Source organism: Balaenoptera acutorostrata, chromosome 18 (assembly GCF_949987535.1).
Source record: "Balaenoptera acutorostrata chromosome 18, mBalAcu1.1, whole genome shotgun sequence".
Classification (NCBI taxonomy): domain Eukaryota; kingdom Metazoa; phylum Chordata; class Mammalia; order Artiodactyla; family Balaenopteridae; genus Balaenoptera; species Balaenoptera acutorostrata.
The window spans coordinates 27,349,507-27,493,685 of NC_080081.1; the positions used below are offsets into that span (position 1 = coordinate 27,349,507).

A 144,179-nucleotide genomic window follows, 5' to 3' on the forward strand; every position below is an offset into this window, starting at 1 on the left:
CTCTGTTTTCTCTCCATGGTTATTGTCACTATCAAATCATACAATGAGGCTGTCCAAAGGAGACAGAACCATCACTGAGTTCTGTGATGTATGGTCTCCCTTTTAGACCTCTCAAATACCCTGATTTTGAGCAACACACATATAATGAAACAGACTAAGAAAGTTTAAGTAACTTGTTTCGGCTTACTTGCTAAATAGTGGAGCTGGATTTGAATCGAGGTGCGTCTCCAGCCCACACACTTTCTCACGACACTGCACTTGGAAAACGATCATCCTTTTGGCATCACGTCCTGGATCGCGTTAACCAGGATGAATGAGGCGGACTCAGGAAGACAGACCTGGAAGCAGGTGTGTTCACTGAGGCAAAGGTGGGGAGTGAGTGGGGCAAAGCCAGTGCTGGAAGGAGAGTCAGGGAGCCAGAGCCTAGGTGGGTAGCAGCAGCGCAGTCGGATAGATGTAGGAAATCTAAAAAGAGGGAATGAAACACCTGGATAGAATGGCAGCCATAAGGGACCCAGAGGTGAAGAGGCTTGCAATCAAGACAGATAAATTAGCTTCAGCATAAGGACACCAGCAGCAGACAGGGGAACCTCTGAGTTAGAGATCAAGGGGAGGGAGAGATTTTTATCTGTTTTGCTCACTGCTGTACTCCCTATGCCTGGTAGATAGTAGGTGCTCAATAAGTAATTGTTGGATAAATTTGGGGGCTCTAAGAAGAAGACAACAGAGTTCCAGAAAGTTACTGAGACAGTGAAGCTCAGTTATCAGAACTAAAAGATCACTGCCCCCTAATCAGCAGGAATGACTTACTGCCAAGTCAAGAAACCCTGTCCTACAGGGACCTCTGATTGAAAGTCAAAAATAAACCTTGGAATTCAGGTAAGGTTAGGCCAGCAGGTGGGAGTCAAATGACTTGACTACAGGGTGGGAGAAAGGACTAAGGGAGAAAAATCAAGCCCATCTCCTTCTCAATCTTACCTCACGTTGCTTCATGAAAGTCCTGCCTGTCCTAACCCCATTCCAGCTGCCACCTCCTCCCTGGACCAGTGAGAGTGGGCATCCCAGTACATTTGTACCTGGGCTCTGAAAACATTTTCTTCAGGTAGCCAGATCCTGGTTCTCACTCAAAACTCTCTTTGGAGGAAGAACCCTAACTCTCAATTCCAGCTGGTTCCTGCAGAATCCAGTCTGTGTTTCTGTGGCCTCAATTCTCTGGTGGCCCTTTCGTTGATACGAAATGCAAATTCATAATGCGATTGTCTTTTGATACAGAGCATTGCCATCACTGAAAAGGAACTATCAGAATGTACCTTTAACTCTCCCTGGCAGAGAACGTCCATACTGACCCCTCCCTAGAACCGGACCCAAGTCTGTCCTTGATGTGTGAACTTATGGGAAAGGACTGTGCTTCACACAGGCCCATCCTCAGTTTTCACCTTCTCCCCTCCATCCCCTCCATGTCAGTGATCTCTCTCTCCTCACTCCATCCCTAGAGCTTAGCAGGAATTGCCATCTTGTTTCATGGCCAGAACTGACTTTATGATGTGCAGGTGGTATCCTTATCTTGCTAACTGTTCCCAAATATGAGTTCTGGAAAGCTGCTATATTTTCAGAACCGCTTAACTCAGGATAAGGTATGGGTCCTACAGACTGTTAGAAAGCTTTGGACTTTGGTTTAAGGAAACTACTCATAATCTGCTCCAGTTATTGAAAATAGCAAAATAAAGGTCCCTGTGGTCTTTTAGTATATCGGTCTCCAAATACTGAGAAAATAATGTATCAGCTGAGTTGGACAAATGAGTTGTTTAACAATGTTCTGAAAGGAGATAACCCTTAACCAACATCATCCTCTGTGCAGTAGAAAAAGAAGGGCCATAATTAGCACAGAGGATTTACATTTATCTTTCTGTTATGATCTGAGCTTAATCAAAATATACACTGGTCATATTTATGTCTATCCAACACAAAATAATTGAGTAAAAGCAATCATTATCTATCTTTATTTTAACTCCTGATACAGATGCAAATACTCCTAGAATGTCTACTGAAGCTTAACAATCAAATTAATCGTAGCAATTTCCCACAGCAGAATATTTAATTATATTCTAAAATGTGGATAAAGGGAAACAGTAAAAACATTGATTTGGAGACAGCATAAAAGGCAGATGTCATCAGTAAGATTACACTTGGAATTTTATTTAATGTAGGGCAAAAAAGAAAAAAAATGCTTTTCTCCCAACTATATTTTTTCATAGAGGACACTGGCACTTTTTGTCCTTCAGAAAATTACTGAATGGAGGAATACAAATGCTAATAAAAACCTTTTGGCTTCTTTTCAGTTCCTGACACATACTCTAGAGTTCACGCTATGGTTATCAGGAGAAATCTATGGAAAATAAAGCTGAACAGAACTGCAGATCATCAACTGGCTTAACCTTGTCAAGTAGGGATGAGACCGGAAGTGCCAGGTGACACTGACTGACAGAAATGAAAACCCGTGAAGAAAACACACTGAGGAAAGGATAGTGAAAAACTTAATGAGATCTGTACCCTACCATGGCCAAGATCAGAGAAAAGTGATATACGCATTATGTGTTCTAGCAAACCGGCAAGTTCCAGCAGCCTTTTTTAGCCTTTCCACAACCCTCTTTACACAGTCTTGATGATGGGCAGAGGGTCATTTGGAGAGGTAATATTTCTAATTGTTTAAATTATATTCCTGATGTCCTAATACCAAGGTTATTACAGTTCAAAAATCATGCAGTGAATTACGCAAGTTCATAAATTAAAGAAAAAAGATTTGGAAACCACAGGAATTTTTAATTTCCTAGGATTTTTTATTATATTCTTTTTTTTTAATTGTGGTAAAATATGCATAATATAAACTGTACCATTTTAACTATTTTTAAATGTGCAGTTCAGTAGTATTAAGTATAGTCACACTGATGCACGACCAATCTCCAGAACTCTAACTGAAACTCTATTTCTATACCCACTAAACAACAACTCCCTCCCCCAGCCCCTGACAAACACCATTCTACTCTCTACCTCCATTAATTTGACTTCTCTAGGTATTTCATATAAGTAGAATCATACAGTATTTGTCTTTTTGTGTCGGGCTTATTTCACTTAGCATAATGTCCTCAGTGTTCATCCATGTTGCATATGTGTCAGAATTTCCTTCCTTTTTCAGGCTGAATAATATTCAGTTGTCTCATGTATCACATTTATCCATTCATCCATCGTTGGACACTTGGGCTGCTTCCACCTTTTGGCTGTTGTGAACAATGCTGCTACAAACTAGTCTTTCCACTTTAAGCCTATGTTTGTGCCTCAGACCTGCAATCATGAAAAACTGCCATATCAAGTCCCTCACATTCCTGCTGAATGGGAAGACTGACCACAAAAATGTGATGGGTCTCCTACTAAGATACTGAATTCTATTAAAGAAAGGCAGAGTTCCCAAACATATTGCATGCTCACAAATTTCTTGTTCTGTGCTATTGAGTGGGTGGAATATCAAAACGAGTAGGATAGGACTATGTCCTCTGAGACTTTTTTGAACCTATATAACCCTGCCCCATCTTTCCTCCCTTCTGATGTTTTAATGTGTACCTCTAAGACACTTACAAAAACCTTAGGGAAGAGGCATAACATATGAACTTTGAAAAATTATATCCCTCCCGGGGAGAAGGAGGTATGTCAGAATCTGGGGCAAGGGGCCAATGTGTATGACTTGAAAAATCCTGTACTTTATCCTGACACACATAATGTCTTGAGACCTACACCAATGGGTCCCTGGCTTTAAGATTTCACTGCCCAGTTAAATGTAAAAAAATATATTCCTTAAAGAAAAACATTCAAAATTAAGCAGTTTGGAATTTAAGGAAATTCCTTAACTGTAAAAGATTTAACTCAATGAAAAATTCACTTCTTTGCTAGAACAAATAAAAACTATCTCAAGCCCATCCCACAGGAACCGTTTCACCCATATGGTCTGTAACGTGCAATTAGCACCTCACTCGTTACAAGTCAAGTTCCTCCCTTCCTGCCACATGACCTTCACCAGGCCCAAGAGAAAGAGGAGGAGCTGTTAGATCCGTTTCGGGGGTAAGAAAACTCATGCGCTGGGTGGGGGTAAATGAGCTGCCATAGGCAACACGATCAGGAAATGGCAAAAATCAAACGTAGAACCCTAGACTGTTCTGTGGAACACAGAACTGAGAGTGTTTAGAAACCTTTATAGCAATTTACAAAGTACATTCTGTCTGTTGAATCTAAAAAATGAATTAGGGTTTGTACTTTATGTCCTGGGAGTTTTCATCTCATTTCTCATAATTAATTTCACTGTATTCTAAAAAGTATATCAGCCCACAAAACTTTGAGGGTTACAGAAACTAATCCTTCACCACAAAGAGTTTGAGAAACACTGTTGGACTCAAATTCCTCTCAAAAGCAAATCAGCCCCTAATGGATGTAGGTGAAAATAAGCATGTATCAGGAATTCTATACACCATCTCAAAATACTTTATAAGTAATAGTTAAGAAATGCAAATATTCACAAAATATGAGACTTTTCTAACCAGCTTATCCAAAACAGCATACAAGGCACAAAGAGGTAAAGACTGCCCTTTAAAATAGCAGATGTCAAGGACAGAATCTGAAAGTGAAGGTTAAACGTTACCGTCAAGGACAGAAGATGGTTTGACAAGGCATAGTTCCTTCTTCATGGCACATGGAAGAAACCACAGCCCTGCGCAACCACTGCCCCGTTGCTGACCTTTCCAGGGGTCTCTGGTTGTCAAGCATTCCTTAGGTCACCGAACCTCCCTGCGGGAGAGAACTCCAGTGTCTCCTCGTCACCTAGGGTCACTCCACAGGTCGGGAATAAATGGCAAAAGGGGTGTCTTTGGCACCCAGCTAAATAACCACATCATCTGCTTCGTGCAATCCTGTAGTGTTTTCTTTTTTTCTTTTAGATAATAGTTAAATTCAGGTTCAATACAATTTATAGCATTAAAACCAGATTCTTTTTTGAGGTAATAAACTATGTTCTACAGTTTCTCTCTCTGGTAAATTGGTCCTTTAAAGCCACGAAGTTTATGATAGGTCTGCCATGAACACTCTTGTAAACATGAATTGTTTCATATTCAGGTTTCTTTTCGTTGCCTTAATTTTCAGGTAATTATACTCCTTTGTTCCACCCCGAGCAGCACTTTACCTTCCTTGGTATTTATACATCCAAATAATTGCAGATGGTTATCAAAGCCTATCTTTGCTGTCGCTAAGCCAAGATGAACCTATTTAATTCCCTTACCTGTCCTCTTAAGTCAGTCCCTCCAGCTCCCTCAATCATCTTCCTGACTCCTTGTCTGAACGTTTTCCAAGAAAACGTCTACATCTTTCCTGGTCTCAGTCTCCCAGAACAAATGTGGTTTTCAGGTGCCATTTCATCAGGATCACTTCCCTACCCCGGGGTAAATCTCTTGAATTCTTCACATCCCTTTGGTCTTTTTCCCCCTTCCTATATCCAGCGTGGGTCCAAGGTATTTTGCTGCCCAAGGCAAAATGAGGCTTCTTTTCTTTTATGCCATGTAATTGGATTTATTTCAGAAAGTTTCACATTCTCTCCTCCACTCTTCCCACTCCTCCTCCTGCTCCTGAATTATAGATACACTGCTAAATTATCTGGCTGCAAAAGACCATAAACAAGTCCAAAGCCTCATAGTATTTGGAAAGGTCAAAGGCTCTAGGAAGCAAAAGCATGGATCTGATCATTCATTTCTAAAAGCCTCAGGGTCCCCATCTTTAAAACTGGGCAATGACAAAAATAAGAAATTGTTTGTAAAAATAAGAAAGAATATGCAAAATTATTTGTAACAGGTAAGGAATTATATAAAGTAAGTTTTTTGTTCTTTTTTATAATAATTCAGGCTTGGTGGGCTTCCCTGGTGGCGCAGTGGTTGAGAATCTGCCTGCCAATGCAGGGGACACGGGTTCGAGCCCTGGTCTGGGAAGATCCCACATGCCGCGGAGCAACTGGGCCCGTGAGCCACAACTACTGAGCCTGTGCTCCACAACAAGAGAGGCCGCGATAGTGAGAGGCCCACACACCACGATGAAGAGTGGCCCCCGCTCGCCACAACTAGAGAGAGCCCTTGCACAGAAACGAAGACCCAACACAGCCAAAAATTAATTAATTAATTAATTAATTAAAAAATAATAATAATAATTCAGGCTTTGCTAGAAATAATGTCACAAAATGACTTAGCAAAAGTAAATACTGCATGTGGAAGAAATGCTACAGTAATCCAGACTTTACGCTTTCTCGCTCAAAAGTCTTCAAAGTCATGAAAGGTCTGTTGCATAAATATTATCCTGTATACTTAAGGACTATAAATATAGTCCTATCCGGGAAGGGATTTTGTGTAAGGATGAACAGTTGGCCTGCTGGACATAAGGACTGCCTCACTAGGAGTAGCGGCAGCACAGAAAGCCCCTCCCACAGGTAGCAGTGCAATTGTTAAAACTTTCCCAAGTGGAGATCTGGGCCTCTGTACCATGCAAGGGAATGCATGCGCTGATGCCACATATCAGACATTTGGATGCATGTTGCTGGGATCAATAGATGCTTTGGGGAAAGACCATAAACTCCTGAGGGTGAGTGATCACCCATTAAAGTATAATTGTTCACGCCAGGGGCCTCCTTAAGCTGTACACAAAGAGACTCTCATCTTTTACAACCAGAAGGCAAGAAAAATTTAGGATCCAACCCCAGAATTAATTTAAGAGCAGCAGAGCTCCAGGAGAGGTTGTATTCTCAACCTTGACCCATTCACTACTCCAAGGTCAGGACTCTGATTCTGAAGTAGTGGGAACATAAGATATGGGGTGAAGATATCTGAGTTGATACATTAAAACAATCTTAAATGCTAAGATTTTCCTGAGCCTTCTGGGCCTGCAGAAGTGGTCCACTCCTCCCTGTTAAGGGCTAGTGTCAATGCAAATAGTCACTAAACAATCTATGATAAGGAGTAGAAGAGAGTTTTGTTCGAGCCAAGTTGAGGACTATAGCCAGGGAGACAGAGATTCGAGAAGCACTGGAATTGTGTTCCACTGGACTACAAAGCAGAGGAGGCTCATCTAGGCAAAAACTGCAAAACTGCACAAATTGTTTGTCAAGAACTAGGATTGGAGCTGGCAAGAAGTAAGGGTGCTTGTTAAACAAGGATTGGTCACAGAGTGACAAGGGGAGACCTCAAGACCATAAGGTTGCAGCTAGGAGCTGGTAGCAGATAACTGTTTTGAGAATAGCTGGTGGTATCCTTGAATTTGATACAGTTCAGAAAATTCAAGTTCTCAGTGATGCAGAAACATGTCTGAAACCACATCCATTATGGCCACTGGGCTCCATTTTGGATGCCTGAGCCACAGTTACTCCATTTGAGTTTTAAACGATTTTAAATATGTCATCACTAGTGACAGACCTCCCTTTCTTAAAAATTATGAAGGAACTTCTGCCTTACAAGATCACACACACACACACACACACACACACACACACACACAGACACACACACACACAGCATTCTTGATGTACTCCCACTTCCTGGCCACCAGACAATAATTAGGACTAAGTCAAAATAAAATCCTGCTGAAGAAGTATTGGATCTGCTAACAAAGCAAAGAGATTATACCTTAATATTGCCTCAGGGCCCCAAGATGTACCAGCAGAAACTGGAGGAGTACAAGACAGAATTCTGAGTACCACATCAATAGGAGCAGAACATACAACTGGACTAGAAAGAGTTTCTAGGATGGCAGCTCTCTTCTGTGATACAGAACTTCACATAGTGGCAAGGATCCAGGGAGATAACACTAATACATTGCTAGGATGGCTCTGGGAAGCTTGGAGAAAGTGATAGCACTCACTAAATGAGTAGAAATGCCACAACTATCATGGTGAATAGTAAAGAAGGGGTCAAAAGACTCAGAGACGTGGGCATGCTAGAGTGGAATTTAAATGGTAACAATGAATGCATAAATGAATAAATATCCTCCCTTACCTTGGAAAGACACATTTATACATTGCTGCAGGAATTTTCTTTCTAAAACTCAAATCTGATCACATTACTCTTCATTCTCACATACCAAACAAAATTTAATTGTTTTAGATTTATTATTTTTATTTTTATTATCTGTGCCTGGTATGTATTTGCCATTTCAAAAAATACTTGTTGAATAAACGAAAGGACCTGCTAAGCTCTCAAGACTCAGTTCCTCCCACTACCTTCTCTTCTAAATACCTCTCATTTGAAAGGACAGACACGATGTCTTTCTCACCACTCCCCAAATACGACAACCGTTCACAGCCTGTGCCTTTATATAAGCTGATCACTCTGCCCCAAATGCTATCTCAACCTTCTTTCATCCATTCACCCAACAAATATTTACTGAGTGCTACACACACCCTCCCTGCCAACTCCAATTCACTCTTTATGACATCCTCTGTGAGAAGGGATTCCTGTCTTCCCCAAGATAAGCGGGCTTCTCTGGGCCATGGCACCTCGAACCTTCCCCTCTAGACACCTCCCCTTTGAACTGCTATCTGTCAGTTTACGTCTTTCTCTCCACTGAGTGCATTCAAAGCAGGAAGACCACCCTGTAGCTTGGACCCCAGTGAACAGGAAGATGTGTTGCAGATACCTATTTCTTTCGTCTGCCTGGGCTCATTTTCAACGTTCTTGTAGCGACACTCCTGCTTCTTTGGGGAACTACTGTGCTCTCCCCCTGCCCCCCACTCTGTGTGGGTCCAACAGCTAACCCCAGTTCATCAGTCATGGGTTTCACACACGCCCTTAGTCAGAGGTGGGCATGTGACCCAAGCAGGGACCTGTGTGGTCCCTGCACAGGAAGGCACTCCCTCTTCCCAAGGGGTGGGGGGGGGTCACTAACCTAAAGCAGCCTATGGCCATGACCTCCTGCTCTCAACCACATGAAACAGGGAGAATGTGGCCAACGAGCAGAGAGAAGTAGAGCGGGGAGAACAGACCTAACATTATTTCAGTCTCTGAAGCCCCTGAGGCCAGATGCACCCCTAGTCATTCAGGTAAATCATCCCCCAAAATTGTTGAATGAACACAAATGAAATTTTTAAAAATGCCTTCAAAACAGTGTTCATTGTCAAAACTCAATTCAAACATATGAAATTATTCCATACATTATTATCGAGCCTCTACTGTGCGCTGGGCATTCTTTGAGATGTTAGGCTGGCAACTTACTCTTTTCATAATATAATGCTATTTGAAATTAGCACTTACCTCAGATAAAGGAAACAAGCCCTTAGAATTTTATTAAATATTTGTATTTTAGAGTGATAAGCCCAGTCTTTTTTATTGTATCTATTCTTGGTTATTGGGATAATTTATGGTCTAACGTGAAAGCAGATAATAGCCCTCCAAAATGGTATAGATATTGGATCAGTCATGCGAAAGTCAGCTAAACAGTAAACATAATATATCAAATGAGGTCAGGAATAAAAATGTATATTTTACCCGCAAATGTATATATTTACCCACAAAAATTAAGGTTGATTTGATTCTCAATAAGGCAAGAATGATAATGTAAGAATCGTATTACTTGTTAATGATCTAACGAACTTGCCACCTAAACGCGTTGACACATATCCCCTGAAATAGAGTAGCATGGAGTCGAGGTACCAGATGGCATATTCAAGAGGTCAGTGTTCCTCTTGAAAAGCATGCAGCCTGAAACTTAACATCCCTAAAGATGTGATCTATCCCAAACAGAATACAGGATTCCTACCACCTGGTACTGTGAATCCTGACTGTAGAACTTTGGCATTCAAGGATTAAATACATGAGGTATAAACTCTTAGAGAATAACTCAAAACAGTGACATGTATTTTTCCCAAGGCACCAAATAACAAGGCTGGTAATTTCAAGCAAATCTCTTAGCTAGACCTATGTGTGTTTCCCAAATCTGGCTATGTCTCAGAATTACAGCTTTTTAAAACTAAAGCTATCTGGGTACTTACCTACCAGTCAGATTCTGAATCAATGGATCTAAGATAAAGCCTGAGCACCAGTATTTTTTTTTCAGTTCCCAAGATCAAAGCGATGTGAAGCCAGATTTGAGATCTAGGAAACGGCCCAGCACTCCTATCTGAATAAATCTTTCTTTTTCTCTACCAGTCATCATGCACACTCAACTTTTTTTTGATGTCCATTAAGTGAGATATAAAATTTCATCTAATATTGAAGAGATGGTTAACTTGTGTCACGAAGCTATACTTGGGAAATGTGATGTTTTTCCATATCCAAGAATTGGGGAATTCATGAAGATCTTAGAACACAACCTTTCTGAATATCAAGAGTCTACTATATCTTATAAATTTTAAGATTACAATGGCAGCTACATTATATTTAAAATCTTGAATTTTAGAACTCACATAGACTTGGGAACTCATTCAGTCTAACTCCCTCATTTTACAGAAGAGAAATCAGAGCTATTGATGTTAATGTATTAACATCATTAATGGATTTCATTCAGATGGCAAATGAACTCTGAAATGTATATTTTAGTGTAAATTTTTCAAATTCTGCTTTGGTGAACACAGCAATCTCCCAAATCACAAAAGCCTTCCAAAATACTGAAACTGATCTGTGGAGTCCATTGTACCATTGGGTCAGTAAATTGGGAGCTGATTCCATCTGTAAAAACCTCTCAGTTGGCAACCATGACTATCTTCCACCTATTAAAATGGTCAGTTGACCTGATCATTTATAAAGCCTCTAATTTGAAAAACAAGGAAATTTCTATAAATCAAGTTGAAAAAAATGTTGACAGAGTATTGTGTTCTCAGATGGAGCATATTCTAAAATAGGGTGGATCATAACATAGGTTTGTGGCTCAGGGTTACCTCCAGGAAACACTCAAGGCTTCTGAAGTTTGATTAGTGAATCTAAGCAGACCATGTAACTTTCTAATCATAACAAACATAATGTTCAAAAAGAATACTACTTATTGGTTTTCAAGAGAATTCTACCTCAAGTGAAACTGATACAACATTTCTTGTAGACATGCACAAATTGGTTCATTTGTATACAGCGCCAGCTTTTATAACATTGAGAATAAATACACTACAAAGTTCTCAAAAGTTATCTTTAGATGTTTAATACCTGTATAATTGAGGAGACTTGTGGCTTTAGGTGACTTATAGTATGTCACCATTTTATATAGCAACACTCCAAAGAAATCTGTCAAGTTTAGACTAAGTTTGTACAAGGCAAGACTCAGTGTGAAACCTATCTCAGATCACTTCAGACATTTTTAGCATACATATGAAGCTGGCCAGAGACAGAATGCCCACACCAGATCTACCGCAAGTCTGTAGCATATGTCATTGGCCAACTATGCTTCAGATCGTGGGGGAAATATTCCTGAGATATAGGCAATTTTCTAATTTGTAACGAACAGAGACATAAACCAGGCCCCAAAGGGTCAGAGCTTGAAGGGGGATTACTTCTTTTGTTCATTAATTTGTTTATGCAATAATCCCATGTTAGGCACATTCATTACAAATACAAACTAGCAACTTAGATCTGGAACTTTCCATTGATAAGTTAACAGGTTATATAGTATAACCTTGTCTGTTTGAGATTTACTGAACTGGAAAAAGAAAATTTATTATTTCAGTCTAAAAATTGACTTAGAGAAAGAAAAATACATACTCTCAACTAGTTATTCACACTGTAGAAATTATTGAAACTATTATTTAGGAACTCTCGCAAGACTGTGCTCTAAGATTTTCCCAATAAGGAAAATAAATCCTCCCCTGAGTCTCAAATCAAAACCAATAAGTTCAAGTACAAAGTCAACAAGTAAGGTCATCCCATCTGCGAAGATTTCTTTAAATAGTGACATAATACAAGGTGGATCCCTCCTATTACTTATTTAGTAATTTCATCTTAGCACATCTGAAATTTTAAGAAACAGTAATTTTTTTCTATGCCATCAAGTTTACTGGTTATTCATTCATGAATAATATCAGAGGTAATAGATGCTACATTTAGGAAAAACAGTGTCACATGCTATACCAGGAAGTTTTTAAAAGACAAGAATGGTTTGGAAAAAATAGAACTCAACATCATATTGAAGAAATTTTTATTCTAAATATATTAGAGGAAGTATTTGGAGGGCATGGGCTCATATTTCTAGTTCAGAACTTCCTTTCAACTCTTTCTACTCAGTCAACAAGTTTCTCATTCCAAAAACACCTCTAACCTCACCTAGGCTGTATAATTTTTCTAAAAGCACTCAGTTCTCAAAATGGCCAGTGTCCCAAACCTTCCTATTTGAAAAAAAAAAGGGCAAAAGACAAAGAAGAACTCAGTCTAATGATCTGAATTTCTCTTTTTTCCTACTCAAGAATGAGAAGTATTTCAAAGTAAAAGGTTAGTGACATGTAGAAAAATCCTTGCGCCATAATGCACAGTATAGAAAATACTTAGGACACTTATAATACAATATTGTGTTACCTTAAAATGTTTTATTTAAGTCCCTCATCTTTCTCAAAAATAAAAAAGCTTGGAAGAACCCAACAGAAAAAGACATCTTAACAGTGATTAAGAAATGAAATTATAAAATAAAAACTTAAGTATTGAGGAGAAAGCAAATATTCTAAAAACATAATTGAGAGTGAAATTTATCTGTGATCATCCTGAGAGGTAGGGATAAAATAAGAAACACAATCACCTATGTTGATCCTTTGAATGTAGAAGTGGAAGCACATCAATTTCTTGACTAAAATAGTATTATTGGGCTTCCCTGGTGGCGCAGTGGTTGAGAATCTGCCTGCTAATGCAGGGGACACGGGTTCGAGCCCTGGTCTGGGAAAATCCCACATGCCACGGAGCAGCTGGGCCCGTGAGCCACAATTGCTGAGCCTGCGCGTCTGGAGCCTGTGCCCCGCGACGGGAGGGGCCGCGATAGAGAAAGGCCCGCGCACCGCGATGAAGAGCGGTCCCCGCACCGCGATGAAGAGTGGCCCCCGCTTGCCGCAACTGGAGAAAGCCCTCGCACGAACCGAGGACCCAACACAGCCAAAAATAAATAAATAAATAAATAAATAAATAAGAAAATCCTTTAAAAAAAAAAAATAGTATTATTAATATCATCTAGGATTTTATATTGTGTGGCTCAATAGCTAATGTTCTTGACAACGGTTTTCCAACAAATACAGAAGTCCTCTTTAAATGACTCTTTCTTATATAACCCCCAGCTTTCCAGAGAACACATCCTGGAGATAAAAATAGGGTCATGAGAAGAGTATTCTCCAATTCTATGCCAATTGAGAAAGTGCAACCCATGGTAAATTCCTCAACAAATGAAAAGTCCCCAAGAAGGGCCTTCTTGGCTACAATTTGGCATCCACAGTTTTCTTTCTCTCCTGTTCTATAGTGACAGTTCTGTCACTGCTGAGGCCAAAAATGGCAGCTACATCACTGTAGCTCCCAGAAGTGGCCATCACCAATGGTTGGCAAGGACATTAACGTGGTTGCTAAGAGTTGATGTCTGTCCTGAGACTGCCACCTTCCATTTGAATACACTAAGCTTGACTTTACCTTAGGGGCTTGCCCTAGCTATTCCTCTGCCTGGGAAGCTTTTACCTCATGTCTTCATGTGGCCAGCTCCCTCAGGAGCCCATGTCTCTGCTCAGATAGCCTCTGTTTCCCTGAACATGCTACCTAAAGTTTTCATTTTCCCCTAGTCCCTCTCTATCCCATAACCCTGTTTTATTCTGGACTTGGACCAAGTCACCAAAACAATCAATCACTCCTTCTTTCTGATTCTTCCTAGAGGACCAAAACACAAAACCAATCAAATCAAAACAAACAAACAACAAGAAAAACACTTAAAGTTGGCCAAGTTAATGGGCAGATAGTGGGATGAGTTCCTCAAAGTTGTGCAGCATCAAATAAATAAAAAGCAGTCAGTGCCCTCCTTCTATCTGGTTTTGAAATTCAGGTTTACTTCTGATGGGTCCTGATTGGACCTTGTGCAGCAATATAGCAAAATGTTAAAAGGTAGCAAATATATTTCAGGAGGTTTTTCCCAAATTAAATATCTGCACAAGGGACTTCCCTGGTGGTCCAGTGGTAAAGAATCCACCTTGCAATGCAAGGGATGCAGGTTCGATCCCTGGTCAGGGAACTAAGACCCCACACACCATGGGGCGACTAAGCCCGCAGTGCCTCAACTACTGAGCTCACGCACCTCAACTAGAGAGCCCACATGCCGCAAACTACAGAGCCCACACGCTCTGGAACCCGCACGCCACAACTAGAGAGAAGCCCGTGCATCGCAACAAAGAGCCCACGCGCCCCAACGAAAGACCCCACAGGCCTCAATGAAGATCCCACGTGCTGCAACTAAGAGCCAACGCAGCCAAAAATAAATAAATTAATTAATTAAATAAATAATAAATCTTAAAAAAAAAATCTGCACTAATTAATAAGATTAATATACTACTAACCTGAAATGTTCCATTTGTCCCCAAAGTACAATCAATTAAACATATTTTTTTTTTAAAGTGCTGATCTCTAGAACAGAGGTGTTGGCACATGTGGTACAAATAGGAAGAATTTCGACTGAAACAAGTACATCTCTGAGAAACAGGCACTCTAAAACTTAGAGCAGTGAGGAATCCAGAAAGTTTGGTTAGGTGTGAGAGGAAGTTCTTTACTTAATGGCAAGCCAGAGCATGCAAAGATGGCAGAACTATTTCATAAGATTGCACAGTGGCTCCTTAGAAACTGAAAGGATTATTTAGCCATAATCTCCGTACTTCCCAAAACAATGACACTGTGATTACAGCGCATGCCCAACACTGATAAGAATAGTTTTATTACTCACCAAGTTGACTTCAAAAAGTTTCAGGATTCATTTGCAGAATTTAAGACAAGATTTAAACAAGTAAATAAGTATTTGTTTAGGTTGTCCTTTTTGAATGTTGGCATGAAATTGAGGCTGGTTATGAAATGTTAATATGCCGACCGCCATGGTGTTACCTGAACTGGATAGCCTGGCATTGCTATTGAAGTCTCAAGGCCACAACAAGGTATATTAAACTTTGGGAAATACAGCCACAGGACACAACAGCAGAACTTGCAAAACTCTGCTGTGATATCGCAAGGACTGTTTAGCTAGTATTTATAGTTGATGTTTCCCAGCCAAGTCTCTTAGGACAAAAAAGTAGACTTGGCATTGCAAGGACTCATCTACCCTCTCAGACTTCCAGGACCAAGTATTCATGAGACTTTATGAGAGTAAACTTAATTTTTTTTCCATTATAATGTCTGTTACAAAATTGGTGAGTGACTTCAGGAAAATATTTTGACCAAATCTAAAGATAATAAACAAAAGAAAAGTTGGGGGGGATTCAAATTACACTTTTTCCTATTTCCTAAAGACAAATTTGTCCTGAGAAGTAGAATCAAACATCTTTAGTTTAAAAGTAAAAACTAGGTTTAAAAAAAGAAAGGAGGGGGCTTCCCTGGTGGCGCAGTGGTTGAGAATCTGCCTGCCAATGCAGGGGACACGGGTTCGAGCCCTGGTCTGGGAAGATCCACATGCCACGGAGCAACTGGGCCCGTGAGCCACAATTACTGAGCCTGCGCGTCTGGAGCCTGTGCTCCGCAACAAGAGAGGCCACGATGGTGAGAGGCCCGCGCACCGCGATGAAGAGTGGTCCCCACTTGCCGCAACTAGAGAAAGCCCTCGCACAGAAACGAAGACCCAACACAGTCATAAAGAAAGAAAGAAAGAAAGAAAGAAAGAAAGAAAGAAAGTGAATTTCTTTAAAAAAAAAAAAAAAAAAAAAAGAAAGGAAAGATACACCATGCTCTTTGATAGAAAGGCAAAAATATCAACTAGGATTTTTCCTAAATTAGTATGTAAATTTAGCTTAATTCTAATAATCATGCACATGGATTTTTTAAATTAGATAAACTAAATGAAAAAGAAAATAAAAACTTAGAAATAAAACAGCAAAAATAACCACAAAATGTGATGAAATAACAATAGAATATTTCTATATGGTAAAAAAAAATATGTGTATATATATATATATCTTAAATCAAGTCAAAATGCTAAAAACAAACTGGAAATATTATTTGCAATTCATGTACACAATGGGGAAAGGACAGTCTCTTTAACAAATTGTGTTGGGGAAACTGGACAGCCACATGCAAAGGAATGTAACTGGACCACTATCTTACATTATATACAAAAATTAACTGAAAATGGATTAAAAACTTGAACCTAAGACCTGTATCCACAAAACTTGTGAAAGAAGACATAGTCAGGAAGCTCCTTGACACAGGTTTGGATGATGATTTTCTGAATCTGACACCAAAAGCTAAAGCAACAAAAGCAGAAACGAACAAGGGGGACTACATCAAGCTAAAGAGCTTCTGCACGGCAAAGGAAACCACCAACAAAATGAAAAGGCAACCTACTGAACAAATGAATGTATTTGCAATTCATATATCCGATAAGAAGTTAATATCCAAAATATATAAAGAACTCATACAACTTTACAGGAAAAACAATTTTTTAAAGAGCAGAAGATCTGAAAAGACATTTTTCCAAAGAAGACATACAGATGGCCAACAGGCACATGAAAACATGTTCATCATTAATCATCAGGGAGATGCAAATCAAAACCACAATGCGATATCACCTCACACCTGTTAGAATGGATATTATCAAAAAGACAATAAATAACACGTTGGTGAGAATGTGGAGAAAAAGGGACTCTTGTGCACTATTGATGGGAAAGTAAATTGGTACAGCTGCAGTGGAAAACAGTATGAAGTTTCCTTAAAAAATTAAAAATAGATCTACTGTATGATCCAGCAATTAGACTTCTGGGTATTTGTCTGAAGAAAATGAAAAGAGTAACTCAAAAAGATATATGTACCCTTGTGTTTATTGCAGCATTATTTACAATAGCCAAGATAACCTAAGTGTCCATCAAATGGATAACTGGATAAATAAAATGTGAGATATAAAATATATATATACACACACACACATCACACATGCGTGCGCATGCACACACACACATGTGCACACAATGGAATATTACTCAGCCATAAAAAAGAAGGAAATCTTGCCATTTGCAACAACATGTATGAACCTTGAGGGCATTATACTAAGTGAAATAAGTCATTCAGAAAATAGAAATACCATATGATTTCCTGTATATGTGTAATCCAAAAACAAAACAAACAAACAAAAAAACCCCACAAAAAACAAACTCATAAATGCAAAGAACAAATTGGTGGCTGCAAGAGCAGGAACAGGGGATGGGGAATGGGTGAAATGAGTGAAGGGGTCATTAAGTAATTTTTTTAAAAAAAGAAAAGTGGCATTCTTGGAATAGGCTGCATAGTCACAAGAAGTAGAGAGATAAAAACACTAGATATACTTATTTATTATGTGATGTGATACAAAATGGTTTGTGGAAAATGCTTTTGAGACACCATATCTATGGTGGTAAGGAACTAATTTTGGATCTAATCATCATTCTTTAAAAAAATTGTAATCCAAGTTAGAGTTAAATAAATAAATAACCTTAAAACAAAACTTTTTAAAACTCAGTATGAAACCTTACGTTATAGAAACACAACTGAGATTTTATGGATGTGGGTGGTTAAACATACGTGGGCCACTGAAAATTTAATCTGAAAACTTTCAGAATATATTTCCTTATATGTATTTGTCCATAGTAGGGTTAAAGCTTTTAATCTGCAGTCTGTCTAGCGATCAGAGAGGTAATAGTTAAGGGGAAAAAAGAAAGAAAGAAAATGCCCAAAACAAACTGAGAATAATTTGCAATTCGTGTCCAAAAAAGTCTAATTTCTCTAATACCAGGAGCTTCTAAATATCAATAAGACCAACAAAAAGCAAGCAAAGTTTAGAAGCAGATTAGTCCCTGAAGAGTAAATACAAATGTCTTCTAAAAATATGAAAAGATCTTCAATAAAGAGTAATTTTAAAATGCTAAACTCTACTGAAATTCAATTTTTCACCCACCAGATTAGCAAAGTTCAAAAAGTTTGATGAGGTACAGTGATAGCAAGTATATAGTGAACCAGGAATTAAATTGCTGCTGGTGTGTAAATGAGTCCAAACTTCATGGAAAGCAATTGGCAATATCTATCAAAATTTACATGCACATACTTATGGAAATTCCGCCTCTAGGAATTCATCCAGTGGAAATACTTGCACATGTGCAAAACAATATTTACATAAAGATCTTCACTGTAACATAGTTTGTATTAGCAAAAGTTTGGAAATTGCCATCAGTAGGGCATTGCTTAAATAAGTGACAAGTCACCTAAACCATGGCAGCACTCTTGCTTTTCTATATGATGATCATTCTCCAACATCTGTTTTGCTAACAGGCTGTATTTCGCTAATCCTCTCCCCAGCCCTAGGAGATTAGTCTTGAAGAGTGTAAATCGATCATGGTCATTCCATTCTCCCTGTTGGAATACAATAAAACCTCCAGACCACTGTCTCTGGAGGAAACCAGTGGCTGGGGGATAGGAACTGAAAGGAGATTTACTTTTCTCTAAATGCCTCTTTGAACTCTCTGAATTTTTCAACAAGGACAAGTATGTATGAAAAAATATATATAAAATTTGTAAATAACGTCATCTTCCATTTTTAATTAAGAAACTGAGGCCTAAAAATTATATTTTTGAAGGTTTTGAAAGTAGTAGCAGAAATGAAACCTAAGTCTATGTACTCTAGCTGTAAATTGAGTCCCAGCAAGGCCCAGCCTATCTGGATATAAGGTCTGTTGTTATTTGCTTTAATATCATCTCTTTTCCCTGGTGAATATGCAGAATGGTTTAAAAACTGATAACCGTAAATTCAGGCAAAAGAGTTCAAATTCTGTCTCTGCCACTCCTTGAGAGCTGTATGAGTTTAAGCAGGTCATGTACTTATTTGCACCTCAGCTTATTCATCATCAAACAGGATAACAATGAAACCTCAGGGCTGTGAGTATTCAGTTACAGTTGACCCTTGAGCAACACAGGTTTGAACTGCAGGGGTCCATTTGTACGCGGATTTTTTTCAATAAATACGACAGTACTACTTACCCCTCCTTAGTAGAGTCTACACACGCAGAATCGTGGATGGGCCCACCTTGGGACTTAAGAAGCAGTGGCTTTTGATATCCATCGCGGGTCCTGGAACCAATCCCCCAAGATACCAAGGAAGGACTGTGGTTTAAATGAGATAAATTAGAAAAAGCTGTTAGCCTTGTGCTGGGCTGTAATGAGTGCTCTAGTGGACACTGGTTGTTATAACGTGCTCACTTAATGAAAGTAGATTCAAATGAAGTTTTGGTTCAATATTTTGGGAATTTCTCAGCCCTTCTTAAAATAATCTGAAATACCGCATCAGGGATCATAAAACTAAGATTGGGATAACTCCTTTTAAATCAGCTAAAAGAGTATTCTGGGCAGTGTTTCTCACACTTAAGCTTTGCCTGAACATTGGAATTACTTGAAGAGTTTCTTACACTCCTGATGCCTGAGTCCTACCTTCAGCGACTCTGATTTAATTGGTTTGGGCTGCAGTCTGGGCAGCAGAATTTTTAAAGAATTTTTAAAGGTCTAATGTGCAGCCAAGGTTGAGAACCACTGGCAGAGACTCTTCATAAATCATCTGCTCTTAAGTTATAGCTATTCTCATGGTGTTGGTAGAGGTTTTGAGGGCTTATGTATTTCCCTCAAAGATTAGAAGTTTCACCAGGACAAGAATTATCTCTTTCTTTCTCTCTAATTCTTTTTCTTTTCAACCTCTGCTTTCTATCTTTCCTTTCATCTCATTAAGTGCGCAGTTGACTCTCTATCTTCTTCTGTTGATTGATTGGCTATAAAAGATTGCACACTCTGACAGCAGCTGGAAGCCTCGCTCCTTAAGCGTTTTCCTCCTCAGGTGGTTACCTGCTTAGTGAGAATCACATCAGGTGGGGCGCATCTGCCACAATGCTAGGGCTCCTTCTACAGGCAAATATTTCAGAAATGGGTCTGGTTCCCAGCCAAAGCAGTCAAGTTCCCTGTTGTTTTTCCTTTCCTCCCATTTGTTTTCAACTTTTACTGAATTAAATAATGATGCACATGAAACCGTGCCCCGAAGTAACGTAACTATTTTGGTTCTTGCTTTCAGGCGTTTAGGGAAGGAGTGTGATACAGCAGAAGAGCACTGGATTTGAAGTCAGGGTGTGGGTTCAAGTCCTGGTCTACCACTTACGCTGAACAATCACTTTGCGTCATTGCTAGGCCTCAAATTCCTAATGCGTGAGATGGGTAATAATAATATAGGGTTGCTAGGAGAATGAGATTAGGTGTCTGGAAAGCACTTTATAAAATATAAAGCATGTTTCAAATAATAATTATTATGATTGTGGAAGGAATAAGTGAAAACCTTAGGCAAATGATTACATCGGTTCCATATAACAATCATTTAGCATCCCTCATTTAGAAGAGAAATAATTTCCCTTAAGTCTTTCCTTGTTTGCCAAATCTATCAGATCCTACATCCCTGTCTAAAATTTAACGTGGTTACCCTTATTCCCAACCCTGTAAAATTTGTCATCTAAACACAAAGCAAGTATGTCATTGTTGAGATATTCCATTTCCCAGAGAACTCTTAGAAGGAAGATATGGTGTAAAAAGCAAAGGGAAGGCAGCTAGTAGGCATTCGCTCATTTATTCATTCCGCAGGTGTGTACTGAGAACCTGCCAGGTGTCTTGAGAGCCTGCCGGGTGGCCAGAGCTACGGTGAAGTGCCAACCAGGACCAGCGGGGGAAAAGTGATAAATGTTACAACTAGGAAAGATGGCGATCATCAGCAGGAGACCTCACGGAGTCAAAAACTATAGAAGTGAAGCTTGAATTCACCGTCCAAATGGGGCTGGGCAGGATTGGTGCCCAGGCATGGAGAACAGGAAGGTCTGGGCGAGAGAGCACGGTTCGTTAGAATAACTGAAAGAAACTGAGTATACCTGGAGTGTGTGAGAGGGAAAGTGGTGAGAGAAGAGGCTGGAAAGGTAAACAGGAAACCTAAACCTTGGAACCCCTGTCAAGGGATTTGGATTGTATCCTAGGGGCATTGGGAAATCATTAGAAGATTTGAAACAAGAGTGGGAGCCTCAGATTTCTAGGGGTTTTTTTGTGGGTTTTGCTCTGTTTGTTTGGTTGCAGTTTGGAGCATGCTTTTGAGAGGAAAAGGAATGAGGCAAGGAAACTGGTTGTAATACTCCAGGGGGAAAATGCTTGTGATCTAGTCTTGTGACAAATGGAATCAGAGAAAGGAAGGGAGCATTCTTCCTAAAACTCAAATCTGATGATGTCACTCCCACACTTGAAACCCTTCAAACTTTTCCCATTGTTCTTAGGATAAAATTTCAAAAACTCTTAAGACGGCTTAAAGGGCCCTTCACGTTCTGGAACCCCCTTCCTCCCCACTTACACACCGACCCTCTCTGCTCCTTGTATGTACTAAGCTCTTTGGACCTTGAGGTCTATTACACATAAGCCGCCTAGAAACTTCATAAACTGTTTGGTTTACTGAGGAATAAATGAATGAAGTGAATGCTTTAAGAGATATGTATCAGTTAGGCTTGTAATTGATAAAACTTGGAGGGGAGAAGGACATCAAGGATGAAACAAATGTTTCTGGCTTGAGCAACTGGTTGGTTTAGGGAACCTCTGAAGAAGAGGCAGAGAAGATCATTCAATTTGGCTTATATTGAGCTTGAGATGGCTGCAAGTTATCCAAGAGGCGATCCTAAACAGGCTATTGGACCTCAGTACTTAACAAACACCTGATTCTGTGCCAGGCACTTTCTCATCTATTATCTCCTGTAATTAACTAAAGCCAAATGTAGATGAAAAACAATTAACTATATGATCTAATTTTAAAACAGGCGCTGCACTAATTATGTTCATCCGGACTATGAGTAGCCCACATCTGTTCATCTGCGGAAATGAGAAACTTATCCCTGGAGGAGTTTTAAACTATTGATTTCAATCACTTCATTTCCAAAGTATCCCTATGGCACAATTATGGGAAGACTTAAAAAACAAAAACAAGCATAGATGGGTTGGCGAATAATTTTATTCCCATGGAGCCATTTTAGCCTGTCCCATCTTTTGCATGAGTAATCCTGGGGCCCAGCTCATTTTAAATAAGCCCGACAGAGGTAAAGAGGAAAATGCCTACCACCTTCAGCTCAGCCAACATTCTGCATTCCATACCACCCTCAACACCAGTCCCTGCAAGGGTTCTCCCTTCCTACTTTTGGCAAAGTATTAAAAGCCAGACCTGTGAAATATTTCTTCTACCTGGTTTATATATTTTATATATCTTTGTTTCATCTCCAGGTACACATTAGCATTCCAGAATACATTTCTATTGCATCCTTCAAACCTGCGGACTCTAAGTTCCCCAGCAATAGAACCAAGCTCCTTGCTCCATAATATTTTAAAACAATGTTTCTCAAAATATGATCTATAGCTCAGCACACTGGAATCAACAGGGCTGATTTCTTAAAACACAGACTTGGGTCCTTACTCCCAGATCTACTAAATCATCATTTCTCAAGACAGGACCCAGGAATCTGCATTAGTAAAAAGCTACCCAGGTGTCATATATTGACACTAAAGTTTAAGAATTCGGATAATTTTTCTTAAGTAAGGTAGACAATTCTCACTACACATCTTGCTATCAGAAATAGTTATGCCTTCTCACAGAGAAGTAATATACCAGAACAATAAATACATTCAATAAGTTAATAAAAATTTGAATCCACAGGTGAAAACAAGAGACTGAACACTCTGAATTGGACTCCTTGAAAGAAAATTTTAGAAGATTTTACCCACCTACTGCTGCCACTAGAATAATTGCTGGAGAACAAATATTTTACACAGAACTACTACATACCAGGTAAGTGTTCGCTGATTACAAAAAAGTAAGCTAATTAAAGGGGGTACTTCATTTTTTTTTTGAATTTTATTTCATTTTTTTATACAGCACGTTCTTATTAGTTATCTATTTTATACATATTGGTGTATATATGTCAGCCCCAATCTCCCAATTCATCCCACTAAAGAGGGTACTTTATAATTAAGGTATCTTGTTGAGAGTAGGGAAGATTCACGTTACAGAGTAATTGCTGTGTTATGAGGGTTTTGTTTTTAGATTTTGTTTTGTTTTGTGCCTATTTGTTTGGTTTTTGGTAAGTGCTTTTCAAAGACGTTTTCTAAAAGGAATGGCAGAATTGACTCACTGAATTAAACCCTCAGCTATTGCCCACAAACCTTCATTCAATGTCTGTATCTTTCCCATAGAAAGATTGTGTGCCTGTGTGTTTATATATATATTTAATACTCAACCTAAATACAGATATTTCAGTGTGTTTAAAACTCTTGTTTTCCGAGACAAATAAATACTGTTATTTGAGAGATGCTGGACAAACAGAGATATGTGAGACTTAATCTCTGTGTTTCTCTGTATTTTTTAAATTTGAAAAAGAGAAGACAAAATCACTTTTGTGAACATTTTCATTCACAAAGCTGCAGTCTTTTTTTTATTATTCAGATACTGAAAGGTTAATTTTTAAGTACTTTTCGTTTACGAAATAAATAGAAAATTCTATTATCCATCAATTAAACATAGGTAAGAAGTAACAGACTTTGAACAGAGGAGAGATACATATTATGCATGCAAGGAAAATTAAAACTCGAGATGCTGCCGGGGTGCGGGGCACGTGCTTTGATGTACAAAAGAACCATTGTTCGAGTGGGACAAAACCTCCCCAGTATGGAACAGAGATAAAAAGGCGGGAGTTTCTAGCAGATCAAGGTCAACTGAGATCTATGAATAACATAAATGCTATTAATCTAGTACCGAATGAATCACGGGAGTTCAGCAGGGTATGGTTATGTGGCAGAGTTCGTGGCAGGAGTGTTTTATGTCACTTTTGTATTAGATAATGAGCATATTCATCCAGATTCCTAAATACCATCCAAACTGGCACAGAAGAAGCCTTAAGGAGCTTGAGAGAACAAATCAAAGAACTAGATCTGAAGCTCAGAAAGGTAATAGGGATGTTCAAACAGTGCGGCAAGTTACGTTTGCAGGCATCCGTACAATCTCACCCTGCAGGAAATAGCGTGAGAAAGGATTTCTTAGTTGGATGGCTAGCAGCTTATTATGTATAATGTCGCCTCCCTCATTATGTCCTACTTTAATACTTAGAAACGACGCAGACAGTAATACCTTAAAAGACTGGATGCTGGAAAACATGGAATTCTTTTCCTCTGATGGCTAATTTAAAATACAAAATGAGCTACTTCTTTCTTCAGGGAAACGTTATAAAATCAGTAAGTATCATTCTCTTTTTTTCAGATTAGAATCTACCTAAACATTTGGGATTCCTTTCATCTAAGTCTTATTGAAATATATATTTCTTTTATATATATATGTTTATTTGTTTATTTATTTATTTACATTCCACACCCATTTATATTTTTTTATTTTTTAGTCTTTATTGGAGCATAGTTGATTTACAATGTTGTGTTAGTTTCTGCTGTACAGCAAAGTGAATCAGCCATACATATACATATATCCACTCTAACTTAGACTCTCTTCCCATATAGGTTATCACAGAGTATTGCGTAGAGTTCCCTGTGCTATACAGTAGGTCCTTATTAGTTACCTATTTACATATAGTAGTGGGCATATGTCATATATATGTGTATACATATACATATATATAGTAGTGTGTATACGTCAGTGTGTATATGTATATTTTAAAAGCACAATTAAAGGAGTTGAGAAAAGGAAAAAAAGAGTTGAAAAGGAAGGAGACCTGGGCAGAAAACAGAGGACTTGTAACTGGTGCTAGTAAACTAATCCAACAGAAAATAGGAAGGAAACAAAAGAAAGAGAAATAAGAATAAAAGAAAGTAAAAGTAAGGAAATAATATAAAGATGAATTTCTTTTTAAGTAGACTGCAAAGTAGTACACTTTTCACTAAGGGACTGCATTTCCATCCACCCAGTGGAGCATAAAACCTTATAGAAATACATTAAAAACTCACAAAAAGCAAGCACCATAGAAGATTGGCCCATGATGACATCTTAATTTGAACACAGCTGGCCACATGTACTGAGCTCCTACCGCTTAGACCCTGTTTCCACTTTATTCATTCTTTTATTCAATAAATATTAAATGCCTTGAATTGGGCATTGAGGATACTGCGGTGAACAAGACATACATAATTCCTGCCTCATAAAGCTTGTTGCTTTAAGATTGATTTCGGTGGTTAAAGAGGGTTGAATAGTGCTCTCCAAAAATTCACATCTATCCAGAATCTCAGAATGTGACCAATTGGAAATAGGGTCTTTGTTAGGATTTTGAGATTAAGTCAACCTGGATTCAGAGTGGGCCCTAAGTCCAAGGACTGGTGTCCTTATAAGAGGAGCAGATGTAGAGACACAGAGAAGGTGGCAGAGGGAAGGTGGAGGCAGAGATTGAAGTGATGCATCTATAAGGCAGGGAAAGTCGAGAACTGCCAGCTGCCCCCAGGAGCTAAGAGGGCAGCACGGGATGGTTCTCCCTCAGCTTGCAGAAGGAACCAGCCCTGCTGACTCCTTGATTTCAGACTTCCTGGCCTCCAGAACTGTGAGAGAATGCATTTCTGTTGTTTTAAGCCACCCAATCTGTGGTCATTTGTGATGGTAGCCCTAAGAAACTCAGATAGTGATGCACAGAATTAATGCAGACGTCAAAACCCAGACTACAGTACCACTGAACATGTGAGCAGCCAGAGGAAACAAAAATGCAGACATCAACAAAATCCTTAATAAAGGAACCAAAGAATGAAGGTGGGCTCACCAACAGAAGGGACTTTAAGATCATCTGGCATCATCCTATTCATTTTAGAGCTGAAGAAACTGAAGGAGATCTGTCCTTTGGCTTCCTTTCTCCTTTGTCTCAAGTGAGATGTAGATGGTCTCTTCTGTGTCAGGCAGGAAATCTCTGTCTGGCTGACACCCCGAATGATTAAGCTGGATTCCCAGGGAGTGGGAAGTTCTCACCAGTAAGATGGTAACTATAAAATGCTTTTATTCTAGAGTACTTAACCTGTAGGTCACAATGGGAGAAGCAAGAAATATGGACTCCTGTCCTTTAGAAACACGTCCACAATCCCAAATATGAGACCTGTTACATTTAAGCTATAAGTAAAGTCAAACAAGTATATTTTTGGTTCCTTGGGTTAAAACTAAAGGCTTAAAACAAGGCAGAAGAAAGGGAACGTGTAGAATGTTTCCACCAGTGGCATTTAAAACAAGGGCAGGATGTTGCTATCTGGCTGATAGCAGACCAGTTCTATCAAACCAGAAAAGCCGGACAACACATACACACACACACACACACACACACACACACACACACACGCACGCACACCCTATTTAATTATGTTGAAGGACTATGAAAGTAGCCAAAAGCTTGAGGGGGTCAAGATCCTTGGCAGAAGGAAAGTTAATTGAGAAGCTGGGGAGAAAGTGGCTGCTGAGATACAAAGAAACTGAGCACAACCGTGAACAGTCTCATGGGACAGGAGAGTCAACAACGGGAGCTGGAGACCATCAGGAGACCCGAGATGTGAGGAGCCAAGATCCTAGAGAGAAGGGAAACACGGGAAAATAAGCCGCTTTTGCTCCTGAGACGCTCCCCCGTTCGTCTGTGGTGCAGGCCAAGAGATGAGGAAGCAGATCCAGAAGGCGCTTTGCTAAGCGGCTGAAACACTGAGCAGAGCTATTGGCAGTCTTGCTGCACTGGGAGATTAAAAAAAAAAAAAAAAGGAGTATGGGGGCTGCCAACGTGGAGGTGCCCAGGCAAACATTTCAGGGTTTCAAGTGAGATTTCCTACACCTTCAAGTAAGGGCAAACCCCAAGTAGAGACGCCTTAAAGATTGGAACTCGGCCCCAAATCAGCTTGTTCCCTAATTGGTTTAAGGTGATCTGCTTGTCTACCACCTGCCTTCTAGAATCTAAAGAAATTCTCTCTGAAGAAAGAGAACATCTTCGAGCTCTTCTACAGTTTTTCACATGTGACGTCCAGCCTTCCCTGGAAAATGAGCAGATACACTCGAGAGAGAGAACTAGAAGGAAAACAGCCATCATGGAACCAGACCCAGCTGTGATTCGGATATGGAAATGATCAGACCCAAACTTTAAAACCAGAGCAGGTTTGCACATCCCTTTACCACGGACAGTTCATAAAGCATCACAGACAAACTTGTAGTGCATGAAACTAGAATGGGACCTGGCTAAGCATCTTGGTGACTCAGAAACTTCTCCTCTGAAGGCTGTTGTTCTGAGGAAGAGGAGGGAACTCTGACCATTGCCCCAGAGGCTCAGTCCTGTACCCGCTTAGTGGCTGAAGCCAGTATTTCCCAAAATACTGCCAACCTGGCAGTCTGCATAAGGGATATGCAGACCAAGTCCTGGCACGGGGATATCCTTGAGGTAACAGCTTCTGGGACCAAGACAAGCAGGCGGAAAGGAAAGTGAGGGGGCCCCTGGCTTTCCCCACTGGCAGCATCAGAAAGGCTCCGAACGGAGAGAGGAGCTCTGATGCCGACAGGTGCCAACCTGGGAGGGAACCACTGGCTCCACGGTACCAGGACAGGCGACGGGCTTTGCCCTGGTCACTCACGTCTGTGCTCTGGGTGTGTTTGCAGGCTAAAAACCAAGGACAGGGGTTTTGCCCTCTCTCTCCCTTCCCCTAATGGCTTTTAGTGGTGAAGCAGTTAAGGCAGTATTCCTCCTCTTGGCTGGGACTTTGCATTTTTTATTGGCACCGTCTCATCCCCGGAGACAATAGCAGATTGTGTGCCGTGTTCGCAATGGGATCTTGTCCTGGCAGGCAGGCTTCCAGTCAACACGCTTCACATCCTCTGCAGAGACCGTGCCGCGTGCCTTGTTCTAACCTGACTTTCAAGTGTCTTTTATAAAGACAATCATCCTAATCACAGCGGGCAACTGCGTGAGGAACTTGCACAGAACTGAAACCAGAAATACTCCTAAGAGAGTCTGAGGGAGAAGCAAAGAGAGAGAGGATGCCCCAAAGGGTAGTAGGGAAGGGGACCTCGACTGAAACCCTGGGACCAAAATGCTCCTGACCTCCTGCCTGTTCCCTGATTAGAAAAAGCCCTTCTCTTCCTCATACCTCGGACCTGGTTAACAGCCCTAAACAGCTTTCTGTTGGGTAATTTTAACCACAGCCATCACCCAGGTGAGGAGCTTTCCTGGCAGAAAGGTAAGAAATTTCAAGATATGCAGAACTGCCAACCAGGGCCCGAGGGTCTGTGTCCCTGACCAGCAGCCACGCCCTGAAACCACAGTTCCTCCCCAACAGCCGGGGGAAAGCAGCCCACAGGTCGCCTCCAGGAAAGGCTCTCTCGGGCGACGAGAAATATGAACTAAGAGAAACAATGACTAAAGCCCTCGTATAGTAACAGTTCAGAAAGCACAAAGCATTCTGGACTTCCATATTTCAAAAACTTATGTGAAGAAGACAGAGTTTATACATAAGGAGACAAATTCATCAAGGTAAAGCAGCTTGCCAGAGGTCACGTGGCTGGCAAATGACAAAGCTGGTTATTCAAAGAAACTTTCTGGGGGAGAAAAGGCAAACCCGTCATGCAGAAAAATTCCCAAGTAATTTACGGAGCTGCTCTGCCCTCAAGGAGGTGGCACATACTGCCCACTCCGTACGTGTGGGCTGAGCACCGTGACGACCTTCCAGGAGCACGGCGTGGGATCGTGAGGGTAAGTTCACCGTGGAGAAACCTGACACAACCTCAGCCATCAGGTGGTCAATGTCAACATCAACACTGATAAGTCACATGGATAGTATGTCCCCTTGATTGGATGTGATGAGAATGGCACTTTACCTCTGTGGTCTGCCTCCCAAAAACCCATCACCCCAGTCCAATCGTGAGAAAAACAGCGGACAAATTCCAACTGAGGGACATTCTACAAACACCTGACCGAACACCTGACCACCACCTTCTCCAAACTGTCGAGGTCAGCAAAGACATGGAAGGTCTAAGAAACTGTCTCAGCCTAGAGGAGCCTAAGGAGACATGATGATTAAATGTACTGTGGTATTCTAGACAAAATCTAGACGGGAAAAGGTCATGAGGTGAAAACTAAGGAAATCTGAATAAATTATGGACTTCAGTTAATGATAATGTATCAATAGTGGTGCATGAATGGTAACAAATATACCATGCTAATGTAAGATGTTAACAATAGGAGGAACTGCGTGCCAGGTAGATAAGAATGCTCAGTAGTATCGTCTCAATTTTTCTATAAATCTAAAACTGTTCAAAAATTAAAATTTCACTTGACTAAAATGCCCGAATATCTCTGCCTAACATCTTTCTACAACAGCACACAGTTCTGTCTCTTATTAAGCAAGCATTTTCTTGGTATGTAACTCAGTTAATTAAGTCTGGCTCCCTGACCAGACACTAGATTCTGAGAAAGCAGGGACCACGCCTGGTTTTGCTGAGCGTTTGACCCCTACCACTTTGCACAGTGGCTGGCACATAGTAGGTGCTCAATAATGCTGAATGAATGAAACTAGTTCCAAGGGTGTTTAGAACAGCTTTCTCTAAACGCATTAAATTCAAACATTCAAAGCTAGGTCAGAAAGGATGCTAAAATATTTAAAGTATCAAAACAAGAAAACAGGATCCCAGCACTGATTTCAATTAAGGTATTAATTCTGATGGTGGGGATTAACATGGACATTTAAGAACAAAGCACAAACCATATGATCCAGCAATCCCATTCTTGGGCATACATCCTGAATAGATGAAAACTCTAATTCAAAAAGATACATGCACCCTGATGTTCATAGCAGCACTGTTCACCGTAGCCAAGACACAGAGACAGCCCAAGTGCCTATTGAAAGATGATTGGTTTAGGATGTGGTGTATATATATATACATATATATAATGGAATATTACTCAGTCATAAAAAAAATGAAATATTGCCATTTGCAGCAACATAGATGGACCTAGAGAATATCATACTAAGTGAAGTCAGACAGAGAAAGACAAATATCATATGATATCACTTATATGTGGAATCTAAAAAATAATACAAACAAATCTACATACAAAACAGAAGTAGATTCACAGAAATAGAAAACAAACTTATGGTTACCAAAGGAAAAAGGGAGGAGGAGAGGGATAAACCAGGAGTATGGGATTACCAAATTCAAACTACTGTACACAAAATAGATAAGCAACAAGGATTTACACGGGGAACTATATTCAATATCTTATAGTAACCTATAATGGAAAATAATCTGAAAAAATATATATATGTATAACTGAATCATTTTGCTGTATACCTGAAACGAATACAATATTGTAAATCAACGATATTTAAAAAAATATAAAAATAAAAAATTTTAAAAAGAACAAAGCACAAACTAGAGCAAGGTTACAAGCATGAGTTGGAACCCACATTACAATGAAGAGGAATCAAAGAGTCAATGAACTTCAAGATACGTACAAACAATGTGGTATCACATTAAAAGTCAGTGTTATCCATGTGTACTCACAGAAATACAGCATTTGTAGGCCTGAAAGTTATCCTTTCACTTTCTTGGCTTCTTGGCTTTATTCAAAATTCTGTGTACAGTCTGAGTTTCCCTACAGAAAGAAGACAAAATATTTAAATGGTTACAGAATAGATAATCACCCCATGAGGAAAAGTTAAGAAGTTGAGAAAGGTTATCCAGAAAAGGAAAAAGCTAATAAGTGATCAATAACAACTACTTAATATGTAACAAGTGTCTGTAAGAAGAGACCTGACTACTTTTTTGGCTTCACAGCAATCACATAAGAGAAAAATTAGCTTAAATTGCCATGAGCTTTTTTCATCAGAAACTTCCTCTCATATCTTGGATAGCTTTAAAATTAGAATGGCCAGCCATGTGGTTGACATGGCCCTACCAAGAAAGAAGGGTGGCCTTCAGGAAAGTCTTTTAGATCCTTATCAATCTATGATTCTATTATTTGACTCTGTCTTGACTCTGCACATAAATAAAATGACGGCCACAAGGCTTTCTTCCATCACCAGCCAGACCACAATCTTCACATGGGCAGAAACCATTTCTGTTTTGTTCACCTCTCTCCTCAGCACCTAACCTTAGTGCCTGGCTTTTTGGTATTCAATCAATGCTTGTTGAACACGCACATTAATAAGTTAATCAACTTTGAATCATGAAAAAGATGGCCAATTATTTTCTGCTCTTTTAGACTTATGAGAACTCAAACTAGAAGAACAAGAGCAAAAGAATGTTGCTCTCGTTGATTTCTATTCAATCATCTAAAAGAACTTAAGTAGATATTCTACAGAAAAGCCTAGGAAAAGGCATTAACACAGTGCCTGACCCACTGTAGTCACTATGGCAAATGTAATTTACAAAGATGGCCACGTTTAATGTTTAACCCATCCCACTCTTCTTACAAAGCAACACTGACACACCTCCATTAGGGTCCACATTCCCTTTCCTTGAACCCAGGCACGCCTTGTAACTGTCCTAAATGTTACAAAAATGATGCAACGTTATTTCTGAGTCTAAGTTATACAAGGCAATATATGGCTTTCTCTCTTTCCTTTGGAACGTTTACCCTTGTAACCCAGCTACCATGTTGGGGAGAAGCCTAGGCCACATGGAAAGGCCACAGGTGGTGACCCAACATCAAGCACTAAACATGTGAGTGAATGAGACTTCAGAAGATTCCAGCCCCCAGCCTTCGAGCCTTCCCCCTGGGGCCCCAGTCACCATGGAGCTATCTCTCCTGTGCTATGCCTGAATTTTGGACACACCAAAATCATAAAAGTTAATATATGATTATTTTTATCTTAAACAACTGAGTTTCAGGTAATTTGTTACACAGCAATAGATAAGTCATACAGGGGTTACTCGATGTTAGTTCAATTGGTTTAACTGGCTTGAATATCCCCAGGTCAGCTGAACAAATTTGCTGAACACCTACTCTTATATGTCTGGCACAGTTTTAGGCGCTAGGAATACATACACTTGAGTCAGACCCCTCCCTTCTACTAGCTTCCTGTAAGGGGAATAAACACAAAGTAAAAAGTTAATTTCAGAATAATACGATCTGTCTTTCTATTACTAGTGGATCCTTCCTGGCTCAAACCTGGATCCTGAAATGGGGAGCTGGTGACCCCTGTGGGCACCTCTTAAACTGATTGGCATGTGATCTCCTGGCTTTTCTTGTGATGGCGAGGACAGGAAAAGTAGCTGAAGAAGGAGGTGGAGGTTCTATTTGCAGTGGGCTGGGGCTCCTGAGGAGAGGGAGAGATACAGAGCAAGGACGGGCATTGTTTGCACAACCCAGGCCTGATTCTGAGTCTCTTTGAGAGGGGAGTCAATTGAGAAGTGAAGAGAGTTAAATTTTTGAAAGATCTTATGACACCCTCAGTGCAGTCAGGGCTGTTTCAGGGGCCCAAGTGGTAAAGGCAGAGTGTGCAAGACATCAATACTGTGTTACCGTGCTGGTTATTTCTTATTAAATTAATACATTCATGGTCTGGGGTTTTTTTAAATTGTGATAAAATATATATACCATAAAATTTACCATTTTGGCCATTTTGAAGAGTACAGTTCAATGGCATTAATTATAGTCACAATATTGTGCAACCATCACCACCATTTGTCTCCAGAACTTCTTCACCATCCCAAACTCAAACTGAAGCTCCACGTCCATAATAACTCCCCGCTCTCCCTCCTGCCAGCCCCTGGTAGCTTCCATTCTACTTTCTGACTCTACAAACTTGACTATCCTAGGTACTGGTTCACAAACTCAGGAGCAGCCCAGTGAAATCTGAGACCGGCGCCTTACATGGAGGTGCAGGGAGGGACCGAGAAAGAGGCAGCCCACTCCGGGGTGGTAGGTGGCAGTTTTAACAAGCAAGGGAACTTACTTATGAGGCTTGTCTTTAAGGGCCGCAGGATGAGTGTCTGTCCGCCCTGCCCGCCAGCATCTTAACTGTTTATCCAGACGCCTTAAGGGGGTTCAGTCACGTACGCACCCAGCTGGTCTCAACACCACACTGCTCCCTCCAGCCTGCGTTCTTGAAAATGTCTCCTAGTGTGGGAATGGTGAGTGAAATATACATTCACAGCACGGGGGCGGGGGTGAGGAGCCTCCCATTGGCCGGGTCCAGTTCACGGGTGAACCAGCGGTCATGCCCTCTCGATGACCTCCTCCAACCCGCTACCCCTCACAACCTGCTCTTACAATTTTACACGCCCCTCGTTTTTCGCAATGTGTCCTGAGCGGTCAGCAAAGGGGTGTCACTAGCGTGGAGGTAGTTCATTTGGTGGCCCTCTGGCTGCACTGGAGGCCGATACCACAGCAGTGATATAGGCACGTGCAAGAGAAAAGACAGATTAAGAAAATGATTCCCCAAATAAGTAAGAATTTTTCCATCCAGAGTTCCATCATCCAAACTTTTTTTTTTTTTTTTTTTTTTTTGGAAAAAAGGTTTATTATTCAAAGGTTCTGGAAATTACACAGCACACCTCGGGCTGCATAGTGAAGTCAGTGGTAGAGAAAGAGAGGCAGCAGGCCTAGGGTTCTGCTTTTATCGGGATCAAGTATGGGGACCTAGGATTTCAAGGGCCTTCTTTTTATTGGTGAATTTAAAACACAGAATGAGAATTTAAAACATAGGAAGAGAATAAACAAGCAGCCCAAATGGCCAGTTATTAAAATCAATCAAGATCTCTGAAACCAGCTGTCACATCCTCTCAATGACCTCCTCCAACAGTTAAGATGGATATAAAAGAGTATTTTGGTATTATGGAATAGTTCTTTATCTGATTGTGGCAGTGTCTGTTACAATTCATAGAAATGTATATTCTCCCAAAAAAGTCAGTTTTATTATATAATAATTTTTAATGAAAAATAAAGTGCAGGCTTTGCAGATAGACTTCCTAGGTTTGAATCACGTACTAGCTCTTTATCTTGAGATATGTTACTTAATCTCCCTATTTCCTAATTTTCTCATAAAAATAATGGGAATAATAGTGACAGCACCCTCATAGGTTTGAAGTGAACATTAAATGAGGTAAAACATATAAGCATTTAGAACAACCCCTGGTATATAGTAAGTGCTCAATAAATATTAGCAATCATTATTAGTACACATATACATTATGTGGGATTGTTTTATGCTGTGTAATTTTAAGAGTATTTTCAACAATTCAGGTGTTCCTTATTTGATGAGTAGATAAACAAAGGTGGTCTAGCAATACAATGAAATAGTATTCAGAGGTAAAAAGGAAGTAAATACTGACCCATGCTACAATATGGGCAAACCTTGAAAACATTATGCTAAGTGAAAGAAGCCAGACACGAAAGGTCACATATTGTACATCCTCCAAACTTTTGAATTTTTAAGTCCCCTAGGCCAGGGGTCAGATCATTCAGAGTGTTCACTAGTGTCCTCATGTGATTTAATAAAGATGACACATGAGAAGACTCATCAGGTATGAACACACAACAGTCTGTTTGGATAATGACACAGGTGCCTCCTGCATGGCAGTAATAATGTCCAAGGCCATCCTGTTCTGGAGGACAGCTTTTCTCATTAGAGATTTCAGTATTCAGTAATGACAGGCTTTGCCAGGTATTACTTAAGTCTTGTTCCAGGCCAATGGAAGGCATGAAGATCGTGGCGAAATGATTGTACCAGTGGAAAAGGGAACATGTGCACCTGGCCTTAAGGAGAGGGGGGTTGGCAATGTTTGTTACTATGGGGTGGATTCTCTCCTGTGCCCAGGGAAGACCCAGGGCGCAGCTGCCCAGTCTCCCAGTGGCAGCCGCAGCCACAGATGTGTACCATGTAACCACTGGGTCGCACTGGGGGGGACGCAATAAATACATGGGCATGAGCGGTGCAACAAGTCAATGCCACACTGGTCACTATCCTTTAATGTGACAGAATGACTGCAAAGTTCCAGTGATATCCATCCCTTATTCCTGGTACAATTGTGTTGGTTCTATTTAAAGTGATTTTTCTATTCCCAACATAGGGGTGCCCAGGTGCTCAAATGTCTATTACCTGGGTGAGTGACATGAACGCACCCCAAGTCTGAGTATAGCTACCCATCGGTCTGGTGATGGAATTTTTAGGGCCCTGTCGGTCAGTAGGTTGATGCCTGCCTATGTAGTTTAATTGACAGAAAAAGAATACCCATGCATATTGATAGCGTGTGTCACGGGCCAGGTGTCCGGGTGAGTATGGGTGATATCAGATGAATTAAGAGTGCTAGTCCTAGCTTGTTCTTCCTTCATGTACTGCTTTACGGCCTTCCAATCCCCTTCCTGGGGTGGTGATGCCCACCATGGCAATCGTGACAAGCTAGAGAGGGGCAGCTGCCCACATACCCAATAGCTGGATTGGTTCCTTTGCCAGGCATTCAAGTGGGCCCGCTGGAGAAAAATATTTCCATCAGGTGCCCATTCTGTGACCAAGCACCATAAGAGCAGAAGAAGTCAAATGTTGAAAAGCCAGATATTTAGTAAGAACTTGTATGGGAAGGTCTTCCCCTTCTACAAGAGTTACGCTTGTGGCCTGACCCTTAGATGTTAAAGGGGCTGCAGCTTTAGACGTCTGACCCAGTTGTGCAGACCCTCCATGCTGGCCTGGGGAGGCAGCTCTGGGAGGAGATGGCAGACGAGGACCTGCACCTTCTCCCCTCTCTCAGTGCTGCACGTGCCATTCCAGGTAGAGTGCATTTCAGCAGGTCCGGTTTGCAGCAAGACAACAGGATCCCAGTAAAAACTGAGGGCTTCCCCCTCAGCCAGGGTGCAAAGTAATCCATCCCTCCCAGTGGGACATCACATTGCAAATTCCAGTAGATAACGCCTTTCCCAGGCATGATGGGACCTGGTGTTCTCCGCAGCTTAGCACGTTGATCCACGGTAAGAATCAGGACAATGGTTGTTTCCCGTGACTTCCATAACTTTATAGTGTTGGGTGTTTCAGCAGGGGTCCCCAGGGCATACACGGCAACGCTGCACTGGTTGCTCATGCGAATGTATAAAGGCTGGGATAGTACTTTAGTCCACTAGGCCAAGGTGGTTTTACCTGTTAGCCATTTAAGCTGCTGCTTTAATATTCCTTTCTTCCTTTTCTACCAACCTTGCTGCTTGCAGGTCATAGGGGAGATGGAACCTCCCTTCAGCGTCATGTTCTTTTACTCAGTCTTGCACGTCATGACCTTTGAAATGTGACCCTCGATCACTATCAGTTTGATGAGGTTATCTGTACGTGGTTATTCAGCTTCTCTAATCCCCTAATGGTGGCAGGCTGGTTTCCGTGGCAGCAGGGGGAAAGCTTGGGTTAGGCCAGATGCACTGTCCACACAAAACAGGGCATATTTAGAGCCCTCACTCAGAGAGGGAGGGGGCCAACGTTATCAATTTGCCAATCTGTCCCTGGTTGGAAACTCCAGTGAACGGCTTCAGGCTCCTTTGGCAGTTGCCATGGGTGTTGTTTAGAATACACAGAACGTGCTGTTACCAAATTAACCAAATCACTGTCTATCAAGGGCAAGCCGGCATCCTTGGCAATATTCCATCCCGCCCAGGTGCTATGGTTGCCACTTTTTCTAAGTCCCTAAGCTGCTGTGTCTACTGAAGGATCAGTTGCTAGGGTTCATGCCCAGGCGAGGGCAGCAGCTTCCTGATTGCCAGGGGGTGTCAGCACCTTATGAGCCAGGACGAGGAAGACAGTGAGGGTGTCTTTCCACACATCCTGACCCCACAAGGACTTATTCATGATCATCCACCCCTCGGCTTCCCACTGTCCAAGCCACAGGGTTAACCCCTTTAAAACAGCCCAACTATTAGTGCAAAGGGTTAACGGCCAGGGCTTCTGAGTGAGAACCAGCCAGACTGCCCTGTTCAGCCCACTGGCTGCTGCGGTTCGTTCCTGTTCCGTCCAGATGGTGTCAGTGTTGGGCTAATAGAGACTGCAGTCCGTGTGGACAGATGGCCCCAACTAGACCATCTGCACGCCAGACATCAGTGGGAGTTTCCCCCCCTCCCTCTCTAAGGGCTGCAGGGGCCGCCACAGCTATGGGGCGGGGAGGGGCATCTGAAGGATCCACATACTCCACAGGGCCTGGAAGCACCCCCATTTCTAGAGACAGTGGGCTGGCGGGCAGGGTGCTCCTGTGCTACAAACGGGTGTGTCATTTCATCAACGTGGGAGTTTAAGCCATGACAGAGGTAGGTCAACAGAACATATTTTTAACCCACCGCTTGATAGGAAGGGAAGTTCTTACCAGGATATATTGTTCCTTCACGGGAGGCTGTACCTAGAGGAGCTCTTTGTACACTGCAAGGAGCTAGTGCTCTCTGGGGGTATCAGGTTTCTGCCCTCTTCCAGAACTGAGACCAGAATCCTAGGGGTGCTCTCTCCTTCTGTTGTCTCTGCCTCACTGCCCAACCCATACCTTCCAGAGTCACACATGCCTCTAATTCAAATGGTAGCCTTCTTGGGAGATGCCCAGAGCTTTCATCTGCTTCACTAGTTCATTTCTGCCTGCTTGAAGGGAGCTTGCTGTCCTGATTCCCAGGCCCACACGTGCCCTTTCTTTACCAGGCGGTATAAGGGACAGAGGCACTGTGCCAGGTGGGAAAGTCCTCCCAAACCCCAGAATCCCTACAAAGGCTTGCACTTCTTTCACCTTCTTAGGGGTTAGACAGGCTTGCACCTTATCAATCATAGCTTATGGGATACTGTGGGTCTTGCCAAACTAAACGACTCCCAAAAACTTTACAGTGGTGCCTGGGCCTTGAGTTTTCTGTGGGTTTGCCGCCCATCCTCTCCCTCACAGATGTTCCAGTAAAGTCTGCAGAAGGTCCTGCAGCAGAGGCAAGACTTCATATGTTAACATTATATCATCAATGTAACAAGCCATTTTTCTGATGTGGGAAAGAAGAACAGGGCCAGATCTTGGGCTACCATCCCATGACATACATGGGATGTCAGGTAGCCTTGGGGAAGCACTTGTTGCCCCTCCCACACGAAAGCAAATGAATCTTATGACTAGGTGGCCAGCGGTGTACTGATAAAAGCATTTGCTAAGTCTAGTACAGCATGGTACATTCCTAGGACAGCAGCCAAGATATCTAAGATGGTGGCAACGTTGAGCACAGCCCCATGGGTGGGAGCATTACCTTGCTCAGTTCTCAGTGGTCCACGATCATCTGCCATGAGTCATCTGGCTTTTTTACCAGCCATACTGGGCTGTTGAGAGCACTAAGGGCAGGACATAAAATACCCAGTTCTTGGATGGTTTCTTTTATTTCCTTATGCCCCCAGGCAGTTAACATTGACAATTACCACTCTTCCCCAGGGGCAGTAGATTTACTGGTTCCCATTTGGCATACCCCCCAGCACTGGTTTGATTACCCTAGCCTGGAGGCAGAATTCACTGACAGAGGTTTTCAGAGTTTGATTTTGTAGAATATCAGTGCCCAATCTGTTCTCTGGTATTGGAGAGATAAAAACCTCATCTTCTCGTGGGGGAGAACACGCAACTTGCAGTGTCAAAGGGACCTTTGCCCTCCATAACGATTGATGGCACTAAAGGGACCAGAAAACTTCAAAGGGTGACCATGTATTAGAGTACATTTGGCTCCAGTCAACCAGAACTGTCACCTTTTGTTTATTTCTGGGGGAGTCAGTGAATAGTGAACTCAACAGGATGCCTCCGATCGCCTCCAATGGCCCTCACCTGGAGGTGATCTTGGCCTGCATCCTATAGCCGGGGCATGGTGGCAGGGGGCACCTTGAATAGGACTGTATCCCTGAGGCCTCTGCTGGAGCAGGCAGGGCATCGGGGATGGTAGGGGCAGATGGGCAGGTCTGCACTGTTCAGGTTTTAAGGGTTTCCACAGGAGACCAACACTGTGTTTCAGGTGGGTCCTGGCAGCAATGAGGTCAAACCACATTTGCTTCCACGTTACTTTTACGAGATTCTTTACAGCCGTTTGGGATAGCCTTTTGGGGTTGTTTTTTTTTTTTTTTTTTTTTTTAAAGAAATCCACGTTCTTTTATTTATTTATTTATTTATTTATTTATGACTGTGTTGAGTCTTCGTTTCTGTGCGAGGGCTTTCTCTAGTTGCGGCAAGTGGGGACCACGCTTCATCGCGGTGCGCGGGCCTCTCACCATCGCGGCCTCTCTTGTTGCGGAGCACAGGCTCCAGACGCGCAGGCTCAGTAATTGTGGCTCACGGGCCCAGTTGCTCCGTGGCATGTGGGATCTTCCCAGACCAGGGCTCGAACCCGTGTCCCCTGCATTGGCAGGCAGATTCTCAACCACTGCGCCACCAGGGAAGCCCTCCTTTTGGGTTTTTGAGCTCCCTTTCTATCTTGGGTCTCTCCCGTAGCCCGTACCTGTTCCAAGGATTTGTCAGCTTCCCCCCAGATCAGCGGTGGATTGCCTAGCATCACAGATGTCTTGCCCACCAAGGGGCTCAGCATGGATATCAGTGTCCAAGCTGGGTGCTGGTGGCGGACTGGAGTATTTTAGCCTTCATTCCTGCAGTGAATGTGGCCTGATCGGGGCTTTCAAAAACAGGGGTGTGGTTGGTCTGTCTCATTCCCAGCTCCCTAAGAACTTATTGCACCTCCTCTATAGATTTCCAGGGTCCCACGTGCCTAGCGAGGCCCCGCTCATTGGGCCAAGCCTCCCCACAGGCTAGAATAATCCGACCTGTAACGGAGTGAGGACATACTGTGACCCCGCCCAGGGGACCACGCAGGCACCACCGAAGGGCAGGGTGTGTGGCCTTGTTGCTCATTTTCTCTGCCTCTTACCCAGTCATGAAAATGCCACTGTTCCCACAGCTACACTAACTTTGCCTGTTTACTTTCCCTCCCTTTCGCTGGAACTTGGCAGCTATACCAATAAGCTCAGTGGGAGAAACTTTTCTCATCATGGACGTGTCCTGACTTGGGGGCTGCCCTGTTGACTGGGGTTGTCGCTGTGCTTTTGCTTTCCTTTCTATCGGGGTCCCATGGCACCTGTGTCTTAGGGGGCATTTCATCCGTTTCACTGTCAGTCACAACATCCTCCCCTTCACTCTCTTCACTTTCCCAGGGATTCCAGCTCTTAGCCTCCCGATCAGCCTCTGTCACCAGCTCTCGGACCTTCATCCGTGGCAGGTTGCATCCTCCTAGGGTTTTAAAACCACACCTAAGGTCTCCAACCTCGCATCCTGCTCTCCACCATGTCTGCCTGCCCTGAGCTAGCCCTTCTCTAACCTCAGCTTTTCTTTCCGCTTTCTAACTCCAGCTTCAGCCTCTAGTTGGGCATCGATGGCCACCCAGCAGTCCGGCAGAAGCCTCCCGCCGTGCAGCCATTCGCTTCCTTCCAGCCCGCGGTGCGCCCTGCGCAGCTCCTCAAACCAGCGCGGGAAGCCAGCCGGCGCTCTCGGCTTCCCCAGACGCGCGCGGTGGTCCACGGGCATCTAAACCCAGGCCACCCCTCCCCACACGGAGGTCAACGGCCAACCTGGGATTTTCCCCACAGATGCCTCTTTCCCAGGATCCATTTCTTCAGTCTCCTGGCTGGTTCACCAACTGCGGAATCGCAAACTCCGGAGCTTCCCAGATGAAATCTAAAACTAGCCCCCATACCCAGAGGGCAAGGAGAAGCCAAAGAAAGAGGCAGCCCACTCCGGATTGGTAGGTGGCAGTTTTAACAAGCAAGGGAATTTACTTACAAGGCTTGACTTGGCGGCCGCAAGACAAGTAGCTGTCCACCCCTGCCCGCCAGCATCCTAACAGTGTGTATAGAATCCTTAACGGGGTTTTGTCAGGTATGCATCTGAATAAGCTCAACACCACATTGTTCTCAAGCCTGCATCCTTGAAAACTGCTCCCACTGTGTGAACAGTGGGTGAAATATACACTCAAAGGACAGGGGAGGGTGTGAAGAGCCTCCAATTGCCCTGGTCCAGCTATTGGGTCAACCAGCGGTCACAACCTCTCAATGACCTCCTCCAACGCCAGATACATCATGTAAGTGAATGATACAGTATTTGTTTTGTGTGTGTCTGGCTTACTTCACTTAACATAATGTTTCCAAGTTTTATCCATGCTGTAGCATATGTTAGAATTTCATTCATTTTTAAAGCTGAATAATATTCTATTGTATGTATATACCACATTTTGTTTGTCCACTCATCCATGGATGGACACTGGATTCCTTCCACCTTTGGTTGTTGTGAATAATGCAGCTATGCACGTGGGTGTCCCTGCTTTCAGGTCTTTGGGGTATATACCCGGAAATGGAATTGCACTACATGGTGGGTCACTGGGATCCCTTTCTCAGAGTTTATCTCAATTCCCCTGCATCTTCAATCTTTGCTCAAAGCCTCCCAAGCAAAACCCCATCCTGGGATGCATGCTGCCTTCACTGTCCTTGCTGCAGGTGGCCGGGCTGCTGGAACAACTCGTACAGCCACACAGATTGGCTGGAGTACGGGGCCCACAACACTGCCCATCAATTCTTCCATTGCTCTAGAACTCCACAGCCCATCCCCGCAGTGGCTATTCCAAGCCTTTACCACACTCCTCCAGCCCCACACCTTCCTGGGTTCTCTCCGCTCAACACCTTACTTCACCTCTTAAAGCGAGGTTCCCCAACCTCCTTCATTCACATTGCACCTTCATGATTTTTGCTCTAATCATTTACCCTGGAACTATCATTTAGTATGTCTCTTTAAATCATTTAATTTTTAATTATTTATTTATTGGCAATAACAGCCGGAAGGGTCCCAGTTGTGCTACACAAGATTTTTTTTTTTTTTTTTTTTTTTTTTTTTTGGCTGCGTTGGGTCTTTGTTGCTGCGCAGGCTTTTCTCTAGTTGTGGCGAGCAGGGGCTACTCTTCGTTGAGGTGCGCGGGCTTCTCATTGCGGTGGCTTCTCTTGTTGCGGAGCACGGGCTCTAGGCGAGCAGGCTTCAGTAGTTATAGTACGCGGGCTCAATAGTTGTAGCTTGTGGGCTCCAGAGAGCAGGCTCAGTAGTTGTGGCACACGGGCTTCGTTGCTCTGAGGCATGTGGGATCTTCCCGGACCAGGGCTCGAACCCGTGTCCCCTGCATTGGCAGGCGGATTCTTAACCACTATGCCACCAAGGAAGTTCCCAAGATATTTTTTCTATAACACAGCTATTCAAAATGTTCATTCAGACACCACTTACAATTATTACCATCAGTAAGTATACCGTAATTTGGAAAACTGTCTTCTGTGAATGAGATGAATGGCATTGAGAGCGTACCTGTTCACCCTCTACAAGCTCTCCTACATCCACACCCAGGAGATCCCACCATCTGGAATCTTAACTCCATCACCCGTTGTCCTATCAGGAAACTTGATCCATCAGGAGCCTCCTCTCTCCTCCCATATTCTGACCTCTTTCAGCTCTTCTGGTTCCCATCTCTTGTGCTAGGACTTCATCACCTGTCCCACTTAAGTCTCCACGCTCTTCTTTCATCACACCCTACCTCTCACTTCTTGCACAGAAGCACTAAACTGCTTGAGTTTTTAGCACATATTGTTTTCTCTCACCTTCTTACCATTGCCCAGGGTCTTTTCTCAGTCTATAATTCCTTTCTCTACCTCCCCTCCTCAGTTGGAAAAAAAGATAAGAATCTATGGACTGAAAGAGGATAAGAGGTTTGATTTCTTTCTTTTTATGATCTCTACTTTTAAATGGACACAACATATGGACAAGTTATATACATTTGCTCAGTTTTACCACCATCCCTCATTCCCAGCCAACGTTCTTTTATAAAACTCTATTATAAAATTTTTAATATTTTTTCCATTCTTTACTCTGGCATCAAAAGACCTTGTGGATGTATAATACTGACAATAACCCTACCAAGTCCACAAGTTCAGCTCTGAGTACAAAGTAAAAGAAATGTGTCCAAAATGTCTTTTGCCACAATATAAAGTCACTCTCAGCAGATATAACATATTTTTCTATGTAACATAAATTAAATCTTTAAACCATATCTTGTTGCTAAAATAAAAGTGCTCTCTAATTTTATCTAGATATCAGACAATATAAATATTTAGAAAGTTTGTTATACTTAATATAATGATCTTTCTATTACCAATTAATAATTATAGAATTACTATATATAATATAATGCTTTTGATTTGCTCAAATTATTTGACCAAGGTAATCTTTTCTAGAAGACTTCAAATGGATGAATTTTGTCATCAAGATTTTTGTCCATGTTAATATTTGTAGGAAAAAAAAATCTAAGTCAAATTTTAAAATAATTCAACAGTGTTTATAGGAAAAATACCCCCTTATAGAGACCTAAGCCTCTTGAAGATCTTATGAAATTTCTTCCTTTTATTTTTCCAAGGTCACAGGAGGAACAGAAATTTTAGTTTGCCACCTCAGTTTCCAAGTCTAATACCTGCAACTTTTTATTGCAACAGTAAAGCAGCAGAAATTACAAGAGCTTTCTTTCTTGCTACAGACTCCCCATAAATCCTACATTCCACTGGATTCTGGACAGTGGGTACCAGATGAGGCACATTTCAAATGCCAGTTTTTTATAGAACATGTCTACAAAAAGATTAATCCTTTTAATGTTGTTCATAGTTATCCTTGAAACCTGGTACGCTAGTAGTTAGAAAATATCCTATACTTTACGTTTCAAAGTTCTCAACCTATAAGAACATTTTTTGTTCTTTCACATGTCTCACATCATTTCATCTCAACCATAATCTTGGTTGTGTGGCAAGTGCCCTCTTTTCTTATTCCACTTCCTTCTGAGAGAGAATTGCCTTAGTCTGCATTTGGGGAAGCCATATGCTTCAGGGGAAGCTGGGTAATTCTGCCTCTGCTGTGATAATGAGATTGCCTTTGTCAGTGACTGGTTTGCGAATGACAAAGAAATGTGAGGGCAAATCTCTGAGGGACCTCTAGAGAGGTTTTAAAGCACACCAGGGGAACCCCTCTCTTTTCCTGTCTCTGGAAGCTGAAGCCACAGAGGAAGAAAGTGAGCCCATGAGAGGCTATAGGCCGAAGGCCCAGGCATTAAAGGGAGTGGATGGGAGGAGACAGAGGGCAAAATACTTATAAACAATAGACAATATATATAAATGTAAAATAAATATATATAAAAATATAGAAAAGTGTACAATGGCACGCTGACATAGATCCTTAATGCAACCAAAACTCCACAGCAGTAGCACACCTCAACAAAAGAGAGACTGATGCAAAAATCATCAAGGAATGAACTACAACTACATGTATCCCCTCACCATGTATCCTCTCTTATCGACTCTCTTCATCCCCCCCAACTGTAGCAACTTTATCTAGTCTTGGGGCTGGGGCATTACCTGGATCTGTCCAATATTCTTCTCTGCCTCTTGTTTGTGTCACAGGGTTATTATACTTGGGTCCTTCAGAGTTCTGATTTTTGACACTGATTTTCTTACAACTCAAAATCTTTTTATCTTCAACTACTGTCCCTGCCATGAATGTCATATGTGCATTTGAGAACATGAAACTAAAATTGACTTCTTTTTATTAGTCAAGACCCTTACTTGATAGTCCTGGCATTGCTGTTCCAATAAGCAGACGCTGAGAACACTTAGTACTACCTTCCCTGCTGCCTGGCTAGAGAACGCATGGTATGACTCACAGGCAGATCAAGGAAAGAAGTATAGGTTAATATTTCATTACACTAAGTATAGGTTAATATTTTCCTTAGTGTATTTCATTACACTAAGGAAAATTTGCAATTATTTTGATGTCTTATTTCAAAATAAGTATGGCAAAATGTAAGACATTTTCCTTTAACTTATCCTAAATAAGTGAAATAGAACGTTTACTGATGATGTATTGATGAACAGCAAACCTATTCGTGAAAACCCTGATTCATTTTTATTTTCAGTTTAATTTTGACATATTGTGAGGGTTCTTTGTTAAAGATATGATGTTAAGTTAAAACATTTCTTAAGTATATTTCCAATGGGACAACGTTATCCAACAAAAATCCAACGTTCCAATTTGCCCAGCCAATTTGATGTAGTCCTGCTGTGGAGGTAGATCAGGACTGCAACAGTATCACGGGCATCGGTCACAACCTTGGCTCTTTCTGCTGAAGAACATTTCCAGTTTGCACTGGGAGCTGAATATTTTGCTCTATATGGGAACAGCCCTACCCAGGGTGCCTGCATCCAGGGTTTCAATGCAGTTTAATCCAGTCCCTCCACACAGTGTCTTTTCCTATCAGGTTATTTTCTCCTATCCTGGATTTCAGAGCCAGGTGACCTAGGTCAGCTCAGCACAATAGTGCTTCCTTATATAAGAGCTTGATGGGAAAGAATAAAGTCTACAACTTGTCAACTCATTTCTGCTTGTAGCACTGCAAAATTTGGGGGCGAATTTCGCTTCTGTTTTGCTCTACAGGCCAATGAATGGTTGGGCCATCCTTGGGGCTCCCTTATTCGTTAGTGTTCTCCTCCCATTCTGTCTGTCAAGTGAAGTTCTTTGTTCGAGACATAACACAGAAGGCACTGCCGTAAGATTACTCAGCCTGCTGTGACAGTCAGCTTGACCATTAGGGTCCCTGGAGCTGACCAAAGAACCATGATCAGAATCTTCATCCTTTTGGCTACTGTTGGAAAAAGCACTGATGTCATATTCCATACAGTTTATAGGCTGTGATTTACCACTGCCGGACAATGATTGTATTCATCGTTTAATTATTACATATAAAGCTGTCATGAACGTCTTTATAAAGAATTTTTTCTTCAGTTGAATTTTTGCCACGTGATAAATTCCCATAAATGAGATTATTAAAACTATTACAAATGATAATTATGACAATTGTATAGAAATAAAATTTAGGGTAAAACCTTTTTTAGAAAAAAAGAGAACACGACTTGCCTGAAAATTCGTGGCAACTCTGCGTGGAGTCAAGACCTGGGAGGAAAGTGTCAAAATGAAAATTGTATTAAGGTCATGAGATTAAGAGTGATTTTTTTTTCCAAAAATTTATAAAATGATGTTAAAATTTGCTGGAATTTTTTAAAAGAGCACTGAAGTTTTCTAATTATAGGGGACATGAGTTTCTCATTGAAAAAGTATGTATTCTTATTCTCTAAAGAGTATGTGGGAAAAGAGTGGGTTTTCTTCAGAACATTACAGCTTTTAATGACATAGTCAAACTAAACTGGTATTGTTTGCTGGGGTTTCAATAGTTGAAAAGTATCTAAAGAACAGTAACAACAACAAAAAGAATCTCAAAAAGTACCCTGTTTTTATTGTGCTGCTCTCTCTCATAAACATGCACATTTGGGGAGTTGTAATAATGACTGATCTACTAATTCAACATAATTGAATAATCATTTTTTCATATTTTAGTCTTCATTCATTCAGATTTGAATTTAGTTTACATCTTGTATGTAGATTCCAGAGGAAAGACAAAGCAAACAATGAGAAGGAAAAAACACTGAGGGTTGGGTGGATTTGCTTTGTGTGAACAAGTAATAAAACATTTCCTCTATTTGTAAAATTGTCTTAAAAGATGGAGAGTAGCATTGATGCATTCTAGTAACTTACTTTAAATAAACATTTAAACTTAAGTCTTTATTCCTTTTGCTTCTAAGTATCATTATGTATCACTTTGTCCTTACTTGGACAATTAGGTAATCTCTAGCATTTAATAGGAAACTTTTGTTTTATGTCTAGAATGCCCACGTTCGCTAAAGTTTGATACTATTTTTAAAAATTAATGTGCCTCATTCATTTCATTCTGAAATCACAGTACAAAAGTGCTGTAGACTGCTGCTGTGAATGCTGGTGGTTTTTTTTTTTTTTTTTTTTTTTTGGAGGAGGGAGGTTGTGTGTTTTGGTTTTGGTTTGGTTTGGCTTTTTGCTTAAGATTTTATGCTGTATGGTGCGTGTGTGTGTGTGTGTGTGTGATTCCCACCTTGGTAAGGTTCAGCAGGGGAAATACAAGGAAAAAGAAGTTTCAAGAAGAAAGTTTCTATCAACTCGTATTTGCCAATCTGGAAGAGAGTTTTGCAAATAGGTCACTCATTAAAAGTTTATATGGTAAATTCAGGAAGGCTTATTCCGGGGAGAACAAGCGTGAAGGTTTGATAGAGCGTTCTGGGTGGGCAGAAGCGTCTGCAGAAACCACAGCTTACGTAAACCATTGCTCTTTCAAATACCCCTCTATAGAGCCCCTCCATGAACATTCAGCTACTCCTTACCCTTAAGTAAACACAGTCAGGAATCAAAGGAAGACAAACTCGGTTACACAATTAAACAAACTATTCATTCCTCATGCCCCTTTTACAGATATGTGAATGCTAAAGAATGCTGGACCTGCAGGAGAAGAGGGATGTACAATAAATTACTTAAGGAATTAGCAGTACTTTTTATTTTCTTTACTTAAGAATGTCATCTTTTCCATTTTTAAAGATTTTCAAAAGTCACCCCCAACTCTGTGGCATGATCAACAACAATATACACTAGAGATGGAAACATCTAAGATCTTTTAAAGCAGTTTTAATTTTTATGGACATGGGCAACTAAATAGATGATCTGCTTCTTTAGGAAAGCATAAAACACTTCTCCAGTAAAAGCTAAACATGATTCCTACCTCCAAGAATCTTGCTAGCTATATTTCCCAGGTATTTTTAGAAAAATTTCAGTTTATGGGCTCCATTGTACCTCTGGACTCTTTAGTCTCATAATTCAAGGTCACTACTTCATAGTTCTCTGGGTAACCTTGTTCCTAGAATTCTCCTTCCAAGCTCCCATCACCAGGGCTCTGGCTCTTATACTTTCCACACAGCATCAAGTTCAGGGCTTAATAATCATAAGGCTTTATCTGCTTCTATTAGCATTCTTGAGATACATTAAAATAAATAGCCAATGACTAAAATTGCTTGGATTTTTCTCCACTCTAAATGACTTATAAGATTACATACTTACTTGAACAGTCACATGAGAATTTCTTGACATTACTTTTCCTGGTTTAGATTTTTAGTAACTACACAATTGAAATCCCTGTTATATGACAAGAGATTTTTGAATGAAACCTGGACGTTTCACATTATGTTTTGAGACTGGATCTTAATGAATACCTTCTGTTTTAGAGGGCTTTCTCTGGCCAGGAAAAGGAGTTGCTGCCTTGTTACTGCAGGCAGAGTAGAAGCCCAGGTCTCCCACTCGGCCTGCACTGACACCCAAGGAGGGGGCCCCCTCATTACTGCTGAGGAGGGCAGGGTGTTCCAGCTCCTCATATGGTGTCCACTAACCCTGAGGAGGGGTGGCCTTGCTATCACTGGATGGCGAAAGTCCTGACTCCCCTCTAGGCCTCTTCTGACACCCAAGTGCAAGCTCCCTACTTGGCCTTCTCAGCCCAGTGGAGGGAGGGTGCCTCGTTACAGCCTGGCAAGTATGGAAGTCTAGGCTCCCCACTTTGTTGGTGAAGGTAGCAATGAAACCATGTTTATTTTCTGTGTGTTTGGCTGCAGCAGAGTGGCTATTGTCTAACAGTTTTCTGTCTTGTTAGGTTGGCCCTTTCCTGGTCCTCTTTAGAGAGATCAGAGTTTTGCTCGGGGCTGTTTGTGTCTGTGGCCTTTAGTGTTTCCGGGTTGCTGGCTTCTTTGGCTCAATGTCTGGGATATACAAAGCAAGGAAAACTCAGGGAACTCACCCCCATGTCTCCTTGGTCCCAAGGTTCCTAGCTGGTCTGCCTTCTTCCCTCCACCTAGATACAAGTCTAGCAAAATATGTGCAAGATCTATTTGTGAAAAATTACAAAACTCTGACTAATGAAATCAAAGAAGAACTGAATAAATGGAGAGAGTTTCCATGTTCATGGATAGGTAGACTCAATATTATCAAGATGTCAGTTCTTCCCAACTAGATCTATATAGATTTAATGCAATCCTACCTAGGATAGACTTTCACATATTTGGTCAGAACTGTTTTGAAATCAAAATATTTGGGCTTTGAAGTTAAATGGAATTTGAGTGTAAATTGTGGTCATCTCATAATGGTACAGTTTCTTCAGATTTTGTTCTAGATAAAATAAAACTGGCTAAAAGATTTCAGCTGAGGATTCCAGCTTCTAGGAAGATGGAGTAAACATACTTTCCCTATTCCTCCCACTAAATACAACTAAAAATCCTGCTTTCACTACATCTGCATCAGAATTTTGCTACAAATTTTGATAACTTGTGTTTTCATTTTCATTTAATTCAAAATATTTTTAAATTTCTCCTGAGATTTCTTCTTTGACCCCCATGTGTTATTTAGACGTGTGTTGTTTAATCTCTACATAGTTTAGGATTTTCCTGTTATCTTTCTGTTATTGATTTCTGGTTTAATTCCACTGTGGTCTGAGAACAAACATGGTATGATTTTTATCCTTTTAGATTTTTGAGGTGTACTTTGTGGCCCAGAATGTGGTCTATCTTGGTGAATGTTCCATGTGAACTTGAGAAGAATGTGTGTATTCTGCTGTTGTGGATGAAGTAGTCTATGATATCAGTCATATCCAGTTGATTGGTGGTGGTGCTGAGTTCAGCTCTGTTCTTACTGATTTTCTGCCTGCTGGATCTGTCCAAAAATCCTGCCCTAAAAGACTTCAAATATAAGAATTCAGATAGTCTTGCGTTTGAGGCATGTGTATTGAAGACAGCTAACGGGACATCTAGTCAACAGCAGATCTAATGGGATGTATATTGTGAGTTTCTGAGGAACCCCAGATTTGGGCAGAATTGGGCAGAGGTACTCTCCCCAGGTAATACTGGACCGTGGCTGGCTTCCCTGGGCAGGGGTGGAGCAGAGCATCCCTGGAGAACAGAGCACAGCTGGAACTCCTGTGAACCACTAGCTGCAGAGAGGAAGAAGACAAGTTGAGCAGAGCATACCCAGGTATTTACATTTCAAATTTACCCACGAAATAAATTATTCCCCTGGGGAAGAGCTAATAAAGAGGTGGAAGAGGTCAGGAGTTACACCAATTACATTCCTTCCACACAGATGAAACATCAAAAGTGGTGACCTCCCACCCCTTCCAAGAGTACACATTAAATCTTAAAAAACAAAAAAACAAAAAAAAACTCACAAACATGGAAGATATTAGCATTATTGGAAACATTTTCCCAGAATTTGAGGACCCAGAGATTTGCCACCTGTAGATGAATGGCTGGAGTTAATACATAGGATGAAGCTCACATGACAAGTAATTTCTCTTGCAGAATATTTTATATTCAGCCTTTACTCTTGCCTTCAGACAATGATAAACTAGGTTTGTGTTAGCCAAGAAATGGTGAGAGAGAGAGGAGGGGGAAAGGAAGAAAGGGCAGGAAGTCAGGGAGGTAAGAACAAAGAAGAGACAGGGGGAGGGAAAGGAAGGGAAGAGGTCATCACTGTTAACAAGGAGGTGTGAACAGTCCCAGGGTTTTTCTACCCAGAGTTGAGAGTGTGGTCAGTTTCAGAATCTGGACCCTGAGCAGGCAACAGGTATCTATCTCTGTAGGGCTTCTTTATATCTTATTGCTTTAACTTTTCTCTGGTAAAAATTATTTTTGTCTGGGGAAGAAAATTTGGGGTGGGGAAAAATGTATTTCTGATTAATATTAAGGGGGAGCATGAGGCAGCGCTCAAAGCCGCAGTAATCACTGCAAACCCACTATGGGGAGGCATCTGTGCAAGGCTTTCCTGGTGTGGACAACCCGTGAAGCTCAGCCTCCTTCACCTCGCACGAGACCGGAGGGCAGAACCAGGGCAGGTGAGAGTGGAGACTGTGGGTTTTCTTTAGGTCCGTATGAGCAGCAGGGTCTTTACCTAGAACCCTCCTGACTCAAAAGAAGAATCAGACTTAGTTTCAGTTCTAAAAATAAAAACCAAGATCACGCATTTGGGAGCTGGATCACTGTAAAGGGGAGTGCCTATTTCAGCTGGGCATTTCCATTTGCTGTTTTACCAAGCAGAGATTTGAAAATGGCACCTGCTTCCCCTGGCAAGGTTTTGTTGATGGACAGTGTGGGTAGCATTGAATGATCTTTGAGACAGTGGTTAAATTGTTGCTGTTGACATTTCCACTAAGCCCAGCTCTAGAAGCAATTGTTGAGAAGTTCGTCACTCTGTGGGGCTCCCAACTGGAAAATGAAGAGAATGAAGGGGCAGAGTAAAGCAGATGTAAACCCACTGCTTTCACACTGCTGTTGCAATGACTTGATTGACAATCAATAAACCAGGTGCAAGGAGCTTGGATGGTCAGTAACCCTGTGGGCATGCAAGACTTGTAACTTCTTTTTCACGTTGGTGGCTTCTGATGGCCTGAGCAGTTCTCCTGTCAATTTTGGGGAAACAGATAGTTATGCCTGTGTATCTGTTTGAATTGCTCTTAAGTATCAGTAGTAAAAAACTTGACTAATAACAACCAAGCAAATAATTTATTTTTCTCATTGAGCAAAAAGTTGGAAGGTAGGTAGGTCCAGGGCTGGTGCAATGTTCGATGATGTCAGGGAACCTCACGGCTCCTCCTTCCTTACCACTCTTCATACTTAGTCTACCAACTGTTGCCTCAATGGCACAAGATAGCTGCTTAAGCTCCAGATGTCACACTTGAGCCCAAGGCAGGAAAAATTTGGGAAAAGGAAAGGAGGGGCTTTAAATATCTGTTGCTTTAGCCAGAGAACCCTGGGACACAATTTTGGTACTGAAGCAAGGAAAATTAACTTTAAACCCAGAATCATTTTGTTCTTCTCTAAACCTACCCAGGCTGGTTATCCACATCAACCCCAACCCCTTTCCACCTAATAACCTGGTTCCAGAGAATTTCTCACCAAAACAGCTGTAAGAGATCATAAGACAGGACATTTAAATGCTGCAAATACCTGACCCTGGAGCAGCCCAGCTCCCAAAGGCCTTGAAGCCACAAGTCACCCTTCATCTAGAGACTAAAGGACCATGGAAATAAGCCTTGGTTTCTCAGGAATAAACTACATTCGCAGGAAGAAATAATACTCTCCCCCGAGAGCTGCCTCCTGGAATATAGAGAAAAAGACACGTTCTCTCCAACATTGTGCCTGGGAACATCTCACCCTGATGAAATTAGAAGTCATGCTGACATCACAGAACACAGGGCCATTCTAGTAAAATAATGTATGTGGAAAACATCTGTGAGAGTATATGATAGTTAACAGTAGTTACTTCTGGAGAGGGAGAGGGAGTTGGGAGATATGTGAAAAGGAGATATCACAATTGATTCCATATATTTCTTGTACCCGTATATTTGGAGAAGAGGGTGCTTATACTATTGCTGGCTTCTGAAGTTAGTAATATGTCAAGTGGTAAAGTGAATGGCTCCAACGACAGGTGGAGAATCTCGGACTTGATTTTTTAAAGGTGTAACCGTGTGCTGGGCACACTGGACTATGAAGTCACACTGGGCCTGGATCCTACCCTCAGCGGAAGTGGCGAGGCGCGACTGCAAATTACTCCGACCTAGAGTAGAAGGTAAGAGGTTCAGGTGCAGTATCATGGGAACTGGAAAGAGAATTAGTTCCTTCTGAGCAGGAGCAAAGAAGGAAGGGCATCATGTAAGAGATGGTAAAATATGAAATGTTTAAACATACCTGCACACTTCCATCTTTTCAAGATCTAGTTCCAGTGTCATCTCTGCAGTGAAGGGTGCCCTGGTTCTCTCAGAGATCAATTACTCAGACCCATGATGTTTGTTCCTATCTATCTCACGTTAGCACCTTTTTCTGTTTATAAATCTGCTTCCATTAGACTCTGAGATAAAGGGCAGAAAGCGTCTTACATATCCAGGGACACACACAGATCCCGGCCCTAGCAGCTATGCCATCCATCCATTCTTTCAATTTGTCAAGATCTGTGCTAGGTGCTGGGGAGGCAAGCAAAGCTGAATAAGATAAAATATCCACCGCTGGGGACAGAAACACAAAAATCAACAGTGACAGCGCAGTGTCATAAATGCCTTGACGGGAATCATAGAGGGGTCTAAGAACCAAGAGGACCAGACTCAGGGCAGGACGATGAGAAAGGCTTCCCCAAAGAGAGAGAATTTAAGCTCGTTTTGAAGAAGGTGGGAAGAGGAATAAGGTAGGAGATGGATTTCATGTGGCGGCAACAGCGTCATCCCTTCAAGAACCATGAACCGGCACTCAAAAATATCTGACCCCAATTACCATCACGGTAGAGTCCAAGGGACTTAACTCCAATCTACGTGTTTCCCTTTCAAAGTCATAGACATTAAAAGAATAAATAAATCCAAGACTAAGAACCCATCATTCATAAGAGAAAGCTGGTGAAGTAATTTATCCTAGAATCAGAAACCACCTGCCCACCAACCTATTTTCTGTTCACTTCCCAACCAGGATTTCAGTGCACTGGCTCCCTGAGCGAAAGCAATGAGTCACCAGTGACAGAGTGACAGCATCTCATCAACTCACAGCGGAACTCTGAGGGACTGGCCTGCAGGCTTCCGAGCTTCAGCCCGGAGACTGTGTGTGCACTTCCTCTGCCCCACCAGCTGGAGCGCTTCCACTCTGGGCCCCTTAAAATCAATGGTCATCTAGGCAACTGTCGCTTTCATTCCACTTGCCACAGAGGAGATACAGGGAGCCAGCACTCGATCAACGTGATGCTACTATAATCACCCTTTCCAAAGGGACTGGCAGATAAAATGCCCACGTCAGGCAAGGGCTTACTTCAGGTCCTGGAGGCATCTGCTAACACCAACTGGCAGCCCAGTCAGCAAACACACTGAGCTGAAAGATGTAATAATAATGTCTACCGTTTTCTTTGGCATAAATCTCACCTAATCCTCAGGTACATATTGTGCTTCCCAACAGATGGGGAAACTGAGGTGTGTCGGTTAAGCAAATTGCCTGAGCTTGCATGAGAGCTGATATTTGAGTCCGGGGGTAATCTGGCTCCAAAACCCAGTCTTTCTGTTACACGAAGCTCCCTCTCTTAATCATCCACAGGTTCCTCAAGGACAGAGAAGGGACGAGACTAGTGGAAAAACATTATATTTTTTTGAGGCGAGAAAAATCAACTATATGGTAATTAATCCAATTCTGTTCGCTTTACGGGATTATGGAGAAAGTAACTGCCTTCTCAGCACAAGCAGTTCTATTCTGTCCCAACGCTGCTACGCTGCCCTGCGGAGAGCCATGCTGTGTGTTTAAAGGCAGGAAGACCAGAAGGCTCTCAGTGAGAGAGGTCATGAAGCAAGAACTCCAGAAATGCTCATTAACCGTTTGAGATCTGTATTACGTGCCTTTTCCTTGCCCTGCGAAGTCTGACTTAACGTGTTGATCCTAACACTTGTAACTTTCTATCACTTGTACACAAGGAGATAGATACAGAGAGAAACACATGATAAGAGAGGGATCACCGGGACTACTAGACCAAAATCCCACAACTTCAAACTATGGGAAGGAAATGTGCTGTCACGGGGCAGATGTATTGCACTGGAACCTCTGGAAATTGAGGCTGGGATGTTAATTTCCCCCAAATTCCCAGTTGACTATAATGCGCCATATTGAATAACAATCACAGCTCTAGAGAGGTATTCAAAGAATCATTCAATCAAAAATTCATCTCTGGAGATCCTGTAGAATTAGAGAAATGTACGACCCAGCTGTCTCTTAAAAGTTCATAACTCTTCAGCTGAAAATGATATTTACGGTGAGGGTTTCAGCCATTTTGGCGAGTTACTCAGTTTTTCTGGGTCTTTCCCACGTATACCTGTTATCAAACTTTTGTTTGATTTTATCCCGTTTGAAAAAAAAAGGTTCATAAATCTCAGTGAACTGACGCTTTCCATAGTCTCATCATTTAAAAAATCTGGATTTAGGAAGTGATATTTCACACTTTACTATATTAGGATGAGTGGTCACCAATGCTTGCTAGCAATTAAGGGTCTTTAGGTCTTCTCTCTGAATGAATAAAATGGGAATTAAAGGTTTATGGCCCAAATGCCATAGTTAGTCAAACCAAATCACTATGCAGGAATTTACAGGGCTGAGAAAACTAAGTTTGATGGAAAAGAAATAACATATTTTCACACTAGGGATTTATGCACAAGTACAGTTCTTATACCTCTGAAGAGTTCATCTTCCCAACAAGGTTATTTGTTACTTTTCACATTCTGAGTCCTCCAGATTTCTTCTGAGCTTTGGGCAAACTTTTGTTGTATTTGCTGATCTCACTATGCTTCTGGTAAAGCTAAAAGAAGAAAAGAAACTGCTTTAAGGAAGGATGGCCTGTGGCCCTTCTCGCTATCACTAAAGGTAAAGCACTGATTTAATTAAAACAAACACGAAGGAGTAGGAAAGTAATAAAGTGGGTTTGTTTGTTCTTTTTGTTTTGCAAGCTTGAGAGGAAAACCACCTCCAAGAGTATGTGAACCAGTGTGTGATCTGGGCTTGCTATAACCTCAGCTGTTAAAGGGGCAATAACCCTATCTCTTCCCTATTTAGCTGTTAAAATTTTTTTTAATGGTTTCCATGAAAACTAAGTGGGTTTTTTAGAAGCAGGTAGCTTCATCTCTCAAAACAAAAACAAACAAAAAAAGAAAGCTAAGTTGAAAACATCAAGATAGAAAAGTGAAAACAAGCAAACATGTTGAGTTCAAAATAAACATTTTCTTTTCAACTGCTTAACTTTTATGAAGTATGGAATGAGCTTTTTCTGTTTTTCTAAATAACTTTAGGGAAGGTTGCATTTTAGGTCATATGTCCCAAATAAGAATACACACCCGGGCTTCCCTGGTGGCGCAGTGGTTGAGAATCTGCCTGCCAATGCAGGGGACACGGGTTCGAGCCCTGGTCTGGGAAGATCCCACATGCCGCGGAGCAACTACGCCTGTGCTCCACAACTACTGAGCCTGTGGTCTAGAGCCTGTGCTCCGCAACAAGAGAGGCCACGATAGTGAGAGGCCCGCGCACCGCGATGAAGAGTGGCCCCCGCTTGCCGCAACTGGAGAAAGCCCTCGCACAGAAACGAAGACCCAACACAGCCAAAAATAAATTAATTAATTAATTAATTTAAAAAAAAAAGAATACACACCCATAAGCAGGTCTGATCTATGGTGACGACTAATCTTTTGCAAAGTAGTAAGAAACATAAATTATCTTCATAAAGCTGATGCTTTTGCATTTATTAAAATTAAACTGCAATCTATCTCCCAACATACAAATTACTGTGACAAGTTAAATGATGTTCCGACACTCCAACCTAATTCCATGCCAGTTGTTTTCATGTAACATAAGTTTGATCATGTAAACATTTTGTGAGGCCAAGGTGGTGATAATATATTGTATCAAACTGATTTTCAAAAACATGCATGACAGGTTCACATTTCCACATTTACTGAACTTTATTAACACATATAAAACACGTTTTATATCTGGGCAAGGGCATTCCATAATAAATGGTACATTATCATCTAACAGTTGAACTTTATCAAGAATGAGGTTTTAGAACATAATACACTAATATTTCATGACTATTTGAAGAATTAAATAGCAAACAATTAAAATAACAATTAACAGCAGTTTAAACATACAAAAAGCTCACTGTTTACTATTTACCGTAAGCAGAATCACTCCAATACAACTTCTATTTAAAAAAAAAAAAAAAAAAAAAAAGGAAAAAAAATATAGTACTATGTGTGTTCTACAGGCCAAAAAAACGGGTGTCTAGGCAGGGCTGACTAGGTGACTAGGTGACTCCTGCCCTAATACTGCAGTTCCTTCTCTCAAAGGGCAGTGGGTTTAGGCAGTCACTTCTCAGCACAGTGTAGAGTTATACACAGGGTGATCATATAATTTCTCCTCCAAATTAGGACACTTATGAGAGAGGAGGCACTATATAAGGTGAGGAAATAGGAATAACCAGATCTGTTATGAGCAAACTCAGGATATATATGTCACTCTAGTTAAATACAGTATCAGATGCACTATCATTACCTTTGTGCTTTTGGGGACAGTATAGACCAGTTGAAAAAAATTAAATTAAGAAACCCTGAATTTTTCTCCAACTGGACTTTCCGAACTCCACTGTTCCTGTCATGAGAGGTTTTGCTGGAAATATTAGTGATTATTGTCTTAACAGGTTAAAATTTATGAACTTCAAAGGCATGGGATATAGCTTATAGACTCAATAAAAGGCTAGAGATTAGTATTTTTTTCTATTAAAAAGAGATTTTCATTTTAACCAACCATAATAGAATTTGTCTTTTCATTTTAAATTCCTAAGATGTATCCTGAACACACTATATAGAAAATGTATTTTTACCTTAAATTCAGTTTATTTCATAAAAACATAAAAATGGATTTTTCTGGCCATAACTAGCTTATTCAAACATAATAGAAATAATATATTTTTCGTATTTAACTTCAAGCTCCAGTTCACACTCATTCAAAAATTGTTTATAGATACCCTAACAAGGATTTTGATTTTCAATCTTTAAGGCAGAGTGCCAAGGCAATTAAGTATCTCCAAAACACAACAGCAGCTATTCTGTCCAAGCTCACAGGAAATGAAGGGAAGTATGTAGGATTTGATAAATCCAGAAGAGAATGTTGTTTTTTAAAATAATATTCTGATTCTCCTGATTGGATGATGAGATTTAAGACTACCAATGAATTGTACCAATTAAAGAGGATCAGGTAATATCACACTTGAATCTTACAGATTTGGGGGGAAAAAAATCAAAACAAAAAGTGAAGTTTTGACATTGGGTCAACATCCACATGCAGAAACTAAGTATTAACGCCACAGAAACAAAAATAAAATTTTAATAAATTGACGTATGATAGATGATCTAGATATTTTAACTTACTATGTATCATAGCTTAATTTCATTAAAAACTATTACAAAGAACAAAGTACAGGTCTACAGGAAAATTAATGTGCAATAAAGAGATCTAGCACGAGTTCACATTTCTTCTAAGTAAATTTTAACTTTAATTAATTTCCAAATCAGGCAACTAAATCAAATATTTTGTTTCTTTACCCCAGGCTATTGTTTTACTTCAATGGGAGTAACAGGTACTTTAACCAACAATAAAAATTCTAGCAGGGGAGGAGAATAAATGAGGGAAAACAAGAAAATAGGAGGCTCAATTAGCAAAACAAAACATGTTTTATTTATCAAAGACAATGAAATAAATCAGAAAATACAGAGAAATACAAAAAAAGTTATAAAGCATAATAAATTTTATTTTTTCAGAAATGGAAAAATGACCCTGAATAGTTTTAGATGTATCTTTTAGTAGTCAGTGTCTAATAATAAACAAGCAATCAATTTTATATGTTCTATATAGCTGTATCAACTGATTTTTAAGTTTAAAAGATAATTCCCATCATTTTTAATGTTGCATTTCAAAAGCAAAGATATAACTGAAGAGAAAACAGATGAGACATAAAATGATTTGTAAAATGTAGTAGCTTATGAATGTAAAATAGATTCCAGTTGTGATAATATTCACACACACTCTCGCAACACACTCACACCCCATATTCCACAGACACATTTCCATAACTTGAAAACAGATATTTCACATATCTCAATTCAGGAAATGATTTTTACAAGTTAATCCTACAACCGGAAAGCAAGAAGCTATTAAAAGCACAAGTTTTTATTTGCTAAATTAAACTAAACAGCTAAAGGAAAAAATATTACAATGATATTGAAAGATACTTTTTATTGGCTTTTTAAAAGACAAAATGCAAATGAGAATATCTTATTCAGAAAATTAATTTTCAAAAATGTCTTAAATGAAATAAATATAATATCTAACACAATCTCTTCCTGAAAGAATCTCTAAGATGAACAATGCTAATAACCAAGCTTCTCATTTGAGAAACCCTAAAACTGTCATGTCCCTTTAAAAAAAAAAAAGATTTTCTTATAAAGGACATGTGGCATACCCACATTTTCTTAAAATTTGTCCTAAAACTATCTTTAACACCCAAATTTTCTATATATATTAAGTTCACTTAATTTAAAATTAATGAAGAGATATCTAGACACAATTTCTAATAAAACAATGCAGAAAGTAATTTATGCATGTTTACAGAAAGTTTTGCTAAATAATGATGTAAATATTGGTTCAACAATCTGACAAAGTCTAATAATCAGCACTGCAGGTTTCAAAAAACTTTATATATAACAAAGGATGTTTCATGTGTAGAGTTACTAGATAAATCTAAGAGCCAGAAACTGAAGTATTTGACATGGTTAATAATTTCATTTTTATTACATTAAATGTCAGGTCAGAAGTCAATGGCATTTACATGCTGGAAGACTGTTTATCACTCAGCTCTTTCAATTATATCAAACACTGATTAATCAAATGTGCCTGCACTTTACTGCTACAACTTTACGGTTTCTTTCAAGTATACCCAAATCTTTTAAATGGGCACATATGCAACTGTGCAAAACCAATGAAATATAAATATTTAAGAGAATGAACAGAAACGGCTTTTAAGCATAAACCACTCTGCCATTCAGTTTTGAAGCTCTACCTTTTCTTCACTAATTTGTCTTCTGTTTTTAGTAGTCTTCTATCTTATTAAAGTTGCAGGTTTACAGACGATCTGGAAATTTCACATTGATATAAGAAAGGAATGTCTGGTCGATGCAGTCTAGGGACAAAAAGAATTAGCCTTAAAATGTATTAAGTTGCAATTATCTAAACGACAGCATAATGAAAACCCATCTTATAGTAGTATTACATCAAGTATATAATATCCTTTTGGTAAGAATGACATAAGGTAGCATATATCAAAATATATTCTAAAGTTTAGGTTTCTAACCATCTAGAAAATATTTACATTATAGTTTAAACTCTTGAAAATGCAAACAAGGTAATCACACTGAATATTGACAGAATATCATTTAAATTAGTAAAATTACTTTGCCTTTTATCTTACAGGTAATACCGACAAACTCTTAAGGTCACTGCTTGTAAAGACATTTTACCAGTTAAAGAGAAAATGTGACATCTTCTAGGGGGAAGAAGAAACCTTAGTGGAACATTTAAAGTGATATTTAAATATAATCCAGAAGTGCAATTGTAATCATTGTTCTCTTTAGCAGAAATAAGTAAATCATGTTCGCTTACGTAAAACTCATATAAGCATAAAATTTAAGCAACCAAATCACAAATCATACAATTTATTTACACTTAAGTCATAGCAACTTGAAACATTTTGTACTTAAAGATACATCCAGAAGTTAAGTGTTTTAGTAGACATTTTGCTTATGCAGTTCAACTACTTTAAAAGTTCAAATCAATGAAGTGTATGATACTTGCTTTAAAAGTATCAATAGTATAGGAGTAGAGATATGAGGTCTCTTCATGTGAAGATCTACTAGCTGCACAATAAATAAATGCCTTTACTACAGACACAGCCTCCAGAAACTCACTGGATAACCAGTAAGACAACCTCTGCTCATTTCTTTATATTCCCATTTATTCAAGTTGCAGCCTTCGTTGTTGATACGAACTGGCACACATTAAGAAAATAGTAACAAAGCTCCTATTTTCTTCACACAACTTTTATTCATTGATTCAGTTTGTTAAGATCAGTGCATGGCAAATTGTTTTTCAATCACAGATTTGTTTTTTTGTTTGTTTGTTTTATCCACCAGATATCTATGTGAATTTCACACTGTTTTATGCAAAATGTCCATTCTCTCTGTGTAAGTGCTTTGTCATATTTTGTTTTCCAAGCTTTCAAATGCTGTGCTGGTGGTTACTTCATATACATCCTGTGGTCAAGCTTTAAAAAGAAATTTAAAAGTCTGATTTCAAGTTTCAGTTTACTCATAATACATTTTTAAAAATTAAAATGTATGAAATTCAATTTTAAAAATGGAAGTTATCTTAAAAGTTCACAACTTCTTAAATTTCAGTAAGTGACTGTTAACAGTATAAAAATCTATTAAATACGCTAAATTTGAGTAAACAACATGAGTACACATGAAGCATTTCATATGCATCTGGTGAATTTGAATACAAAAGGAATAAACAGTTAATATATTAATATTTCTTACCTCTATAATAAGAAGAAATATCTTGTTCTATGAGCAGCTGCCATGCTTTCAGACATGTTTCTGACTTTTAGATAATTAACAAATCCTCTGAAGAAAAGAAGCAGGCCTGAGAAGGTTGAAATAATACAGATATGTTATGTTCTTACACAGAAAGGGGACACAATAAATTTTAGATAGACAATTATAAACAAGATCCTCTTGGTCTAAGGAATTTAACATGTAGGATTACAGTCATTCCATAATATATTTTACATTATAATGACAACTCTATTGTAAGGAAATATAATAAAATTTTACTGCCACCCCCAAATTCTTTCAATTTGTTACACCTAGATGTATCTAAAGTAAAGTAAATCCAGCCATGAAAATCCAAAATTACACAAAAATACACACTTACTATATTATTTCTTAAAAAGCAAAGCTACCTAATGCATTTAAACTGATTCAACTCATAGAAATCCCATTTTATACCAAACTTTTTAATTACTATAACTACTAAGCAAACTAAGACATATTTACTGATATAAAGTATTCAAGAGAGAACATATGCACGTAATTGCTAACAAATGTGGGATAAAATCAATAAGCCTGTCTAGCAAGATCAGGTGCCTGTCATCTGCAAGATCTGTATTTAGTGATATGTGCATTATGTAAATAATTTACTTATTAGCTATTATTTTCAAGTAATAATAAAAGACTAATTTATAATAAAAATTAAGTTGAGAAAAATCAAGAAAGAAGACTTTGGAAGCAGCCACTCTAGTGATTTCTTAAATGATTTGAGATCTATCTTCTATCTATCTCAGTGTTCTCTGTAAAACAGTATTTTTAAATAATAAACATTTACATTAATAATCATTTATAATAATCACAGGTATCTTTAGTAATCAATAAAACAAAGCCTGTGAAATGCTTCAAAGTTACAGATGAAAAATATTAGCTAAGTATAAAAAGCATTACCATTATTAGTAGAGTTAAGTCTTTGATATACTTAAGCATACAATTCTAAGGGCAACATTTATTAACTCCAGTAAATTTTTAACTAGGTAATGGTGGGCGGGAGGGCAGGGACCAAAAGATATGTATGCATGCAACTTTCCTCACCAGGAGGAAGAGTCTGTCAATTTAAAATGTAAAGTCTCAACTGAAATTTGTAACCCAATTCTAAGACAATAATCGAAGCACTAAAATAAGAAGCATGGTTATAATAAATTAGAAAGGAAAGATAGAAGAGATATACAAATAATGACTTAAACAAGTGGTATAAGTTTCACCTAAATCTGATCCCATCTGCTTCCCATATCCTCTTTCTACTTGTGACTCCCACACTGAATTCTACCCTCATGCCCTTCCAGATGCTGTTCAAAGATAATGATATTGTGATCCAAACGTAAAAGTATTACTGAAAAATATAAACCAAAATTATTTGTGAAATCCCTTCTTTTGTCTATGAAGCTGCTGATTCTAAGACATATTTTGTTCTGCTCAGGCATTTTCCAAAATAAGCCAATTCACATCTAGAAACCGATCACTCAGCAGCTATTGTTTCTCAGCATTCTATGATGTGCTCAACACTCTTCTGAGTATTATGTGAGAGCAACATTCTGATCATGAATTAAGTTTTCACATTCCCCTAAATGCTAGATTATGGCTCTGCTATGGAACTGGGGCTGTCCTCTGCATTCTACTCTGTCTCAGTTGCCTTCCGAAGACTCCTCAATCCGCTAATAATATTTATAAGCAAGTATCTCATTCAGTGTGCTTAAATACCTAAAAGACTTCATCAATTTTTTCAGTTTTAAGGAAGAAACTCAATAATGAGCACAGAATCAGTCAGAAAACAATTAACAATACAAAAAACTGGCTAAACTTTTGTACAAGTCTGACTCCCCAACAAAATCACAACTTTAGAATAATTTCATTGTAATTATTAGAGAAACAATCTAGGATTTTTAGTGACCTTAACCGACCACTAAGATTTTGTTTCCCCAAAGATCCAAAAGATGCAACAGCAGGACTAAATAAAAACTCAAGGAGAACACTGCCACCTACTGAAATGCTATTTTCTGGTATAAATTTATGTTACTAGAGAAATGTGGGCTCTTAAACCTAAATAGAAACAAAATGTATTCTTCATGTCAGTAAATAAACTTGAAATGTGGATTAAAGGTATAATGTCAGTTTAAGATTAACTTAATTATCATATATCTAAAGAGGAAAACACAAGGGATCAAAAATCGGAAATCCATAAAATTCATCAATATTAATAAAAGACATGCCTTGTAAGAAGAAAACTCAACAGAAGTACTGTGATCATTAGGCATGAAGCCCTTCCTTATGCCTGACTGATTAATGATTAATGCAGGGTATACTTCAAAAGTGTAAAGAATGTTTCAATGATCCAAAAATAAAAGAATGGACAGAATATCCAACTATCCTCCTCTCAACACCTCCTACGATCATTAAAAGAAAATTATGCATGTATATTTTCCAAAATAAATGCTGAAGGCAACTATTTTTTAATCATTTTAGGATTTTCAAGTTTTGTAGGATTGACTTATCATTCAACCACTGATTCTGTAAATTGACAGGCTCTGAATTTTAAATCAGAAATCCAGAGTGCTACATTGAATTATCTGAATAGCCAAGATGATATAAGTGTGGATATGAGAATTTTACAACAGGAAAAATTTTTTCCACATAAATTACAAAACAGTATATTTACATCTCACATTTTTAGGAAACATCAAAGTTAAACTAAATGCAAATTAGTCATACTGAAATGCATTAAGAATAAACTTACCAAGTACAAGAAATATCCACCAAAGCCAATACTGTCCATTGAAATATCCAGTAAAATAATCAGAAAACTGTGGAGTGAACATAAATATATTAACCGTATTTGTGTACCTAAATTTGAAAATCATAAGTCTTAGTTTCAGAATGATTTACCTCAAATAATCTTTAGCACTTAAAACAGCACAAAAAGAGAAACAGAAAAGAAAAAAAAATACTTAATGACATACACATATAATTATTTGAGAAAAAATAACAGCAAACAAACTTATGCAAAATATTTTAGGAACAAAAAATAGTTTCAAACTGCTTGTAAAGAAGAAAGATAAGTGCTATATATCTGAATCCAACATTTTCTCATTAAGGAGTTCACATGTCAGTTCTTTTTTCATAATCTCTCAAAGCCACAACTACCATCCCAAACACACTACAGCAACCTGCTGCTTTAGATATTAACACCAAAAGCCACATTAGTTTAATCTTATCAGATGGGGATGTTCTGCTGACCTCTAAAAAGAAGAGCTTTTGACCTTCTGTACACCCCCTACTGTTAATCACTGCCAAGAATACTAGGCACATAAAGACCCCCAACTCATTAGAGTCTTTTTATTTTCAAACTAGATGCTCCAGCATTCATTTCCCAACAGTGAGCTGAGAACAGCTAAATGAACCTTGAAGCGGCATTTCAACAGTTCCTATTAGTGGCCGTGGTAGACAGTTTATATTCTCTGTGAAGTGAGGATATGAACAGGCAGATGGAAGGCAGGGTTTGATGATACTGGACACAGGTATCTTTTCCTTGATTAGACTCGGGACATGATGATTTATTATCTTCGAAAAGTTTTCTTTTTAAATCAGTCTAATTTTCCTGCTTATTTAATCTACTCTGTTTCCATTGGTCTCTGAACCGAATCTGATTTAACTAAAAATGAGTTTGTTAAATGCAGATTTGTCCTCAGATGTATCTATCTCCAACTTTATAGGTAATTATTTCCAACTATTCATTGGTAATTTCCATAAAAGCTTAAAAATCTTACAGGTTTGGTAATAACAAAAATGCTTACAAATTGTAATGTTACTAGTGAGGAAGCATATCCACTAAAGGTTATCTACATCTGTTTTTAAAAGCTTTTAAATTATTCTCACAGGAAGTATTTACAATATATGAACCATGATCTAAGTTCTCAGCTTAGAGTTTTAGAAATTACAAAGATTAAAGATTTCAAAGTACCATCATACATGCAAATCCCACATACTCCTACACCTTTAAAATATGTACAATAAAGGAAGAACTAGAAAATTGTAGAAATATAGCTTGTAAAGTAGGAAAGCACTACACTACTTTTTAATTGAATGATTAATAATTAGAAATAAAAGGTTTTCATACAGGTTTTAGAGATTATAAGAACAAAAGGAATAAAGAACCAAAGCAATACATTTTTAACTTTCTAATTTTTAAATATATTTAAAAATACATATTTCTAATATTTAAAATATATTTAATACATAATATTACCCGACAAGAGGCAACCAGAAAAGAACAATGTCATTCTTCACCAAAAGTACTAACCTGCAGCTATTCTTTATTTATTCCCAAGTGAAGAATAGAATTACCTTCACTTTGAAGTCAAAGAGAAAAACTCACCATGTAAAAAGGATAAACTAATAAGCTTTGGGGCTCATTACTAAGTTATCAAGTGTTTCAAAATACTAAAAGTCATAGGGCTGAGCCAAGGTGTGTTTTTGGTTTTTTTAAAATAAGTAAATAACTCATGTTGACTGGTCAACCGCAGGCTGCAGAAATCAAATTTTGGAAAATAAATTAACCAACAATAAGAATTTACCTGATTTAAATTTGAAAAAAAAGAATTCATCTGATTTTATTTTATTAATATGACACCAGTATTTTATTGTTTACATCCTGTCTACTTTCTAAAAGACTTGTCAGTTTTTAATAAAATATATATGCCTTTTAAAACAAATAATAGAAACATCAAAAGCCTTAGAAATAATATCAGAATCTTGGGCTAAAGATATTTACACTAAATATGAGGTTCACAGCAGCTCAGAAACAAAAAGAAAAGCAGCAGTTAATTTATAAATTGCTTATTATCTAATAAAAGGAAACACCAGGCTTTCAGGAGAAAACCTTTCTCTCAGCACTGAACTAAAAGGGAAATTTATTGCCTTGAGCATTATAATAAAAGTCAAAGTACAGTGTTACAGAGGCAGTACAGAATTAGGAGAACAGGCACTGAACTGAAATCAAGCTAGATTTAAATCCACATGCAAACTGTGGGACACTGAGCAAGTTACTAGACTTTTTATTCTTAGCTTCATCATCAATAAAATGGCTGGCTTGTCTCCAGCATCACTGATACAGACAGGGTTAAAGAATTTAGTGCCTGGAATGAATTATGCCTGGAACATAGTAAGTACTCACTGAATGGTGGCTATTGTTATTTTATAACAAAAGATTTTTTTTTTTTTTTTTTTTTTTAATGGCTGTGTTGGGTCTTCGTTTCTGTGCGAGGGCTTTCTCCAGTTGCGGCAAGTGGGGGCCATTCTTCATCGCGGTGCGCGGGCCTCTCACTACCGCGGGCTCTCTTGTTGCGGAGCACAGGCTCCAGACGCGCAGGCTCAGTAATTGTGGCTCACGGGCCCAGTCGCTCCGCGGCATGTGGGATCTTCCCAGACCAGGGCTCGAACCCGTGTCCCCTGCATTGGCAGGCAGATTCTCAACCACTGCGCCACCAGGGAAGCCCCAAAAGATTTTTAAAAATCCTTCTCTTATATCAATTCTCAATATACAATACAGGTATAATATTAACCTTAACTCAGTAAAGGTATTTTAAAAGGAAACTAAACAGTCCCGGTGATTAAACTTGACGCTCTTATATACCTTACAAAACTTTGAGAAACTCCAGTCTTTGAATTTAAGGTCCCCATCTTTATCACACTGACTGGAGTTGATTACTAGACAATCTAACCCCTTCTCAACCTGGGATTCTAAGAGAGAATTAGGCCCTAATATCCTAGAGGCAAAGGTTGCATATAATGCACTAGTTTCTTTTTTATGAATGTAGAATGATACTAGCAATTCAATAACTTTAGGAGAATTGAGAAAATCAAATCATTTTCTGTGTTCTGTGACTTAGACAAGAAATCTCATTTGAATAATAGTAATTAATTCTATTACTAACATAACCAATGTTGGACATTACCTAGTTCCAACTCTTTTGAGATTTTCTAGCAATAACTTCTGCAAAGGCAGGGACTGTCTCTTTATCTCTGCATGCCCCATAATACCTAACAGATTTATGCTAATGGTGGGAACCCACTCTACATTTTTTAAATGAAATTAAAACAAGTAATTGCCAGGGGGGCAGTTCTTACAATGGCTCAGGTTTTAATCACCTTAGAAGAAGCCAGTCCACAGGTCCCACCAAGAATCAACTGTTTAATAACCAAATCCTATAATCTAGTCTGAACAGAGACAGGGTCTGAGAAGATTACTGAAACCCTGGGAAGTAATAAAATAAGTTTAAAAATAATGAAGAGGGCTTCCCTGGTGGCGCAGCGGTTGAGAATCTGCCTGCCAATTCAGGGGACACGGGTTCGAGCCCTGGTCTGGGAAGATCCCACATGCCGCGGAGCAGCTGGGCCCGTGGGCCACAATTACTGAGCCTGAGCGTCTGGAGCCTGTGCTCTGCAACAAGAGAGGCCGCGATAGTGAGAGGCCCGCGCACCGCGATGAAGAGTGGCCCCCGCTCGCCGCAACTAGAGAAAGCCCTCGTGCAGAAACGAGGACCCAACACAGCCAAAAATAAATAAATAAATAAATAATTTTTTAAAAAAGGAACTTTTCAAAAACATAATAATAATAATGAAGAAACACATAAAATTCAAAGTTTTAATATTTTTTATAATGGGTAATTTTTTAATCTATTTGACAATGTAGGTGCATAATTGAAGTGTCTGAAGCACTTAATAAAAGCCGACATATTAGTATATGGATTCTACTGCAAATTCTTCAGGAGGACTTGACTCATTCAACTAGAAATCAATGTTTAAATATATATGATTTGTAGAAAGTATATATTTTATTAGTTGTATATAGCATTTAAATGTGTGGGGAACTTTTAAAAAGAGTTATTAATTAACAAAGCCACTTTCCTAGCCTTACCTAAAGGAATCAGGAGAAAAGCTTTGTAAAAAGGAGCCAAAAGGGGCCTTCAAGAGGCAAAGGAAAAGAGCTGGGGGAAGATTATGTGAACAATACTACTGCCTGTACAATGCGTACAAAAAATGATTTGGGGGCTAGAAAAGCTGTTGAGATAGGAGAAAGAAAAGGACTTCTTGTCATCTCCCTACATACTACCTTGTAAATGATACGAGATAGACAGAGGGTGATTTCCAGGAACAACAGGAAAATGAGAAGAAAGGCTTAGAAGGAATGTAAAGGAAAAAAAGATGAGTTCTCATAACCACCTCAAAGGCCTGTACTGTAATTTTTAGCTCTTAATGTTACCAAAAAAGAAAAAAAGAAGAAAAAGAAAAAAGAAACAGTGAGAAGATATTTAAGTCCATGATAATTTCACTAACCAATGGAAATCTTTATGTTTTAAAACTGATTTTAGGCAGACCTACGCTATATCACAATAGTGGCAGCCATGATTTACTGAGCACATATACTTGTGCAGCAACTGAGCAAGGTACTCTAAATGTATCATGTTCATGCCTCACAAAAATACTGAATGGCAGCTATTATCAGCTTAGCATGAAGAAACTAATGCTCAGAACAATTTAAAAACTTAAAGTTAGAACACTGATGTACAAAAAGATGAGATTCAAACTAAGATTTATCTGATTTCAAAGTTCTTTCCACTTACTGAGACTTCCCTGGTGGCGCAGTGGTTAAGAATCCGCCTGCCAATGCAGGGGATGCGTGTTCGAGCCCTGGTCCGGGAAGATCCCACATGCCGCGGAGCAACTAAGCCTCAACTGCTGAGTCTGCGCTCTAGAGCCCGTGCGCCACAACTACTGAAGCCGGTGCGCCTAGAGCCCGTGTTCTGCCACAAGAGAAGCCACCGCAAGGAGAAGCCCACACACCTCAACGAAGAGTAGCCCCCGCTCACCGCAACTACAGAAAGCCCTCAGGCAGCAACGAAGACCCAACACAGCCAAAAATAAATTAATTAATTAATTAAAAACAAACAAACAAAAAGTTCTTTCCACATACTAACAAGCTCTCATATAATACAGTCATAAAATGTCCACACCACAGAGATCACTATGATAGTTAAGTACAGAAGTTAGAATAAGTCTCAAAATAATTGAGCTCATATACACAAAATGAACATTTGTGAACTACATAGGAAATTTTATGTATTTTAATTTTAGAGACAAAAGTGATAGAGGCTATCAAGACACTCACCCTGGGGAGGGGTAAGATGTGACAGGGTGAGAGAGTGGCATGGACATATATACACTACCAAATGTAAAATAGCTAGTGGGAAGCAGCCGCATAGCACAGGGAGATCAGCTCGGTGCTTTGTGACCCCCTAGAGGGGTGGGATAGGGAGGGTGGGAGGGAGGGAGACGCAAGAGGGAAGAGATATGGGAACATATGTATATGTATAACTGATTCACTTTGTTATAAAGCAGAAACTAACACACCATTGTAAAGCAATTATACTCCAATAAAGATTTTTTTTTTTTTTTTTTTTTTTATGGCTGTGTTGGGTCTTCGTTTCTGTGCGAGGGCTTTCTCTAGTTGCGGCGAGCGGGGGCCACTCTTCATCGCGGTGCGCGGGCCTTTCACTATCGCGGTCTCTCTTGTTGCGGAGCACAGGCTCCAGAGGCGCAGGCTCAGTAATTGTGGCTCACGGGCTTAGTTGCTCCGCGGCATGTGGGATCTTCCCAGACCAGGGCTCGAACCCGTGTCCCCTGCATTGGCAGGCGGATTCTCAACCACTGCGCCACCAGGGACGCCCCCAATAAAGATGTTTAAAAAAAAAAACAAGACACTCACCCTGACAATAAGGATCCATTTGATCAGGGAAAGGCCAAACCCACAGATGGCGCCATACCTTCCCGCTACGGTGTTGGTGATACAGAAGGATAAACAAAATCCAAGCCAGTTGAAGATAAATGCCACTGAAAGCAAGAGAAATAATTCTTTTAAAGACCACACTTAGGAAACAAATCAACAGAGACATAATATAAACATCAATGATACTTCACGACTCAATGGAAACAGCAGTTCTTTCTCTTAATTCTGTACTAATTAAGTCTTCTTTAGAGACCATAGTTTACCTTTTGCAAATGTACTAGTTATTTACTACACATTAACAAGTGGGTGAGCTTGGTTTCTTGTCAGTTTGGTCAACAAGAATCAATACCTTACAGCTTATCACCAAAAGGTGAAACTGCATTTTTTTTTTCTTTTATACATACATTTGTTATTGAAACTGCATTTTTAAACCGGTTAAAAATTAGGTCACAATGTAGCTCCCATGTGATCCTACCCAAAAAGTCTAGTCTAAGCCATCATCAGCCAGCCAAATTAAAAAGCAATATCAAAGATGAGCCGAATAAATTATAAATTACTGTTCCCAGAGCAGATACTGTTCATTGGCTTCTCTTCTTACCTAACAAAACCTGTTGTTCCCCTTCCCAGGAACCCACCAACCTCTAGAGCCTGTATTTTTAGGAAAGGCTGGACCCCATACTTAGCCCCCAAAGGTGAGTCCTGTCTGGGAAAATCACAGAAGGCCCAAATCCCTTGCCAGTGAATTTTTTTTTAAATAGGACTTCTGAAAAACACTCTTAAAAACACAGCAAGGAGAGGGAAGATGGAATATAGGTAAAACAACAGTGTTTTTTTTTTTTTTTTTTTACAACAGTGGTTTTAAATTGATCATTGTTGAAGCTGGGTGATGGATACACAGATGTTTATTACACTCTTGTCTAGTTTGAGAATTTCTACAATGAAAGTTTTTTAAAAAGAAAAGAAGAAAAGGCCCTTCTTCCACTGGGTATCGCGTTTAACTGTAACACCTGGAACTGCTGCAGGGAGCCTGCTATCAGCCTGAGGATTCAACCATCACTCCAAATAGTGGGGGAGAGAAGAAAACCGAAGCAAAGCAAAGCAGAGCCACAGCACTGATAACGGTCCGTGCCTGAGGTCTGCTCATCCCGGGACTTCTTGTTTTGTGAGATAATCTCCTAACTACTTAAAACAGTTGAGTAAGCGTTTTCTATTTCTCACAGCAGAAACCATTCGGACATAGGTCCTTGAGATATAATCAGAGTACCTTATTTACGTCCAAGATAGCAACATCACCAAAATAATAATAGTAATAATAATAAAACTAAAGATCAATTTGAACCTAAATCTTGTTCAGTGCCCAGCCTCTTACCCTAAATATCTCCAACCAAGCCTCAGGGAGAATAAAGCAAATTACCTAGAGAAATTCTAGTTTTTCAGAATTCTAAAGACAAAGAGGAAACGTTTTAGGATAAGTTTAAATGAAATGGCTATTTCTTCGAAGTAATACCCCTACTTCTGTAATTTCTTCCTTCCTAACACTTTCTAGTCGCAGCTTTTTTGATCATTTATGGGAAACTGTACTATATGGTGTGACAGTCAGAAAAATCAATTTGAAATAAGAGACTCGCGTTTGAGTCACACCATACTCACTCACTAGATATATGACCTTGGACTCACTGCTGACTTCTGTTGAGCCACAGTCCTCTGATCTTTAAGTACCTACTTCACAAGATTGATAAGAGGATTAAGTGAGAATGTAAAGAGCTTAAGCGTAGGACAGGACAGAACCTGGCACGTGGTGACTGCTAAAAAAACGCTAGCCGTCATCACTACCCATGCAAAATGATCTCTTCACATTACAGACTAGGTCCCATCTTTCCTGCAAAAAAAGTTCAAGAGACACTACTGTAAATGAAGCTTGTTTACTCTCTACCGTACTGTACAACAGAGATAGGCTATTTCCATCACTGTAGAATAATCTATTGCACATAGCCACTCTGTATCAAACTGGCTAATATTTGTGTTAGCTGTAGGGAAAGCACATAACAAAAAATAATTTTATATCTATTTAAAGTAAAGAATTTATATTACCAAACAGCAGTAGAGATTCCCAACTGGTTGCTACCTATGTGTTAATGACAGGCTGAGATACTTCTCTCCTCAGCCCTTAGGGCGGGCAGGTGAGGTCTGGGGCAGAGGACAGATTGCCACCAGTCCTGAGCACCTCACTCCTTTATCTCAGTGTGCTATAAACATTCTATCATTTTGCCAGCATGTCATGTTGTTGAAACATAGGAGGCACTGATGGAGAAAATCCAAAACAGCAAAACATTCCAAAAGTGTATTTTCACCTTTGAGTATGTGTATGTTTAGCTTTGGGGAAAAAATAATTTAAACACTGTCCAATTTCTTCAAAATCAGATTTACCGATATCTATTATATGTATCATTGCACCCAAACGAGAAATAAGATTCAAAAGAACAAAAAAGTAGTTAATGAGCCACCATGTTTTCTTTATGCTCTCCGCCAGCAGTATGAATTCCTATAAATTGTGCTCATGTGATATAATTTGTTATAGACTGAACTCTGTCCCCTCAAAATTCATAGATTAAAGCCCTGACCTCCAGTGTGACTGTGTTTAGAGATAGTGCCTTTAGGCAGGTAGCTAAAATTAAATAAGGTTATAAGGGTGAAGCCCTAATACAATAGGATTGGTGTCCTTATAGGAAGAGGAATAGACACGAGAAAGCTCTCTCTCTCTGCACACACGTAGAGAAGAGGCCATGTGAGGACACCACAAGAAGACAGCCAACTGCAGGTCCAAAGAGAACCCTCACCAGAAACCAAATTTTCTGGAACCTTAAATCTTGGATTTCTACCCTCCAGAACTGTGAGAAAATAAATTTTCATTGTTTAAGCCACGCAGACCGTGGTTTTTCGTTATGGCAGCCTGAACAGACAAATGCATAACTTAATCATCTTTAATTGGTTTAAGCACTAGGAAAACAGAGTAGTTGTGACTACTGAAGCATAAATAGATTCATTTTTTATGGCCCTTGGCCTATAAAATAGAAGTAAAGCTGAATAGGTCTTTAAGGTACAGAAAGAGCAAAGCATTCAATTCTGGATCCTCTGTGACATGTCTGTCTCAGTTGTCAAAAAAGAGAATTTAATAAATTGTACACTAAACCGTAAGTATGTAAAATCCATAAAAGAAATAATGTGTAGTAGAGGCAGGTGAACATATACATGCCTAAGAAAGAAGACAAGAACAGGACAAGTTAAGACTTAGAACAGTTGGGCTCCACACAAAGTCACAAGGCAAGTAAGAAGCATAGCTGGGACTGGAGTATCCAAGTCTTTTATGCCTATATCCAGTGATCTTTTTATTATATATACCTCCCACCTACCCAAGGAGGTTAGCAGAATAATCTAGAAAGCAATATTGTACACTGTAGTTTATCCATTAACTAGTAAGGCTACACTTTAAAATTTTCAATAGCCACAAAATACTTATTAATAATAAAGGGGAAAAGAGTAACTTCATAGTGAAGAAAGCTGGCGGACACTACCTTAACCTGATGAGAGTTAACATCACTAGCAATAAGACATATCTAGATCACTGCTTCTAATTTGATGTACTGGAAAGAACACATCATTTCTGTGGTATTCTTGAGGGGGGAAAAGAAAAAAAGGAAAGAAATGCAAAACCTGAATCTAATCATGAGGAAACATGAGCTAAATCCAAATTGAAAGACATTCTACAAAATAACTGACCAGTATTCTTCAGAAGAATCCAAGTTGTTATGAAACAAAGAAAGACTAAGAAGCTGTTCCAGGTTGAGGCAGACTAAGGAAACACAGAAACTAATATAATGTGTAATCCTGAAACAGATGCTAGATCAAGAAAAGGACATCAGTGGGACAACTGGCAAAATTTGAATAAGGTCTACAAACTAGTTCGTAGTCTTTCGTAATGTTAATTTCTTAATGTTGATGATTGGACTGAAGTTACATACATTAACACTTGGAAAAGCTGGATGAAAGTTATATGGCAATTGTACTATTTTTGCAATGATTTCCTAAATTTAAAAAATGAAAAGTTTAAAAAGTTTTAAATTAAAAAAATTTTGATACTTGCTTTGAAAATAAACAAATGAATATCATAAATGAATGAATACCAATATACTAACATTAAGCACTTATTAATTTTTTTATCACAGAAAAATCCTCATTATATATAAATGCACCAGGTTTCAAACACAGTAAGTTCCCAGACAAAGAATAATCAGTTTCACTATACTTGATTCTGAACTGCATAAAGGCAAATTCCTGTCTTATCCTCATGCAATTCTCTTTGTTTAAACTATCAGCCATTGAGAAAAATATGAAGCTAACAATTTATTAATTTTAAGACATTTCCACTAAATTATAAGCAATGAAATGACAAAATTATTTTTCTTATAAACAGAACAAATTCAATAAAATGTTCACAAATATTATGAGTTTCTTAATGTGTAGTTATAATTCTTAGATGTCCCCCCTTTCTGGATTCACTTATAATATGTGACCTCTTCTAAAAGCTATATAAAAACAGAGCTTTACATGAACAGAATAAGTCATTAATGCATTGTTTTTCAATGTGTAGTGCCCAGATAACCCCTTTAAGAACTCTCACTTTTATGACTCATCCATGGTAGGTACTTGAAAGAATTTACTGAATAAAGATGCTCAATATCACTAATCATTGGGGAAATGCAAATTAAACCATAAAGAGATACTACCACACAACTATTAGATTTCTAAAATTTTTAAAACTGTTAATACTAAATGCTGATGAGGATCAGAGCATTCACTGCTGGTAGGAATGCAGAACGGAACTGAAAGACAGTTTGGCAATTTCTTACAAATCAGAATTCACGTTTCAAAACACCTTTCTAATTCTTTTTAAAGTTACGTACAAGTAACTTAATATCTTTTTAATTATGTTTCCCTCAAGTCTAAAATGGGAATAATGCCGGTGATTAATTATTACTATAGCATGCTGACGTGAAGAGTCACACACAGTACGAAAGGCTAAACCTTAGAAAAGTTTTCTAAACAGAATCCATTACATTTTTAAGCATTAGAGTTCAAGGTCATTTCCACAGAATGTCAATTATCCAACGAACCAAACCTTAATTTCTAGCTTTTAACTAACATATAACTGACTTCTATTCCATTCTTTTAGAGACAAAATCTCTTAAAAGTATGCTCAGATACAAGCACATAAGGCACATATAAGGCATTTTTCAGTGACATTTCAAGGGATTAGGAGAAGCAAAACATTATCAGGGGATACACACATTTCGTTCTTTACATTTTCTGAACATGGGCAAGCAATTATCTTACCAAATTTACGCGTAAACTTTTTTTAGGGTTACATGTGGTAAGAGACTGAATTGTAGACATTGAAAACAGAGAAGGAAAGAATTAAACCAGCAAAAGGTTTTAATTGAAATATTCTTATTGATAATCGCTGCAGTTTTATTTGCACAACTTGTATAACCTGAAATGCTTAAATTATAAACCACGTTAAAGAAAATCTATTTCCAGACCTTAGAAATAGACAATAGAACAGAACCTAGACAATAGCTACTGGATAGTTTAGAGTTTGGAAAATATAGCAAGTTGCAATTTGTAGAACAGCCACTAGATGGTAGTGACTACAAATAAATCTATGCTCATTAAAGCAAATAAACTGAAGTACTGGCCTACAGCCTACCCAAAGAAATGTTATCAGGAAATGAAGGTGAAAAATAATTTATAATCTTACTCTTATAATACTGGTGCAGTATTTGTAGAATAGGAAGCATAAAGATATAAACTGTAGAAACATAATTTAGTAAAAATGTAATAAAAGGCAGGTAATTTACATTAATATATTAAATGTAAATATTTATATTCATATTAATTAATGTACCACCAGTGGCCAAAAATAAGGTCAACCAAGTGCCTAGGTTACTGTGCACTTACAACACTGGTGTATCAGTGAAATGTTGTCAGATCTAAAAAAATAAAGATTGATAAGAAGATAGCATGGTTAAGTGAAATACAGAAATGGAGAGATAATAACTAAGCTCTGAGTCAAGTAATTAGATGGTGTCAAATAACATGTTTTTATTCCTAAGAAACAGGTATTTACACTAACTACAAATAACTACAATAAATTTAAATTCTTTCTTTTTCCAATGAAGATTTCTTAAAAGACATAACCATGAAAGGAATTAATGTTTACGCTACTCTTTTTGTAAAGAAAATATGTGGGAAGCCTGTTATTAATATAAAGGGTTACCAGGTTGAACTTAAACTAAGAAAAAAATTAAAGTTCACTAGACTAACAGTACAAAACAGAGTTATCTGTAGCCAAAGTGTTCACTTCCTTTTCATCATACTTAACATCATATCTAACTACAAATTATAACTAAAACCACAAGACATAAATATTGCATATACATTAGCTGATTGCCAATCTGAATATAATTTAGTAAATCTGAAGAGAAAAATGTAACTGCCTGCCCATCCACCCACGCATTTCTGAGTGGTTTAACTACTTCTATTCTTCAGTAGATGAAATGAAATAAAGAAAGGAAGCAAGAACCATTTCAAAATGCACGAAAAGGTAAGGGAATTTTCAGACTCAAAAGTAACTCAACTTAGGAAGTATGTATTTTCTATTTTGTCTATTATTAAAGTTGAATGTGGTACTTTACATAGGTAAAACATTCCTCAGTTCTATCAGCAAAATTAACTCCACAGCTGAAATAAATTAAGTCAGCATTCTATCAAAGAAGGTATGAAAGCTTGGTCATTGAACCAGGTTGAGGGCAGAAATTAACCCTATCATAATCTAATAAATGTACTTAGTTGAATACTGGGTTTCCAAAAATTATTTTATCAATTTAGACAGTTTGAGTGTCATAATATTATTTACTGAGTGTACCATGTGCCATTCCTGAGACAGGAACTGAAATAATGAAGGCTATAATGAAGTCTTTCCACAAGTAGCTTAAGTCTACTTTATAAAGTCAAATGTTAAATTAAGAATGTTGCAAAAGGTTAAAATTTACGGTTTCTGGTCTTCTAATTACTCGCCATTCCGCACAAATAAGACAAACCTTCATACTCCTGTGTCTCAAATCACATTGTTCCAGTTCCCCAGAATATCTCCTTTTCCAACCCTTCCTCCTGTTTAAAGACACTCAAGTGGAAGTCCTCTGCTCCAAAAGCAGAATTTATCATTTCATTATACACGCTCCTATAGCCCCAAATGGACATGCAGCATTTCACATACAAAAACATATTTAGCTTTAAATATGCTTATATATATATCTCTATACAGTCAGCATCTAGCATAATAACTGCAACACAAAGTTACCTGATAAGTGTTTAACAAATCCTAGGATTTGTATCATATGATCACAGTTAGTTAAATGTCAGGAGCAATTTACATTTTAAACAAGGTAAGACACACACTGACAGTATCTGCCTTCCCTCACTGTCTATGTTACTTTAAATACATACACAACCAATATATGCAAAAAAATAGTTTGGAAACAGTTTCAGTTTTCACTTACTGAAAAACGCCAGCATGAAAATCCCATCATTACCCACTCTGAGCTGGTCTGCATCACTGAAGTCATCTCTTGTTGGACACTCTTCCTCTTGAATCTGTAAAACATAAACTATTAGAATAGCTCACTAAACTACTGATAATTACAACTTTATAATCTTAAGTGTAAAGATAAAAATTTAAATAAAATCTAATGTCCTCAATGTATTGTATAGGCAAAATGAGATAATGAGTACAGTATCCGATACATAAGTACTCAAAAAACATTAGCAAGTATTAATTTTTCATGGACACCCCTGAAAAGAGTAACTTTAAAAGTAAACACAAAAAAGATAAAAATTGAATAACATCGAATTAATGAAAATGACATCACAAAAGATCGATGTGACACTGCTGCATCACTGTCAAATGGAAAGAGGATTTTTCATAATCAGTGGTGAACTCTAAATTGGTACAAACTCTACGGTTGGCAATTTGGCAATATTTATCAAAAATTAAAACGTACACATCCTTTGACACAGTAATTCCAGCTCATGAAATATAAGAAATTATGTATTACAGATAATTCACTGAAGCAATGTTAATAAGGGCAAAAATTAGACACAATCTAAATGCCCATCAATAGTGGGCAACTGTCAGGAGATAATTCTCTGTGAGTCTTTCATGTTTCTACATGTCTCCCAGGTAGAGGCATTGGCTACCTTTTCCCTGTATTATCTTTTCAAGGATGTTTATATAGTAGATGGCTCTGGGAGAGAGAAATAGTATCTCTCTCCAGAGCAGAAATGTAGGCACGCTTATCGGCCATTAGAAAATACTGGATTCCCCTGAACTCAGGGTTCCACACTGCGAGCAGAGGCATTGCTTGGCCCCTCTGAGTTGCCCTGCAGGACCTGAGGCTCAGGAAACTGCCGTGGGAAAATGCTAACACCCTGGCTACTACTATTGCTGTGAATAATAAAGTTTCTGTCTCTGACCCAGCAGTCCTGTGTCTTCTGGGAGCATCCACAAAACTGTGACAAGCTAATCAGTTAGCTTGCAAGTAGGCTAAAATCTCAGACCGTTTATAATTCTTGAGATCAATGAAACAAATTATTGTATATCTAAAACAATGAAATTCAAAAAGCAATGTAAAGATTTAAAAATAAATTATAATCTCCAAAATATATTAAGTGAAAATCATTTATATAGTACAATACTTTTGTGTACAAAAATAATATACAAACACATTACTGTAGTTGCTTATAAATGTCGAGAAACTTCTCTGAAAGCACGTACAAAGTCTGTTATCACTAATTGCCTCCAATATTCAACAAATGTTGATAGAATACCCATTCTACGTAAGACTTTGCTTCCTGGTACTTGGGATATATGAATGTACGTAAAACAAAGATGCTTGCCTTTCTGAAGCCTATATCCCAGTGAGGGGAGCCGGATAACAAATAAGTTACTTATACAAATGTAAAATAGATAGCTAGTGGGAAGCAGCCGCATAGCACAGGGAGATCAGCTCGGTGCTTTGTGACCACCTAGAGGGGTGGGATGGGGAGGGTGGGAGGGAGGGAGATGCAGGAGGGAAGAGAAATGGGAACATATTGTATATGTATAACAGATTCACTTTGTTATAAAGCAGATGCTAACACACTATTGTAAGGCAATTATACTTCAATAAAGATGTTTGAAAAAATAAAAAATAAAAAAAAATAAAAAAATAAAAAAAAAAAGTTACTTATACAAAAGGTACAAATGCTCTGCAAAAAAAAAAAAAAGTAAGGAAAGGATGTTTAGGAAAAAATAATGTAAGGAAAGGATGTTTAGGATGTTTAGTAAGGGCTACAGTTTTCAATATGGTGGTCGCATAAGCCTCATTAAGGTGACACTGAGCAAAGAATTAAAGGAGAGGTAAGAGAGTCAGCCATGCAGACATCTCATAGAGGAGTGTTTTACACAGAGGGATAAGCCAGTGCCAAGTTCCTAAGAGAGAATCAGACCTGGCATGTTACAGAAATAGCAAGGAGGCTAACATGGTTGAAACCACAGTGAATAAGAGAGAAAACAGGAAGAAATAAAGCCAGAGTCCACTAAAGGACCCTGGATTTTACTGAGTGAACTGGGAGGTCTTACAGAGTTTTGATCAAATGATTGACATGACCTGATTTACAAACTCACTATCTCCATGTTACATATACATAACCTCAGGTGGGTGTTAATTTTCAATTTTGTGTTAGTACACACAGAGGCTCAGAGAAGCTCAGTGACTTGCCCAAGATCACATAATTAGTTAGGTCAAGGCAGGACTTAAATCCAGGATACCAATGTTCTTTCCATGCAGTCATGGTAGTCTCACTACATATACTGCTTTTCTGAAAGAAAAAGACTTTCAAAACCATATTGCTCATTATTTAGGCAAAAAGATCCCTTAGGGCTTCCCTGGTGGCACAGTGGTTGAGAATCCGTCTGCCAACGCAGGGGACACGGGTTCGAGCCCTGGTCTGGGAAGATCCCACATGCCGCGGAGCAACTAGGCCCGTGAGCCACAATTACTGAGCCTGCGCATCTGGAGCCTGTGCTCCACAACAAGAGAGGCCACGATAGTGAGAGGCCCGCACACCGCGATGAAGAGTGGCCCCCGCTTGCCACAACTAGAGAAAGCCCTCGCACAGAAATGAAGACCCAACACAGCCATAAATAAATAAATAAATAAATATTAAAAAAAAAAAAAAAAAAGATCCCTTAAACTCTGCAATCATATATCCTTATGGTCTTATGGTCAATTTAATAATTGGCAATGATTAAATACATATTAATGCATTTTTATATCATGTCAAGCTAATTCAAGAAATAAACATTAAAGCACAGAAGGCCAAAAAAAAACTGTCAATATGATGGCAAGAATATAAAATTTCATACTCTTTTTGAAACACCAGTCCAAGAGATTTTATCATAGGACATCATTTTTTTTTCTTTTTTTAAAATTTGTTTATTTATTTATTTATTTTTGGCTGCGTTAGGTCTTTGTTGCTGTGCGCGGGCTCTTCTCTAGTTGCGGCGAGCAAGGCTACTCTTTGTTGCAGTGCGCGGGCTTCTCATTGGGTGGCTTCTCTTGTTGCAGAGCATGGGCTCTAGGTGCGCAGGCTTCAGTTGTTGTGGCACTCGGGCTCAGTAGTTGTGGCTCGTGGGCTCTAGAGTGCAGGCTCAGCAGTTGTGGTGCACGGGCTTAGTTGCTCCATGGCATGTGGGATCTTCCTGGACCAGGGCTCGAACCCGTGTCTGCTGCACTGGCAGGCAGACTCCCAACCACTGTGCCACCAGGGAAGCCCAGGACATAATTTTTAAAAAGATAGAAGACATATGCACAAAGATGTCCTTTACAACATTAACACTGGAAAACACAAACACTCTTGAAAAGAATCTAATTGTTCACTAGAGAGGAATGGCCACTATATTATATAGTATATTGATTCCATGGAATTTCACTCCACCATTAACATAACAGAAAAATATTTACATAAAATGCTTAAAAAATAAAAGATAGTAGCTATGCAATCATTTCAATTACATTAAACATTGACGTATAAACCCTAAAATTGGTAAAAAAAAAAAAAAAAAATTAAAACGAAGAGCTGTAATAGGACAACAGTCGTATTTTCCTTTCTGATTTCCCACACTGGCTAATTTAAAGAAAGCATTCATTAACTTAATTAACTGTTATTTATTAAACACCAAGGATGTGCCAGATAATAGCTAGGCGCTAGAAATGTAAACACAAGGTCGTCCTGGAGTTGTTCGCAATTGATCAAGCGCTAGCTTTTACATCAAAAGACAAGTTACTGACACACAAGTCTAACCAAGGGACAAAAAAATGAACCCTATCCACTATACATGGTCATAATATGAGACTAAGTGACAAGCCATGTTCTAAAAGTTTTATCACGTGAATCATGTGAAACAAATATTTTTCAGAGAAATATTAAAAATGGGCAATACACTTCAGTAAATCAATGAGTCATCACATAATCATACCTGCAACCCTACTCATGAGAAATAAGAAATAGTAGAAAACAGTATTGTTTCCAAGTCTCCAGGCTACCTACATTCCCCCAATGAGACTGGATTTAAGAAATAAACTTTCAGCTCATCCAGCTGAGATTCATTTACAACTGAATGTACTCAAGTGCTAATCAGACCCGTTTTTTATCTGAATCAGGTATAGAAATCCATACTGAATGATACTTTGCAGAAAGAGGGTGCTGGAGCACTGGGATAGAAACTGACAAATTTGAAAGATTTTTTTTACAAGGACCTAAGTTATAAGTTGGTCTCTTTGTACAACTCTGTTTTTGCTGTCCATAAAATTTTCCACAATTCTCACAAGCTAGAGTTACAATGGTATCGGAAATGGGTAAAAACAGAAAACTTTTCTTTATGGACATATTCCAGTTCAGGCTGGGAATCACATTACTTTCTAAAAACAAGACACTGGAAATGATGAAGGGTATTGAATAGTAACACTTCAGAGTTTTCTTTCCAAAAGGTAAAATCACCTTTATGCTTACTTCAAAGCACAGAGAACAAGACTTAATGCTTCCTACTTTCTCTTTAGAGTTCTATCCAACTGTGTAGAAGTTAGGGCAATAGAGGACCCAAGGTCCTAAGCATCCTTCAAGGACCTTTACCATTTCCAAAGTCCCTAGGAAAACACTCCCTGAGAAAAGGAGTTACTGTCCTACTTCACTGAGAGTGTGTGCATGTAAATATAAATGCATGTACAAACACACATGCACTAATAAAAACTCCACACCTTAAGAGATCTATCCTCCTTCTCTATAATTCTCCCCTCCCAACATCAAAAATCCTTATTGACTGAGCTATATTTATGCCACGGGCTTAACAGAAACTTACTTCCCCCTCAGAAGGAAAAGAAATCAATAATAGGGGCTTCCCTGGTGGTGCAGTGGTTAAGAATCCGCCTGCCAATGCAGGAGACACGGGTTCGAGCCCTGGTCCGGGAAGATCCCACATGCCGCGGAGCAACTAAGCCCATGTGCCACAACTACTGAACCTGAGCTCTAGAGCCCGCGAGCCACAACTACTGAGCCCGTGTGCCACAACTACTGAAACCCACACGTCTAGAGCCCGTGCTCCGCAACAAGAGAAGCCGGCGCACCGCAATGAAGAGTGGCCCCCGCTCGCCACAACTAGGGAGAAGCCCACACGCAGCAACAAAGACCCAACACAGCCAAAAGTAAAACAATTAATTAATTAATTAATTATTTAAAAATCAATAATAAATTTGAGGTTTACTATCTTTACTTATGTGCCCAAAACTATTTATGATGACGTTTAACTCTGTGTGTGTTGGAGGATGCGAGTGGGAGCAGGTCTGAAGAGGGTTGTGGCTGATGAAAGAAACCTGTCCAGGAAAACCGCTTACCCATCAAATAATCTACGTGCTGGGCTCTGGCCTGATGGGAGCAGGACAAGAATGCTATACATACAAGCACCTTCTTCTCCCTTTTCCCCTCACCTAATTCTAGCTTTCCTGTGTCATGTGATATTTCTGTGTCTTTTTCCTGAACAAAATGGGGTTAACCCAGAATTTGACATCTCTAAAGACTAAAGCAAGAAATAAAGGTAACAAACTCTAGTCCTGCTTGCAGCCACGTTAAAATGTAAATAATTTCTACCTTTTACCTGACTGAAGAATAGCATACATACATCTCATTGATTCTCCATTACTGAGACAGCCACTCCTTTTACCAGAACAGGAAATAACACACATGTATATCACTGACTCTATTACTAAGACAGGGAGATGAGGGAGAAAAAAGGGCAGTGGAATCTTTGACCATCATTCCCAAATTCTAGGGTGGCATGTGTTCAAAGGACAAAAAAAAAAAAAAAAAAAAAAAGTGAATTGACAAACATAATTTTGTAGGCCTGGTAACTTCTTTCTTTGTGTCTTTAACCTACCTTGAGTTCATTCATAGAGTCACGAAACTGGCTATGCTAATATATAAAAAATGAAGTTGAGACACAGATGTAGAGAACAAACGTATGGACACCAAGGGGGGAAAACTGCGGTGGGGTGGGGATGGTGGTGTGCTGAATTGGGCGATTGGGATTGACATGTATACAGTGATGTGTGTAAAATTGATGACTGATTAAAAAAAAAAAAAGAATAGAAAAAAACGATCTATAATTATAGTTATGGACCACAGAATCTAAACTATATACGAAGGGAAATAAGGACACTAAAGACACTTCATTGACAGTGAAGAGGTCAATGGGGTGGGGGTAACTTGAATGAGGGAGTTGGAAGTATGGGGGGGTGAAGGTTAGTGCATGAGATGCCTGAAATCAAGACTTAGGAAATGATAAATTATTGGTAAAGATTCCACCTAGGATGACCACAAGCAAAGACAGGGTGCAGGAGAAGACCAACAGAAATCGAAATCGAAATGAGAAGGTCAAGGAATGCAGAAGGTAAATTTAAATAGGAGAGTGCCAAAAAATGATGACACAAATAAGTAGTAGTCAATACTAACAAAACTACAAGCACAAAGAACTATTTTTGATATTACTGAATATACATATCAATTAACACAAATAATATTCTCAGAAGGAAATGGTAACATTGTCTTACTCTTTGAGATGTTTCTGCTGCTGCAGCTGCCATTGCAGCCGCTTTGGCCTTCTCAGCTTCATCATACGTAGGAAGAGAGGTAGCAACACTGTAAGGAGGTGGCACAGGATAAAACTCACTGTAAACGTCTGTATCTGAAGAAAAGGATTTTTAAAAAAGATAACCATTAAAACAAACTAATATTATGTTTATAGCCAGAACATAATTTAGTAAGTTACAGAACACCACTAAAGACTATCACTGCTATGTGTAGTCCTATGTTATAAGCCATATAACATATAAATTACTACTACATCGTATATATTATTTTAGTCCTATATTTATTATCAAGAGAAAGAACTGATAAATATCATCTAATGGCTGATATACCAAACAAGAACATCAAGAATGAGGCTCTGAAAATGTGGGCAACACAAGGAGGTAGGAAACTCACCATATATGAGCATCCTCTATGTTCCTACTGCTATGCTCAAAGACTTTATTTGCCCATAATCTCACAGCCAAAAAGTAAAAATATCAGGAATAATGGTAACAAACACTGAAACAGCACTAGCCATTTACTATAACACTGCTAAATACATTAACCTTAGCAACTCCGAGGTTCAGTTAAGCGATTTGCCCAGTATCACACAATCAAGAAGTGGCAGAAGCCAGGGATTTCCTGACTCCAAATACTTTATTATTTATTATTATTTATTTATTCTCATATTTACTTGATAATATATAAGACGTTAATTTTTCTACACAGGTCAATTTTAACAACTCCTAAGAAAACTCAGTATTTCTCTTTGCTAAAAGATTGATGATTTTTAACTCTTTTTTTACTCTTGTCCCTTCTCCCATTTTCCCCCCATCTACCTAGTTCTTTAGGTTTTCTTTTTTAGAAGAATTTCTCCCTCCCCAATTTTTAAGCTATTTTTGAAATATGATCTCCAGAACTATATTACAATATTAAATATAGACTGCTAATTTTTTTTAAAAACTGCATCATTTATTGCCAACTTTGGTATAAGTAAAATCATACACACAGGTCAATCAATTGATTAGACTTATGCTAGAATCACTGACATAAAAAACAGGTAGATTCTAAAAGTAGTACATACCACAATGTTTGACATCACCTCTGTGGTCTCCTCTATCATAACTACAGCATTTTTACGTCTTCCACATTGTTTACAATTTTACCTATCTTTATCAGATTTCCTTGCGTTTTCCACATGAAAAACCACTGCACTCCAGCAATATTTTTCCTGTTGTGTTTTAATGTACATAGGTTTTAAAATAAGTATTTTTAATGCTATCAACAAGAGCTAAGGATCTGAAGTTAGGCAATTTTCAATCTAATAACAGGAAGTGGTTAGTGGGAGTATAATACTGAATGTTATCCAGCAAAAGTCACAAGAGTCATAAATTCTTAGAAAAGACTTATTATTAGGATGTAAAAACACCATACACCGTCAGGTAAATAGATTTCTTTAATTCTGAAGACTAGAGTAGAAGCAAAATTTAAGTAAAAACCATGATTATGAATTTAAGCAATAACATTAAAACTATACATTTTTAAAACTGGAACAATGGCATGTATTATCCAAGGACATTAAAAGTAGATATGTAAGTTTCTGAAAAGTTTTAAGACCCAAGATAGAAAAAATATCTCCACCAATAACAAGTGAAAGTTGGGAAGGAGCACCTTTACTTTTCACTTGTTAATTTTACTTACTTTTCTTCTACCCTTTGAGGCAGTGGTTGGTTCTCAACCACAGAATTTAAAGTCTGGGGAGCTCCAATCCCAGCTCCTCTTCTTAGAAGTTATGTGACCTCAAGTAAATCACTTAAGCACTGTGAAGTTCCACTTTCTCATCCATAAAACTGACCCAGCAAGGCTATTACTGGCTATTATGGGATGAAACAGAAGAGTATTCAAGAGGACTCTGTAAACTGTGAAGCATTATGCAAATGTCACCTTTTATAACTCATGTTGCTCAGATCTACAAAAGCAGCCATAAAGCGACCTACTGAAGAACATAATCTCCACAGAAAACTGGCACTGCCCATGCCTAAAATATAACAACACTAAGAAGCTGAAGAAAAATAATATCAACAGTTTTCACTAAACAGAAACCCAAAATTCTAGAATCACTCAGTTCTTGTGCTCAATTATAGTCAGGAATGGCCTTTTAGCACAGGTGAAAAAATTAAAAAGACCAGAAATCACAGAGGAGACTGTGAGAATAACTGAACTTCTAGGTACCAGGCTCCACTTGTTTCACAGTTGAAATTTATCTAACCTTTAAAAATGTCATGCTACATTATCAAAACTATTCCAGATCATAGAAAAATGAGAAGCTTCTCAATTCACTTTATGTTGCTTCCATAATATTAATACCCAAACCAAAAAGACAGCACATAAAGTTATAGGTCACACTAATAAAGCTGCAAAAACTCTAAATATTAACAAATTTAAATCCAGGAAAGATTAGAACATGACAACAAAAAGAATTAATTCTAAGAATATAGGGATGGATTAGCTTAAAGAAGAAATCTGTTAATAATACATTTCATTACAACAAAAATTGAAGGAGAAAACCCATGTAATTTTACAATAAGGTACCAAAAAGATGACTCCCAGGTTTCTGGCCTGCTGGAGCCATTTGCTGAAATGGGGAAGACTGTCAAAGGAGAAGCTCTGGTGGTAGAGGGAAGAGGCTGTACACAGTTGCGGTGGTGATACTCCTTGAAACTCTTCCCATGAAGAGGGGGAGACTAATTCCTCAATAATCTTGAATAGAGACTAAGTGACTCACTTCTAACAGCCTGAATGTGGCAGATGTGACACTGTGACTTTTGAGGCAACGTCACAGATTCCATTTGGCTTTCTCTCAGAATGCTTGTTCCTAGAAGCCAGCCTCCATTCAGCGAAGAGTCCAGGCCACAACAAGAGGCCACAAACAGTTGTTCTGGCCAACAGCCTCAGCTGAGGCCCTAGCATCAGCCAGCAAACGTGTGAGTAAGGAAGCCTGCAATTACCTCCAGTCCCAGAGTCACCATCGGACAACAATCACATGAGACCCTGGCAGAGAACTTCATAATGGAGCCCAGTTCCCCCCAGACCATGAGAATTAACAAGAATAAATGGTTGTTATTTTACTCCATTAGGTTTGAGGTAGTCTGTTAAACAGCAATAGCAACAGTAGCCACAACAAAGGGATTGCAATTTCACTCTCAGCATCTTCCATCATAGAATGATTAACTTAGCATTACTGGGAAAATACAAATTGTGACCAGAGAAATAGATGAGCGTAGTTCTGGAGAATGACCTGCAAGGATGAGAGGAACAGTAGCAAGCAGTAATCACTGTCTTGTATTCAGGAAATATTACCATGCGTAGGGGGGACATTATGTGTACGCTTCACCTCCATTCACATGTACTTTCCACATTCTCACTCACATTCATCATTAATAATACCTTGTTTATGACTATATAAGTAAACACACACACATATGGGTATGTTTATATATTCATGTGTGTATGCATGATATGTGTGCATGAATATATATGTATATATGGTTATTTCTTCCAAAAGTTATATGGCTAGTCCTCTGGGAAGGGATTCTAATAAGCATAAGAAAGTTTAACAAGCTACACTTTTAAATTAATTTTTAAAACAATGAGACAGGTAATCTATGAAATATTTTATAAACTATCTTTAGAAAAACCTTTTTTAAAAAAAATCATAAAACCGAAGAAGCCCCTTAACAGACTTGATAATTACACAAAACCATACTGGTAAAAACAAAACAAAAAATCGAACTATTAAAAACATTACTAGTTGTTTCATACTAAACACAACAATACCTGAAGTTGTAGGTACTTCCACAGTAATACTGCTGTAAGGTGGAGGAGAAGAGTCAGTCTCAAGTCCAGATGCTGAAAGAGCAGCCTGCACATTCTGTGGTGTTGGGTTTGAAGTTGACGGCTGCTCTACAGCAGATGATTCTGAATTATCCTCTTCATTGTGAAGCTAAGAGAACAAAGGAAAATGAAAACATTAATGTGCATCAAATTAAAAAAAAAATTTTAAAGATCGTTTCAGGCAAAGAATCATTTTTTAGCTAAAAACAAGGTAAAATAGCATTTAAAAAGATGAACAAAATTTTTAAGAGACATAATCAGTCATTAAGGAGTTTAGAATTTGTATAGTTTCTTTACAATAAGGATGAAGTTCAAACTGTTAGGATTTATAGAGGAAAAAAGTCATGATTACAAATAGATTCAAGTTCTCTCAATCCTACAATAAATATTGTCTACCACGTATCAATCACTGTGTACTGCAAAGAAAACTCCTAACACAACCACAATACCATATCTATTACACTAGTATCTAAAATAACTGGAAATGTAAAATGTATTAATGAAATAGAATAACAATATATATACATTCCAAAAATGTGGAATACTGTGAGGAGGTTTTCCCAAGTACCAAAAGAATTACTAATAAAGCAAAATAAGTCAGTGTGCACATAAAACTCTGAAAAACATCCATTACAACAAATTTATTGAAAGTTCAATAAATGCTAGATAATATATTGAGATCTCTATCACTTAACTCATTCAATCCTCACAACACCTGTAAGATAGACTATTAGGCTGTTATCCCCATCTGACAGATTAAAAGAAAAAAAGAAAAAAAAAACCAAACCAAACCAAACCAAAACCACCCCAGACGTGTAGAGACTTAGAGTAACTTGCCAAACATCACAACAGCTAGGAAGGGTAAAGCCACGAATCACACCCAAGCAGTAGGGCTGCACACCTCTTACTTCATTTATATGGAAGGAAGGAAGGCAGGCAGGCAGGAAGGAAGGAAGGAAGGAAGGGAGGGAGGAAGGGAGGGAGGAAGGAAGGAAGGGAGGGAAGGAGGGAGGGAGGGAGGGAGGAAGGGAGGAAGGAAGGAAGGGAGGGAGGGAAGGAAAGAAATTTTGTCACAGAGCAAATCTGTGTGTTGTGATATAATGCATTTTTGGATTTTAGAAAGAATAGGTGAATTATTACTCCACTTTCTAGTAGCTTTGATAAACTTATCTTCTCTGTACCTCAGTGTCTCCATAGGTAAGTTCTGAATGCAACCAAAATCCTCAAAGAATTGTAAAATAATATTTGAAAATCATCTAGCATAATGCCTAACACACAGAAGGCATTTAACAAATACTAGTTCCACCCTTCTTCCCTTTTATTTAATATACTTTATTTTATAAACTCAAGACCAGAAATTATGTGGTACTCTGTCAGTCCAACAAGTAGTCACTCACTTGCCTCTAAAGAATTTTTTTAAATATGCCAAGTAAAACAGGAGGTCAATTTACTTCACTGCTGTTTGCATGGGTCTTGGTAAGCGATCACAGTAGCAAAACACTTTTGGGGGTTCATAAAGGTATTATAACTTTTAACAAAACAGTATAAACAAACCTAAAATCATCTCAAGTTTAAGAAGACAACTTTTTCCATAACACTATGGACAAAAAATGTTGCCTGCCATTCCAGTAAACAATGACTGTTGCCCACCATCAAATCATCAGCCACTGCAGCCAACCCCACACAGTGCACCCTGAGGGGAACTCAGGATGGAGAAAAACAGGATACTGGCCCTACATAGTTAGGAAGCATAACTAAAGAACAATTTCAATAAGCCCAGACTCTTGCATCTCCGCATACATAGAAAAGCCCTGAAATCATTAACTTAAGATGTCTGTTTTGTGTGATCAGCAGTAATCGTCTCATGTCCTACTACTTCCCCCTACCACCCCAGCAAAAACTCCAGTGTATCCCTGTCCTCTTTGCAACAGCACCTCAGAGCTATCTGAGAGGTTGTCTCCTGGGCTATAATCCTCAGTACGGTCCTCAAATAGAACATAAGTCGCAATTTTTAGGTTATGCGTTTTTCTTCAGTCGACAGCACCAAAGTTTATACAATGACATCCACTCACAGAAACTGAATTCTAAGGTCAAATAAGCATAAAGTCAACTCTGTATGAGCTTCTACATTATTTACTTGCAGCACTTTTCCAAGTAGGCACTAAATGAGCACCCTCTTGACTAGCGACACTCTGCCCTGGTGTCACAAAGCATCTCCTATGTTTCCCATTACAAGGCACCCAGGAGGATTCCCAGTGTAGTCATCTTTGACCACACTTTTAAGAGCAAAAATGTCAGATGAACAAGTTAAGGCAAATAAAGTACAGATAAATACTTAGTATATACTTAGTAATTTAGAATATATTAGTATATTTAGTATATATAGTAATTAGTATTACTAAACAAATAATAATGAAGGTGTCAAAAAAGAGGAAGCCACTTTTCCATATTTACTATTAATACCGCAAATGTAGATGGAATGTACTAAAGAGAAAATCCTACGTGACAAACAACTCTCCTCTAGTTCCTCACAAGAAACACCCCTACCACATCAAATATACAAATATGCTCCCCAGAATGACCAACTCTCTTCTTAAACCTGTCAAAATATATTCAAATAACTACAATAAAAAGAATAACTACAGATACTTTTACATATGATCTCAGAAGTAAAGCTTTGGAACTTATAAAACACACCAATTTATTTCAACTGCCTTACCTAGCACCTCCAGTTTTGTTTTTACAAAATTATAATATAGGGGACTTCCCTGACAGTCCAGTGGTTAAGACTCCGTGCTCCCAATGCAGGGGGTACGGGTTCGATCCCTGGTCAGGGAACTAAGATCGGGCATGCCACACAGCACAGCCAAAACATATATATATATATATATATATATATATATATATATATATATATATATATATATATATATATATATATTACAGTGAACAGTTGCTCTGTGTTAACAGTAAAACCCAATAACTCAGTCAACAATCTCTACCCACTGTAGCATAGAACTTCCAATTTACTTTAAATGCAACACCGTATTTTGATATCTTTGGTGTCTCCATAAATTAACCGACTGTGTGATGAGACAAAATTATTTTTAAGGAAGCACAAGAAAAATTTTAACATAAAAATTTTTCTGCCATTTGAGGCACTACCCCCTCCCCTTTAGTGTGCATTGTGCATCTGCACTATACGTTAACTAGATCCCCTTAGAAGACGCAGGAATGCCTGCTCACTCAAAAAAATTAATTTCCATCTGGTGCCAGCAAGGTAACTCCTTAGGAGATAACATTCCTTTCTCAATTCTGTAACGAGTCACAATGACCCCACTACTCACCTTGTTGGACTATGTAAACCGTCAATATGTTACTTTGTCTCAAAAACTTATATAACTGTGCTTTGACCTCTAACCGGCAACAGCCCTAGGAGCTTTCTGAAAGACTGTCTCCCGGTTATAATCCTCAGACTGGCTCCAATAAAAATTTCCATTTTGTTCTTAGATTGACTATTGTTTAATTTTTTTGACATTTGATTGCCTTTTAACTAAGTTCTTACAAGGGTTCAAATTAAGTTACATGTTTATCAAATTAGACAATGCCAATTTGTAGAAATTTTTCCTTAATCATGCTGCTATGTTGTTAAATGGTTCTATTTTACATTCTATAACAATTACCTAAACAGCAAAAAAAAAGGGGGGGGGGGGAGTGGGGTGGGACCTACATATATTCAGTAATGAACCAGGCTCTGTGTCCCATCCACACATCACCTCAAAAGTTATCTTCCCAGGGAATTCCCTGGCGGTTTCACTGCAGCGGGAGCAGGGTTCCATCCCTGGTCGGGGAACTAGGAACCCGAAAGCCAAAAAAAAAAAAAAAAGAAAGTTATCCCCCCAGCTTGTCCTATCTACGAGCCTCCTGGAAAAAAATGTGGGCAATAGCATGTGAAAATTAAAATATCTTTCATCTAGTGACCAGGGTGATGAAAAGTTACACACTAAACCATAGTTTTTTAGTCCGAAGGGTAAAAGGATGACAAGAGGGCTTTGTTAAATGTATCTAGCTATCTCTAGTTTTTATAGATGTATATTAAGTATTTTTAATGATAAGGAAACTGTAATCATTATGATTAGCTAGCTGGAGGTCTAGCCTTCCTGTGTATATAAACTATAGTTTCTTTTACTTTAATTGGCGTGTTTCCTATACATATCCCTTTATTCTATTTTAAGGTGATAGAATATTAATGTAATAACTAGAAACTTTATTTTTGAGAAGCTAGAGATCTCACTGAATGTTTTCTAAACATACCAAGATAAGAATTACGGATGTGCAATCAAGTGTTGTTTAGTGAACAGTGCCCTGTACCAGGGCCTGGTAGGTTGGCCAGTTGTATGGTCTTTTTTTCACCTTTCTTCTCATTTCTTTTCTCTTCTTTTCTGTTTCAATTTGGGCACAGAAATTGAACTACAGGGCAGAACTGTAAGATTTTGGGGAAATAAAAAACGAGCTATCTCTAAAGTTGTTTTTTTAAAAAAGTTTCTAAAGAACTAATATATGTTGTATACTGCCATATTCTGACTACATTTATTACCAAAGGGCAAAACTGGGGAGAAGAGTTAGTAGTTGCAAGGAGATAAATTTTAGCTCAATAAAAAAAGTTAAAAATTTTTAGTTAGAACTTTTTAATTTTTAGAGTACTAGCTTTTCTGTGGGGCAACAAATCCTTTCAGGCAGATTTTGGATGACTATCTGGCAAGACTGTTTTATAACTAGGATGACCATACAGCTGTTTTTCCCCAGGACAGTCCCACTTTACACCTGTTGTGTCACAGCCCCATTCAATTTAGCATTTTCTCCACCCCGTTCATTCTCAAAAAAATTGTACGGTCGGTCAACTGACATATAATGGGATTCTTGCCCTTTGTACAAAATTAGTAGATGACAAAGGTTCCTTCTGACTCTAAGATAACACGATTCTAGAAAAAAACCTCTGGTAGCCTCTATCATTCAATGTTGCCTTATCTAACACCTGATTTAGAGAAGCAAACAGATATGTGTTGCAGTAAAATCAATCTGTAGAGTCAAGTTACTCATTTTAGTCACCCAAGAAGAAAGTAAGCTACCTTATCTATGCTCCTAGGGATAAGGTGCTAAGAAATTTCTACAAACAGCCCAAGTGTTAAAACCAATATTTCAGAAGATAGAGTTCCACAAAACAGTGCTGCTTAGCAAAGGGAGCTAGATTTTCTACCATCAACACTGAATTACAGCAGTCGTCCTCATACACACACATACCATTAAGCAAATGAACAGAATCTTCTTAATTTGAGGTTTACTCCCCACCAAATTTTTTCCACTAAACTTTTGCTGTCTCTGGATACCTTTCTTCTAATGAGAACTAGCCTATGATAAAGCAATGATTAGCAAATGATTCGAAAATGATACGAATGATTAGGAAAGAGTGCATAAGCAACAAGTAAACATTAAAGGAAAAATATTTACTGTGCCTAATTTTCAGCTTCTTCTTTTGAAAGTACAGAAGTTTGGTTACAGTTTTATATTTCATAATATAATACAGGCATATTTCTGCTGGTAAAAACCTCTCTTGTTAGTATGAGAGAATATCATTATTTCATGGTGTTCTACAAAGAGCACAGTGGGCTTCAGATGCTCTGTCACCTGAAGAAGTCTGCAAAACAACTGTTAAAAACCAAGTATCATCAGATATTTTATCAAGACACAACGAAGTGTCTTTTAAACAAAAAGGATTCTTACTTCATTTTTAAACTGTTACTGTCTGCTCATGATATGTCAACTGAAAGAAAGGTGTAAAAGACTACGTACAGTATAACTGAGTTTTTTTAAATAATAAGAGAGAGATAAACACAACACTGTAGATCAACTATACTTCAATAAAACTTCCTTTTAAAAAAGCTATTTCCTACAAATTCCAAAAAAAAATAAATAAATAAGAGATTATTTGTGTAGTACATATAGGCAATCAAAATTTCTGGAAGGATACACTAGAAACAGCAAAGAGCTGCAGGTGGGAAAGAGATTTCATCATTCTCTACTATTTGATTTTTCACCCTAAACATAAATCACTTTGAATTTTTAAATTTTTAATAAATAAAACCAAAATGCAAAAGTCCTCTAATTTCTGGTTTGGCATGTCTCACAGGCAACAATGTTAAGGTAAACACTATATCCTATGATAAAAAAAGCTTTTTCCACATAAAATGTAATATCATTATAATAGCTTCCCTGGGTTTATGTATATACAACTTTCTATTAAAAATGACACAATCTGAAACTGTAACCACAGGAAAAATATATGTGAAGAACGCAAATGAGGAACTGTATCTGTTTTTTTAAAGGAAAAATTGAGAGGGATAATTAATGGGGCAACAGAGTGATTAAAGAACAGAAGACCAAATTTATATTGGCACACTAGACAGTTCTTCTGAGCTTCTGACCTAGATATGCACTCATTAATTCATTTCTTAAAACAACATTAAACATAATCACATACTAAAAAGGGGCTCTAGGCTCTTTATGTACAATTCTTTTCGTCCCATACTGCACTGCCTAGTTGACTTCTACACACAGTTCAGGTCTTAGCTTAAAATCAAGTTCTCGGACTTCCCTGGTGGCGCAGTGATTAAGAATCCGCCTGTCAACGCAGGGGACGCAGGTTCGAGCCCTGGTCTGGGAAGATCCCACATGCCACGGAGCAACTAAGCCTGTGCACCACAACTACTGAGCCTGAGCTCTAGAGCCCGCGAGCCACAACTACTGAGCCCGTGTGCCACAACTACTGAAATCCGCACATCTAGAGCCCGAGCTCCGCACCAAGAGAAGCCCCCGCTCGCCGTGACTAGAGAAAGCCCGCGCAGCAACGAAGACCCAATGCAGACATACATACATACATACATTTTTTTAAAAAATCAAGTTCTCAAGAAAATCTTGCCTATCTCTCAAAAGTAGATTAGGATACAATCTTAAAGCACCCTGTTCTTTAGCACACTTATTACAATAGCAATTATTTATGTGATCATCCATTTACAATCTGTTTTCCCAGCTAAAGTAAGAGCTCTACAAAACTGGAGGTTATGTCTGTCTTGTTGAACACTACAAAAATAAGCTCCAAAGTATTTGGAATCAACTTTGGTTAAAATTAAAAGAACATGCAATATAGGTCACCAGTCACAACAGTATAAAATGGAAAGACTGGAGAAATAACCTAGCTATAACCCAAGTACTTTGAAGTCTCTAACAGCTAGTTATTACCTTATTAAGTTAAAGGAGAAAGAGTTAGAGTATATTTACGTCCCAATGACCTCCAAGGAACAAAGAAACCAAACAGATGGGATAAAGATCTTATATAAATTGCTATTTTCAGAAGAATTCAGCCTCCAGTTAAATTCCTTTTTATATGCTAAAACTGCAATGTAAATCGGCTAGATCCTAAGATTCTCTCTTTGAATACAAAGTGCTCTATATGGTACACTCATTAGTCGTGTTCATAGTCCTTTAATTAAATGACAAATACTTGATCTTATTCTTAAATGTTTATATCAACAGAAAGATACACTTTTCAAAATTCTATTTAGCTTACTCAGATCTTACCTAAGAAAATACATATTTACAAATCTGCCCTCTAATTATGCCTCTTTAGCAATAGGTCAATAAGATCTTAACACAGATTATCATAGTCCAAGGGAAAAAATGAGAGAAAAGAAAAAAAAGAAAGGAGAAAAAAATATTTGAGTGCTGGGCTGGCAGTTTCTCATACTTTCGTTCATCTAAGGCTGTCTGTCTACAGGGCACTGCTCCCTGTCAGCCCCCATTTACCTCCTCGGTCTCCCCCTAATTTCTCAATCTAGCACACATGAATTGAGCATGAAAAGACCATCATGTATGCCATAACTGTTTATATATTTCATCATAGGAAGATGTTCTGCTTCAGCCTCACCTTTCGTGGTTTTATACCAAAATATGTGTGTTGCATAACATATTTTACGTTTACTTTTAAAAGACTGCATTCTTCAAATCTGGCCAGTACTTGGGTTTTTGTCCTCTACAACTCAAGCAGCTTTTTGAGGTGTATTTATTGATGATTACGTTGTGGTCTTAAGCAATTAAGTTATCTGTGGCAGACATGTGATTGTCTCCCTCAAATCCCTTCCATCCCTCTTTCATTACAGATTCACAGTACTGTGGGTGGGACTGCACCCACCCTGCTATCTACGCTGGTCAGGATCATTTTCTCCTTTGGCACTGCAACTGCTTCCCAGCCAGCCTGGCCCTCCTCCTGGGCTGGGTGCCTGTGTCAAAGGCGGGCAATAAAATAAGCTAAGACTGTCCACTTAGAGGACATAGAACACTGCTGTGGAAATAATGGTACAGAGCAACTCCAGGGTTTAAGATTTCCTTAACTGGTTTGGGGACCATAATTTAGAAACCCCAATGGAGAAGGTGCCCCCACGCATTTTTTATAAGCAGAAGAAAATTTTAATGATAATGTTTGAATTTACAAAACTATTCAAACCCTGAGTTTTCAAAATGGCTCAATGTTCTGATTTTTATAAGCTAACATACTGGTATTTGTAAAGAAATAAATGTTCCCTGCCATTCCAGTTCTACAAGGATAAAGCCATTAGCTACTGCCGTGGCCCAGGGACAGCACACCCTGAGGGGGGATTCAGGATGGTGAAAAACAGGAAACATTCTGTGCTCTGGATATACTGGCCCTTAGATAGTTAAGATACATATCTAAGAAAACATTTCAAATGACCTCAGATTCTTGCATCTTCCCATACACAGAAAAGCACCAAAATCATTCACTTCAGATGTCTTCTTTGTGCTTAGCAGTAATCTTTTTATCTTGACTACACGGTTTTCCCAGCAAACAAAGTTCATAGGCATCCTGGCTCCTCCCTTACCTCTTTGGAGCAGATCCTCGGAGCTGAGAGGCTATCTCTCAGGCTATAGTCCTCAGTAAGGTCCCTGAATAAAACTGAACTCACAACATTTATGTCGTGTGTGTTTATTTCAGTCAACATATCCTATCCAACATAAGCAATGATAAATATAATGACAATGGCAACTTGTAATGAAAGGTTCTTTTCTGTTTCCATAATCAAATTAAATAAGAACCCTTTGACAGATTCTCCAGAAAGTTTTTTATCTGCATGCACCAAAATAAGTCAGGAAATGTCATAACTGGTAAAGTTTAAAAAGCAAAATTGGCTGAAGAGTATACTTCAGAATAGAGAAGTGAATCTCAGATATTAAAGTATAGTAATAATATTAAAATAAGCCCCCTTCTAGCAATCAAAATCTGAACATTCAAGAGGTTTTAAAAGCAAAACTATTCAGGCACCAGAATAAAAAACAAGAACTAGTAAACTCTAATTGCAACCATTTCCTTCTAGGAAACTATCAGTTCCAAGTTTGTGCTGTACTTCATGAGGCCCTAGAAGCTTAGAGACCCTTTAATTAGATCTGGGAATATTATTACCTTCCTAGTCAGATCATATGCATGTGAAATTTAGGAAGTATGCTTTATTCATCGTGGTATCCCCTAAAACAGGTAGCAGAGTTTAGGACACAGAATAAGCTTCACATTAAATATGCAGTCCCCTAAGCCTCCCAGAGTTTTTCTTCTACCAAAAGGCAAGAGACAGCTTGGTCAAGTAATGGATGCACTGAACATCTCAAGATCAATAATCACAACTCATATATTCTATGATTCCCATGGTGTTTTTACACATAGTAGAAACCTAAAATATTTAATCATTCAATTTTTGCAGGCAATCACCGTAACTTAATAAGTAAATATTTGTCCCCCAAAGCTTACTGAATCAAACTAACGGTGTTTTCCAAAAACCATAGATAACTGAATTAATACATGCTAAAGAAAAATATAAATTCCATCCCCACATCACCCAAGTTTTTAGAGTAACTACTCTAGAGACATTCTTACCACAGCTAGACAAGACAGTCGATAGTAAAGAAAGTCACAAAAATCACAAAGAGCTGTCCCCTCCTATCACAAAATCAAAGAGCTGACAAGGCTAGGTCAATGCATAAACTACCTGAGATTCTTTACACACTGAAGAAAGAAGCATCAGTGACTTTGAGCACAGAACAGTAATAAATGTTCATACAAAGGACTTTTACCCGTCAAAAAGTAGTTTACTATTAAAGAATATAGATACAAAAACCAAAAACAGGTCACAACAGGGGTGACCTTTTGATATAAGTTAATAATAATGAAGACTCTAGGAAAAACAGATTTTATTAGACAAAAGAAATGAAACAACAGCACACAGGGAGAACATAAATTATGAATTTAAAAAGTAAATATTTCTAATAATTAAAGAAGCAACAACGGTGTGTTAGAAGCTGAACTACTGCTAGTAAGAATATATATTCATTCAACCACCTCGAAGAGCAATTTGGCAATTCCTAGTAAGGCTGAAGGTGTGTAGGACCCAATAATTCCACTTGCAAACGTCAATACTAGAAAACACTTGCACATAAAGAGGCACATACAAGAATGCTCATGGTAGTACTATTTGCAATAGTGAGACACTGATAACAACTGTCTGGTCAGCACAAAATGAATAAATATTATTCCACGATTGTAACACATTCATTTTAAACTTATGAATTAGACCTACATGAGCCATCATAGATAAATCTTTAAAACACGGTAAGTGAATAAAGCAAGCTGAAAAAGTATAAAGTAGTAAAATACTGTAACAAATACATGCTAACGTCTGTTATCGCCACAGTGGATATAGAACTATCTTTTACATCATTTTCTATACTTTCCTTTATGCTTGAAATGTTTCATAGTTTTAATATTTACATTAAAAAAAAAAAAAGCTGGCTAGCCAAGTTGTCTTCCACGTATAAAGTATACATAGCATCCATAGTCCTCAGGAAAAACTACTCCATGATGAAAACCAGGCAATCAGAAAATTAAGCAAATAAAAAGTAAATAAGGAGAAAAGCAATGAGAAAAGATATGGTGGTTAGCACTGAGTCCTTTCAAAGATAGAACTAATGCTAAACATTGAGCTAAAGACTAAATAAATAGCCGCTGGCAAACAGACAGCAAACCTGAAAAGGCAAAAATATAAGCAACATAAAAATCAGGAACTGGGGAAAGAAAACATGAGAGAAAGTATTAGTACCACTCACCGCATCCTTCATAGCAGGGATTTAATCTCTAATATCTAAAATCAAAACATGAGGTCTTAAAAATTACTCCAATTTCTTACTGATTTTTATACTCTTAATTTTAGTGAAATCCTACAGAACCTAACAACTCTGTGGTAAAGAAAGCTTTATCTAGAATTCAGCAGTTCTTTAAGGATTTTTTCCTTGCTGTTAAATTCAAACAAAATCGTATTTTGTATTTTCATTAAAAAAAATAGAATAGTGGGACTTCCCTGGCAGTCCAGTGGTTAAGACTCCACGCTTCCACTGCAGGGGGCATGGGCTCAATCCCTGGTCTGGGATCTGATCCCGTATGCCATGTAGTGCAGACAAAAAAAAAAAAGAGAGAGAGAAAAAAAAACGAGTATTATCCCTTTCTTATTATATTATTCCTGTCCATAAGCACAAATGGAAATGTGTTCACCAAATGTCAACATAATTTATTTCTGGTTGGTAAGATTTGGGTGCCTAGATTGCTTCTTTTTGTACTTACACTGCCTGTATTTAAAAAAATAAGTATATATCACTTTTTATAAAAATATACTTTAGGGCTTCCCTGGTGGCGCAGTGGTTGAGAATCTGCCTGCTAATGCAGGAGACACGGGTTCGAGCCCTGGTCTGGGAAGATCCCACATGCCACGGAGCAGCTGGGCCCGTGAGCCACAGCTGCTGAGCCTGCGCGTCTGGAGCCTGTGCCCCGCAACGGGAGGGGCCGCGATAGTGAAAGGCCCGCGCACCGCGATGAAGAGCGGTCCCCGCACCGCGATGAAGAGTGGCCCCCACTTGCCGCAACTAGAGAAAGCCCTCGCACGAACCGAAGACCCAGCACAGCCAAAAATATAAATAAATAAATAAATAAATAAAATAAATTTAATAAATAAATAAATAAATAAAAGGCTGCTAGTAAAAAAAATATATACTTTAGCCTAGTAATTCTCATTTTAAGACTACATCCAAAGAAACTAATCAGAAACTTAAAATAGGATTTCTTTGTAAAGCTGTTCATCGTAGTGTTATAAAAATGGAAAACTGGAAACAATCTATTCATCCAAAATAAAATAAACACACTGTATCAATATAATAGAATCCTATACAGCCATTTAAGATGGTGTTTCCAAAGGATACTTAATGAAATAGGAAATGCTCATGATACAGTGTTAAAGAAGTAACAAAATTGTGTGTGTGTGTAAATCATATATTATTCATATTATTTTAAATAAGATGAACTGTTAGCAGTTTCAAAATGACTGTTAACAGACAAATGGGTAGCATGGGTGCTTGAAAACTGTATTTTGTTGGGTTTTTTTTTTTAACTTTTCTGTATTTTTTCTAAGTTCTCTAGAACAGAGATGAAAGAAAGTACGAAACAATCTTTTTTTGTTCTTAATGTAGGACATGTGATAAAGAGATTTCCATCTATGTTTATAGGAATAAGTTTCTACAAGTTAGAAAACTGACATTTATAAAATTGCTCAATGACACTAAAAATGAAAGAAAATCACCACAGACTTTATATCCATTCAATAACCTTTTATAATCATTCTTGTCTTTACAAGAAAAGAAAGGTACATAAATCCAGATAGATGATGCTTGTTATTTTCCATCAACTAGTTAACAGTACTAACACATAAAGTAATACCAGCATGTAACCATTTGAGTGTGATGATATTCTAGTGAAACCCATTTGGAGGTCAAAATGATTCATAAAGGCTTTTTCTTTGTCTCTTTCCCACCTATAACAAGAGTTTTCTTCATGGTGCCCTTCTGTCTTAACTAGTTGTTAATCACATTATATATGTGTCTACATAATCTATTTTCACAGTCAGTAATATTATCTATTCCTCAGAACTTCAATGAGGATAGCACACCCACATTGTGAGCAACACACCACCAATGTTCCAACTGCTTTATTCTATGCCCAGCTGATAAAAAACCTCCACAAACTTTCCACAAACAACTCTGAGAAAATGCTCATTAAGCACTCAGCAGAGCAGCAGTAAGCTACTGGGGCAGGAACTGTTGTATCGGTCACCATTCTTCCACTGCAGCCCTACATATGAAGCACAGACAGTGCTTCCTCTATCCAAACTAAACTTTAGAAAGCAGATACATTCACATTATCTAACTGCTATATGGTAGGAAAGTGCAAAAATGATAGGGACTTGTCACAAGGACATACGAGCAGAGAGTCAAATCTGGGATGATGTGAGCCTCAAAATGATGACAGTATGAGATTATAATCAATAGAGTAAAATTAAAATCCATGAATTCATACTAATATAAATGAATAAATAAACTGGAGGCTACAGGAGTTCTTCCTTATAGAATCCTACATAATAAATGCAGAAGAAATGACAGAATTAGGAAATCACCATTTGACAACCATCGTTATAACCCTTTCAGGTAATCATAAACAGTGAGTTCTAAAACCAATGGGTGAAAGTATAATTTTTTAAAGGACCTTTGTGGGGTATACTATAAAATAACTGATATGAATCTTTCCAAAACATTAATATAATCCATGACAAATAAGATTAAAGAATTGTTCCAGATTAAGGGAGACAAAAAGACACTAACTAAGCACAATAACTAATCATGGACTAGATCCTAATCTAAAAATAAGTTTTTTCTTTTGCTATAAAAGACACTAGTAGAGAAACTGGTAAAATATGTTTATAGATTACAGTATTGCATAAATGTCATTGATTTTGATAACTGCACAATAGTTTGTAAAAGTATGTCGTTTTTAGAAAATATACACTGAAATATTTAGATGTAAAGGGATAACATGTCTGCCACTCATTTTCAAATGCTTCAGAAAAAAATATAGCGTATGTGTATATATACACATATATACAAAGAAAATATCACAAAGCATATGTGATAAAACGTCAACATTTGAGGAAACTGGGTGAATGGTGTACAGGAAATCTTTGTACTATTTTTTCCACACTTTTCTGTAAGTCTAAAATTAAAATTATTTTAAAATAAAGTTAAAAAAACAAAATGCTATATGGCAAGAAAATAGAAAAAAAATATGTTGTATTAACAAACAGATTAACTTAAAACTCTACAATCCCAGCTTCTAACTTCCACTCTATCACTAGAGACCTACATGATCATTAAAAACCTCTACACCTTCAGTCAGTTTACAGAATGATTTCTCTACATTCAGTCAAAATCCTAGTTTCCCTGGATGGCACTACATCCCTCAAAAGCCTCTCAAACGCGAAATGTTAATCCTCACACCATCCCCCCCCCTTATCTGGAAACAAGAAGACAAAGAGAATGTTCTTGGATACAGCCAATGCTAGATCAAGAGCCTTTCCTGAAATTCACACTGTCTATACAGCCTGCCAGACTTTCTCTCTTCCTGTTCTTAGTATTTACAAGGTCTAAATCATTCCCCAGTGAATAAAACTTACAAGCCAGCCCCCCACCTCCAATATCATCTCCTCTACCTTAATTCCTACTATAATACAAGACAGCTAAACCAACTTAACACTTCAGCTATGAAACAGGAAGCAATAATATGCGAAGTTGAATGGTCTAGTAACTCCATCGGTTCTCTACTTCTCTGACCTGAGAGTCATCTAGAACTGCTTCTACTAGAAACTATTAGATTTCTACCTCTTAATTCCTGGTCACAACCTCCTGGCCTTTTTCACTCCCTTACTTCCACTAAGTCTATTCCTCGGGCCCCCCATTTGCTGCCACCTGGTTTACTTTCTATCCTACGTAGCCTGGACTATAAAGTGAAAAACCTGCATGACACTCACCCTCAATTTCCTAGTTCTCATATCCTCTGCCACAGCTACCCCACCAACACCCAATTTGGGATGAGTCTAACTGTCTACTATCTCCTGGTAGAAGGAGAGAAGCAAATCCCGTAACTGTATACACGGGCGCCAAGTACAAATTTAGTTTCCAATTCCAGCAGGGCCATCAGAACTAGTCATCACCATGGCAGGCGCTTCAGCTCCACCACTCTTCTAGCCCCCGCTTCCAACCATGGAACTCTCAGTCCAAATCTTTGCCTCCTACTTCTCAGAGGAAAACAGGATTTCAAGCAAAAACTCCTTCAGTTTCTCTCTCCTGGAGCTCTAAATTTAGCGTACGGCTTCCATTTATATTCTTCACTCCTAAATGCCAGATAACTGTACAGAGAAGATCTTGCCTCCCAAAGGATTATTTGTTTGTTTTTTCTTTATGATATGTCTCTCCTTTCTTTTCTCCACTAACTTCTTTCTCTCTGCCCACATGTATACTTTATTCACACCATACTTAGAAAAAACCTGCCCCCAGCTAAAATTTAAATTTTTATCTTGTGCTTTTTGAACTATTTCCATCTCATCCTTCTTTTCCTTCAATGACAAACATCCTAGAAGAAGAAAAAAAAAAATCTGTGCACTTCTAATTCCCATTTCCTACCCAATCCATTACCATCTGGCTTTCACTCAAACAGTTCTTACTAAGAAAAATGACCTTCTTTCTAATTGTTAGATCCAAAAACCTATTCATCCTATCAAAAAGCTTGAATACAGTCATCCCCGGATATCCTGGTATTTATTCCAGTACCCTCCATTCCCACCCTGAAGATACTGAAGGCCCAAAGGTGCTCAGATCCCTATATAATGTGGCATAGTACAGTCTGTCCTCCATATCCACAGATTTCAGAACCCAAGAATGCAGAGGGTATGGTGTATATTCAACACAGTTGAGTGTAGTTCTAACTGGTTTTTCTTTAGCTGCCAGCAAAGTATTCCCTCTGGTTTCCCTCCTACTTTTTTTTTTTTTTTTAAGATTTATTTTATTATTTATTTATTTAATTTATTTTTGGCTGCGTCAGGTCGTAGTTGCGGCACACGGGATCTTCGTTGCAGTGCGCGGGCTTCTCTCTAGTTGTGGCGTGAGGGTTTTCTCTCTCTAGTGGCGTGCGGGCTCCAGAGCGTGTGGGCTCTGTAGTTTGTGGCACGCAGGCTCTCTAGTTGAGGCACGCGAGCTCAGTAGTTGTGGCGCGCAGGCTTAGTTGTCCCGCGGCATGGGGGATCTTAGTTCCCTGACCAGGAACCAAAACCACGTCCCCTACATTGTAAGGAGGATTCTTTACCACTGGACCACCAAGGAATTCCCTGGTTTTCCTCCTACCTTTGACTATTCATTGTTTCTTTTGTAGGGGTCCTTACTTTCCTCTGCCAACTTTAAAGAGTCTTAGCAAAAACTGAATCCAGAGCTGTGGGTACTGCCTCTTACACAGAGAGTAGACTGAAGCTCCAGTCTGTGTCATTAATTAGTTTGATTTAGTTTCATTTCCAAGGGCATAAGGCAACCAATCCCATGTAATACTGTTAAAGTTACTATCACAAGCATTCATTTGTCATTTAAAAAATTACTATAGTGTACTATCTAGTTTGATTTCACATTCTTTTAGATAATCAAGTAGTTGCTAAATGAACAGAAGATAGTTTGATGCCAAAAAATCTAAACTTAAGTTATAGATATACCACCTCCTGTGTAACCCTGACTGAGTCTTCGAGCCTCATCTTCTTTCTGCGATTCATTCATTTTCATTCAGTCAGCCGGTTATCAGTCGCTCAACCAAATGCCTAATACAGTATGGGTGCAGGAAATAGGTGCAAATCCCAACCCATCAGTCCCTAGAACTTCTAAATTCTAACAACTAGGAGTTCTGAGGCAAGGGCATAATACAGTACGACTAGAGCAGCAACAGGGGGAATAAAGAAAATAAAAGTTTGCATATTGTATCACAGGTAAACCAGGGAGCCAACACCAGCAAGGACCAGGCCTGAAATACCAACTTTCTTCAGAGTTAGTTTTGTCCTTTCCTCAGCAAACACAGAGACGCTAAGAACAGAATCCTCAAGCAAAACTAAATACAGTAATATCAATTACCAAGACATGCTGTTGTTGATTAGTCACCCAGGAAGCACAGAAAATGCCAAGATGCCATTGGCGGCAATAGTTAAAGGGTTCACCCATCAAAGTGTTACATGCCAAAGCAAACCCTCAAAAATTGGCTGATAAAAGTAAATACATAATCTGAATAATTTCATAATATCAAAAGCTAAATACACATACAAATACACACACACTCTCTCTCTCTCAAAAAGTTGACATTTATGTGCCCCTAAACTGATTTCTTTATTTCTGTATAAATACTTATTCTCATGTTACAATGATCACTATAATGCCATATTTCTAAAGGTACTTATCAATAAAAAAAAGAAAAAAAAACACTGTTACACCAAGATTTTCCACAACACTTGACACGACTGACATTTTCTAGTAAAAATTTACACACACGTGAATTCATTACTGCATGGATTTGCACTAGGAGCAAAGATGCACAAGACAAAAATATGTTATAACTTGTGCCTTTGAAGAAACCAGAGCGAAAATACTATCCAGAGAGAAACTGGATAGGTGGTTCTTTATGGTACTCAAATTCCAACTGTCAGCAAACCCATCTCAGCACACATAATAAAACGAATTTACCAAATACTTTTGGAGGGGGAGAAACTCTGGTAAACTAAGTTTTTAACTTTACCTTTTGAAAGATTGGATTTTCCTTTAAAGAGAAGCCTTAAATGTTTTAGCATACTAAACATTGATAAAGGCGGACTTAAAAATATTTCATTATATACTACAGTAATTTTGCTTTTAATTAGTAAGTCAGTGAAAAGCACTATGTAGGAATATATCATGTACCAATAAGCAAACTAACAAAATACTGGCGCGAACAGTTCTGAGACTATCCTCAACCACCTACGTTGGACTAAGGATATGAAGCATACTGGTTAAGTACAAAGGCTTCGGAATCAACTTTTTAAGACTCAAATCTAGACTCCAGAACTTAACCAACTCTGTGACCTGCTTGGACCTCATTTTTATCATCTACAAAATGGAGTCTATTTTCTGACAGGGCTTTCACAAGGATTACAAAAAATAACACCTGTAAATACTTAGAATAATGCCTGACATAGTAAAGGGCCAATAAATGTTACTTTAAAAAAACAAAAAGACAGCTTTTCATACACTTAATTCTCACAATAGTTCTATGAGGGAAGTACCTATACTATCCTTACTTTATAGATGAGGAAGCTATGGCAGAGAGAGGTTCAGTAATCAGCCCAAGGTTACAGTGCTTGTAAGTGAGAAGCCAAGATTTGAAACTACAGGCTCATCCTATACCATCCTCGCTCTTCATGTCTGGCATCGCCGTCAATAAAAGAAAGTTAACTATAATGAAAGTTCTGTTTCCCAGGATCTTTTAACTCAGCTGACATGTTTACAAGTAATAGAATAAAATTTGTCCTCCAAGCTTTGCTGCATAACCTTAAGCAGAACCTCCCTCAGGCAGTCTTCTGTAAAATGAGACGGTTGGAGAAAATGATCACTAACTACTTCCACAATATCTGGAAACAATTTATTTTCCTTTTTCCATAAGTAAACCAAATAACCTACTCACGGTTAACTATCTGGCAAATGCAAGTCACCAGTCAGATGAGGAATTATGTAAAACTACCAGAATTCATCTAAACAGGTTTCTCGGCACTATTCTAAAAGCAAAGTTACCCTAATTATGGACATGCAGAATACCAACACTGTATGGGCTGGGCAACATATTGTTACTTTTACATAAGAGAACTCTGGAAAACTGTTCACTTTATAAATATATCAGTAACCGCATGGATACACTTGAAATCATTCAGAAACGGCATTCATTTATTTCTTCAGTAAGTAATTACAAGGCACTATATAATGGGCCCAGAACTACACTGTATACTATTATAAACAAGACAGACCTAAGCCCTACCTCCCATTGAGTCCACAAAATACATACCATGGAAGAAGGACTATGATAGGGATGAGTGCACAGTGTTAAAAGAATACACTGAACTTGGTAAAAAAGGGAGGAAATGGAGACGGTGAGGGAAGGTTTTCTGCAGAAAAGAACATCTGAACAGATTTGAATAAAGAATAGAAATTCATCCTGGAGGAAGCAGAACGAAAAGAAAAGAGGGCAATCATATGTTCAAAAGCCAGAAGAGTCAGAAGGCAAGGGAGAGCATGGTCCGGAGCGGCGCCTGGAGAGGAGCAGGGAAAAGAGAACAAAAGTATTACAGTTCAAAACACCGCACGTGTGCAGGGCAGTAACAAAGTAAGCAAGGTGAGGTTAGCAGAGGCTCATGTTTTCTCTAAGGTTACAAACAAAAACTTAAAAGGATCTCAAGTGTTATTTCAAGCGTTAATCCTTCCCCTTGTGGGAAAATCACACAAAAAGTCATGCTGATGTAAGTGAATGTTCTACCCAAACGAGAACAAATGTTCTCTAAAAACTATTGCATTTCTTCAGTCTAACATCCAACAGGCTACAAGTCCTACCAGCCTCAAAATTAGTAAAGAAGTAAAACTATCCAGTTTATTTCCTTACTCTCAAAGCCTCTGCCAAATAGCACAATTTCTTTACATAATGTAACGGGTAAGTCTGGAGAAACATCATAGACAAACTAAACCACAGCACATTTCTAAACTTTTAAAATACTAAATTGCTGATATTCAAATCTTAAAAGTCAAAACCTTGAAATAATCTGATAGTAAATCTTAGACTACTTGCAGTATTTCCCAACTTGCACTTGGCATGTCTTTAACAAGAATTTTACCTACACCTTAATTCCAGCTAAGTGATCAAACTTTTGGAAGAAACCATAACAACAACATGGCATGAAAACAGAGGATGATTTATAACCATATGGTAGATAGGCGAGCCTTAATTACAAGGACCTTTTGAGTAAATTTACATTTAATAAGGTCAGCAGAATGTACTCCATAGTTATTTAAATTTACGTCAGGCCTACACATGTAGAATATGTATAAAATTCTAAAATAATATATTATTAATACACATATAACCAGACAGTGTTTTAGCATGTAGGTGTGATATTAAGGAAAGAATAAAAAGAAAATAGTCTCTAAGTAGTCAATATAAAGCAGATGAGAAAAATCAAAGCAGTACCCACAACTCCACAGTCAATGAAGGTACTAAGCAGGACCACTGCACATGGCTTCATGGGTTCCTTACTGAACAACCCTATGGGGCCAATCATATATCACAAACAACCTGAGAGAGCCCAAGTCTCAGTAGCAAAAAAAAAAAAGAATTCTTATAAAAATGTGTGTGTGTGTGTGTGTGTGTGTGTGGAGAGGGAGAGGGAGAGGGAGAAGGGGAGAAGGAAGGAGGAGACAGACACAGACACTAAGCAACATACATTAAGCTGTAAGGTAATGCAAAACACGCACGCAAACACACACACACACACACACACACACACACACACACAATCTGAGAGAGCCCAAGTCTCAGTAGCAAAAAAAAAAAAAGAATTCTTATAAAAATAAGAGAATAAAATAACATAAGCAAGGTTTTGAGTCTATGGAATTGCTCTTGAGCTAGCACCACTCATTCAGTCATTCTTATCAAATACTTCCTAAGTGCCTACCATATGCCAGATACTGGAACATATAGCAGTGAACAAAACATACCTGTCCTAATGAAGCTTACACTCAGGGGAAAGAAGGAGGTAGGAATTAAACACGTAAAATACTTGAAAATATCAGGTGGTGATAAGTACTATGGAAAAAAATGAAGCAGGAAATGGGGTTAGGGAGTACTGTGAAGGGGGTATCGTGATTTTAAATGGCCTCAATGAGATGACCACTCCAACAGAATGAAGATTCCATCAGACATGAGAAACTTGTCTTTGCTGTTCTCATCGGAAATTTTATACTCTAACTGGGGTCTCCACACCAATTCTAGTGATAGACCAAGTGCCTGCCTGATTACCAGGTACAAAAAGTAAGTGATGCAAAACAACCTTTACCACGTTCCTAAGGGTTTATTTCAAGACTGAGTGAAACAAAAATTTGTCAGAAGCATCCTGCAACAGGCCCAAACTTAAGGCCTTTATGAGGTGCATTCCTCTTTCATCTATACCAGGGGTGGGCAAATTACAGCTAGCAGGCCAAATCCAGCCCACCATCTGTTTCTGTAAATGAAGTTTTATTAGAACACAGCCATGTTAACTTGTTTACATATTAAGTATGGATACTTTTGCACTAAAGCAGCAGATCTGGCACACAGCTGTGACACAGACCACATGACCTGGAAAGCCTAAAATATTTACTATCTGCTCCTTTACCAGAAAGTTTGCTGACCCCTGGTCTAGATCATCACCACCACCACTACCACCGTCATAGTGAGATTCCTTTCAGGGCCCTCTTCACGAACACATGACCAGTGCAGTCACACGGAACCTTGCTGCAGGAGGGCCTCATGCTTGAGGTTTAATGCTCTATGGTCACCTTTAAATTCTTAATAATTTTATCTTTGAATCCAAGTTTTATAAGTGAACTCCAATGGGACAAAAGAGCATGTGCCAGGGACTTGGTGCCTCAGCTCACAGGCAGTCTGCCTCCCCAGGAAAGATTCTCAGTCAGCTGAACGCCCTGGCTCAGCTCAACTCACCACCTCATGACTAGGAGTACGGCAAGGTGGTAGCTATCCCCATCCCAGGATGGCATCACCATGATACATTCACGAGCAAAGCAGTATCTAGCAAGTCCTGGCACGGAGGCTGCAATCCCTTGGGGGTGCTGTGGGCTAAGACAGCAGGCCCGTCGGAAGTGGAGACTGGCTTTCCTACCCAAGGCCAGGACCCCACGTTTTCACCTGGCAATGCACCTTGCAAGGTATGTAACCGGACTTGACTGCTTTCAACAAAACTTACAAACGAGAGTTCCATTCTTCTATCAAATCTAGCGTAAAATTGATTTCTTTGTTTTGTCCCATTCCACTGAGCCATCCCCCTTCACCTTGCTCTAGGCACACAGTTCTCTTATTTCTTTTTTTTTTTTTTAAATATTTATTTGTTTATTTATTTATTTATGGCTGTGTTGGATCTTCGTTTCTGTGCGAGGGCTTTCTCCAGTTGCGGCGAGCGGGGGCCACTCTTCATCGCGGTGCGCGGGCCTCTCACTGCCGCGGCCTCTCTTGTTGCGGAGCACAGGCTCCAGACGCGCAGGCTCAGTAATTGTGGCTCACGGGCCTAGTTGCTCCGCGGCATGTGGGATCTTCCCAGACCAGGGCTCGAACCCGTGTCCCCTGCATTGGCAGGCAGATTCTCAACCACTGCGCCACCAGGGAAGCCCCTCTTATTTCTTAAACCAACAAGCTCATTTGCTCCACAGGCCCTTATCACACCTGAAATACTCATCAGCTAGAACATTTCCATCAAGTCTTGGCCTGAGTGTCACACCTGCAGAGTGGACAGAGTTCCCTAATAATCCTGATTCCACTCCACTGAGGAGTCAAACCCACCGGTGTGGCATACCATCTCCAAAGAGGCCACCATCAATCGTTTGCCTCCATGTATGTGCACTGCCTCTCCTTCATTGGGAAAGGGAGTTTATTTCCCCTCCTTATGAACCCGGGCTGGATTTATGGCTGCTTTAACCAACAGAATGCAGCAGAAATGACATTCTGCAGTTCTAAGCTGAAGCCTTAAGAGGAATGGCAGCTTCCTCTTCCTTCTGTGATGTGAAAGGCCAAGGTCACACTGAGAGGGCACATGAAGAGGACACACAGAGGAGAACTGAAATGATCAACATTCAACAGTGCCAGCTGAGCTTCCAGTCAACAGTCATCAGCAACTGCTAGAGAAGGGAATGAGTCATCTTGGAGGTTCCAACCCAATCAAGCCCCCAAATGGTTGGAGCCCCAGCTAACATCACATGGAACAGAAGAACCGCTCTGCTGATCAGAGCCAAACCAAGGAATCTTGAAACATAATAAAATGCTTGTGTGAGTAGTTTGTTAGAAAGCAATATAAAACTAAAACACCAAGATTTGAATACCAGATCCATCACACCTAGATCCACACACATGCCTGTATATATTTAACCTCTTTATGTCTCATTTTTTTCATCTGCAAAATGAAGATCATAACATTATCTACTTCACAGAATTGTTCTAAGGAATAAATATGCTCATGTGTGTAAAGCACATAGCAGAGTTCTCAGCATATTCCTGACATAATGCAAGAAGACATTATTATTCTATTATTGCTATTTTATTATTGATAAAATATATTATTTATACCATCATCCTGCTTTACCTTCTTTTTTTTTTTTAATTTTATTTATTTATGGCTGTGTTGGGTCTTCGTTTCTGTGCGAGGGCTTTCTCTAGTTGTGGCACGCGGGGGCCAGTCTTCATCGCGGTGCGCGGGCCTCTCACTATCGCGGCCTCTCTTGTTGCGGAGCACAGGCTCCAGACGCGCAGGCTCAGTAATTGTGGCTCATGGGCCCAGTTGCTCCGTGGCATGTGGGATCCTCCCAGACCAGGGCTTGAACCCGTGTCCCCTGCATTGGCAGGCGGACTCTCAACCACTGCGCCACCAGGGAAGCCCCTGCTTTACCTTCTTTAAACGATCTATTACTATCTGAAATTATGCTCACTTATTTATCTGCCTCCCCTCCACCAAAGTATGAGCCATGAGACGAGAACTTAACTGTCTTGTTCACCAGCACCTAAAACAGAATTTGACTGACAGAGATACTTTATAAATTAATACTGAATAAATGAGTTATAGGACCTCAGTTTCACAATTAATCAATAATGATATCTAAAAACTGCTCCCATACCTTATCTTAAGTATAAATCTGACGAGACACTCAAAACACAAGATACACACATAAACTATCTATAATATGTTATTTTCAGGATATAATTCCAATGCATTTACTTGTTACTGCACAAATACTACACCATTATTGGATCATGTACTGCTCAAATATGCCTAAGTGATGGCTAGCATCTGACTCAGCACCGTTCAGGTGTTCTAAAGTAGCTTACTCGTTTGTATATTTTTTTTTAAATGAACTGTACTCAATCAAACTAATGACACACTCTCAGTTACTATTGCTACATGCACAGAAACAGCCAGAGAAACTTCCACGTGGGGTCCATTCAAAACCAAATTACCCTGGCAACACAAATTAACATAATACTAATCTTCAAGCTATGGAAACTTGGTTTTAAACACATCTGAGAGTGAATTTCCTCAGTTACAGTATTTTAAAAGTTTAAAATCTATATTAAAGATGAAATAAAAATCAGACATTCACAGAACCCTGAAGCACCTCTGAGGAAAAGCAGCAGTCTAGAAGGTACACAAAGATACACAAAAACACAATTCAGTATAACAAGTTCTCTAATACTGTGATTCTCAACTTTTCCTCTGCCGTGATGTAGAGATGACAGATGCAAGAAACTCATCCTGCCTCCCTCTTCCAATTATAATTTCGTAGGAGTTTTTACATCTAGGAACAGGATTTCATAAGGCAAACAAACCACAGGGGTGTGGTACAGAACTTTAGATGAGAAATAAACACATGTAAAGTCAGGGAAGTAAGTAAGAGAAGACATTATGGGTGAAGGTAATAATAAGTATGTCCTGCTGAACTCCATCAGTGCATAAAAATTAAGGCGGGCAGGGGGGCGGGGAGGAGGGGGGCGGGATTGCTAAGATGTGGCACTGTATAGGTATGGAAAGGTCCATTCAAGGAACTTGTATGTTAAGAACAGAAATTTATACTTCAAAATCCAATAAGCCTGGGCTTCCCTGGTGGCCCAGTGGTTAAGAATCTGCCTGCCAATGCAGGGGACACGGGTTCAAGCCCTGGTCCGGGAAGATCCCACATGCCACGGAGCAACTAAGCCTGTGAGCCACAACTACTGAGCCCGTGTGCCACAACTACTGAAGCCCGTGCACCTAGAGCCCGTGCTCTGCAACAAAAGAAGCCACCGCAATGAGAGGCCCGCGCACCACAACGAAGAGTAGTCTCCGCTCGCCACAACTAGAGAAAGCCCGCGCGCAGCAACAAAGACCCAACACAGCCAAAAATAAATAAATTTATTTAAAAAAAAAATCCAATAAGCCCACCAGAATGGCTAAAATTAAAAAGTCTGAAACACCAAACTTTTGGCAAGGTGGTGAGGCAGCCAAAGCTTCCATACATTGTTGGTCTAAGTGTAAAATGGTACACTTGGAAATGGTACACAGACTTGGAAAAAAGTCTGGTGGTTTCTCATACAATTAAGCATACGCCTACCCTATTACCCAGTAATTCCACCAAAGAGAAATGAAAACGTACGCCCACAAAAAGATGTGCACAAGAATATTCCTAACCACTTTGTCCGTAATAGCCAAAAACCGGAAACAACCCAAATGTCTATCAACAGAGCAATGGATAAACAAACTGTCCTATATTTGTACAATTTATACAATGAAATACTATTCAACAATAAAAAGGGATGCACTACTGATACACACAATAACAGGATCAATCTCCTAAACTTCTTGCAGAGTGAAAGAAGCTTTGCAGACTATATGCTGTATGATTCTAGAATAGGCAAAGCTCATTTGAAGTGAAAAACAAAAACAAAACAGTATAACGATCACCTGGTGGGTAGGAATGAACAGGGAAGGGTCATGAGAGAACTTTCTAGGGTGACAGTAACGTTCTATCCCAGTGGTCAGGAAACTTTCTCTGTAAAGGGCAGAATAGCAAATATTTCAGGCTTTCTGGGCTCTGCCTCAAATACCCAATTCTGCCACTGTAAATGAATGGCATGGCTGTGCTACCATAAGACTTTATTTACAAAACAAGAGTTAGAATGTAGTTTGTTGATCCCTGCACTATATTTCAAAAGTGGTTTGGGTTACACAGATGTATGTACTTGTCAAAACTCATCTAATTGGCCATGGAAGATTTGTGCATTTCACTATATGTCAATTTCATCCTAAAGGAAAAAAACCATAAAGAAATATTGAACTCTAGGCTAATGATAAGCATGTGGTTTGCAGTGAGGTACACTGATATCTGCAACTTATTCTGAAAGCTCAAAAAATAAGATGGATTGACAGATATATGATAACACAGATGCAACAAAATGTTGGGAATTGTAGACCCTACAACTGGTATATGGTATATGGAAGTTAACTGTGCAATTCTTTCAACTTTTGTATATATTTGAAAGTTTTTTGTTTTGTTTTGTTTTTGGCTACGTTGTGCGGCTTGTGGGATCTTAATTCCCAGACCAGGGATCGAACCCGTGCTCCCTGTGGTGGAAGTGCAGTCCTAACCACTGGACCACCAGTGAATTCCCCAAAAGTTTTAATGTTAAAGGGGTGGGGGGATATTCAGTAAGAGGCCACTGAAGATTTTTAAGCAAAGAAATGAAAATCAAATTTATATTCTACAAATACATTTTATGCAGCGCAAACAATACGCAGAAGGATGGTCAGATGAAGGAAGAAAGCACTAAGCAAGCTATTACAATAGTCCATGCCATAGAAAGTATCAACATTTGAGGAGTAAGTACAAAGTGAGTTCATGCAGAGAAGGAAAAGTCAGGGGAGTAAAGAGCAGAAAGCTCCTTCATTTCAGGAATGAGGAAGGAGTTTCAAGGAGAAAGTTCACAATGTCAACATAAAGGAACTTAAGCAAGAAGAGAACTGAAAAGTACCTATTAGATTAAGCAACTGGACCCTGATGATGTAAAAGGGGTGTGGTAAGAATGTAAACCAGATAAAGGATATTGATAAGTTCAAAGGAAACAAACAAGTGATGATCAAAGGAATCTAGCTGGGCCAAAAGAGGAAGGCAAAACTAGAGAGCAACCTAAAGTAAAAGACTGAAATACTTCTTTAAAATGGAAAACAAAAGTCAACGACTGCACCTAAAAATCACCATATATTATCTCATCCATAAAATGTACTCTCTCGGGTAAGGCAGCCTGCTAGGGGCCTGAGTGTCCCTGCACATTCTTGCTGAGTGTGAAAGAAGGTCAAGGTTACCACAGCACTTAACTGCCTCTCAGGGAGAGGTGAACTAGCTTGTTTGTTCTTTGCTACAATGTTTGCAGCTTGCTAAAAAAAAAAAAAAAAAAAAAAAAAGGGCTAGACCCTGGGTCCTGAGTTCCTTAGCTGTGATCCACTCTGTGCTTCCATCTAGACCCATCACCCTCATGGGACCTGGTTACAAGGAAAACCAGCACAAATATGCTGACGTTCATGAGTCTGCAGGGCTGTGAGTAATAACGTCATTTGTTTCTGACCTGGGAGTCTCCTGTTTTTCTGCCAGCAACCATGAAACATTAACAGACTATCAGCTTGTAAACACGGTAAAATCAGATCTTAAGACTTTTCACTGCTCTTGACATGGGACAACAAAGAACTAGTTGATATTCACGTTGCTAAATAAAACAAGAGACAAAAAACACAGTCACCAGCAAAAACTGAAATATATACACTATTTTATAGTTTATTTACCTTACATTATTCATAATATTTATCATGTACCAGTCTCTACACTATATTTTTTACTTATACTACATTATATAATTCTCATAATAATCCTAATGAGGTAGGTACTAATATGAGGAAACTGAGGCTTCAAGATGCTAGGTAACTAAGCCAAGGGCTCACAAATTGTCATCAGCACAACCTAAATATAAGCCCAGATAACTTTAAAAGATGTGACGGTTTTTGTTAACTATTAATAGTCAACCTCCTTCCCAGCTGATTTATCAAGGGCAACTCTAATTCATATATAACAGCAAAGTATCTATATCATCACAGTATGGATAGTTCATTATTTTTATAGAAAACTAACATTTTGGAAATGTTAATATAATCAAAGTTTTCTCTAAAAATCTGTGGTCAAGGTTTAGGAAGAGCTAGGTTAAACAAATCCAAATCACTGTCTTTACGGCAGAAGCTCTCATGGTTTAAATATGCAAATGTACATCTTTATATGCTAATATATATTATAAATCTTCTAAGACCATCTATTATCATCATTCTGAACGATACAGTTTGGGAAACTACTGCTACAATCCACAGTGCCAATTTCACTTATACACAGAATACCTCTGAAAGCTTAGTAGTCAGCTTGGTGGTTCACACACACAAATCCTTTAAAATGGAGAACATCAAAGTTAGAATGTGGCATAACAGCTCCAAGCCAAGTCACCTACTTCATAGTTTGGCAACCCTGCCCATTTCCTACCAGACAAAATTGAATTTCCCACCAGACAAAATTGAATTTCCCATAACACAATGGAACTACCTGGCTTTTTCTGAAATTAGAAGGGTAACAAGTCAAGGCTTTTTGTATTTGTAGCTCTGTACATTGTTATCACTTAACAAAATTTGGACACTTTTAACAATGGAGGCGAGATCACAGAAAAAGTAGTTTCCACATAAAGCTTGTGAATTGGTTAATGGTAGTAAGTCATTCTGATGGTCCTAGGCATCACCGTTAACTTACCAATACGGAAAGCTAAAATTTAGCTAAAAATAACTCTATGAATAAGTGGAAAATTAATATCGTATACCATTTCACCGCCAAGCATGTTTTCCTATCTCCTACTTAGTCAGCTCTAAACATTCAACAACTGAACCTGTTTATTGCTCCATTGTTATTAACCATTCCAGAGTTTTTAAAAAAAACCAAAACTGAGCTAAAGTCAGCCACACAGCAGTTGTGTTCATTATACAAGCCAGAGCTGTAAGCTGTAGATTGGTCCCTAGCTTACTGCAAACCAACTCAGATGCCTTTTTTTTCCTTTTGTCCTCTGCTCTGAAGGAATGCCTCCACCCATTCAAAGTCTATGTAGGACACATCTCCAGTAGTTTGGGGTGTGGGGGGGGGGCATATACCTAGGTAAAGTTACTGATCAGGCCATTCTCAACAAAACCAAGAGTTATTCTAGACAGATGAAATTAGCATGTAATTACACAGGAATTGGAATCAAAATCTGAATGTAAACTGTATTAAGATTTTCAAACACTTCACCTTACAAGGAAAACAAATTGATGTCCTACCTACTTTAAGCAAGAAGTATCTTTAGAAGGACAGATTTTTGCCCTCTGCTCTGAAGGAATGCCTCCACCCATCCAAAGTCTCTGTGGGACACATCTCCAGTTTGGGGTGGGGGGGGGAAGGCAATAAAATATGATACTGTCGGGACTTCCCTGGTGGCGCAGTGGTTAAGAATCCGCCTGCCAATGCAGGGGACAAGGGTTCGAGCCCTGGTCCGGGAAGATCCCACATGCTGCGAAGCAACTAAGCCCGTGCGCCACAGCTACTGAGCCCGCGCTTTAGAGCCGGTGAGCCACAACTACTGAAGCCCACGCGCCTAGAGCCCGCGCTCTGCAACAAGAGAAGCCACTGCAATGAGAAGCCCGCGCACCGCAACAAAGAGCCCCATTCGCCGCAACTAGAGAAAGTCTGCATGCAGGAACAAAGACCCAACACAGCCAAAAATAAATAAATAAATTTATTAAAAAAAGAAAAAAAAATGATACTGTCCACTTATTTTGAAAGGAGTTGTAGAGAAAAAGAACATATCTTAACGCTGACAGCAATTTCCAACATTTTGGTGTTAGGAATTCTTAAAAGTAATCATCATAACTACTGAAAGCAAATGTGACACTATAATAAATTACTTTAAGGCACAAATACATCAATTAAAAATGTTTTGAGCAGTGATTTGTATACATGAACATGGTGGATTCTGATAAGCAAAACCCCCAAAGAGAAAGAATTCGAATCAGTTAACACCATTAAGGGAAACAAATAGCAACAGGAAAGAAAACAGATTAGAGAAAAGAAATCCCACTGGTAAATGCAATAGGTATTCAATATTTACCTATTGCATTTTATTTTTACTAACATCTGCAAAAATAGGAATGCCTTAAAAAAAAAAAACCACCAAATGTGTATACGCTAACAACTTCAAAAATGCCTTCCCAAACTGGCAGCAACATTTTCCAAATCATTCCAAAAATACTGATAAATTTTCACAGAATTCAGAATGTACATCATTTGGAGATTTTACCGGATGTAAACCAGATGAAGTGGAAGCCTCCTGAGCTTTTATCTTAAAAAAAAATGCAAAATTACATACACTGGGATTTCATCTTTCAGTAGCCTTTGCATTTGTCAAGATACACTTAATAGAAATTCTTTACTTCACAACTAAGTCTCTCCTGTGCAAATAGATCTGAAACATGAAATCTGCACGAACATATCTATATTTGTAAATTTCACAAACAGTACTATTAATTGCATCATCGGTGCTCCATATTAACGTTTTTCTCCTCTCCCTCAGTAAATAGGTTTAACTAAATTTCCACCTCAAAGTTTACAGAATAACATGCTACCTAGCTGCAACGAAACAGTCAACTACTGCTGAGTCCATTTTTTAAATAAGGTTTACGTAGGAATCTCCAATGACACCACCAGAATTAAAATCAGAGAAAAAAAATATTTGAAAATTTGACACGGAAAACATAGAGGGGCACTTTTCACTCATTACAACATACAAAGGTTTATACGGTTAAGCTGGAAAACCTTGTATTTAAAGAAAAATTTTCAAACAAGATTAGCATTTTTTTAGTAAAACTTCCTGTTTCCCCTCCTACCAAAAAAAAAAAAAAAGTAATAGAAAACAGAATGCAATCACTTTTAATTCTAACAAAACAGAAAAGGACAAAATGACAAGGTTAACTAGAATTGAGAAACAAGTTCATCCCCACGACTATTCTCTACAGCTGCACGATTTTTAAGCCCACATTTTTTTTTTTACCAAATCCACTTCCCACCCTACGTAGGGCTTACACCTGCCTCCTCCCCACCCACTCCATCTGTGACGGCGACCACCTTTCCCAGCAGGTATGTGAACTCATTTCCAGTACACAATCCACAGGAATATCTCTGAAGTGACTGGGTCAGGGCAGAACGAAATGATCGAGAAAGTGAGACATAAAACAGATACAAGTTTTAAAGGGAGGGGTAGGGGTGTCTAACAGCGGAGGGATGGGGACCTCGAAGGAGACTGGGGTCTGGAAAAAAAAGGTCTCAAAGGAGCCACAGGCAGGCTCCATCCGAGAGGTGTGAAGGAAGCAAGGTCCTGCCAGAAGAGGCAAAAAATAAATTAGCCAGCACGTCCACTCCGCGAATAACCCGAGGAAAGGGACTCTGGGGGCCACGGCGGGGGGCAATCCCGGGGTCCTCGGCGGCGCAGGAGGCCCGGGCTGGGGCCAGAAACTCACCACCTGGTAGCGGCCAGTCCCCGGCTGGTGATGATCCATCCTGCCCGGCTCGGGATCCGGCTTCCGAGCGGGCGAGTGCCCTCGGCGCTCAGCCCCCTCGGTCACCCGGGTCGACGACGTCGTCGCCGCAGCGACCCTTCCGCCTCTGTTTCTGCCGCCGCGGTCGCCCAGCCGGACCACCTCACTTCCCGTCACGGCCGCAGAAGCCGCCGAAACCTCCGCGTCGGCCGCAGCTCTGGGCCGAAGCTCCGGGGCGCCGCGCGCGCTACTGAGCATGCTCGGGATGGTCGCGCATGCTCGCTGGGTCCTCCGCCGTCCCATCCGCGTCGCGAGTTGGGGGGGGGGGGCGGTTTAGCTGGGTGGGAGGAGGTGGAAAAGTCAGGCAAGTCCCAGGGAGCAATCTAGGTTGTCAGCCTGTCCGGAGTGGGCGGTGGCAAAAGGATCAGGGGAAAAAATATCACCGTCCTTGATTGGTCTTTCCGTTTGGACGGGTTTCGCGCAGGCACAGTCACAGCGCACAAACACAGATGTCGAGGAGAGCGGGGACGCATTCCTAGAACACCTGAGGACAGGTCACCCTGTTTCCCAACACTTCCTCGTATTACTCACCCAACCTAGGACAAGGCACAGAGATCCGTCTCTAGGACCTTCCTAAAACTCTTATTCAGAATCATTAGTGAGCTAAGGGATGTCTTGTTAGCTTGTTTTGTTTGTTCCCTTCTTGGTAGTAAGAGATTTAAGAATCCAACAGGGACTCTTCAGCCATACTCATGTATCTCGCCAAGGAAAGAGGCCTCTAGCCTCTAGTGCACTAGGTTGCTGGAAGGATGTAAGAAAATAATGAAACAATATAGGACTCTTTTGTGGTCATATTCATATCAATAGTTCCAAAGGGTTTAACAGTAAGGAATCACTCCGTGTGCAACATTGTCAGTCGATCTCAGTATCCGGTTAACCACACGTGACCTATTATGTGTGAGTATTTCCCACGAGGTGCAAAGCATGTTTCTCTAGCAAGTAGAAGAGTATGATGGGGCAGAGTACTCTTTAACCCAAAGACCTGCTTTCTATACCCTGAAAACTATGATCCCACGTGACCTGGCTCAGCTCTCTTTTTTACTTAACTTCCCTCCTGAATCGCCAAAGGAGATTCCTGGAATGCAGAAGGCTACTGGATGGGCCTGATCACCTAGTTAAAATAGCAAAAATACAATAAAGAGAGAAACTCATTGAGAGATCAGCTGAAAAAATGTAAGCCTTCCTCTGATTGCTTTATTCAAAGAGGTGAGCAGTTCTTCGTATTTTTGCCGTCTTGTCACATTTGGTGGTTAGAGAGTATTAATTAATAGGCTAACAATAAGAGGCAATGATATTGTCATACTTAAATGTCTTTAAACTTTCTTTAGGTCTAACTTAATGTGTTTTAGACTCTAAGATAATAAACATGACATTTCATTGTGTTACTGTACAAGAGCTCACTCTCACAATTTCACCCCACATGGTATCACCTTTCAATGATCAAAACAACCACCAGTTCAGCAAAATGAAATTAGATTCCTACACCATTTATGGTCTATATGGTTCATTTAGAACTTAATTTTATATGCAGTTGCACTTTCATTAATCATTTATATGTCCACTTGTTTTTCAAATAGACTGCTGCTCAGGACAGAGGCCATTTTTTACACCTAGCATACCCGGAACAGTAATGGGAACATAACAGTGAAAACCAACTTCCTGACAAAAAGCAAACATCCTAAATCTTGTTAGAGTAACAGATTCTTCCAATTTTACTCTCCTCCCAAGTTTTGTGAACGTTTTGCTAATCTAGAGAGGTGACAAAATTCAACAGGAAAGGGGTTCTTCAGTGAAGAGGAGGAAGAGAAAGAGGGGAAAGAGAAGTAGAAGAACAGCTGATACATATTGAGCCCTTCCCAAGCCAGGAACTGCATGTGTTATATCATTTCATCCTCACAACAGTTCCATGATGCAGGCACGATTGTAATCCCGGTTTAACAAATCAGGAAACTAAGGCACCAAGAGCCACTTGTCCAAAGCGAAATCACTCGTAAGTGGTGACAGACTCCAGAGCCCCCACTATATTAGGCACCATGGTATAATACACCCTTAAAATGAACAAAGAAACAAACAAAACAAGTCTTGTCTCTTTCTGTCCACCACTACTGTGAAACTTCTGCAGAAGACCAAAAAAAAAACAAAAAAAAATAGTGATGCATCACAAAGAGCCAATCTCACTTCCTTAAATGCCACCTCCTTTATCTGTATGAAATAAGAGATTCTCATTGTTCTCTAAAGAGCCATTCTGAGCTCCTTTTGCCCATTTCGCCACGAAGCCAGTGTGGCCTGTAATGGGTCATCACAAGCAGAGGCCCTGAGTTGTCCCACTAGGAGCAACTTTTTGGGGAAGATATGGGGGTAAGGATATTCTTATCATTTTAGAGGCCTTAAGCAACATTTGAGATGTTGATATTTAATCTTTTGGTGGTGACAATTTGATATTTAATCTTTTGGTGGTGACAAGTCTAGTTACCTAAGGAACTGGTGGTGGTCTACCACTATAAACTCAAGTGGGATTTTAGAATTAGAGTACACTTCACTAACACCTCTTGTTCTGGCCTAATCAATATTCATCTCCAAATACACAGCCACCAAAAATTTAACTAGTGCCACACTGCAGTGTGACAGACATGGAGATAAGGTGGCTGGATTCCCTGTCATGAAAGCACACTCTGCCTAGCGCCATCCAGCTGTTAGTTTTGTTGATGTTTCCTTCGGCTTGGCTTTCTACCTTGAGGTCATGCTGTCTTCAGGGTGGCACCCTGCTGTTTACTAAACAAGGCAGTGGTCTAGCCCCACTTTTGCCTGACATTGGACCCCTTTAAGGGGCAATCTCTGCTTCAGAGTTCCCTGCTGAACTAGCTGAGATTTTGTCAGCTCTGCAGTATGTTGTGACAGCTCTCCGTGCCCAATCCTTTTTGCTCTCACAGATGTTAACTCTCCAATAAAGCTCCTGCACTCATAACTTCATATCAGCATCTGCTTCCTCGAGAGCCCAACCTAGACAAGTACCAATATTGTCGACTGAAAGAAAAACGCACAACGTTGTTGTGAGTTCAGTTTTACTCAGGGACCTTTCTGAGGACTGCAGCTCTGAGACAGCTTCTCAGATAGCTCTGAGGAACTGCTCCGAAGAGGTAAGGGAGGGGCCAGGATATCTATGAACATTTTTTTGCTGGGACAAACATGTAGTCAAGCATAAAAAGATGACTGCTAATCACAAAGAACAGACATCGCAAGTTAAAATGACTTCAGTGCTTATCTACGTATGAGAAGATGCAAGAATCTGGGGTCCTTTGAAATTTTTGCTTAGATGTGCATCTTAACTATCTAAGGGCCAGTATATCCAAAGCACAGAATGTTTTCTGCTTTTCTCCATCCTGAACCCCCCTCAGGGCACACTGTCAGAAGACAACTGCTGTGCCTGATGGCTTGATCCTTGCAGTAGAACTGAAATGTTGGCAGGCAACTCTTTTTTTTATAAGATATAAAGTGATAGAACATGATTATCAAAATTACGTTAAATGACTACAACTGCCCTTTCACATAATTGATGTTTCGTCTCCAGAATAACCCTCAGTATGCTCCATTGTTACCATTTTCTCATGTGGACATAATGTATCTACAGCCTTCCTGTGAAGAATGACTTTGATTTTGTTCTTTAGAGTGATGCTGTCAGGCCAAGTCACAGGGACCCCTTTGCCTGGACGTACTTCCCTGGGAATCGCTCTTACCTTCCCAGAAGCAGAGGCATTCCCTCCAGAGGTAAACCAATTTCTTATCCTCCCTATCCTCCTCTTACCTCTAACCAGGTATGCTAAACTGTGTATACATGTGTAGGATTTTTGTTGAGATTCCCACCAGTTAAAGAGCAGGAGACATGCCACTGCCTGCAGATGACCATCTACACTGGCCTAAATCACAGGGAGGCAAATGCTCCACATTTTCCTTACTTCTTCAGTGATTTTTAGTTTTTATATCGCTTCCTCTACAACATAGAACATACAACATAGAACTACTCCTCAAGTAGCTACTGATGGTTAGTGTGACCGTAGGTCCTAATAGTTCGTTGCATTTGGAATATGTATGATTTTGTATATTTATCTAGAGAATGATCAAAAAGAGGTAAAATCACATTATCTATCTGAAGATTTCTATCTCTACCTAATAAAAATTCACTAGCCATTATTTTCTGTGTATTAAATTCTAAAGTAGATTTTAGAAAATACAAGAAACTATTGTCATTTTAGTAAATGAAAATAAGTATAATTATTACTGCAGTTTTATCTCTGTTACCATGTATGTGGATTCTTTTAAGCAGTTTGTAGGCTCGAACCTCAATTTAGCTTCACATGGTGTTCCTTATTTAACTGGTTCTGAGATTCCTGTCATCTGTTCAGCTCTATAATTTTAGAGAGGAAGTCTTGTAAAGCGAGCAACTTGACAATCAGGTATCTACTTCCTTCGTCTCTTTATTCTCCTCCAGTATGTTGAAAGACTCTTATGTTCTTTTTTCTTTTTTAATTTATTTTATTTATTTATTTATTTATTATTTTTGGCTGTGTTGGGTCTTCATTGCTGCACGCGGGCTTTCTCTAGTTGCGGCGAGCAGGGGCTACTCTTCGTTGCATGGGCTCTCATTGCGGTGGCTTCTCTTGTTGCGGAGCACGGGCTCTAGGTGCACGGGCTTCAGTAGTTGTGGCACGCGGGCTCAGTAGTTGTGGCGCACAAGCTTAGTTGCTCCTCGGCATGTGGGATCTTCCCAGACCAGGGCCCAAACCCGTGTCCCCTGCATTGGCGGGCGGATTCCTAACCACTGAGCCACCAGGGAAGCCCCATAGCTAATGTTCTTTATCAGTCAGAGTTCAACCAGAGACAGACCAAGAGCAGACAGATATGAAGAGATTGATTGCAAGGAGTTGGCTTACGCTGTTGTGGGAACCTGCTAGGCAAGTCCAAAATCCGTAACTCAGGCTACTGGAACTCTGGAAGCTGCTGTCTACAGGCAGAACTTCTTCCTCCTCAGAGAAGCCTCAATTCTGCTCTTAAGGCCTTTCAGTAGATTGAATCAGGCCCACCCAGATTATCAAGGCTAATCCCCTTTACTTAAAATCAACTTATTTTGGACTTCAATCATATCTCTAAGATACCTTCACATCATGCTTAGATTAGTGTTTGATTAAATAATTGAGACTATAGCCTAACCAAGTTGACAAAGAAAACTGACTGTCACATGTTTATTTAAATGCTACAAGCAGAAATTGCCTCTGTATAATAAAGGATGGGGGGGGCGGTCGGAGAACAGAAGAGAGAAAGGGAGGAAGTACCAGAGAGTTAGGTTAGAGAATTAAAATAAATTTTCATGTTAAGTTATTTCCTATCAGCTTTATTTTGTGTAAGTACTGTTGTGTATAGAGGCACCACCAGGCAACAATTAGAAAAGGTTTGAATTTCGACAAGCTACAATATTTTTATTTAGCATTTTCATTTTTCCTTTGTTTGGTCATGAGCAACAAATGTGAGCAAATCAACAGCCATTTTGCCTTAAGGATTCCATATTTTAAATTGGGCTAAGTTATAAGTTATTAAAATGGTCTTTGCTTTACCTTGAATACGGAAGGCTGTTCTTTGACCATACTAAAGCAGGACATTTTTGTGTTGTTATTTGTTTCCTTTTTTTCTCTGAAAGCCTGATAATCACTTTCATCACGGAAGAGCAGGGCTGGCACTGAGTATATTGCCTATTATGACAGGTTTCTCTTGACTAACGTGTGATCATCGTGTAAGAAGACACACTATAAGTGTGTGGGAGCTGTGGGAGAGTAAAAAATACTAGGAAAGAAAAATGTCTCCTACATATCAAGGTGTTCTTAACATGTTAAAGATCATGCGCTTGCTTTCTTCATAAGAGGAACCAGGCCTTATTTGTTAAACAGCCTGCTGTCAGTATGCTGCTTCACCATTAACAACATAATACAACATTAACAAGAGGGTCGCCGTATAACAAAGTTGCCTGATTTCAGTACTGAGGATAAAGGGCATTCAACATCTGAAGGGACAAAATGATGACAGTAATTAGACAGACTGACTTACCAGATGCTGCCTTTCTAGAACTAGGAAAAAATTCATAGCCATTACCTGGCCTTAAGATTCAAATCGGAGAAAAAAACTAAGGGCCTAACAGAACCAAAGTAAGCCAAGATAATGAAAAAAAGGGGGGGGGGAAGGGGTGGAATTCCCTTTATATCTGGAAGTTATGTCCTAAAATAAATAAAATATTTATAATGTATCCCACTTCACCTGTCAATAATATGTAAAGTTCCCATGAAATATCTGTAAATTCTGCTTATAGAGAATGATCACTGAGAAATCTGGCATTATTTCCCCAATAAGGGTAAAGACATCAAGCTCAAATCTTCTTTATCTAGCGTCTTAGTCTGTTTGGGCTGCTATGACAGAATACCACAGATAGGGTGGTTTATAAACAATAAAAATTTATTTCTCACAGTTCTGGGGGCTGGAAGTCCAAAATCAGAGTGCAGCATGATCTGGTTCTAGTGAGGGCCCCCTTCTAGGTTTCAGACTGCTGACTTCTCATTGTATCCCCACAGGGCAGCACGGGCAGTGAGGGATCTCTCTAGGGACTCTTTTATAGGGACGTTAATCCCATTCATGAGGGCTCCACCTCTGGACCTAATCACGTCCCGAAGACCCACCTCTTAATACCATCAACTTGGGCATTAGATTTTCAACATTTGAATTTGGGTGGGACACAAAAGTTCACACCATACCATCCAGATTCTGACTTTTAAAAAGAAAAGCATCAATGTTACAAAAACACACACATACACATCAATACAGCACATAGAGTAGAAAATCAAGTTTAGTTTATTTTTGGTTTGAATGGGGCAGATGATTTGGCTCACTATAGGCCCCTGAAATTTCTTTAGAATCCAATTGTTTGGAAAAGAGGGAAATGTTTGTTTTCATGGAGCCATAAAACTTTAGCATTTGAAGGGACCTTCCAGATCACCCACGCTTCATCTTGAAAACAAGGAGACTGAGGCTCAGAGCGGTGAATGCAGCCTTAGAGTGCTGTCTGCGAAACTGCCACTCCACTTTCAGCTTGGTTCAAATGCAGTAACTCATAAAACAATCCAAAATACTCCATTGACTGTTCCCACCACATCCAGCGAGAAATAGCCATCCAAAACAGTACAAATAAAAATGAAAAATTTAGAACTCCGACACATCAAGAGCTCAACATGTGGGACTTATCTGGTGGCGCAGTGGTTAAGAATCCACATGCCAATACAGGAGACACGGATTCAATCTTTGGTCCAGGAAGATCCCACATGCCGCGGAGCAACTAAGCCCGTGCGCCACAACTACTGAGCCTGCTCCCTAGAGCCCGCGTGCTGCAACTACTGAAGCCCTCGCACCTAGAGCCCGTGCTCCGCGACAAGAGAAGCCACCGCAATGAGAAGCCCGCGCACCGCAACGGAGACCCAACGCAGCCAAAAAAAAAAAAAAAAGGAACTCAACATGTCAAAATTTCTTTGGAAGAAATATTACAGTCAAATGTATTGCCACCAAAAAGGATTAATTCTGAAATAGTTGCTAATTCTCTCAGGGTTGCTGCTTTGGAACAAGTAAAATACCTTCTTTTTAAAATACAATAAATGGACCCTCCAAAAATACAGCCTTTGAAAGCTGAGTAGATACCTAACATTAGTTGTATGCATGCAAGCTTAAACACCAAACAATCCCAACCCCATACATACATACACGTCCATTCATATAAGGTTGGGATATAAGATGACCTAAACACATGAAGTTAGCCCCTGACCATGGGATTTTACCGTGATTCCTGAGACAATACAGCCGCACATACATACAGTAGCCTCTAGCTACACGTGACCATTTAAATTCAAATTAATACTATTAAAATTTTAGTTCCTCAGTGACACTAGCCACAAGTGTTTAGTGGCTACCGTGTTGGACAGCGCTGATAAAGGACATTTGCATCATCACAAAAAGTTCCATTGGACATCATTGCTCAAACAAAGATTGTCTTACTATTCACCTTAATCGCCTTCATTTGCTTCCTGAATTATCCACATAATTTTCTAATAGCTTTTGTCCCAACTGTGCCATATCTTAGCAATGAGGCTCCTGAGTAAGTCACTGAACCTGCTGAGCTGATTTTCTCATCTTTAATATCAGATCCTTATCTGTCTCACAGGTTGTATTGAAGTTCAAAGGAAATGTAACCATGCAAATAAAAAGGGTAATTGTTTCTGAAGACCCTTTTCCTTTCTTTCATTTTCCAGTGACTGCCAGAAAAAAAGTGATGTTTAATAATAACTTTTACACTTAAAATGCGGAATAAATATTACAATATAGGGAAGATAGAGACTACCTAAAAGAACACAGAAGCTGGTTAGGTCTCCCAACTAGGCCACATCTTATTTTTTCTAGGCCAAGTGACTGGACTTATGCTCTACGTGAGTCATCATAAAATAAGCAATAGCTCCAATCTGTGTAACCATAGAAAGTACATCAGTTGTTGTTATCCAGGAATAAAACTATTCCATAGTATTTTTGTCAGCCATTGTAATTATCGTAATAATGGCTAACATTTGTTGAAAGCTGCTGCCATTTTTGCTAAGTGCTTCATATATATCTCACTATATTTCACAGCAAACATATGCCGTAAGTGCTATTGTTATTACCATTTTACATATCAGGAAACTGAGACTTAGAATCTTAAGGAATTTACCAGAGGTCACAAATCAGTGAAGGAAAGGGGATTTGCTGGGTTGGGTTTTATTTCACTTTAAACAATTTTTTTATTGAAATAAACATACATACAGAAAAGTAAAATTCCTAAGTGTACAGCACAAAGATTTTCCATAAACTGAACCTATGCTACCAGTACCCATTAAGAAATGGGGTATTTCCAGAACCCCAGAAAACCCCTTGGCCCACTTTCTGTCTCTACTCCCATACAAAGGGTAACCATAATCCTGACTTTTAATACTTGTATATAAACGTTTGACTTTATCTACATGGAATCATACTCTGTGTACCCTTTTGAGTCTGATTCTTTTGATTAACTTTATGTTTGTAAGACTTATTCATACCATTGAGTATAGTTGTAATTAGTTCATTTCATTGTTGTATAGTATTCCATTGTGTGAATATACAATACTTTATTTACCTGTTTTACTGAATAAATACAGCTGATAGACATTCGGGTTGTTTCCAGTTTGGGATTTGTATTAGTTTCCTAGGGCTGTGGTAACAAAGTACCACAAACTGAGAGGCTTGAGCAGCAAAAATTTATTTTCTCACAGTTTTGGAGGCTAGAAGTCAAAGACCAAATGCAGGATTGTTTCTTTGGAGGGATGTGAGGACTAATGCATTCCATGCTTCTCCCCTAGCTTCTGGTGGCTTACTGGCAATCTTCGTTGTTCCCTGGCTTATAGAAGCATTACCCCAATCTTCCTCATCTTTACATGGCATTCTACCTCTGTGCATGTCTGTGCAAAAATTTCCCCTTTCTGGAAGGTCTTTAGACATATTAGACTAGGGCCCCCTCCTATTTCTGTATAATCTCATCTTATTTTTTTATAAATTTATTTATTTTATTTACTTATTTTTGCCTGCGTTGGGTCTTCGTTGCTGCGCATGGGTTTTCTCTAGTTGCAGTGAGCGGGGGTTGCTCTTCATTCCAATGTGCGGGCTTCTCACTGCGGTGGCTTCTCTTGTTGTGGAGCACGGGCTCTAGGCCTGCGGACTTCAGTAGTTGTGGCTCGCAGGCTTAGTTGCTCCGCTGCATGTGGATCTTCCCAGACCAGGGCTCGAACCCCTGTCCCTTGCATTGGCAGGCGGATTCTTAACCACTGTGCCACCAGGGAAGCCCCTAACCTCATCTTAACTTATAACATCTACAATAACTGTATTTCCAAATAAGGACACAGTCTGAGATATTGGGTGTTAGGACTTCAACATATGAATTGGAGGGGGAACATAATTCAACCCATCACAGGGCTATTATGAACAGTACTGCAAAGAATATTTTTGCACATATTTTGGTCAACATATGTACTCATTTCTGATGTGTGTATTCCTACAAGTGGATATGCTGGATTATACAGTATGTGTATGTTCAGCTTTAGTAGATACTGCCAACCCATCCACCTATGGTCACCCAATCTATGACAAAGGAGGCCAGAATATACAATGGAGGAAAGACAGCCTCTTCAATAAGTGGTGCTGGGAAAACCGGACAGCTACATGTAAAAGAATGAAATTAGAATGCTCCCTAACACCATACACAAAAATAAACTCAAAATGGATTAAAGACCTAATTGTAAGGCCAGACACTATAAAACTCTTAGAGGAAAACAGGCAGAACGCTCTTTGACATAAATCACAGCAAGATCTTTTTTGACCCACCTCCTAGAGGAATGAGAATAAAAACAAAAATAAACAAATGGGACCTAATGAAACTTAAAAGCTTTTGCACAGCAAAGGAAACCATGAATGAGACAAAAAGACAACCCTCAGAATGGGAGAAGATATTTGCAAAAAAAGCAACTGACAAAGGATTGATCTCCAAAATATACAAACAGCTCATGCAGCTCGATATCAAAAAAACAAACAACCCAATCCAAAAAATGGGCAGAAGACCTAAATAGACATTTCTCCAAAGACATACAGATGGCCAACAAACACATGAAAAAATGCTCCCCATCACTAATTATTAGAGAAATGCAAATCAAAACTACAATGAGATATCACCTCACACTGGTCAGAATGGCCATTATCACAAAACCTACAAACAATAAATGCTGGAGAGAGTGTGGAGAAAAGGGAACCCTCTTGCACTGTTGGTGGGAATGTAAATTGATACAGCCACTATGGAGAACAGTATGGAGGTTCCTTAAAAAACTAAAAATAGAATTACCATATGACCCAGCAATCCCACTACTGGGCATATACCCAGAGAAAACCATAATTCAAAAAGATACATGTACCCCAATGTTCATTGCAGCACTATTTACAATAGCCAGGACATGGAAACAACCTAAATGTCCACCAACAGAGGAATGGCTAAAGAGGATGTGGTATATATATATACAATGGAATATTACTCAGCCATTAAAAAGAACGTAATTCAGTCATTTGTAGAGACATGGATGGACCTCAAGACTGTCATACAGAGTAAAGTAAGTCAGAAAAATGAAAAACAAATATTGTATATTAACGCATATATGTGGAATCTGAAAACATTGGTATAGATGATTTATTTACAAAGCAGAAATAGAGACACAGATGTAGAGAACAAACGTATGGATACGAAGGGGGAAGGGGGAGGTGGGATGAACTGGGAGATTGGGATTGACATATATATGCTATTGATACTATGTATAAAAGAGATAACCTACTGTGTAGCACAGGGAACTCTACTCAGTGCTCTGTGGTGACCTAAATGGGAAGGAAGTCCAAAAAAGAGGGGATATATGTGTACGTATAGCTGATTCACTTTGCTCTGCAGTAGAAACTAACACAACATTGTAAAGCAGCTATACTCCAATAAAAATTTTTTTTAAAAAGTAGATACTGCCAGACGGTTTTGCAAAATGGTTATACCAGTTCCCCTCCTCTTATCAACGTATGAGAATTTCAGTTGCAAAACAACCTCACAAACATTTGGCATCTTCTGTCTTTTTTATTTCAGCCATTACAATGGGACTATAGTTCCATCTCATTGTGATTTCAGTTTAGCTTTTCCTGAAGATTAATAAAGTTGAACTCCTTTTCATATCTTTATTGGCCATCTGGAGATCATCTCTGCTTATCTGTTCATTTACTTATTTTTTTATTGAATTGCCTGCGTTTGTTTCGGGTTTGCAGCAACTCATTTTTCTGGGAATAATTGGTCCTTTGTCATATTTACGGATATGGATATCCTTTTTCACTCTTCTTGGTGTTAAGAACCAGGCTTCAGGCAAGTGGACAGATCTAGGTGATCTCCTTCACTTTCTGCCTCCTTCTCTTATGCATGTGTTTAAAACGCCAAAGGTGGGGACAGGGGGAATCATACTCTACAATAGGGTCAGGAGGAATAAATTGGTGCAGAACTATCCATCATCATCTGGTCTATTTGAATATATTTTCATATCTGACCTTTAGTTTCAGAGAGTGAGAGCGAGCACGTTTGTCTCTGTGAGTGTCAGGCTGCCATCTCTCTGTCTATTCCTTTCAATGCTCCCTTCAAAAGGCTTTAGCCGTTTGGCCTGCTCACCTCTCTTTTTTACAGCTTTTTGTACTTCCCCTGCCTTCAGGCTGGCTGTAGAGGATAAGATGTGTCTATTTTCAGTACCTAACATGGGACCTTACATAAAGTAGGCCCTCATTATTGATTTATTGACTATAATTGATTGAAGCCTTCATTTCATTGCTATGTAATAGATGCACAGCATCCATTCTTAGGATGCTGTCTTATTTTTTAAAGAATTTTTGATATCAACAAGGAAATATGCCAAAAGGTAACCAAAATATCATACTTTGTAAATGAGGTTTAGGAAATATCTAATAGTTCTCTATGAAATTTTCCCTCATTTATCCTAAATATAAATAGAACTAGGTCTGACCACTTAAATGGCATCTCACTAATGACTCCTTCCCACTTTCATTTATTATTATAGGTAGAGTCTTTTATGATCCTCAACCTTGTATTTGTTCTATAATGGGCTAGAACTCTGCTAAAGAGTTTTCATGAGTTACCTTTTATTGTGGTAAAATATATATAACGTAAAATTTACCATTTAACTCTTTTTAACTGTACATTTCAGTGGCATTAATACAGTCATACATTGTTGTGCTACCATCACCACCATTTATTTCCAGAACTTCTTCATAATCCCAGACTGAAACTCCCTACCCATTAAACTTTAACTTCCCTTTCCCCTCTCCCCCTAGTGTCTAGCAACCATCATTCTACTTTCTGTCTCTATGAATTTGACTATTCTGAGTACCTCATACAGGTGGAATGTACAATATTTGTCCTTTTGTGTCTGACTTATTACATTTAGCATAATTTCCTCAGGTTCATCTGTGTTGTAGTACATATCAGAATTTCATTCCTTTTTTAAGGCTGAATAATATTTCGTTATTTGTTATATGTATATACCACACTTTGTTTATCCATTCATCCATCAATGGATATTTGGGTTGTTTTCACCTGGGTTCTTTTATTTAATCTTCACAATTACTACCCCTGGCAGACCTGAATTTGAAAGCTGGCTCTGTCACTTATATAGCAACTGACCTTGGCCATGTTGAATTTTCTCTTTGCATATCAATTTTCTCATTTGTAAAATGGAAATGAAATTACCCAGCTCACTGGAGTGGAGTAAGGATTTAATAAGATAACAAAATACCTCTTGTAGTGCCTGCCAGATAGTCAGTGTTCAGTAAATGGCAGCTGGTAGCATAATGATTCATGTTGATAGTAAGCAATTCAAAAGTCTGTTCCATACATTTCAGGAGAAGTCCAGACTAGTGTGTGCAATGTAGTCCCTGCTTTATGGAAAAGTCAGCTTAGGTCGTATACATATGGCATATCCAAAAGGTATTTTTGGTTTCTAAAGTACTCAGATCAATGAAGGAAGACAAAAATCATTTGTGAAACATGTACTTTTTATTCCACCCACAATCTATTTGCCAGCCTTAGAGAGGTTAAAATGTCAGTTCAAAGAGTTCAGTCTTAAGGACTACCAATGACTTGTTTCTTCAGGGAAAAAAATGTTTCATTTTGTTTATCAGACAAATAAGTAAAAATCATATCTTTAAGGAATATGGACTTGATAACTTATTAGAAATAAAAGTATCTTCAGAGTCAACTAAGTCATTCTCAGAGTGAGCATCTGGGAAAATAAATAGCCAAAATTTTCAGGAGAATTTTTAATAAACTTTCATAACAATCTCAATTTAGAGTTCCTCTAATACCAAATATAAACATTAACCAAAAAGAAATTTTAAATATGCTTTATAATTTTAATAACTAAAGTTTTTTCATAAACATTTTTCTGTTTTTAAGATTTATTTATTATTTATTTTTATTTATTTATTATTTTATTTACTTTTTGGCTGCGTCGAGTCTTAGTTGTGGCACACAGGATCTTCACTGAGGATTGCAGAATCTTTCATTGCGGTGCGCAGGCTTCTCTAGTTGTGGCGCACAGGCTCCAGGGTGCGTGGGCTCTGTAGTTTGTGGCACACAGGCTCTTTAGTTGAGGCACATGAGCTCAGTAGTTGTGGCACATGGGCTTAGTTGCCCCGTGCCATGTGGGATCTTAGTTCCCTGACCAGGGATCAAACCCGCGTCCCCTGCATTGTAAGGCAGATTCTTTACCGCTGGACCACCAGGGAAGTCCCATAAACATTTTTCTTATTATAGAAAATTTGAACATATAAAAAAGATAGACAAGATATTTACTTCCGGTCTTTTTTCCTAAGCATAGTTTTTTATGGGGGCAAGGAGAAATAAACACAGCGAATGATTCTCTGTATTCTCTTTTTCACTTAACCTTATAATGCAATACGTTACATAGGATTTTTCCAAAGTGATGAGAACTCTTTATGAACACATTTTAACAACTAATTAATCATTCTTTCTTAATCCTTTTCTAGGCACATTATTTCTGGAGAGGAACTATAGCAAAGCAATTAAGAATGTGAACTTAAGCCAAATTTCTGGGTTCAAATCCCAATCCCACAAGTTGCTGGCATCAACCTGAGCAAGTTACTTCTTCACCAAAAAAAAAAAAGGAACTATTAATAGTGTCCCTACCTGTTAGGTTTGGTATAAGGATTAAATGTGTTAATCTTTAACACACTGAATACATAGAAAATTATTAGGTACATATAAAATGCCATAATAGTGCCTCACATTTGCTAAGGATTCTATAAATGTTACCTATTATTAGCTATTAAAAATCCTTGGTATGGTACACTAAAAACTATAATTGTAAAACAAGATAGATGTAATTGACTAAATTTAAAATATGTAACATTATTTGTAGATAACTTATAATGCTTTCTCAGTTTAAATTTTAACATCATCTATAAAGTATTTCAGATCAAGTATTATTAGACTTCTAATCCTCAATTTTTAATTTACGGACTAACTTTGTGATTGTTTTTCACTTGTCAAAGGCATATACATCTTCACTGACAAATATAATTTGTCAGATCTTCTAATGAAAAGCACTTAAAAATATGAGTGAAAATCAATAAAATTAAAATTTTTATTCCCCAGTTGCACTAGCCACTTGGTCATACCAGCCAGCTCAATAGCTGTATGTATAGTGGCTACTATATTGGAAAAAACTGATATAGAAATTTACATCGGGCTTCCCTGGTGGTGCAGTGGTTGAGAATCCGCCTGCCAATGCAGGGGACACGGGTTCGGGCCCTGGTCTGGGAAGATCCCACATGCCACGGAGCAACTGGGCCCGTGAGCCACAACTACTGAGCCTGCGCGTCTGGAGCCTGTGCTCCGCAACGGGAGAGGCCGCGATAGTGAGAGGCCCGCGCACCACGATGAAGAGTGGCCCCCGCTCACCACAACTAGAGAAAGCCCTCGCACAGAAACGAAGACCCAACACAACCAAAAATAAATAAATAAATAAATTTATTAAAAAAAAAAAAAAAAGAAATTTACATCATTGCAGAAAGTTCTGTTGAACAGAGCTGTATTATGTCTTTTGACAAAAGTAGCATGTTTACATTATGTATCAATTTATGAGTAATGTGTTTTTGCCCCAATTTTATTCAATTAATTATGCAAATTTTAGTAATTAAAATTTTTTTCTAATATTATAAAAGCTTAATATCATTTGAGAACTGCACAATCATCTATGGTAAATATCAAATGCAAGAAAAGCAATATGTGAGTGTGATATACATGTTTTATTTCACTTTTTTCTTTTCTGCATTAATTGAAAGGCTACACTCACCATACTTAACAAATATTATCTTTTAAAATACTTAATTTACTAGATTAAACACAGCTTAAAATTTTTTTTTTAATAATGAAAGACGACAATTTCCTCAGAAGTAGAGAGACTAATATAACAAACCTCCCCAGATCCATCACCCAGTTTCAACAATTATCAATTGATGAGCTATCTTTTTTCATCTATAACCTACCTGCTCTTACCCTCCATCCTCTACTGGATCACTTTGGAGCAAATCTCAGACACTATTTCATTTTTTCTGTAAACATTTTAATAGGTATCTTTAAAAGATAAGAACTCTTTTTGTTTACTTGTAATATTTTTTGTTTTTATTTTTTCAGTTTTATTGATATAATTGACCTCCAGCACCATATGAGTTTAAGGTGTACAGCTTAATGACTTGACTTACATATATTGTGAAATGATTACCACGATAAGTAAGAACTCTTTTTTAAACATAATCATAGTAACCATTATCACAGCTGAAAACAAAGAAACCTAACAGTAATTTTTAATATATTCAAATATAGTCATTAAACAAAAACAGACCAAAAAAGGCCAGTCACTTTTCCTGACTTTGAAAGCAAATTTCGAGGTTAGGAAATACATGTGATGTTGTCATCAGTTCAAGGTCACTGATCATTTGGTGTCAGAAACACTATGGATCAATATTCAGGAAATGAGAGCAGTATGTCTTATCTGTTATTTGCTAACAACAACAAAAAAGCTTCATGCACAAACTCAAAAATAACCAGTAGAAACAAAAGTAGGCTATCCAATTATTCAAAATAGGCCAAATCATCCTAATAATAAAAACAAGTTACTACCTCACACCAATTAGGATAGCTACCATCAAAAAAACAGAAAATAAGTGTTGGTGAGGACATGAAGAAATTGGAACCCTTCTCCACCGTTGGTGAAAATGTAAAATGGTACAGCCGTTGTGGAAAGTAGCATGACATTTCTTAAAAAAATTAAAAATAGAGCTACCCTATGATCTAGCAATTCCACCTCTGGGTATATACTCAAAAGAATTGAAAGCAGAGCCTCAAAAAGATGTTTGCACATCCACGTTCATCGCAGCATTTTTCAAAATAGCTAAAACATGGAAGCAACCCAAGTGTCCATGAACGAATGAAATGGATAAGCAAAATGTGGTATATACGTACAATGAAATGTTATTCAGCCTTAAAAAGAAAGGAAATTCTGACGTATGCTACAACATGAGTAAACACCACAGACACTGTGCTAAGTGAAATAAGCCAGTCACAAAAAGGCAAATACTGTATGATTTCACTTATATAGGGTACTTAAAGTAGTCAAAATCATAGTGACAGAAAGTAGAATGGTGGTTGCCAGGGCCTGGGGGAAGTTACAGAGTTAAGTTTTGCAAGATGAAAAGAATTCTGGAGGTGAGTGGTAGTGATGATTGCACAATAATCTGAATGGACTCAATACCACTGAACTATACACTTTAAAATGATTAAGCCGGTAAATTTTATGTTACGTGTAGTTTACCACAATAAAAAAGATTGGAAAAACACAATGCACTGTACTATGCTCTTTGTAACAGAAGACAAACTGTGCATAAAGGGTGAAACAAAATAGATTAATAAATATTTTGCACATGTGTTTGCAAATATACCATACACAAATACAGGAGTGATTCCTGTATATCTTGAAGAGGACAATATTATTCACATAGGAACTCATTTTTGCTCAGAGTTTTTATAATTTCTATATAATGTGGAGAAAATAATAGTAAAAATGTACAGAAAACATAAAAAGTTGATGATAAATGCTTGCACAGGTAGAAGGAAATAAGTTGTTTGACTCAGCTAAAACATCCTACTTATTGGCCAGAAATAAGAGACAGAAAATGGATTGTGAAACATTCAACCTGTTTGGCACAGAGATTCAGATACAGGGATGAATAGACAAGACATACTATCATTCAAACTGAGGTTACTAGTTGGATTTACTGGATGCATTGAGAAATTTGGTAGCCACTCTAGGATTTTATAATAAAGAGAAAGATAAACAAAGGAAAGGTCAAAGAATTAAGAGTGCAGGAAAAACAAAACAAAACAGGGAACATAGCTGAATACAGACTTAGTTGGTTCTGATAAGATGTATGTGTAAATTGGAATTACATTTATTTTTTATTTACTTATTTTTTTACAGTATTTCTGTTAATTAATTAATTTATTTTTTAACATCTTTATTGGAGTATAATTGCTTTACAATGTTGTGTTAGTTTCTGCTGTATAACAAGGTGAATCAGCTATATGCATACGTACATCCCCTCCCTCTTGCGTCTCCCTCCCAACCTCCTTATCCCACACCTCTAGGTGGTCGCAAAGCACTGAGCTGATCTCCCTGTGCTATGCAGCTGCTTCCCACTAGCTATCTATTTGGTAGTGTGTATATGTCAATGCTACTCTCTCACTTCGCCCCAGCTTACCCTTCCCCCTCCCTGTGCCCTCAAGCCCATTCTCTACTTCTGCGTCTTTTTTTTCTTTTTTGAATTTTTGAATTTTACTTTATTTATTTTTTTATACAGCAGGTTCTTATTAGTTATCCATTTTATACATGTTAGTGTATATATGTCAATCCCAATATCCCAATTTATCACACCACCCCCCCCATCGCTTTCCCCCATTGGTGTCCACACATTTGTTCTCTACATCTGTGTCTCTATTTCTGCCCTGCAAACTGGTTCATCTGTACCATTTTTCTAGGTTTCACATATATGCATTAATATACGATATTTGTTTTTCTCTTTCTGACTTACTTCACTCTGTGTGACAGTCTCTAGATCCATCCACGTCTCTACAAATGACCCAATTTTGTTCCTTTTTATGGCTGAGTAATATTCCATTGCATATACGTACCACATCTTCTTTAGCCATTTCTCTGTCGATGGGCATTTAGGTTGTTTCCATGACCTGGCTATTGTAAACAGTGCTACAATGAACATTGGGGTACATGTGTCTTTTTGAATTATGGTTTTCTCAGGGTATATACCCAGTAGTGGGACGGCTGGGTCGCATGGTAGTTCTATTTTTAGTTTTTTAAGAAACCTCCATACTGTTCTCCATAGTGGCTGTATCAATTTACATTCCCACCAACAGTGCAAGAGGGTTCGCTTTTCTCCACACCCTCTCCAGCATTTGTTGTTTGTAGATTTTCTGATGATGCCCATTCTAACTGGTGTGAGGTGATACCTCATTGTAGTTTTGACTTGCACTTTTCTAATAATTAGTGATGTTGAGCAGCTTTTCATGTGCTTCTTGGCCATCTGTATGTCTTCTTTGGAGAAATGTCTATTTAGGTCTACTGCTCATTTTTTGATTGGGTTATTTGTTTTTTTTGATATTGAGCTGCATGAGCTGCTTGTAAATTTTGGAGATTAATCCTTTGTCAGTTGCTTCATTTGCAAATATTTTCTCCCATTCTGAGGGTTGTCTTTTCGTCTTGTTTATGGTTTCATTTGCTGTGCAAAAGCTTTTAAGTTTCATTAGGTCCCATTTGTTTATTTTTGTTTTTATTTTCATTTTTCTAGGAGGTGGGTCAAAAAGATCTTGCTGTGATTTATGTCATGGAGTATTCTTCCTATGTTTTCCTCTAAGAGTTTTATAGTGTCTGGCCTTATATTTAGGTCTTTAATCCATTTTGAGTTTATTTTTGTGTATGGTGTTAGGTAGTGTTCTAATTTCGTTCTCTTACATGGAGCTGTCCAGTTTTCCCAGCACCACTTATTGAAGAGTCTGTCTTTGCTCCATTGTATATTCTTGCCTCCTTTGTCATAGATTAGGTGACCATAGGTGTGTGGGTTTATCTCTGGGCTTTCTATCCTATTCCATTGACCTATATTTATGTTTTTGTGCCAGTACCATACTGTCTTGATTACTGTAGCTTTGTAGTATCGTCTGAAATCAGGGATCCTGATTCCTCCAGCTCCGTTTTTCTTTCTCAAGACTGCTTCGGCTATTCAGGGTCTTTCGTGTCTCCATGCACATTTTAAGATTTTTTGTTCTAGTTCTGTAAAAAATGCCATTGGTAATTTGATACGGATTGCAGTGAATCTGTAGATTGCTTGGGGTAGTATAGTCATTTTCACAATATTGATTCTTCCAATCCAAGAACATGGTATATCTCTCCATCTGTTGGCATCATCTTTAATTTCTTTCATCAGTATCTTATAGTTTTCTGCATACAGGTCTTTTGTCTCCCTAGGTAGGTTTATTCCTAGGTATTTTATTCTTTTTGTTGCAGTGGTAAATGGGACTGTTTCCTTAATTTCTCTTTCAGATTTTTCATCATTAGTATATAGGAATGCAAGAGATTTCTGTGCATTAATTTTGTATCCTGCAACTTTACCAAATTCATTGATTAGCTCTAGTAGTTTTCTGGTGGCATTTTTAAGATTCTCTATGTATAGTATTGTGTCATCTGCAAACAGTGACAGTTTTACTTCTTCTTTTCCAACTTGTATTCCTTCTATTTCTTTTTCTTCTCTGATTGCTGTGGCTAGGACTTACAAAACTATGTTGAATAATAGTGGCAAGAGAGGACATCCTTGTCTTATTCCAGATCTTAGAGGAAATGCTTTCAGTTTTTCACCATTGAGAATGATGTTTGCTGTGGGTTTGTCGTATATGGCCTTTATTATGTTGAGGTAGCTTCCCTCTATGCCCACTTTCTGGAGAGTTTTTATCATAAATGGGTGTTGAATTTTGTCAAAAGCTTTTTCCGCATCTATTGAGATGATCATATGGTTTTTATTCCTCAGTTTGTTAATATGTTGTATCACATTGATTCATTTGTGTATCTTGAAGAATCCTTGCATCCCTGGGATAAATCCCACTTGATCATGGTGTATGATCCTTTTAATGTGTTGCTGGATTCTGTTTGCTAGTATTTTGTTGAGGATTTTTGCATCTATATTCATCAGTGATATTGGTCTGTAACTTTCTTTTTTTTGTAGTATCTTTGTCAGGTTTTGGTATTAGGGTGATGGTGGCCTCATAGAGTGAGTTTGGGAGTGTTCCTTCCTCTGCAATTTTTTGGAAGAGTTTGAGAAGGATAGGTGTTAGCTCTTCTCCAAATGTTTGATAGAATTCACCTGTGAAGCCATCTGGTCCTGGACTTTTGTTTGTTGGAAGATTTTTAATCACAGTTTCAATTTCATTACTTGTGATTGGGCTGTTCATATTTTCTATTTTTTCCTGGTTCAGTCTTGGAAGGTTATACTTTTCTAAGAATTTGTCCATTTCTTCCAGGTTGTCCATGTTATTGGCATAGAGTTGCTTGTAGTAGTCTCTTAGGATGCTTTGTATTTCTGCAGTGTCTGTTGTAACTTCTCCTTTTTCATTTCTAATTTTATTGATTTGAGTCCTCTTCCTCTTTTTCTTGATGAGTCTGGCTAATGGTTTATCAACTTTGTTTATCTTCTCAAAGAACCAGCTTTTAGTTTTATTGATCTTTGCTATTGTTTTCTTTATTTCTTTTTATTTATTTATTTTTTCTTTTAATTTTTTTTTTTTATTTCTTTCGTGTGAGGGCTTTCTCTAGTTGCGGCAAGTGGGGGCCACTCTTCATCGCGGTGCGGGGGCCGCTCTTCATCGTGGTGCGCAGGCCTTTCACTATCGCGGCCCCTCCCGTTGCGGGGCACAGGCTCCAGATGCGCAGGCTCAGCAGCTGTGGCTCACGGGCCCAGTCGCTCCGCGGTATGTGGGATCTTCCCAGACCAGGGCTCGAACCCGTGTCCCCTGCACTGGCAGGGAGACTCTCAACCACTGCACCACCAGGGAAGCCCCTGTTTTCTTTATTTCTATTTCATTTATTTCTGCTCTGATCTTTATGATTTCTTTCCTTCTACTAACTTTGGGTTTTGTTTGTTCTCCTTTCTCTAGTTCCTTTAGGTGTAAGGTTAGATTGTTTATTTGAGATTTTTCTTGTTTTTTGAGGTAGGCTTGTATTGCTCTAAACTTCCCTCTTAGAACTGCTTTTGCTGAATCCTTCTGCTGTTTGCCCTCTGGTGGATGAGGCTATCTAAGAGGCTTGTGCAAGTTTCCTGATGGGAAGGACTGGTGGTGGGTAGAGCTGACTGTTGCTCTGGTGGGCAGAGCTCAGTAAGACTTTAATCCACTTGACTGTTGATGGGTGGGGCTGGGTTCCCTCCCTGTTGGTTGTTTGGCCTGAGGTGACCCAACACTGGAGCCTACCCGGCTCTTTGGTGGGGCTAATGGTGGACTCTGGGAGAGCTCACGCCAAGGAGTACTTCCCAGCACTTCTGCTGCCAGTGTCCTTGTCCTCATGGTGAGCCACAGCCACCCCCCGCCTCTGCAGAAGACCCTCCAACACTAGCAGGTAGGTCTGCTTCAGTCTCCTATGGGGTCACTGCTCCTCCCCTGGGTCTCTATGTGCACACTACTTTGTATGTGCCCTCCAAGAGTGGAGTCTCTGTTTTCCCCAGTCCTGTCGAAGTCCTGCAATCAAATCCCGCTAGCCTTCAAAGTCTGACTCTCTAGGAATTCCTCCTCCTGTTGCCAGACCCCCAGGTTGGGAAGCCTGATGTGGGGCTCAGAACCTTCACTCCAGTGGGTGGACTTCTGTGGTATAAGTGTTCTGCAGTCTGTGAGTCATCCAGCCAGCAGTTATGGGATTTGATTTTACTGTGATTGTGACCCTCCTACCGTCTCATTGTGGCTTCTCCTTTGTCTGTGGATGTGGGGTATCTTTTTTGGTGAGTTCCAGTGTCTTCCTGTCGATGATTGTTCAGCAGTTAGTTGTGATTCCAGTGCTCTTGCAAGAGAGAGTGAGAGCACGTCCTTCTACTCCGCCATCTTGAACCAATCTGAGTTACATTTAATATTTTAACTTTTTAAAATTTGCAGGCATTTATAAAATAGACTATAAGAACTCTGAGATCCTTTCCACATCTAAGTTTAATATTCTGAGTTTCAGTTGCCTTTTGAAATTTTAATTTGCATTTTTACTCTTCTTATCTGGGAAATAACTTGTAGCTTTTTAATATTTTGTAATTCAATCCTTCAGGAGTTCATCCAGGGATTCTTTCTTTTATGGAGTACCTACAACAATATTTTATGACACTGTGGTGTATAGTGAGTACACAAAAAGAATCAGATACCTTGACTGCCCTCAAGAAGGTCACTGTCCGTATAGCAAGGGTAGAGAGGTGTACAGGTAATTCCTTTATCTTTAAGATAAGGATAAGGAGGAGTGAGGTTAAGAAGTGGGTGTTTCAAGTAGGAGGAATTTTGAAAGTGCACAAGTAAAACCTGGGAAACGAGAATGCACAGTGCCTGAAGAAATTGCAGGTAATTAAGTATTCTTGGGGAAAAGGGTGGTGAGTGATTGGGCGGCACAGTTAGGAGAGGCCACATAATTAAGGACTCTATTTGGCATGCTAAGGAGCGTGGATTTTATCCTGAAGGCAAGGGTAAGTCAGATGAGGACTCCAATTAGGAATGTGACAAGATAAAATATGAATTTACAATTAATCTGAGGATCAGGTGGAAGTGTGTTCAGACAATTAGAGGCATGTAGGGCAACTGGAAGAGACTTACAGTAATCATGGCAGGACTTATGCTCCCCTGGACCAAAGAGGGGACAGTGGGCTCTCAGAGGCAGGGATAAAGCCCAGAGATATTGAGGAGGTGGAATTGTCTAAATGTGGTGAGGGTCCCACCCCAGGAAATTGGGTGGTCTGGAGAAGGAGCTCGAGGCAGATAGTTTAATAAAATTTTCCAGGTAATGCTCTTGCTTTGTCAGGTGTGAAACCCACCAGTGTAGATTGCTTCTCAAAGACCTTGAGTGTCAAAAAAAGAGGAGAGAGAGGATGGCAGTAGAGGGCCAAGGGGCACCTTTGGTTAAAGATCAGAGCTATGACTGTTCACATGCCAAAGAAAATGAACCAGCGGGGAGGGAGAAGCTGGAGGAGCCGAGATCATAGAATTTATGTTGCAGGGAAATGACTCTCAGTGGGAGCAGGATCTCAGTTCTGAGACAGGAACTAGAAAAGTAAGTATAGAAATGTAGACACAGACAGTTGGAAAGAGAGGGAAAGGGACAAGGTTGAGGGAATTCTACCTTCTATCCTTCCACCACCACCCCCCCGCCCCCACCCCCCCCCCCACCCCCCCGGCAAACCCATCCATCCCAAGCAGGTGATGAGAGGGGGCTGGTGAGAGAAAGAT

General features: G+C 39.0%; 1 protein-coding gene across 2 annotated transcripts; it reads right to left on the minus strand.

Annotated features, from left to right (window-relative positions):
- Positions 1 to 58,440: 58,440 nt before the first annotated feature.
- NDFIP2 (Nedd4 family interacting protein 2) lies at positions 58,441 to 120,178 on the minus strand. 2 transcript variants are annotated; one of them, XM_007186246.3, is made up of 8 exons: positions 119,843 to 120,178; positions 88,344 to 88,509; positions 84,488 to 84,621; positions 77,846 to 77,939; positions 70,209 to 70,333; positions 64,182 to 64,248; positions 61,379 to 61,484; positions 58,441 to 59,964 (listed from the first exon to the last, which is right to left on the minus strand). In XM_007186246.3, exons 1-7 carry the CDS (start codon positions 120,161 to 120,163, stop codon positions 61,381 to 61,383), a joined length of 1,011 nt encoding a protein of 336 aa, XP_007186308.2. In that variant the 5' UTR covers positions 120,164 to 120,178; the 3' UTR covers positions 58,441 to 59,964; positions 61,379 to 61,380. The 2 variants fall into 2 exon arrangements, with proteins under 2 accessions (XP_007186308.2, XP_007186309.2); XM_007186247.3 differs by lacking the exon at positions 58,441 to 59,964 and adding an exon at positions 59,993 to 61,104.
- Positions 120,179 to 144,179: the final 24,001 nt, after the last annotated feature.

Excerpts from the sequence above, each read along its gene's own strand:
- NDFIP2 (XM_007186246.3), bottom strand. The coding sequence starts at position 120,163 with ATGGGACGGCGGAGGACCCAGCGAGCATGCGCGACCATCCCGAGCATG. Across the intron at positions 77,940-84,487 it reads CAGCAGAAACATCTCAAAGA|ATTCAAGAGGAAGAGTGTCC; the intron begins GTAAGACAATGT and ends TATGTTTTACAG. Across the intron at positions 70,334-77,845 it reads TTTCATGCTGGCGTTTTTCA|TGGCATTTATCTTCAACTGG; the intron begins GTAAGTGAAAAC and ends TCTTGCTTTCAG.